This window comes from Muntiacus reevesi, chromosome 14, assembly GCF_963930625.1.
Source record: "Muntiacus reevesi chromosome 14, mMunRee1.1, whole genome shotgun sequence".
In the NCBI taxonomy this organism is placed as follows: domain Eukaryota; kingdom Metazoa; phylum Chordata; class Mammalia; order Artiodactyla; family Cervidae; genus Muntiacus; species Muntiacus reevesi.
The window spans coordinates 4,893,018-5,037,196 of NC_089262.1; the positions used below are offsets into that span (position 1 = coordinate 4,893,018).

Consider the following 144,179-nt stretch of genomic DNA (forward strand, 5'->3'; position numbering starts at 1 on the left):
TCCAGGGGCTCTTCCTGGCCCGGGGATGGAACCCACATCTCCTGCACTGCAGACAGATTCTTTACTGCTGAGCCATTTATCCTTCTGCAATAATTGCTGGATTTTAAATTCCATATTTTCCAAATAGCATATGAGTTCTCATTCCTTGAGAGGGTGAATTAACATGTCTCAAAACTTAGTACTATTTATAGAAGTTAAATTGGGGACAGGGATTTTTTATGCTAACAAGTATTAAGGAACCACTCCATTTCAAGCACTTTTACATATGTTACTGTAATTAATTTTAGAATTTCATTTTTCCTTTATTACTTTTTTGTGCAGCTCCTGGGTCTCTGTCATATTCTCTTTTCTCTGTTATGGGCTGTTTCTTTATGGGAGCCCTTTGGGTAGAAACAGTCATTTTTCCACAGATTTTCCAGAATTCTCTGGGAGTGTTGAGGTTGTAAGACTCACAGCTGATTAATTCCCGCTACAGATACCCCAGTGAACACCCCACCCCCGTCACCTTCCTCCAACAGGAGTCAGCCATTGCTCTGAAAAGTCCCCTCAGGGCACGTCCTGGAGGGTCCAGGGATGCTCGGCACATGTGAGTGCGTGTGAGTGAGTGTGCCTTTGAGGTGTTCAACTGTGGAGGTTGATGGGGGGTGTTCAGAGGAGACAGAGAGCCATAAACACCTGGTGAGAGATGATGTTTTAAGCTTTATCTTCACTCAACAACCAACTGATAAGCCCCTTGGACATCTGGAAATCTAAGCGAGGTATTCATGGTCTCTTCCAAGCTGAGGGCAGCCTGCATTCTTTGGGGGAGAGGGCAGGAAAAGCAGGGAATCTCCTGCGGTGAGGGAGGGTGGGGACAGCAAGGGTGTGGGACTGGGAACCCAGAACTCAGATCAGAACAGGATCTCCAATATGCAGAGCAGAAGTTCACATATCTGCTCCCTGCCCACCCCGAGGCAACCTCGTGAAAGTCCCCTTGTGGTTTGTTTGTTTGTAATATATTGTATACCTTTTCCAACTTCTACAAACCACATGAATAAAAACTCAAAACATACAGGGGGACTTACAGAGAGCAGCTGTCCTGAGCCGCTCGCTCCCCAAATGCCCTTTCCTCCCTGCTGATTCCTCTTCTAGCAGTTCCAAGTATATCTCTGCAAAATGTGCTTATAAAAAAAAAAAAAAAAAACCCTGACGCTGAGAAAGACTGAGGCAGGAGAAGGGGACGACAGAGGATAAGATGGCTGGCTGGCATCAACAGACATGAGTTTGAGCAAACTCCAGGAGATGGTGAAAGACAAGGAAGCCTGGTGTGCTGCAGTCCATGGGTTGCAAAGAGTCAGACGTGACTGAGTGACTGAATAGCAACAACTGGCATTACTCAATCTGTCAACTACATATTGATCTCATGCTTTGACATACGGAGTCTTGACTGTGTCCCACCCCTGCTCCCAAACATCTCGATTTTTAATTTTCCTATTGGCTCCTTAGTAATTTTAGTAATGCCCTCTCATCTCTTAACTCCTTCAGGTATAAATCACACATCCCTCAAATGTATAAGCTACTTAGACCCCTAGCAATGAGCTCTTCAGGGCTTCATCTGTAGGGCTGGTTCCACGTGTTACAAAGCAGCCAACAGTGATACCTTCCTGAGACTATGAAGCTTTTTGAGAACCACATGGTGTGTTTTGAATCCATTACTTTTATTGTACTGTTCGTTGTTTTTCTCATGTCTTTTAAGGATTGGCTTTGTTCACATCTTCCCCACCACCACCTTCTCCAGTATCTGTTCTATCCAGTCAAATCCTCCTTCTGCTGGAATGACCTGTAGGAGTTCCCCATCCTCACCCTCCTAGCCTAGACCCACTCTCCAGGCCACATCACTGACATCTGGGAGCTTCTCTCCTACGGGGTGCGGCTCACTATCTCCTGGACCCCCATTTTCCTCTTTTTTGCCTTGCTCAAGTGTAAACTTAAGTGAAGGTGAAAGTTGAACAGTCATGTCCGACTCTTTGCAACCCCATGGACTGTAGCCTGCCAGGCTCCTCTGTCCATGGAATTCTCTAGGCAAGAATACTAGATTGGGTAGCTGTTCCCTTCTCCAGGGGATCTTCCCAACCCAGGGATCAAAATCAGGTCTCCCACATTGCAGGAGGATTCTTTACAGTCTGAGCCACCAGGGAAGCCCAAGAAAACTGGATTGGGTAGCGTATCCCTCCTCCAACGGATATTCCTGACCCAGGGATTGAACCGGGATCTCCTGTATTGCAGGTGGATTCTTCACCAGCTGAGCTACCAGGGAAGTAATTTTTTAAAAATATTCTTTAATTATGAAAGTAGGATAACTCATTTACAGGAGACTTGGAAGATATAAAACAAAAATTTAAGTAAGCTTTGATGAGAGAATACTGGTAGATACAATTTCTGAATCTTCACACATCTGAAATGTGTTCATTCTGCCTTCAGAATTTATACTTTGATAGTTTGGCTGGGTAGAGAAATCTTAGCTCCAAGTCATTTTCCTTTAGAACCTGAAAGACCGCTCCATTATCTTATAGCATCCCATGTAGGTAACAAGAGTTCTTATTTCAAACCAACTTTTATTTACATAAAGAGCCTTTCTGCACCCTGGGTTTTCTGAAATCCCACCAGGAATGTGTCAGGGCTGGGGGTTCTCAGTCATAGCACCAAGAACTCAGTGGGCTAATCTAATCTGAACGCTTTTGTCCCTTAATTCTGGAAAGTCCTCAATCTCTGTTATATATTATTCCTTCCCTCTGCTTTCTTTAATTTACTCCTGTGAGTCACATCTTAGGCCTCATACATTTTTCCTTCAGGTCTTTTGTTTTCTTTCTCCTCCTCTATCCTATTGCCTCCCAGGTGTCTCTAGTGGTAAAGAACCCACCTGCCAACGCAGGAGACATAAGAGACACAACAGAGGTGAGTTCGATCCGTGGGTCAGGAGGAGCCCCTGGAGAAGAAAGCCACTCCAGTGTTCATGCCTGGAGAATCCCAAGGACAGAGGAGCTGGTGGGCTACAGTCCATGGGGTCTCAAAGAGTCAGACACGATTGAAGTTTATGCTTATATATGCAGTCTCTTGTGCTGTTATTCTGCTGCCTGGAAGATTTTCTCTATTTCATTTTCCAACTTTTCAATTGCTTTTTATCCCAGCAATTATCTTTTATTTCAAAAAAGCATTCTCTTATTCTCCGACTGTTCCCTTTCTTATTTAGTAGAAGTGCTATGTATTGAGTCTCCGAGAACACTAAATAGTGCGGGGGGATGTGAAGGGTTCTCTTGTTCCCTGTATTAGCTCCATTTGCTTTGCTCTGTTTCCTTTCCCTTTTCTTTCTTTTCTTGCAACGCTAGCAGACTTTGCAGTCGCTGCCAGCACGTTTCTCCTCAGTTGGTCCCTGCTTACCCACTGCTGATGAAGCTCAGCTGCTTGTGGTCTGTGTGTGGGGGCAGAGCTCTTTCGCTCGGCTCAGCTGGGGATGGTGGGGTACAGCCAGCATGTTTTAGGGCCCTAAATGCAAAATGGGGAGGATGCTGCTGGGAAAACCAGTTCCCACAGTGAGCTGCCTGAATTCTCCCAAGACATTTCACTGAATGTCTTTAGAAAGGAATTCTACTTTCAGGGAAGGGAGGTGGATGAGGGAATAGGGGTCGTTTGTGTTTGCCGCTGTCCTTGTTGCTGTTTCTAGGTAGGCTTAGTCACTAGGTCACGTCCGACTCTTGTGACCCTATGGGTGTGCCCATGTAAGTCACAGCTGTGACTGTGGCCGTATGCTTAGTTAGGCCTCTGAGTCCCCTGTGTGTGCCCACTGACTCAGTCCTGTCTGACTCTTCCCAACCCCATGGACTGTAGCCCTCCAGGCTCCTCTGGCCATGGGATTTCCCAGGCAAGAATACTGGACTCGGTTGCCATTTCCTTCTCCAGAGGATCTTCCTGACCCAGGGGTCAAACCCAGGTCTCCTGCATTGCAGGTAGCCTCTTTACCAACTGAGCCACCATGTTTTCACTAGGAATTAATTTCCCAGGCATGGCATGGTCTTCCTGAGAGATGGAGGAGTGTTTGATCCTTAGAAAAAATATGGCATCTCCTGCAACCATGTCAAAATCCCCTAAGTATAAAGAACAGGAACCAAATCAGATATTTCTGTGACGCCAAAATTGGTGGAACCAAATCCCAACTGAAAATTGGTCTGGTTTTCTTAGGTCAAAATGAAGAGGAAATTTCTAAGACATCCCCAGTGAGAACAAAAATCAAAGTGTGATGATTTGCAGCCAAATGAACAGAACTCTTTCATCATGTCAAAATGAGGATATGGTCTATTCTCAAATGTATATTTCTGCTATTCACAGATTTCCCTTGCTTCTTTATAGGCATGCTCCTCAAATGATGTATGAAACCAGATAGCCCTACTTGCGAGCATGAATCTTAAAACTGAGCATGTTGTAGCAGTCACTTAGTTTCGGTTCTAATTTTAGAGACAAAGAAACTAAAAGAAAATGCTTAAAGGTCATACCTTCAACTGGGGGGAGGCGATAGAAGGAGGGACATGGTCGGGGTGGGGGTGCTTCCCTGGTGGTTCAAAGATAAGGAATCCACCTGCCAATGCAGGAGACCCAGGTTTGATCCCTGGGTCGGAAAGATGCCACATGCCACGTGAGGCTGTGGACCACAACAATTGAGCCTATGCTCTGGAGCCTGGGAGCCACAACTCCTGAAGCCCACACACCCTATAGAGCCCATACTCCACAATGGGGGATGTTGCTACGATGAGAAGCCTGTGCACCACAACTAGAGAAAGGCCCACACAGCAAAGAACACTCGACCAAAAATAAACAAATAAATAGAAGAGACATGGGGTTAAGAAGGGAAGACTTGCGTTTGGATCTAGGTTTGCTAGTTGGAACTGGCCACATTGTCTCAGATGTGCTTCCAGTTGGTTAATATGTGAACATGAATCCTGGTAACAGAAATCTGGGGTTTTCTATGTCTGAACCACCCTGAAAAATACAAAAATTATCTGAGAACTGTAGGATGATCATTCCCGATGCCTTACCTTAAAGAACAGGAAAGACCCTAGACATTCACTGGAATCCTTTCTAACTATTTTGTCTGAATGTGCAGGTGAATTTTCAGAAACCAGATTGTTCTCTGACATTCTTCATGGAGCTCTCAGAAGCAATGGAGAAGGATCTGAAGAGGGGTCAGAAATGTGAAGAATCAGGTGATGTAGCCTGATGCCTTCCCTGTTCAGGGGAAGAACAGAACTTAGAAGCAGTTTGACCAAATAATACAGCAAGTTAAACAACAGAGGCAAGATGAGCTGCAAGCCACAGGATATGATGTGTGGATAACACTCACCAACACGTTTTCCAAGACTGTTCCCTCCAGAGATACATGGACCATTAAAAAAGAGTCAGGAAGCCATAATCGGTCAAGGCAATCTCTGGGTGATTAACATCATATAAGAGACATGTGGCTAGATCCTAGTTGATGAGTTTTAGTATTATTTAGCATTTATTTAGTATATGGAAGTGAAAATGTCAGTCAGTGAGCCGTGTCTGACTCTTTTTGACCTCATGACCTGTAGCCTGCCAGGCTCCTCTGTCCACGGGATTACCTGGACAAGAATGCTAGAGGGAGTAGCCAGCCCCTTCTCCAGGGGATCTTCCCGACCCAGGGGTTGAACCGGGGTGTCCTGCACTGCGGACAGTCTCTACCATCTGAGCCACTGGGGAAGTCTCTTATTTTGTATACCATAGTACTTAGCGCTATATAGTATATTTACATGGACATTTAAATTCCTGTTAATTTCCCTTTTAAAATTTTTACTGAAGTATAGTTGATTTACAATGTTGTATCAGTTTCAGATACAGCAAAGTGAATCAATTAAAGACACACACACACACACACATATATATCTCCACCCTTTTTTAGATTCTTTTCTCATTAAGCCATTACAGAGTATTGACTAGAGTTCCCTATGCTATACTCAGTTCAGTCGCTCAGTTGTGTCTGACTCTTTGCGACCCCGTGGACTGCAGCACGCCAGGCTTGCCTGTCCATCACCAACTCCCAGAGCTTGCTCAAACTCATGTCCATTGAATCGGTGATGCCATCCAACCATCTCATCCTCTGTCGTCCCCTTCTCCTCCTACCCTCAATCTTCCCGAGCATCAGGGTCTTTTGCAATGAGTCAGTTCTTTGCATCAGGTGGTGAAAATATTGGAGTTTCAGCTTCAGCATCAGTCCTTCCAATGAATATTCAGGACTGATTTCCTTTAGGATGGACTGGTTGGATCTCCTTGCAGTTCAAGGTACTCTCAAGAGTCTTCAACACCACAGTTCAAAAGCATCAATTCTTCAGTGTTGAACCTTCTTTATGGTCCAACTCTCATATCCATACATGACTACTTGAAAAATCACAGCTTTGATTAGACAGACCTTTGTCAGCAAAGTAATGTCTCTGCTTTTTAATATGCTGTCTAGGTTGCTCATAGTTTTCTTCCAAGGAGCAAGCATCTTTTCATTTCATGACTGCAGTCACCATCTGCAGTGATTTTGGAGCCCAAGAAAATAAAGTCTCTCACTGTTTCCATTGTTTCCCCATCTGTTTGCCATGAAGTAATGTGACCAGATGCCATAATCTTATGAGTTTTAAGTCAACTTTCTTACTCTCCTCTTTCACTTTCATCAAGAGGCTCTTTAGTTCTTCTTCACTTTCTGCCATAAGGGTGGTGTCATCTGCATATCTGAAGTTATAGATATTTCTCCCAGCAACCTTGATTCCAGATTGTGTTTCATCCAGCCCAGCATTTCATATGATGTACTCTGCATATAGGTTAAATAAGCAGGGTGACAATAATACAGCCTTGACGTACTCCTTTCCCGATTTGCAACCAAGTCTGCTATTCCATGTCCAGTTCTAACTGTTGCTTCTTGACCTGCATACAGGTTTCTCAGCAGGCAGGTAAGGTGATCTCATATACATGCGGTCCTTATTAGTTATCTATTTTATATATGTGCGTGTGTGTGCTAAATCACTTCAGTTGTGTCCTACTCTTTGCAACCCTATGGACTGTAGCCCATCAGGCTCCTCTGTCCATGGGATTCTCCAGGCAAGAATGCTGGAGTGGGTTGCTGTTTTATATATAGCAGTGTGCATTTTATATACAGTACTGTGTATTTTATATATAGTATTGTGTATTTTATATATAGTAGTATGTATTTTATATGTAGTGTGCATTTTATATATAGTAGTGTGTATTTTGGAGAAGGCAATGGCACCCCACTCCAGTACTCTTGCCTGGAAAATCCCATGGATGGACAAACCTGGTGGGCTGCAGTCCATGGGATCGCAAAGAGTCGGACATGACTGAGCAACTTCACTTTCACTTTTCACTTTCATGCATTGGAGGAGGAAATGGCAACCCACTCCAGTGCTCTTGCCTGGAGAATCCCAGGGAGGGGAAACCTGATGGGCTGCCGTCTATGGGGTCGCACAGAGTCAGACACGACTGAAGTGACTCAGCAGCATTAGCAGCAGCAGTGCGTATTTTATATGTAGTATGCATTTTATATATGATAGTGTGTATTTCATACATAGTGTGCATTTTATATACAGCAGTGTGTATTTTATATGTAGCATGCATTTTATATGTAGTCTTTTGTATGTAGTGTGTATTTTATATGTAGTGTGTATTTTATATGTAGCGTGTCTTTTGTATGCAGTGTGTCTTTTATATGTAGTGTGTATTTTATATGTAGTGTGCTTATATAGTGTGTCTTTTGTATGTATTGTGTCTTTTGTATGTAGCATGTATTTTATATGTAGTGTGTATTTTACACACAGCAGTGTGTATTTGTCGATCCCAATCTCCCAATCTATCCCTCCCCCCTTGTTAATTTCTAAATAAATGCCCAGCAGCATCCAGATTCCCAGTGGAAAATATTTGTTTCCCCGGCCAGTTGGCACACACACGTGGTCCTCTTTTATCCATCTGGACCCTCCCGTGTCCTGATTCGGCCCCGGGGATTTCAGAGCAGGACCGAATCAGTCGTGAGTGATGACCCAGGCTGCTCCTGACTACGGGTCTCCTGACCGTCCCGTCTGATGGATTTCTGCGTTCTTAGGAAGTAGGTGGTCACAGTCAAATCCTGGGAGGGAAATTTCAGGATAGAAGAGAAGCAGCTTTGAGAACATGGGGTTCTGGGGTGGACGGGGCGTCCAGGCCCGCCGAGATGCTGTTTCTGAGGCCAGCGGAGGCCTGCGTCCCCCGAACAAGCGGTGACGGTGTCCGCGGGGCCATCCCCGCAGAGCAGTGCCCCCCACCCTCCTGGCGGCCGCCTCCGGGGGTCACTCATCCTCCTCTGGGCTTCAGCTAGCTCATCTGTGAGACGAGGCCCTGGGGACAAAGAGTTATCCCAAGGCCATGTTTCTCATCACAAATAAAAATAAAAACTCTCTCCCTGCGGACGTACTGCCAGCACAAGCCCCTTCAGTGGCTTCTCTGCTCTGGCACAGAGTTTAGTCTCTGAAGCCTGTGGAGTTTTTGACTCATTCCAGGTCACACAGAGTTCCAACCTCAGCATGCCTTGGTGAGAAATGCATTTTAAAATGTCTTTAAAAGCACTCATGTCCACTTCAGTGTTTCTCCAAGCGAGGGAACTATTTTATCTTGAATTATGACGTTGACACTGAATTTTAGACACTGCTGCTGCTGCTAAGTCGCTTCAGTCGTGTCCTACTCTGTGCGACCCCATAGACGGCAGCCCACCAGGCTCCTCCATCCCTGGGATTCTCCAGGCACCAGAGGTGCGAATATACCTGTCTGGTTACATAATGCAAGTGGATGATCTTATTAAAATGTGTAAGCTTGATTAAAAGCCTCCACACATGCTCCTATCAGTGCTTTGAAATTGATACGGTGACTTACTTTCCTGGCACAAGCATCAGTGAGCAGGAGATCTCGGACACGAAGCCCGTTCCTCTTTGACCAAGTCCCAGTCAACAGGCTGCCTGCCTCCCTCACCCTCAAGGTCAACGCACGACGGCGGAGTTACAGAAATGCAGCGATGTAACTCCTGACTCATGACGCCCAGCGCTGGGCATCCGCCCCAGAGGTTACATAGCTGTGGTCACCTCGTCTGGCCAGCCAGGTCCCTGAGAGGTCCCTCTCAGAGAGGCCGTCTAGTCTCTGGCCTCCTGCCGCCTCTCAATTCCAGCAGCCCCAGGAATGCCTGTTCCAAGCCAAGAGCTTCCCTGGAAAAACACAGGTTTCCAGCAGAGCCAGCTGCTCCGCGGGCAGCGACCTGATTCTGCAGGATGACCAAAGGCAAGGTCAGACAGGAGCCGGCGGTGAGCACAGGGCCCTGGCTTCCATTCTTTCTCTTCCCTCTGTCACCCTCCCCGCCTTTAATTTTGTTCTGTGTTCACAGGGTCCTCTTTTAATAAAGGCAATCGGGTCTAAAAAGAACAGAGGATTTATTTAAATGTCAACCAGGAAACTCTTGGGAATGAGCTGGCAGTCATAAGGAAGAAAGATGTGTGTCTTTACATGAAGGAATGGTAGATGGAAAAAAATACATGCAATCTAAAGGTTGAGAGTTCTGTTTTCTTTGGCGAGAATTTTTTGGACCCAGGCCCAGGAGGCAGCATCTCAAGTGATCCTGAGAGAACGGCTCTGAGGAGGCGAGAGGAGGAGCTAGGTTATAGAGAAGTTTTGCAACAAAGGACAGGCAGTCTGAATATCAAAAGATGATTGGCAATTAAAGGAAACCATATATCCCAAGTTAAGGGATTTAGCACTCTCCTATCGTATGGAAGATGCAGGAGTCTGGGCTCCCTGAAGTCTTTCCTTTCATAGGCAGCTCAGCCGTCTGGAGCCAGTATTCTGTGATTTTCACGTCCCGAGCTTCCTTTGCTGTTGTTATTTGGTCTCTCAGTCGTGTCCGACTCTTTGCAACCCCATGGACTTCAGCCTGCCAGGCTTCCCTGTCCTTCACTATATCCTGGAGCTTATTCAACTCATGTCCATCGAGTCAGTGATGCTATCAAACCATTTCATCCTCTGTGGTCCCCTCTCCTCCTGCCCTCAATCTTTCCCAGCATCAGGGTCTTTTCCAATGAGTTGGCTCTTTGCATCAGGTGGCCAAAGGATTGGAGCTTCAGCTTCAGCATCAGTCCTTCCAGTGAATATTCAGGGTTGATTTCCTTTAGGATTGACCGATTTGATCTCCTTGCAGTCCAAGGGACTCTCAAGAGTCTTCCCCAACACCACAGTCTGAAAGCATCAATTCTTCGGCGCTCAGCCTTCTCCATGGTCCAACTCTCACACCCGTACAGGACTACTGCAAAGACCACAGCTTTGACTGTGCTCACCCGAGCGAGTGGCTGTAGGCTGCCGGCTGCTGGATGTCACGCGTTCTCCTTCCCGAACGTCCTCAGGCCTCGCTGGTTCACGTCGGAGGGCTGGAATCGCAGATGACTGTGACCTCCTTGTTTACCGCTGTGGCAGGAAACCCTCCGTCTCTCGGAATGAACACCGGTCCAAGCACAGGTCTCCTTCTGAGCCTTCTCTCGAGCTGCAGGTCAGCAGAGTCGGGGTGCTCTCCGCCTCCGCCCCCAGCACCTCGAGGCCAGGACAGAGCAGTGGTATGGTGGGGAGAGGGGCGGAGGGCACGCCAGCTCCTTGATGAGAAGGATCCTGCAGAGGGAATAAGTCAACCCCCCAGGCCCTCTCATTTCAGACCCTTGGCCGATCTTACAGAGAAGTTCCTTTCTTCCCCACCCCACTCCCCATCCAGTGGCCTCTGTGAGGATTTCACACAGGCGTGTCTAGAATGGATCCCTCACAATAGTCAATTCCAGAGCAAGAAGACTTGAGAAAAAAAAAATCAGACCAGACTCTGAGGACCGATCAGGCAGAAGTGGGTGCAGACCGACCGTGGTCTCTGTGTGGCTGTGATAAGACAGTGGGATGGATGCCCACAGCGTCACCAGCCCTGAGTACCATCCAGGCGCACGCGCTGCCTCCTCGCCTGGGACACCACCTCCTCCCCACAAGCCGCAGGCTGACCCTCCCACGTGAGTACCAGCCTTGTTTCCTTTTCTGCCTCCAAGAGAGCAAGGCCACAGCCAAGGCCATGTGGATCCCATGGGGTAAGTGGTGCGTCTTCTCCTGACTCATCAATAAGTCAGTGTCATGAATAAAAGCTGCTGCATTGGGGGATTTTATTTCTCTCGGGGTGGGGGGGCGCGGTGAGAGTGTATCTTGAGAAAACCACAATTCTAAAAGACACACGTACCCCGGTGTTCCCAGCAACACTACTTAGAACAGCCAGGACATGGAAGCAAGCTGGATGTCCGTCAGCTGATGAACTGGACTGCATCTAGACAATCAGTAATTACTCAGCCATGAAAAAGAAGGAATTTGAGTCAGTTCTAGTGAGGTGGATGAACCTAGAGCCTGTTATACAGAGTGAAGTAAGTCAGAAAGAGAGAAACAAATACTATTAATGCATCTATATGGAATCTAGAAAAATGGTATTGATGAACCTATTTGTGGGACAGCAATGGAGATATGAAATTAAAAGATGCTTAATCCTTGGAAGAAAAGTTATGACCAAGCTAGACAGCATATTAAAAAGCAGATACCTTACTTTGCCAACAAAAGTCCGTCTAGTCAAGGCTATGGTTTTCCCAGTAGTCATGTATGAATGTGAGAGTTGGACTATAAAGAAAGCTGAGCACCGAAGAATTGATGTTTTTAAACTGTGGTGTTGGAGAAGACTCGTGACAGTCCCTTGGACTGCAAGGAGATCCAACCAGTCCATCCTAAAGGAAATCAGTCCTGAATATTCATTGGAAGGACTGATGTTGAAGCTGAAGCTCCAATACTTTGGCCACCTGATGCAAAGAACTGACTCACTGGAAAAGACCCTGATGCTGGGAGGGATTGGGGGCAGGAGGAGAAGGGGATGACAAAGGATGAGATGGTTGGATGGTATCACTGATTCGATGGACATGAGTTTGAGTAATCTCCAGGAGTTGATGATGGACAGGGAGGCCTGGCCTGCTGCAGTCCATGGGGTCACAAAGAATTGGACACGACTGAGCAACTGAACTGAACTGAACTGAATGGAGACAAAGATGAGAATGAACTCATGGACATAGTAGCGGAAGGAGTGGGCAGGACGAATGGAGAGAGTAGCATCAACTTACATACACTATCTTGTGTAAAATAGATAGCTAGTGAGAAGCTGGGAGATTTTAAATCAGAGAAATATCCAAAGCTCCCTGGGAAGAGCTCAATTAATAGCTTCCAGACCCCAATCTCTTTTTGATAACACTGTTGACATCCCATGCAAAAACCTAATAGGAAAAAAAAAATGCACCTAAAAAGGTTAGATTTTCAACAAGCTTGTTCCCAGCATGAGTAACTGAAATAATTGATAGACAGAAAGTGGATTTGAACTGTCACAACGCAGCACCCCAGACCTGGAGAGCCTTTTAAAGAAGTAAACCTCTGTTAGCGAACGCACTCAAGTGTAAATGATCTCAACAAGCAGGCTTTTGACACCGAAGAGGGAGTTTAACAATAGTTTGTGACAGGTAAGCTTGAATGTGCAGAATTGGAGAAGATAACATTTCTCCACTGTTTCTTTAATTACAGCTTTGAGAGAGGAGGCTGTCAGTTCCATCTCATTCAGGAAACTGTCTTGTGATGTCTCTGTTAATTAAGGCTGTCTACCTGTTGTCAGGCTTCCCAGCTAGCTCAGCTGGTGAAGAATTCGCCTGCAATGAGGGAGACCTGGGTTTGATCCCTGGTTTGGGAAGATCCCCTGGAGAAGGGAAAGGCTACCCACTCCAGTATTCTGGCTTGGAGGATTCCATGGAATGTATAGTCCACGGGGTCGCAAGGAGTCAGACACGACTGAGCAACTTTCACTTCCACCTGTTGTCAGGGAGGCTCCTCCTCATTTCCCAGCCTTGCGGTAGGTCTCAGGCTGGGGTGGTCAGGGCAGCTCTCTAAAAGAGGACACAGTGGACAGGCCATCCTCTCGGACTCACGGAGCCCACTCATGCCTTTGACAAGAAGCCCCTTTCAGCATGAGAGCCACGGTGTGTTCCTGGCATGAGCCCCCCGGGAACCATGCACCAACTGTCTGTCGTGGTCATCACTGAACAAGAACTGTTTGAGCCACTGATGTTTTCATCACCTGTCGTCTGCAAACAAATAAGGTCTGGGAACATCTGGACCCACCTCTCATAAAAGCCCTGCTCAGGAACGATTCCAGAAGGTTCCATGTAACTCCTCCCCCCTCCAGCGAGTAGAACATAACATCATTCTTGCCGCACCAAGCTGTGGGCTCAACTCCATGGCCCTTGATTCCAAAAGACAGAATATGGCAAGGGGAGGGAATATCGTTATGGTGGAGAAATCTGGGAATCTCCACTCCACATGATCGGGGTTACCCTGCCCAGGGATGTCATGTCCATACCGGGTGCCTCGATGTGATGGGCTACAGAAGACCTCCCCTTCCTCCCCCAAACATCCTCAGTATCCACATGAAAGAAATCCTCCAAGAAGCTAAATTGAGGGACATTCTACACAATTTCTAAGCTTCTCAGGTGGCTCCATGGATAAAGAATCCACCTACACTGCAGGAGACGCAGATTCGATCACCAGGTAGGGAAGACCCCCCGGAGAAGGGAATGGCAAGCCTCTCCAGTATTCTTGCCTGGAGAATCCCATGGACAGAGGAGCCTGGTGGGCTACAGTCCATGGGGTCGCAAAGAGTCAGACACGACTGAGCAGATACAGCACACAGCGACTAATAAAAATCCATCAGGGGCTCCCCAGGTGCACAGCTGTGTTTAACGACACCCAAAACGACACCTGGACTCGCAGCTTCATAAACGCAAGGGATCTGTTGAGAATGTTGGCCCCACGCCATTAAAAGCATATCAATGGACTATACTTACAGCTCATAGCTGACTGGGCATGATATTTGGTGGATTCTGATAAGAATCCTCAAAGAAGTAACTCCAGCCCCGAATCAGGATGGACACCATCGCAGTGGATCCAGACTTGTGAGACCCATGTTATTCTTCCCGCACGCGGTCTGGGCTGGTTGAGTGGTGCTGTTACCTGGCGGACCCATGCCTGTTGGCCATGTCTGCTCTCAGCCTTCACTTAGGAAGCCCGAGAGGGACCCACATAGCACTGCATGTCTCTCCCACCACCCTGTGGTGTGGTCCCTCTGAACAGGGTACTTTCCATCAGCTGTGTCCCTGATAGACCCCAGCCAGGAATGGGGCAGGATGGAGGGAGAGAGAGAGGAGATGTAGATTCTCATAGGGAAGAGCGTCACCTCCTACTTGAATTGAGAGTTTAAACAACGTTCTCCCGTGCATGGCACCACGGAACTTCCTGTGGGATGCCACCAAACACCCACCATGGAACACAGATTCCAGTTCTTCCTCCTACTCTGCCCAGAGCTGGGGGAGGACAGAGAGGAGCTGACCCACCCCCGGAAGATGACAATGCTGATGTCGATATTGGTATAATGAACAGCTAAGCAGTTTTAAAGTGGACAATATTGAAAGAAAAAAAAAGAAAGGAAGATTGGAGAATCTTGCTGGAGGAATAGCTGAATGTCAACGAGGAGAAAGAACCCTGAGTAAACCCAAAATATGTTTTAAGGAAACCCTGAAAATGCCTTCTGCATAACATTATCTCCTGCTGCTAGAACTGCCAATTTTTAGTTTTCTCACTATTTTTATTTTCTTGAGAAATGATCACTTTTATAAATAGCTTTCTAAATGTCAAACTAACTGCTGAATAATTTATCTCGCCTTATCCCAAATAACTTGTATTGTTCAGTTGCTAAGGCTTGTGGGACTCTTTGCAACCCCATGGATGGCAGCACACCAGGATTCCCTGTCCTTCACCATCTCCTGGAGTTTGCTCAGATTCATATCCACTGAGTCAGTGATGCCTTCCAACCATCTCATCCTCTGTCATCATCCACTTCTTCTCCTAGCCTCAATTGTTCCCAACATCAGGGTCTTTTCCAATGAGTCGGCTCTTTGCATCAGCTGGCCAAAGGACTGGAGCTCCAGCTTCAGTGTCAGTCCTTCCAGTGAATATTCAGGGTTAATTTCCTTTAAGGTTGACTGGTTTGATCTCCTTGCTGTCCAAGGGACTCTCAAGAGTTTTCTCCAATACCACAATTCGATAGCATCAATTCTTCAGTGCTCAGCCTTCTTCACGGTCCAACTCTCACATCCATATGTGACTACTGGAAAGACTACAGCTTTGACTAACTTAATCCTTGCTTAATTTTCTTCATCATGAAAGGGTGGGGAGAAGGGATCATCAACGGCTGGAATGTGGTCATCTCTTTGAATGTCCTGTTGGCTTTGACCATTCAACAGTGACAGCCCATGGCCAAATCCAGCTAAGACAGATTGAAGCCACCGAGGATTAAAGACAGGCGCCATGGGAGGTCTTCCTCTGTAGCGACAGTGAGCCTGCGACTCTGTTCCTAAAGGAACAGAGCATACGTCTACCTGGTCCAGGGTGCTGTGGACATTTGTCTACATGGACGTTCTGTTCTCCTTTGTAGGGGCTGCAGAACCAGCCTGCGGCCGGCATGAAGTGCAGGAGACTTGGCTTGAGGTTCTGCAAGGGTGTGCCTGGAGAATTTGCATCACCTGGTGTGTTAGAGGTGCATTTGCTGAATCAGGAATTGGGGTGGAAGAGGGACAGTGACCTGTGAGTTAGCACACCCTTGGGGTCACTCGGATGCACCTTCATGGGTGAGGACTCCTGGTCTATAACCCTGGTTCTCAAACCTGGCTGAACATTAAAAAAACAAAAATGAAAAAACTGATGTGTCTGTGGAGCTTATGGTCCATTGACATGGCATGTGGGATGGACACCAAGGTTTTCAAAACTGCTCCAGTGATTCTGACGGGCACCAAAGTTGGGGGCTACTGGTCAGGAACAACCTGGAAGCTCTGTGTCCATCTCCTGCCCCCACTCATGCATTGTGGGAATCCTGCAATGTCTTCTCGAGCCAAAATACTCATTTTCTCCCAAAGCTCCTTCTAGAATAGGGCTTATTCTTCTCCTGCACATGAGAATCTTTGGAGGAAGTCTCAGAGATTTTCATTTAATTGTTTTTAAATTATTATTTCTTAGGTCATTCTATTGTGCAACCAAGGTTGAGACTCAAGGGTTTTGGACGCATCCCACATCCTCATCTGGAAGGATTTCTCCTTTCCCAACAAGACCTTGAGTCATCCCAGAAGCGGGCTTGGTGCTGTGATACTGTGATTAATAAGGGATAAGCTGGGAGGCTGGGATTGACACATGTGGTGGTGGCAGTACTCAGTCACTTCAGTCGTGCCCGACCCTTTGCGACTCCATGGACTTAGCCTGCCAGGCTCCTCTGTCCATGGAATTCTCTAGGCGAGAATACTGGAGTGGGTTGCCATTTTCTCCTCCAGGGGATCTTCCTGCCTGGGACTGACATATAGACATTACTATACATCAAATAGATAACGAATAAGAACCTACGGTATAGAACAGGGAGCTCAACTGAATACTCTGCAATGACCTCTATGGGGAAACAATCTAAAAACATTTACGTAAATATTTATAGCTGATTCACGGTGCTGGTCACCTGTAAGGAACATAAGTTTGTGAATCACTATACGTCAATAAAGAGGAAAGAAAGAAGGCGATGCTTGAGCCCCGGTTCTGGCACAGAGCTCCTAGAACCCTTGGCAAGCCCTGTGTCTGATGTTCTGTTACTGAGAGGATTTTGGAAAGCAGTAAGGAGGAGGGCAGGTGGGCAGGGACTCAGCCTTTCAGAGTGCTTTAGATGGTGGATGTTTCAGTCCCACCCCCAACTCACGGGAGCAGAGGCTGGAGATTGAACGATGTACCCAACCCTTCCTCTGTAATGAAGCCCCCTTAAAAAGCCTGGGGTGGGAGGGCTTCTGGGCGGTGAACAGGAGAAAATCCAGGTACACTGGTGCTGAGATGCCCGGTGCCCCCTGCCCCTCCCCGCGCCGCGTCCTCCACGTCTCTGCCTCTCCCCGAGGTCTGTCCCCTTTTATAACGCACTGGAGAGCCAGGAAGTAAGCTAGCAAATTAGTCAGACCCGAGGAAGAGGGGGAATCCCTTGACCCTCCAATCTATAGCTGTAGGTAGGTGGGAAGCACAGATGAGCGGGCCTTGGAAGTGGCCGAGGGAGGGGGGTCGATGCTGCAGGAAAGAGCCCTTAGTCTGGGGGACTGGACTCTGTCTTCAGTGGGGAGTCGTGGTGGCGGGACCCCCAGCTGGTGACACAGAACTGCTTGCTTGGTGGTGCAGGGCACTCCACACCCGGCAGGCGGAGTCAGAAGCATCAGGTGGGAACTCCTGCCGAAACACAGCGGACTGCTTGGAACCCAAACCACCATCAGAACAGGAAGAAACTGGGAAAGGAAGGGGGTCAGATCTGGACAAAACACAAATCTAAAACATAAGACCCGTGAGCTCGGTACAGTCTCCTTTAAACAAAAGTATTGTTAAAGGAGATTGCTCAATACGCAAACTCACTCAAGTCCCATTCCATGAAAAAAATAAAGTGCTGTCTACTCTCCGCAGTTGTTTAAGACGCTTTGGCTCCTAGTTGTTCACAGACCCGCCCTCCTGAGTGACGTTTTAGACGAGCCCTGGGTTCCTGCACCTGCCCTGGGACCCGGGCACATCAGAGATGTCTGAGCAACACCTTCTAGGATCTCAGCTTCCTGGGCTGCCTCTCAGCAAAGCTCTTCTCTTCCAGGCATCCCTGCCTCTATAAAGAAATGAAAAAGATGCATCTCTTCCCCTTTAATTTAAGGAACATCCTTAATTAGGGCAACTTGATTAAAATCTTTTAAATAAATAATCCCAAATTTCATTTTAACATAACCAGTTTCAGAGTAATTAAAATGCCCCAGAAGATGTGAATCGAATCACCCAGAGAAAATATCAAGGCCTCCATTTAAATTTCTGAAACAAGTGTGCAGATTCCTACATAAATTCATCTTGACTCAGCTGCCGCTTCCTCCAGGAAGCCCTTTGTGACTTACCCCCAAAGTAGACAAAGGCCCTGCTTGAGGCTTCCTGACTCTGAGGACCTTCCTCCCTGCCGTTCAGCGTCCCTGGCCATCGATCCCCAGCTGACCGAGGATGCAGCCCTCTGGGTGGCTCTGTCTTGCACCTGTGGGACTTGGCCCAGTGGCTGGAGCATGTAAACCAAGAGCTCTTTCTCAGGCTCCAATGAGCCTGTGTTCTTTCTCTCATCTTGCAACCACCTCCAAACAGCCGTGATGCCCAGCACTCAAAATCAGGAGGGATCTAGGAAGTTCATCACCCGGCAGGGAAACAGCACCAGGAGCAGGAGAGATCCTGCCCCTTCCGCAGGGCCAGCTGCAAAGCCCGGCAGGCCCGCTCGGTCTGGTTTATTCCATCTTGGCTCGCTATTGCTCCAGATGATCAAACACAGAGCAGGGGACACGCCACAATTCGGGAGATCAGAGAGCCCCGAACGAGACAGTAATAAATGCTCCCACGCCAAGGGAGGCCCTGCAGAAGGGCAGATGTGATTCAGAGCGGAGGCTCTTCATCCTGATCCCCTGGCACTGACTGTGTCCTGGGAATCCCTGGTCAGAATTACAATTTCAGCATTTGTCCTGGACTGACTTGTGTCCTCCAAAACTCAGAGGTTGAAGCCCCAGCCCTCCAAGCGACTATATTTGGAGGCAGGGCTTCCGAGGAGGTGAGGAGGGTCAAAGAGATCAGAGGGTGTGAGCCTGATCCAGGGATGTTCTTCATGGAAGAGAAGAGACACACAGGTGGTCTCTCTCTCCCTGCCCCCACCTCCCTCTGAGCACACACAGAGAGGGCCATGCGAGGACACAGCAGGAAGGAGCCATCTGCAAGCTGAGGAAGGCGGTCCCGCCAGACCCAGCCTTGACCTCAGACTTCCAGACTCTAGAACATTGAGAAAACAAATTCCTGTTGTTCCAGCTGCCCTGTCTGTGATTTTTTTGTTGTTGTTAGGAGAGTCCTAGCAAACCAATACAGCATCGTTCATTTCTGCTTTATCGATAACTCTGTGTTCGATTTCATCATGTAAACCTGGGGAAATAAACAAGAGGACTGACCTTGGAAGGTGAACTGTCTGGAGGTGAAAGGTGTGCCTGGCTTCCCCAGTACTCCAGCAGGAGACCTTGCGTGTCGGCAGCTCAGAGTTCACTCACATACGGCCCTGGGTCTTCTGTCCTTGCCAAATCCTTTACCCTCTTTCTGTAACCCAGAGGCTTGCCCAGGGCGGGGCAATGGTGGCCCTCCACAAGGTCACTTGGCAGCATCTGGAGACGCTTCTGGTCCTCACAAGGGAGGGAGTTCTGTAGACGTCCAGGAGCTACAGAAGCAGAAGGCTGCTAAACATCCTGCAATGCAGGGAAGGCCACCAAAGAACAAGCCCACCCCGGGCACCATCGTGCTGAGAAACCTGCTGGCATGAACCCCCCAGACTCCGATTCTAAGTCTTCACAGTGTTTCCAGATCCCACATTCACTCAGCCAAACCAGACATCATTATCAGTGGAAGAATGTAAATAATTGTGAAACCAAAAGAAAGTCGTGGAAGAAAATAGAAAGCAAGCAAATAAGTCAAGATTAACTTTCCAGCTGGCATTGATTAACCTTAAACAATCGGTCTTATCACACCATCGTGCAAATAAAATATCAGAGGCCAAATAAGAGGGTTCCTTTTGCACTGGCTCTGTCACCTTGGCCTGTTTCCTAACGAGTTTCACGTTTAGAACAGTGGCGGGAGCCTGTACGACATTCGCCCTGTGAATCCAATGTCAGCAGACGCAGAGGCGTGTCATTATACCTGCGGGAGACTGAGTTCACTTTCCCAGCTTCACGTTTATTAATTTAATAATTTCTCATATGATTAGACATTGTTGCAGCATGTGATGTCACCGACACTCAGGACTCTTCTTGGCGGGGGATTTTTCCATGCCTGTGCTGCACCCAAACGCTTTCCCAGTCTTCAAGATGTTCAGATCTTTTTATAGATCTCACTAATAAAAATAGAAAAGAAATAGCAAGGCAGCTGCTAAAGGGGCCTCTTTACTGGGAGTGTCTGGGTCCTCATGGTGACTGAGCACCTTGGCGTTTATGGAGGTGACACTGATCTTGTCTTGGGCATTGTGGAAATGGTCCCCACCTTGGGTAGCATCTGGCAGATCAGAGGACTGGCCCCTGCTTCTGTGGTGCCCCAACCGCTGTCTGTGAGCTTCCTGGGGCTGTTGTAGCGAAGGACCAGCAACTGTAGAGGCTCAAACGGCAGAAACGCACTGCTCTCAGGGCCAGAGGTCAGAAGTCCTCGATCAGGGTACAGCCAGGGCCACGCTCCCTCTGAAGGCGCTCGCCTGCTCCAGGCTTCTCCCCAGGACTGGTAAATGGCCACAATGGCCTCTGTGTATGCCCTTCCCAGCATCTAAACATCCCCCTTTTATGAGGACTCCAGCCACATTGGATTGGAGCTCACTCTAATAGCCCACGCTATGGACTGAATGTTTTCATTCATTCATTCGCTAAGTCATGTCCAACTCTTTACGTGTGCACACGTGCATGCGTGCAAGGACTGCAGAACACCAGGCTTGTCTGTCCTTCACCAGCTCCCAGAGCTGGCTCAAACTCACGTCTGTTGAGTCAGGATGCCATCTGACAACCTCATCCTCTGCCGTCCCCTTCTCCTCCTGCCTTCAATCTTTCCCAGCATCACGGTCTTTTCCAATGAGTCAGTTCCTCCCATCAGGTGGCCAAAGTATTGGAGTTTCAGCTTCAGCATCCATCTTCCCAATGAATATTCAGGGTTGATTCTCTTTAGGATGGACTGGTTTGATCTCCTTGCAGTCCAGGGACTCTCAAGAGTCTTCTCCTATGGACTGAATGTTTGCCCCTGAACTGACATGTTGAAGCTTTAGTCCCCAGTACGATGGCATTAGGAGGTGGAACCTTCAGAAGGCGATTAGGTCACCAGTGTGGAGCCCTCACAAATGGGATTAGTATCCTTACAAGAGGACCTTCCCAGGTGACATTAGTGGTTGGTAAAGAATCCACCTGCTAATGCAGGAGACCTGGTTAATCCCTGGGTTGAGAAGATCCCCCGGAGAAGGAAATGGCAACCCATTCCAGTATCCCTGCCTGCAGAATCCCCTGAACAGAGGAGCCTGGCCAGCTACAGTCCATGGGGTCACAAAGGGTCGGACACGAATGGTGGACTAGCACTTTCACCTTCTTTCTTGTCTAAAGACCCCATCTGCAGGTAAGCCCACACTTGGAGGCCCTGCTTGCACCGGTTTGTTCCTTGCGAAGTGTGCTCTGGGAGTCATGCTTGTTGAGGGGCTGCATAAAGCAGGCCTTGAGCAAAGTCCTTCGCACACGTTCTCAGAGTGAATCCCTCCACAGCCCAAGGGGCAGGTTGAATTACTCCCACTTGTACAAAGTGGACACTTAAATGAGCTGATCCACTATCGCAGCTGGGCATCGTACACTCAGGCTTATGGACAATGTCTGACCGGCTCTAAGGCCACGCCCTTTCCCAGGCCAACCTACTGCTCCCGAATGTTTCTCTGCACCCTGGTAGTTGAGATGAATCAGCTTTAATTTAGCTCTTCTAGGGATCTGAGGGCCTTCGGAGGCCCTAGAGGAATCCCTTGTGTCACTCACGGTCACCAGGAAATTTACTTCCATGAATCTATATTTTCAACAAAGGGGACAACGACAGCCTTCCAGCTTTGCGTGATTTTTCTAAGTCTTGTCAGCAGGGTATCAGAGAGTCGGCACTGATTATTTGTTTTTCGTTTTTTCTAAAGACAGAACCTCTTGCCTTTGAAGCAGGAAGCAGCTCTGCCCAGCTCCAGGGCATCAGTTCGTGCTGTATCGGCAGTGGCAGCAGCTCCCAGGTCACTGGGCACTGTCTCGGGGGCGTGGGATGGCTGGGTCCCCCGGGCCCGGACTGAGCTCAGGGCTCAGTGTGAGGTCATCGCTTCTTCCTTCCTCCCCTCCCCGGGTTCGCCTGTCTCCCCCCACCCCCGCCCCACGACCCAGTCCAGCCTAAACATGACTTGAAAGACAGACTGTGTACCTTGCTCCACAAACGAAGACATTCACCTCCTGCTGATTTAAATATGTCCATGACGTAATGAAGGAGACCCAGGTTCAATTCCTGGGTCAGGAAGATCCCCTGGAGAAGGGATAGGCTACCCACTCCAGTGTCCTTGGGCTTCCCTAGCGGCTCAGTTGGTAAAGAATCCACCTGCAATGCGGGAGACCTGGGTTCGATCCCTGGAATGGGAAGATGCCCTGGAGGAGGACAACCCACTCCAGTAAGTATTCTTGCCTGGAGAATCCCCATGGACAGAGGAGCCTGGCAGACTATAGTCCACGGGGTCGCAAAGAGTCAGACACGACTGAGCGACTAAGTTTGCAGACTCACACACACACACACTCACACACACACACACACTCATACACACACACACACACACACGATGTAACGCCGTACTGACAAATGGAAACTCAGTGTCCTGCGAGCTGGATGTGTTTCCTGGGACAGACATAGCCAGTAGAGGACTTGCGATGATCGGCACGTTCATAGAACAAAGAGCCCCCTCCCCGGCTCCCGGGGTTCTGTTCGCCGTCATCCCCATCTCCTCCTTATCCCCCTTCATTGCTCGCCCCCTCCCACACAAGCGCGCTGCGTCATTTTGTCTCACCTTCTGTTATAGATTAAATTGTGCCCCAGAAAAGATAAGTGCAGTCCTCACAGTGCAGGACAGGGGAGCCTGGCGTGCTGCAGTCCATGTGATCGAGAAGAGTCGGCCGTGACTGAGCAGCTGAGCGTCAACACCAATGACAACCGCTAGGACCTGTGCGTGTGCCCTTGTGTGTGACAGGCTTCCCGACAGCTGTAATCAGGCTAGGAAAAAGCCATTAGGGTGAGTCCAAGCCCAAAGAGCAGGCTCCTTAGAAGAGGGGAGGCCACGTGAACACACACACACACACACACGGGGGCGTCTCCCCGTGGGGACAGAGGCAGCTGGAGCGAGGCAGCTGCAAGCCTCGGAGCCCCAAGAACTTCCTGGAGCCGCCAGCAGCCAGGAGGAGGTGAGGAAGGACTGACCTAAAGGATCAGAGGGAGCTCAGGCGTGTCGACGCCTTGGTCTCCTACGTCTGCTCCCCTCAGAGCCAGCAGAGCAGAAACTTCTGTGGTTCTGAGCCACCCAGTTGGTGGGCCGTCGTCACAGGCACCGCAGAACATTATATTCCTTCCTGCAGCCAAATACCTCACCTGTTATAAGCCAGTCAGGGTCCAGGGCAGTCTCAGACCGCTTAAATAAAATTCATCAGAGAACTTCTGGCGGTAAGAAGTTGAATTCATTTCAAACAAAAGCAAACAAATGAAAAGCCTCCTTTAAAATTGAATGGGACTTCCCAAGTAGCTCAGCAGTAAAGAATCTGCCTGCCAATGTGAGGGAGCCAGGTTCATTCCCTGGGTCGGGAAGATCCCCAGGAGGAGGAAATGGCAACCCACTCCGGTATTCTGGCCTGGGAAATCCCACGGCCAGAGAGGCCTAATGGGCTGCAGTCCAAGGGGTCACAAAGATTTGGACAGGACTGAGCATGCATGCACGCAAAACCGAATGCTTTCTGTTTTATGGGCAGAACACAATGTTTGTTCCCACCACTTCCTGCCTGGCCGCTTTGTCGGGAGCTGGGACTTGTCATGAGCTCGTGCTCGGGGTGGTGGAGTCTCCAAAAGGCACCTGGGACGCTGGCACAGACCTGCAGTGGGCAGACTTCCGCCGGATCCTCAGTGGGACAGGGTCCGAGAGCACCTTTATCACCAGTCAGTCGGATGCCCCTTCTCTCCTTCAGCGCTTTCCTGAGTGATTGCCAACCGGCCTGGCTCAGCTTCTTCCATTAAGAAAAAGTACTCACGGGGGAGAGGTTCTGTGGGCCATGAAAATGATTATGGACTCAGACCTGGAGGATCAAGGAGGGACAAAGGGAAGATCAAACAGAAAACAGGCAAGACCTGTAATATATATGGTCAACCACTGCAATGCTTCTCCTTCTCTCCCTGGACCCCCTGATGCTTAGAAGGCTTGGTTCTACGGAGCACATGTGTAGCTATCCATCTTCTTTAAAGATGGCCATTAATTGCCCACAGTTTCAATCTAGAGGACAAAACAGATGAGGGAGGGAGTTCTGATTAATTCTGTTCCTAACAAGCTTCTGAATATTCATTGGAATGACTGGTGATGAAGCTGAAGCTCCAATACTTTGGCCACCTGATGGGAAGAGACAACTCAAGACTGGAAAAGACTGTGGCAAAGACTGAAGGCAGGAGGAGAAGGGGACAACTGAGAATGAGATGGTTGGATGGCATCACCGACTCAATGGACATGAGTTTGAGCAAGCTCCGGGAGATGGTGAAGGACAGGGAAGCCTGGCATGATGCTGTCCATGGGGTTGCAAAGAGTCAGACAGGACTGAGCAACTGAACAAAGAAGCTGCTTACAGTTACCAGGCTGCCATCTCCGAAGCTCTTCTTCTCGGCGGAATTCCCATCTCAAGTCCATGGTCACTGGGGCAGTGACCAGCAGCTCGTTGCTCTGTCCCAGCTGAGCACGTGAGTCCCGTGGGGGTCCCTCTGCAGCCTCTGGAACCACTGTGACTGACTCACCAGCGAGGCCTGGAGAACAGACCAGGAGTGGCCTGCCTGTACCGACACTTTACAGGACCACTGTGTCCAGTGACACAGACCACCCCTCTCAGAACCTGCCCCGGGCCCAGGGAGTCACCTCCAGGCTTCCAGACCCAGGGTACAGCCCTGGGGGAGGACACTGTCCATGTGGGGCCACATTGGCTGCAGAGGCTCAACCATCCACACCGGTCATTTAAATCACTGCCCATGGCACAGAGGGTGACGGTTTCCTGCCTGTCTTACCAGACCAGCAAGCCCAGCCTGGGTAGAGGTGGCACTGGGAAAGCAGTCAAATTGCCCAGATCTGAGCTTCACCCAGGAGGATCTGTGTAGTTGGCCCTGGGGAAGTGGGCATCAGTTTATCCCAAGATAGCCCCAAGCACCCACCCCCGTGAGCCTGTATGTAGCCAGGTTGAGATGGCTGAAGTAGAATATTAACCCCTGCCATTCTGGTGTTGCAATCTATACTTTTCTTTTAATTATAAAAGCTTAGCCTAGTCTACCACATTTAACAAATACTCCTCGAATGCATGCATGAATGAATGAACAAATGAAACCTTATCTGACCTCCTCAGGTTCAGAAGAAGAGCTTTAATTTATTTATTTATTCATTTATTTTTTAATTTATTTATTTTAATTGGAGGCTAATTACTTTATAATATTACAGTGGTTTTTGCCATACATTGACATGAATCAGCCATGAATTTACATGTGTCCCCCATCCCGATCCCCCCTCCCACCTCCCTCCCCATCCCATCCCTCAGGGTCTTCCCAGTGCACCAGCCCCGAGCACTTGTCTCATGCATCCAACCTGGACTGGTGATCTGTTGCACATATGATAATATATATGTTTCATTGCTGTTCTCTCAGATCATCCCACTCTCGCCTTCTCGCACAAAGTCCAAAAGACTGTTCTATACATCTGTGTCTCTTTTGCTGTCTTGCATATAGGGGAAGAAGAGTTTTAAAAGTGATCTGCCTATTCTGAGATATGAAGATGAAGGTTACTTTTCCGCTCAACAGTGATTCAGTAGAATTTGTTATTTGGCAGGAAAAGGGCAATGCTCTATGAAAAGTGAATAATAAGTTTTTCACACCTGCAAAATTGCCTCACAGCAGACCTTGTTTGACCCAAATAAACCAAGAGTAATTTGACTTTGGAATTAGATTAAATATGGAGAGTTGCAGACATAAGCCACAACTTAGAAAATGGAAGCAAATGGAAATTGATGAGTAAAAGGGGGGCAAGTGTGATGGGGGCAGTGAGCTGCCAGGGCCGTTCTGGAACTCGTTAAATTTTCTCATTCTTTGTACAGCAAAAGCCCTGGTTAAATAACGTCTTATTTATCAAGCGTCAAACAAACAACATCTCATTAAATTCAAGTCTTGGCTCAAACATTTACACGGTAGGAAAAGCAATCTTTCAGAAAATCAAGAGATTGAGAAATAATTTTGAAATTATGTAAGTAATGAAGGGAAGTCTGTGTGTGTGTGTGTCTGTGTGTGTGTGTTCTTAGTCGCTAAGTTATGTCTGACTCTTTGTAACCCATGGACTGTAGCCCACTAGGCTCCTTTGTCCATGGGATTTATTTATCCAGGCAAGAATATTGGAGTGGTTGTCATTTCCTCTTCCAGGGGATCCTCCCCACCCAGGGATCTGACCGGCCTCTTCTGCGTCTCCTGCCTTGGCAGGTATTTCTTTACCACTGAGCCACCTGGGAAGGCCAATGAAGAAAAGTGGCAGTAGCCCAATGTCAGAGTCCCAAAATCTCCATGGAATGAGATCTAGCAAAAACTTTCAGTGACACACAGCAATGAGGGCGTTATAAATGCATAAACAGAGGCTCAGCCACAAAGAAATCACTGACTGGAAGAACATGGGAAAATATATTTGCCCAGGAAAACAGTAATAACAGCCTCCTATGTACTAAGCCATTTTATATTTATTTAATAATGTTCTCATGTTGCTGCTGCTGCTACTGCTAAGTCGCTTCAGTCGTGTCCGACTCTGTGCGACCCCACAGATGGCAGCCAACCAGGCTCCTCTGTCCCTGGGTTAAGCTATGTCTTTGCTAAAAAGTTGCTGTGTTAATTCATATGCCCTGCCCTTCTGGATTAACATGACCTTGAGAACAGGAAAGATGTCTTCCTTCTCCTGACCTCCATGTGCAAGCCCTACTCCTAATGCCATTTTACTGCAGAGCATGCGTCTGGAGTATCTTCCACTAATTATATCATTTGCAATAACGTAAAAGCAGGTAAAGAACCTGCCTGCAATGCAGGAGCCACAGGAGATGCAGGTTCAATCCCTGGGTTGGGAAGATCCCCTGGAGAAGGAAATAGTAGCCCACTCCAGTATTCTTGCCTGGAGAATCCCATGGACAGAGAAGCCTGGCGGGCTATGGTCCATGGGGCTGCAAAGAGTCAGACACTACGGAGCACAGGCATCACATGTATGCCGTGCTTTATCGCTGTCATGGCCAACTCTTTGTGACCCCACGGACTGTAGCCCACCAGGCTCCTCTGCCCATGGGGATTATCCAGGCCAGAATACTGGAGAGGGTTGCCATGCCCTCCTCCAGGGTATCTTCCCAACCCAGGGACTGAATCCAGGTCTCCCACACTGCAGTCGGATTCTTTACTGTCTGAGCCACTGGGAAGCCCACGTGTATATATAATGTTTACAAATAGTACTGTGGAATATATGAACAAAGCTAGTGGAGGTGGTGGAATTCCAGGTGAGCTATTTCAAATCCTAAAAGATGATGCCGTTAAAGTGCTACATTCAATACACCAACAAATTTGGAAAACTCAGCAGTGGACACAGGACTGGAAAAGGTCAGTTTTCATTCCAATCCCAAAGAAAGGCAATGCCAAAGAATGTTCAAACTACTGCACAATTGCACTCATCTCACATGCTAGCAAAGTAATGCTCAAAATTCTCCAAGCCAGGCTTCAGCAGTACATGAACCGTGAACTTCCAGATGTTCAATCTGGATTTAGAAAAGGCAGAGGAACCAGAGATCAAATTGTCAACATCCACTGGATCATCGAAAAAGCAAGAGAGTTTCAGAAAAATATCTACTTCTGCTTTCTTGACTATGCCAAAGCCTTTGACTGTGTGGATCACAACAAACTGTGGGAAATTCTGAAAGAGATGGGAATACCAGACCACCTGACCTGCCTCCTGAGAAATCTGTATGCAGGTCAAGAAGCAACAGTTAGAACTGGACATTGAACAACAGACTGGTTCCAAATAGGAAAAGGAGTACATCAAGGCTGTATGTTGTCACCCTGCTTATTTAACTTACATGCAGAGTACATCATGAGAAATTCTGGACTGGATGAAGTGCATGCTGGAATCAAGATTGCTGGGAGAAATATCAATAACCTCAGATATGCAGATGACACCACCCTTATGGCAGAAAGCAAAGAACTAAAGAACCTCTTGATGAAAGTGAAAGAGGACAGTGAAAAAGTTGGCTTAAAACTCAACATTCAGAAAACTAAGATCATGACATCTGGTTCCATCAGTTCAGTTCAGTTCAGTTCAGTTGCTCAGTCGTGTCCGACTCTTTATGACCTCATGAATCACAGCACGCCAGGCCTCCCTGTCCATCACCAGCTCCCGGAGTTTACTCAAACCCATGTCCATCGAGTCGGTGATGCCATCCAGCCATCTCATCCTCTGTCATCCCCTTCTCCTCCTGACCCCAATCCCTCCCAGAATCAGGGTCTTTTCCAATGAGTCAACTCTTCGCATGAGGAGGCCAAAGTACTGGAGTTTCAGCTTCAGCATCAGTCCTTCCAGTGAACATCCAGGACTGATCTCCTTTAGGATGGACTGGTTAATCGGTATTAATAACCATAATAATTTTGTATATATATATATATTAAATCTTGCAATATATATCACATTGGAGACCCTAAAGTCTCTTTGAACTTTCCTTTTTAGATAGGCTGTTGTTAAAAGCAAATGCATTATTTTATAAATAAGTTCATTTGTATCATTTTTTTAAGACTCCGCATATAAGCAATATCATAAAACCCTTCTCCGTCTCTGTCTCACTTACTTCACTTAGTCTGGTGATCTCTAGGCCCATCCATGTTGCTGTAAATGGCATGATTGCATTCTTTTTAACGGCTGGGTCAGACTCCACTGTATACGCCCACCACGTCTTCTGTATCTGTTCTTCTGTGAATGGACATTTAGGCTGCGTCCATGTTTCAGCTATTGCGAACAGCACTGCAATGAACATTGGGGTGTATGTATCCTTTTGAACCATATTTAAAAAACAGAAATAAACTCACAGACTCAGAGAAGAACTTAGGGTCACCAGCGGGGAAGGATGGGAAGATGTACAGTAAGGGGGTTTGGGCCTGATATGTACACACTGCTGTATTTAAAGCAGATCATCAACAAGGTCCTGTAACGCACGGGAACTCTGCTCGATAACTCTGCTTGTTACAGCCTAAAAGGGAAAAAAATTAGAGAAAGAATAGATACGTGGATATGTATAACTGAATCACTATGTTGGACGCCTGAAACTAACACAACATTGTTTATTAACCATGCTCCAAAATAAAATTAAAAGTTAAAAAAAAAAAAGCAGATGAATTCAGCTTAGGAAATGAGCAGCCCTGGGGCAGCTGCATTGAGAAACACCTAACCTTGTTTCAGCTACCACCTTGGGGAACTCTCCTTGGAGACAAGGCAATATCTTCAGGATGACTTCAAGGCTTTCTATGTTTACATATTTCTAGTTTAACACTACTTTCTTATCTGAATAATTTAATGTCACTCCCGAGCCTGAATATTTTTACATTTTCCTATTACAAAATTCAGCAAACCCTAGACTTTTAACAAGGCAGTTTGCACGTGCCCTCGTGACCTCAGAGTCAGTGACGTCTGCAGATAATCAGATGAATCACTATTCCACTTTGCAGGTAGGCTGCTTCTACGTCACACACACGGCTCTTGCGTGTTACTTTTAAAAATAGCTCACTCTGGTTGCACGCCTGGGCTGTTTGTCCTTGCCTCTGCATTGCCTTGGAGAGGTTCCCAGCCTGGGGGCCTGGCAGGGCTGGGCTGGGCTCCAGAGTCTCCTGCAGCCCAGGGCTCATCCACTGGGACATGGGGGAGCAAGCAGCTCCTGGCTCAGGAAGCTGACGCCCCTATCCCTCAGGTGCCAGCCCCTCCCCCACGGTGCCAGCCTCCTCCCCCATGGTGCCAGCCCCCTCCACCACGGTGCCAGCCTCCCCTCCCCCACGGTGCTCGCCTCTGGTCAGCAGGCCACCCCTCTCCTTGTACATCTCTGTGCCCTTCCTTCTCTTGTTGTTGTTCAATATCTAAGTCGTGTCCGACTCTTTCCAACCCTATGGACTGCAGCACGCCAGGCTCCCCTGTCCTTCACTATCTCCCAGAGCTTGCTCAAACTCAGGTCCACTGAGTCAGTGGTGCCATCCAACCATCTCATCCTCTGTTGCCCCCCTCTCCTCCTGATCTCAATCTTTCCCTATATCAGGGTCTTTGCCAAAGAGTCAGTTCTTCGCATCAGGTGGCCAAAGTTTTGAAGCTTCAGCATCAGTCCTCCCAATGAACACCCAGGACTGATCTCCTTTAGGATGGACTGGTTGGGTCTCCTTGCAGTCCAAGTGACTCTTAAGAATCCTCCAGCACCACAGTTTGAAAGCATCAATTCCCTACAGAGCCCCTACGACCTGACCCTTCCCCCTTCAACAATGGAGCATGGGGACAGAAGAGAAAAGAATGCGGGGTGGGACCACCCACGTTAGGAGAGCAGAGGGCAGCTGCTCCCCTCTGCCCTCCATACCCTCCCTGAGAACACTGCTCCATCACACACTCCCTGGGCTCCAGGCACACCTTCAGGTACCAGGTGCTCTGCTGGGCATTGAGGGCTGCAGAGTAGAAGGTGAGGCCTCAGCTCACAGGCAGGCAGCTCATCGCCCACCTGAAACAGGCAGAACCCTCTGTTACAGTCACATGAATCTACATAGCGGGACGAAGGGAGCCCTGCAGGACTCAGCTCCCCCTCCCAGCCCCTCTGTCCCAGATACCACCTGGGGGGTCCCAGAGCCCCAGCACCACCTCCTGGGACAAGCCCAGGGGAAGCTTCAGTAGCCCCAGGAAAAGGGAAAACGTGAGCCCTCCGGAGCTGGGGGTCAGGTGTGTGTCTGTCTGAGGGTTGTGAGGAAAGAGGATGGATGGCCAGGAAACAGTTTCACATATTAAGGTTCCAAGGGCTTCCCCGGTAGCTCAGCTGGAAAAGAATGCAGGAGACCCCGGTTCAATCCCTGGGGGGGGGGGGGGGGGGGAGATCCCCTGGAGAAGGGATGGGCTGCCCACTCTAGTATTCTTGGGCTTCCCATGTGGCTCAGATAGTGAAGAATCCGCCTGCAATGCAGGAGACCTGGGTTCAGTTCCTGGGTTGGGAAGATCCCCTGGAGGATGGCAACCGACTCCAGTATCCTGGCCTGGAGAATCTCATGGACAGAGGAGCCTGGCGGGCTGCAATCCCTGGGGTCACAAAGAGTCGGAGGCGACTACGCAGGTCCCAAGCACAATACCACTTCTGGGCATACACACTGAGGAATCCAGATCTGAAAGAGACACGTGCACCCCAATGTTCATCGCAGCACTGTTTATAATAGCCAGGACATGGAAGCAACCCAGATGCCCATCAGCAGATGAATGGATAAGGAAGCTGTGGTACATATACACCATGGAATATTACTCAGCCGTTAAAAAGAATTCATTTGAATCAGTTCTAATGAGATGGATGAAACTGGAGCCCATTATACAGAGTGAAGTAAGCCAGAAAGATAAAGAACATTACAGTATACTAACACATATATACGGAATTTAGATAGATGGTAGCGATAACCCTATATGCAAAACAGAAAAAGAGACACAGAAGTACAGAACAGACTTTTGAACTCTGTGGGAGAAGGTGAGGGTGGGATGTTTTGAAAGAATAGCATGTATATTATCTGTGGTGAAACAGACCACCAGCCCAGGTGGGATGCATGAGTCAAGTGCTCGGGCCTGGTGCACTGGGAGGACCCTGAGGAGTCGGGTGGAGAGGGAGGTGGGAGGGGGGATCGGGACGGGGAATACGTGTAACTATATGGCTGATTCATGTCAATGTATGACAAAACCCACTGAAATGTTGTGAAGTGATTGGCCTCCAACTAATAAAATAATATTAAAAAAAAAAAAAAAAAAAGAGTCCCAGGGCCACTGTGCGGCAGTCTGGGCACGAAATCATGCACAGAACAGTGTTTTAGGGACGAATGAAATGTGTGCTCCAGCCGACTTAAACGTGAGCCTTGGTGACCCAGTGCTTCATAAACAAGCTGGAGAAGGCGGTAACTAGAAGCCAGGGCCGTGTGGAGCAGGCCCGGACTGCGCAAGGATCCCAGCCCCGTGCGGGGCACCGTGGACCATCACTGGGCCATCAGACCTGTGCAGAGGTGGGGGTGGGTACATTCGTTTACTAGGGCAGCCCCAACAAAGCACCACGTGTTCACAGCTCTGGAGGCTAGAAATCCACGATGAGGGAGTCAGCAGGGTGGGTGTTTCCTGAGGCCTTCCTCCCGGGCACGTAGATGGCCGTCTTCTCCCAGAGTCCTCACATGGTTCTCCTTCGGAGCCTTAGGTCTGTGTTCTAATCTCCTCTTCTTATAAGGACACCAGGCCTGTTGGATTAGGCTCCACCCTCATAACCTCATTTTACTTTAACTGCCTCCAGAAAGGCCCTTCTGAAGTACTGAAGGTTAGAAATTTAACACATGAAGCAGAGAGTTCCAGGACCCAATTCCGTCTGTAATAGGTAAAAATTGTGAATGTATGTCTTTGGGATAAGAGGATGTTGACATAAAAAATAGTCACTACAGGGGATGACAGAGGATGAGACGGTTGGATGGCATCACCAACTCAGTGGACACGAGTTTGAGCAAACTCCAAGAGATGGCGAAGGACAGGGAAGCCTGGAGTCCTGCAGTCCCTGGGGTCACAGACAGCCAGACATGACTTGGCAACTGAACAACAACAACCCAAAGTTGAGAGATACCAACATTCAAAAAGCTAAGATCATGGCATCTGGTCCCATCACTTCATGGCAAATAGATGGAGTAAAAATGGAAACAGTGGCAGATTTTATTTTGTTGGGCTCCAAAATCACTGCAGATGGTGACTGCAGCCATGAAATTAAAGACACTTGCTCTTTGGAAGAAAAGAGATGACAAACCTAGGCAGTGTATTAAAAAACAGAGACGTCACTTTGCCAACAGAAGTCTGTATAGTCAAAGCTATGGTTTATCCAGTAGGCATGTATGGATGTGAGAGTTGGACCATAAAGATAGCTGAGCACTGAAGAATTGATGCTTTTGAACTGTAATGTTGGAGAAGACTCTTGAGAGTCCTTTGGACTGCCTGGAGATCCAACCAGTCCATCCTAAAGGGGATCAGTCCTGAAGATCCATTGGAAGGACTGATGTTGAAGCTGAAGCTCCAACCCTTTGGCCACCTGATGGGGAGAGTTGACTCACTGGAAAAAAAGCCCCGATGTTGGGAAAGATTGAAGACAGGAGGAAAAGGGGGTGACAGAGGATGAGACGGTTGGGTGGCATCACTGACTCAATGGACATGAGTTTGAGTCACAAAGAGTCAGATACGACTTAGCAACTGGACAACAATAATCTTTTATTCAGTGGGAATTTTTAGGACTTTAAGCCCAGGAGACAGCATCTCAACTAACTCTGAGAAAACTGCTTCAAGTCAGGGGGAGAGCAGGGAGGAGTCAGGTTACAGAGAAGTCTGCAACAAAAGGCAGGTAGTCTGAACATCAAAAGTGTTTTTGTGAATGAGTGAAAACCAGGCATTTCAAGGTAAGGAATTTAGTGCTTGTCCGTGTACGGGAAGAGGTAAGAGGCTGAGCTCGCTGAAATCATTCCTTTTCTGTGCCTCTCAGCTATCTGGGGCCCGTCTGGCACGTACTGCTCTCCTTCACGCATGCCCTGGAGGGCTGATGACCTGGACATCCCTGTTTATTGATGTGGCAGGAAACCCTCCATCTCTCAGGGAGGATGCAGGCTCCTCCCCAACCCCAGCCACGCTCAAAAAGACATGTTTGGCTAATTCAAATCACTGGCACCCTTTGCGGCACAGGGGACCACGAAAGGGCAGCTGAGGTGTCTCAGGGCGCTGTGAGCCTCCGGGGTGGGGGGCGTTTTCCCGCACAGAGAACAGACGTGGAGGAGGGGCAGGGATGAGGGACTGGGCAAACCTAGCACATGGAGGAATTTGCAAAAGGAAGGGGACCACCGCGGGACCACAGCGTGGAAATAAGAGCTGGATCCCACCTCTCCTCCTTAGCCCAGAACCAGCCCTGCTGGGCAGGAGTTCAGCAGACACATTTGATGAGAGCGAAATGTCAGAGCAACCAAGAAGGACCCACACCTCAGCTGCAGGGGCTCCTCCCCTTCTCGAAAAATATAGTCACAAAAATGCTCTGCCCTGCAAGACAGCAGTCTACGTATAAACTCCTCTATCTGAAACCCCAAACGTGGTTTATATAATGAGTTTGAAAATAAAAGAAAAATATTAGAAGCCCTTCTTCATGAATTCTGATAAGGATATTATTCTGTTCGGAGGCTTCCTAATTATAAAGCTGCACAATAAACCCCAATTCCAGCAGAGCTATTCTTCTTCATCAGGCAGATGGTAATTGCTTTCAAAAAATATATATATGTGTGCACGACTCCTGGCTTATCTGCTTAAGCTATCTGTTTTGGAGGAAGTAATATCTATCTTCTTAAATTGCCTAATTTCTTATTCTGCAGAGGCTCACTCAGAATAAAATCTCTTTTCAAGAAAATATTGCTGTCTAGATGAAACAGCAGCAGTAAAACTATAGAATATTTTCTCAGAAAAGATGAGACTGCAAAGTGATAGATTCAGAGGGAGGTCTCATAAACATTTGCTCCCCAGCTAAAGTGAATGCAAAGAACAGCAAGGAGGTTTTAGGCTGTTCAGACACTCAGGCTCAGACACATGGGCAGGTTGGGATGAGGGTGGCTTCTGGGCTCATCCAGACCCCAGGAAGGGGGTGGGGGAGTGGTAGGCACTTTTGGAGTAATCCAGTGTTGACTACCCCCAGGGTCACAGATGACCATCTTCTTTCTTTAAAAGTGACTTAACATAGAGTGGTCCAGCCATAGAGGGAGATAATGCTTTCCTCCCTATAAGATGTTTCGGGGCAACTAATGCTTTATGGTGTGTTGAGGGGATGGTGGTTACATGTTACAAGCTGGAGATGGTGTAGGAGAGAATTTTAACACAGCAGACCAAAGCCTATCGGAAAAGAGTGAAGTCAATTCAGCATCATCTCTAAAAGAAAATCATGGCTTCCCAGGTGGTGCTAAAGAATCCAGCTGCCTGAACTTCCCTGGTGGTCCAGTGGCTAAGGCACTGAACTCCCGATGCAGGGGGCCTGGGTTCAGTCCCTGGTCAGGGAACCAGATCCCACGTGTTACAGCTAAGCGTTTGCATGCTGCAACTAAAGATCCCCCGTTCAGCACCTAAGACCTGGTGCAGCCAAATAAATAAATAATTTTTTAAAAAAGAATCCGACTGCCTTGCAAGAGACGCAAAAGACTCGGGCTCAATCCCTGAGTTGGGAAGGTCCCCTGGAGGAGGAAATGGCAACCCACTCCAGTATGCTTGCCTGGGAAATCCCATGATCAGAGAAGGCTGGTGGTCTACAGTCCATGGGGTCACAAAGAGCTGAACACACTGCGCACACACAGACACACACACACACAAAAATCACAGGAATTGACTAGATTCCTGGATTAAGACAGGACAAATAAGAAAACATCCCAGGGCCTTGTACATAGGAAGGATAAACGTGGTTGTACAAACCTTGAACCCTCCCAGGGCTAAATAATAAATTACTCTGGGCGAGTCACCTGCTCTCCGGGCAGTGGGGGCTCGTGCTGCCCTGCAGCCATTTATGCTGAGACCAAAAGCACTGGAATTGCTGGAAGGTGACCTCGGGAGCAAGAACCAGAAAGTTCCATGAGGCAGAGCAACCATGGTCAGACGGAAACGTGCACCGTCTCTGCTTCAGAACAACAAACAGGCTGATCTCTTCTTTGTTTGTTGGCTCGTGAGCCAGTGTCAACAAAGATCCAAGTCTGGGGCAAACAGAAAAATGCTGCCCACAATATCCACGAGCACTCAAACATAAACCTTCTCAAAATAGGAAAGACCTTCTCAAATAGGAAAACGGGACATTTGAAATGTTTTCCAAAAGAGTTCATGTTACTTCAAAAAGAGTTCATGAACTTGCTATAGATTCTTCCCATCAATGCTCGCCTATATACTCCGACCCACTCACACATCCCGTGTCCTAAACACATCAATTTCTTGCAGAAATATTGACAATTAAATCTTACATGTTTAACAGTAAAGGACAAAATGAAACCCAAACGTGGGTTACAGAGGTAGAGCGGCATCTCAGAGTCAGCCAGGGCAATTCAGAAATACCATTCACAGACTTCACCCCTGGTCCAGCGGTGAAGAATTGCCTGCCAGTTCAGCAGACCCGGGTTTGATCCCTGGTCTGGGAAGATTCCACATGCCGCAGGGCAGCGAAGGCTGAGAGCCGCAACTCCTGAAGCCCGTGCACCGTGGAGCCCATGGTCCACAACAAGAGAGGCCTCCCACACCCCGCAAGGAGAAGCCGGAGCACTGCAACTAGAGTAACCCCCACTCTCTGCAACTCGGGAAAGCCTGCGGGCAGCAACCAACACCCAGAGCACGCAAAAAGAAACCAATAAAACGAAAGATAAATATCATTTGCTTCTGAGATAAACATTTGATGACTCAAACCACCAGCATCAGCCCCTCAATATCTTGCTTTCATCGGGTTAAACAAACATTCTTGCACTTTGGGACACTCGTACCTTCTAAATCCAAGACGAGACAGTCACAGCCATGCATCTTAATCATGGCCTCTGTTTTCCATCAGAACCATGACCTTTGACAGTGGCTTTTCCCACCTTTTTTTCCCTAGCTCACACTCACTCGCTCTAAATTAAGCTAGAATATAGTTTTTTGGTTCTCTGCCCCCAGCCTTTTCTATGTGTTTGAAAGAGTTCTCTACCAGGGCTCTCTCATCTGATTTGTCTGTTGAAGGGGCTCTTGCCACCGACCTTAGAATAAAATCTTCCCCTAAATCCTGTGCCAGGAATTCTGGGAAGACATCTGAGCTCAGAGACCCCGTGTCATCACCACGGTCTCAGCTGCCAAGCAGCAGTCACGACTCGCTCCCACGCAGGGCAGTCCGTCTCTCTTTCCCACGTCACCTGGCTGTTGGTGTGGTCCCGTCCCTCAAAGAAACATGGGATTCCTCTGGGGCAGGCTGCCTGACTGGAGACACTATCCCCTGCTTCAAAAGCAGATGGGGACCATATAACCCCGGAACAAGGAAATGACTCCTTGCACAAGACTGTCAGCCCTCGCTGTCCACGCCGCCTGAACACAGGGACCGCCGCACAAACATCTCCTAGCAGGTAGCCTCACCGGTGGGGCTGGCTTTGATCAAACCGGGTGCTTTTCATACATCTGGAATCGAGAAAAATGGTACTGATGAACCTATCTGCAAGGCAGGAACAAAGGCGCATATGTAGAGTGTGGAATTGTGGATACGTCGGGGGAAGGAGAAGGTGTGACAAATTCAAAGACTAGCGCTGATACACATGCCCTACAAGGTGTGAAAGAGCCAGCTAGTGGGAACCTGCTAAGACGGGAGCTCAGCTCCGGGCTCTTAGGTGACCTAGAGGCGGGGAGATAATGGGAGGGAGGAAAGCGAGGCTCCAGAGGGCAGGGATGTATATACACACAGCTGATCCACGTTGTTGGACAGCAGAAACCAACGCAACATGGTAAAGTAAAGTAATTATCATCCACTTAAAAATAAATTTTCAAAAATATAGGCTTTTCTCTTTAAATATCCATTACTGGATTAATTCATTTAGGTGTGTATTCAATTATTCAGTAAAAATAATGTTCAGAAATGTCATCCCCTAAAAGACAGCAGGACAAATGTTATCTCACATTGCTTTTGAAGATATCTGTTATATATATTGTAATCTCCTTTGCTATTCTTTGAGCTTTGTTTCCTCAGATGATAGCTCTCTGGTTGGGTGGCTTTTCCGCAAGCCTTTGGAGGGGTTTCATTCTCTGCTCAGGAACCCCTGCTCATTCCCTGGGGAAGGCTGAGGCTGAATTTGCTGTCTTCCATGATTGTGGGTGAGGGACATGAACAGAAGGAGCGAACCGGTGCTGATCATCCAGATAGCGTTAGTTGCTCTTTTGAGCCATACTCTTTGCAACCCCGTGGACTGTAGTCTGCCAGGCTCCTCTGTCCATGGAATTCTCCAGGCAAGAACACTGGAGTGGGAAGCCATCTCCTCCTCCAGGGGATCTTCCTGACACATGGATCGAACCCAGGTCTCCTGCATTGCGGGTGTGTTCTCTACCATTTGAGCCATAAGGGAAGCCCGTTTGTCCAGATAAGCAGCTTCTAATTCACCCTGGGACGTCCAGTAGCTCCCATGCTTTCTCCAAATTTTGGGTGCATCTTCCAACGCTGCCTGTTGTGGCCCCTCCAGGATCACCGGGGTGACTGTCCGGAGTCCCCTCCCTGTTCTTTATCTTCAGTTCAGTTTAGTCGCTCAGTCATGTTCGACTCTTTGTGACCCCAAGGACTGTAGCACACCAGGCCTCCCTGTCCATCACCAACTCCCGGAGTTTACCCAAACTCATGTCCATTGAGTCAGTGATGCCACCTAACCATCTTATCCTCTATCTCCCCTTCTCCTCCTGCCTTCAATCTTTCCCAGCATCAGGGTCTTTTCAAGTGAGTCGGCTCTTCGCATCAGGTGGCCAAAGTACTGGAGTTTCAGCTTCAACATCAGTCCTTCCAATGAATATTCAGGGTTGATTTCCTTTAGGATAGGCTGGTTGGATCTCTTTGCTGTCCAAGGGACTCTCAAGAGTCTTCTCCAACACCACAGCTCAAAAGCATCAATTCTTCGGTGGTCAGCTTTCTTTATAGTCCAACTCTCACATCCATACCTGACCACTCGAAAAACCATAGCCTTAACTAGATGGATTTTTTGTTGGCAATGTAATGTCTCTGCTTTTTAATATGCTGTCTAGCTTGGTCATAACTTTTCTTCCAAGGAGTAAGCGTCTTCTAATTTCGTGGCTGCAGTCACTATCTCCAGTGATTTTGGAGCCCCCCCAAAAATAAAATCTGCCACTGTTTCCACTGTTTTCCCATCTATTTGCCACGAAGTGATGGGACCAGATGCCATGGTCTTCGTTTTCTGAATGTTGAGCTTTAAGCCAACTCTTTCACTCTCCTCTTTCACTTTCATCAAGAGGCTTTTTAGTTCCTCTTCACTTTCTGCCATAAGGGTGGTGTCATCTGCATATCTGAGGTTATTGATATTTCTCCCAGCAATCTTGATTCCAGCTTGTGCTTCCTCCAGCCCAGCGTTTCTCATATAAGGATTCTCATATAAGTTAAATTCTCATATGAGGATTCTCATATAAGTTAAATTAGCAGGGTGACAACATACAGCCTTGATGTACTCCTTTTCATATTTGGAACCAGTCTGTTGTTCCATGTCCAGTTCTAACTGTTGCTTCCTGATCTGCATACAGATTTCTTGGGAGGCAGGTCAGGTGGTTTGCTATTCCCGTCTCTTTCAGAATTTTCCACAGTTTGTTGTGATCCACACAGTCAAAGGCTTTCCCATAGTCAATAAAGCAGAAATAGATGTCTTGCTGGAACTCTCTTGCTTTTTCGATGATCCAGTGGATGTTGGCAATTTGATCTCTGCCTTTTCTAAATCCAGCTTGAACATCTGGAAGTTCACAGTTCACGTATTGCTGAAGTCTGGCTTGGAGAATTTTGAGCATTACTTTACTGGCATGTGAGATGAGTGCAGTTGTACCATAGTTTGAGTATTCTTTGGCATTCTTGATCTTCATTCAGTCTCAAACAGCCGCAGCCTCTGTGGCAGAACATTCATGTCATGGATTCACCGAACTGCTTTCTCTGACAATCTGCTTCCGTCTGCTTTTGTCTTTCAGGAATGCCTCCACATTTCAGGTCCACTGAGGATTCTCTCTCTGGTTTTCTAGCAGTTATGCTGATGAGAGTGGAAAACAGTGCAACCAACTTGGAAAAGAGTTTAGTAGTTTCTTGCAGAATTAAACACAGACCTAGTCTTTGACATACTCCTTGTCACAACCTGAAAGAAGTAAAATCATACATTTAAGAAGATTTGCATCTTGGTGGGCACAGAAGCTATATACACAGTATCCAAAACTGGAAACAACTCCAAAGTCCTTCACCAGGACAACAGATAAACACCTCGTGGCATATTGACGCGATGAGAACTGTAGCTCAGGCGCTCAGTCGTGTCCGACTCTCTGTGACCCCATGAACCGCAGCACACCAGGTGCCTCTGTGCTTCACTATTTCCCAGAGTTTGCTCAAACTCATGTCCATTGAGTCAGCGTGGTGAATACTACTGGTCAATAAAACAAACTACTGATACCGGCGCGACATGGATGAATCTCACCATGAGACCATATGTGGATTATATATCGGCTGACAGACGCCAGACACAAAAGAGGATCTACTGTGTAATTCCATTAATATAAAGCTCAAAAACAAGTAAAGCTACTTTATGGTAATAGATACCAGAACAAAGGGTGCCTTTGGTGGAGGCTTAGGATGGGCTTGACACATCATGGAGTGATGGCAATAGTCCATATCTTAACTGAAGTCTAAGCTACACAAGTGCATACATGCTTGAAAACCCACTCAGTCATGCAATAAAAATCTGTGCACTTCAGTGAATGCAAATGAACCCTCTGCTTTAAAAAGTTCGACAATAAGATACTATTTTTGAGTACCAAATTTGCAGAGTTTATTTTCAATTATTTTTTCAAAGCTGACATGGGCACACCAACACATTTATTGTCCTGCACTGCTGGGAAGACAAACAGCAAAAAGGGTTCAGAAGATTCCATTATATTCTAATGCTTTGAAAATGCACAAGATAAATATAATACATGTTCTCAGTTTCAGCTAATTACAATATTGCACTCACCACCCCTCAGCTGTGTCAGGAAGCAGGACTGACTTTCTCAGAATACTATATTTGGGCCTATATTTAGACCTAATATTTAAGGTAACAGTGAATGGAGACACGCGCTACCTTGACACACAATATCAGCTGTCATTTTACACTTCCATACAACTAGAAAGTAACTGCCTTTGCCTCCAGCAAAGATAAAAAGGGCAGGAAGAAGGAGATGATTATCTCTGGAAACCTCTCCAGGACCAAGCAGCTTCTTCTTCAGAAAAGAAAGCATGACTCATTTCATCAGTCAAGCATGACTTCAACTGCCAGGAGAAAATCTAAATTCCGTAATTGCAAAAGCCATCTCAAGGTCTTTCTTCTCTGCTCAGAAAGCTAAGTATAGCCCAAGAGGGAGCCTTCAGCGGCCGTCATGGCCATGGTTCATCGGGTCTTCCAGGCGGTCCACACACTGACCCCCTCTGGACTGGACCACCTGACCCTTGGAGGTCAAGAACGGACAAAGGCGCAGGGATGTTCTGCCAACTCCCAAAAGACGCTGCGTGAGGGCAGCGGGAAGCAGCCGTGGGCAGCGATGGGGATGCTCTCTGCAGCCATTCCAGCACTCACGCACCTCTGGGGGAGTGAGCGGCTAAAACCCAAGGGCGATTCCCCTTTTTTGGCTTCCTCAGCACCCGTTTCTTCTTTTGTTTCTCAAACACCTCAATGCCTCTGCCATCAATTTTCTAGATTAAATATCTCCTGCTGAAACACTCGGCATATCTCTCTGTTGCTGATTCGTTGTTGCTATTCAGTAGCTAAGTCACGTCCAACTCTTTGAGACCCCATAAAATGGCAGCCTTCCCTGTCCTTTACTATCTCCTGGAGTTTGCTTAAACTCATGTCCACTGAGCCAATGATGCCACCCAACCATCTCATCCTCTGTCATCCCCTTCTCCTCCTGCCCTCAATCTTTCCCAGCATCAGGGTCTTTTCCAGTGACTCGGCTCTTCACATCAGGAGGGCAAAGTATTGGAGCTTCAGCACCAGTCCTTCCAATGAATACTCAGGACTGATCTCCTTTAGGATTGACTGGTTTGATCTCCTTGCTGTCCAAGGGACTCTCAAGAGTCTTCTCCAACACCACAGTTCAAAAGCATCACATCTTTGGTGTTCAGCCTTCTTTACGGTCCAACTCTCATATCCATACATGACTACTGGAAAAACCATAGCTTTGACTACATGGACCTTTGTCAGCAAAGTGATATCTCTGCATCTTAATATGTTGTCTAGGTTTGTCATAACTTTTCTTCCAAGGAGCATCTTTTAATTTTATGGCTGCAGTCACTGTCTGCAGTAATTTTGTAGCCCAAGAAAAGAAAGTCTGTCACTGTTTCCACTTTTCCGCCTCCTATTTGCCATGAAGTGATGGGACCGGATGCGATGATCTTAGTTTTTTGAACGTTGAGTTTTAAGCCAGCTTTTTCACTTTTCTCTTTCACCTTCATCAAGAGCCTCTTTAGTTCCTCTCCACTTTCTGCCATTAGTGTGGTGTCATCTGCATATCTGAGATTGGTGCTCTTGATTCCAGCTTGTGTGTTCCTGATTGGACCTGGACTAACACAGGATTAGCACCAGGAGTGAATCCAAAGACTGAGATGACAGCTAACGGCTTTGACTTGATCACAGTGATGGAATCGACACTGGTGGAAAATGGAAACTGGTAGTTAGTGCAGAGCAGCAGCATCAGTTCTGTCATGTTCAGCACCTGTGCTGCCTGAGATGCGGGACGCACTTGAAAGGAAGGTTTGGGGAGAGCACGCAGCTGTTGCACTTGACCCTGACGGTAGAGACACTGATGACCGTGGAAAGGCAGAAGATGGGGGGCTCTGCACAGTGGGGAGAGAGCTGGTGGAAGGAAAACAACAGGTTCAGAGATCAGAACGATCAGCTCAAGAAGACTCAGAGCCGGCGGGACACTCCACCATGGCCCAAAAAGACCATCATAACCCTTAGAGTTGCAGGACTGGCACAGCTGAAACCAGTCCCCAAAACTGCTTCTTGAGGCTGCAGAATCATAAAGGACACTGAATTCACGGCCTTGCCAGCACTCGGATGTGAGAGCCTGGTCATGGATTGGGAAGAAACGGAAGCCAGATGACTGAGAATGGCCCATCTGGGTGACTGAAAGCTTTGAGAACCTCGAACTCTAACTGCCCTTGCCTGCCGAAGGAGTTTCACCACACCTGAGTAAGGATACTAGCTCCCAGGCCCGGGAAGTATTAGTCACTCAGTCGTGTCCAACTCTTTCCGACCCCGTGGACTATAGCCCACTGGGCTCCTCTGTCCATCGGATTCTCCAGGCAAGAACACTGGAGTGGGTCACCATTCCCTTCTCCGGGGGATCTTCCTGACCCAGGGGTCAAACCCAGGTCTCCTGCATTGCAGGCAGATTCTTTGCCATCTGTGCCACCAGGGAAGCCATTCTATGCCTGGAGGCCCCATGCTAATCATACCCAAGGAAGTCCTCCCCACACTCACCTGCCACTCTGCCCTGCTCCCCAACCAGAGCCCAGCTCACCCCAAGGGAACAAATGTCAGGTCTGATCCAAGAGGAGGCAGCGTGTACTCTGGGAGAAAGCAGCAAAGCCCGGCCCTGTTAGGCCACAACCTACGGCATGTGGAAGAGGCATCGGGCCTGGGGGTCCAAGCTCCCTCGCCACCACCTCCCGTGACTCTGGCCAAGAGCCTCACTGCTGTGACTTCAGATGTCTGTGCTGTAAAGTGAAAAGCTGAGTTTTCAGTTAAATGATAAATTCTTCCGCATCCATCGCGGGTCTTGAGTAAGTGAGGAGCACCGAATGGAATATTCCTTGATGTCCTCAAGCTCTTTCCTTTAGAGCTTCCTAGAGCAACTTTCAGGGAGCGCTCAGAGGGTGATAAAGACGCCCTCCCCAGAACCCCAGCTCCAGAGGGCAGGAGGCCTGCACTGTGGTCTCTGCAGTGACTGCATGCAATAGGTGCTCATAGAGCAACGGCGCGGCACCATCTGTCCAGGTTTGAATCTTGACTTCACTGACCATTCACTGTGTCATTTTGGACCAGGTACTTAATTTCTCTGTAAAGCAAGGCTAAACATGCTGCCTACTAAAGAGGTGTTAGGTCCCATCACTTCATGGCAAATAGATGGGGAAACAATGGAAATAGTGAGTGACTTTACTTTGTTGGGCTCCAAAATCACTGCAGATGGTGACTACAGCCACAAAATTAAAAGACACTTACTCCTTGGAATAAAAGTTATGACCAAGCTAGACAGCATATTAAAAAGCAAAAACATTACTTTGCCAACAAAGGTCCGTCTGGTCAAAGCTGTGGTTTTTCCAGTGGTCATGTATGGATGTGAGAGTTGGACTATAAAGAAAGCTGAGCACCGAAGAATTGATGTTTTTAACCTGTGGTGTTGGAGAAGACTCTTGAGAGTCCCTTGGACTGCAAGGAGATCCAACCGGTCAGTCCTAAAGGAAATCAGTCCTTAATAGTCATTTGAAGGACTGACGCTAAAGCTGAAACTCCAGCACTTTGGCCACCTGGTGCAAAGAACTGACTCATTTGAAAAGACTCTGATGCTGGGGAAGATTGAAGGTGGGAGAAGAAGGGGACAACAGAGGATGAGATGGTTGGATTGTATCACCAACTTGATGGACATGAGTTTGAGTAAGCTCCAGGAGTTGGTGATGGACAGGGAGGCCTGGCATGCTGCAGTTCATGTGGTCACAAACAGTCGGACATGACTGAGAGACTGAACTGAACTGAAGATTAAGTGAATTAAGATTCAGATCACATAGTGCTTGAGATGACATGAGATATGAATTGCCATGTAAGTGTTGGCTTTGATGATTAGTGGAAAAATGAAGGCCATCACAGGTCATGTGACTAGTGACATCACAGATCAACACTATGCTGCCTCGCAGTGAATTCTTTTCGCAGAAAAATGTTTTTGAATTTTGGTCATGATGTCAACACCTCCGTTCAAGGGAATAAACAATGTGCATGACTCGGGGGCTGACACTTTGAGCTGGTGTGGTTGATGCCTTTTTGAGACTAGACTCCAAAAGAAAGAGGACCAGCTGGAAAAACTCAATACAGCCCTTTGAGACAAAAAAATAAATGGCCAAACCCAGTTCTGCATCTCTTTATAAAAACCGCCACTAGAGAGAGTTGGCCCTGACACCATGGATTCAAATGCTCATGAAAGTGTCATCAGCAGGTACAACGCAGTTCCCAGATGACGGATGACAATTGTGATAAGCAGCTTCCCTTCCTCCCTACCTTTCTTCCCTTCTAGGCAGACTGGCCTTGACTCTCTCTGCAGAGATCCCCATCCCATCACTGCTTGCAAAGGGAGAAGGAACTCGGGACCCACAGTTGTCCTTAGAGATTATTTTCTTTTGCTAAATGTTCACAATTCAACTGTCCTAATGGTGTAAACTTAATCTCTAATAAGGTAATTTTTAAAAACTTGCTAACTTTTTTTTTTCATTGCAACTGCAACATATTCCTTTTCAGAGTGTTGGAAAATCAAATAAACAAGAAAAAATTTAACAACAAAGTGTAACCTCTATACACTGCTAGGCTGGGTCTTTCTTCTAACATAGAACTTTCTAGAATCTCCTGGGATAAGAAGGAAAGGGTCCTTCTTCCCATGGCTGCCTTTACCATGCAGTCACTGAAGCAAGTCTCCGGGTCCGTTGACTGGTGGGTTGAGGGGTGAGTAAGGTGAGAATACCTACCTGTAGTAAGGTTTTAATTGTTACCATTCCAATTTTCCTCCTTCAATCTTTCTTCCTACACATAGCTTTATGTAGCTGTAGCTATAGTGTGGATATAACGTTTCACTTTGCTTTCTTACTTGAAATTATTAAGTTCATCATAAATATTTCATTTTGCTATATAATCTTCATAGCTATAATGTTATTGCTCCATACTATTCTCTCAAGTGGATTAGGTATAATAGATAAGATGACGACAATCTCACCTGTCGGTCAGTCCTGCTTTGGCCTCTTGCTTCAGCATCAGTATTAAATGAGGTCCCAGGTGGCTCAGACACTTTTGGGAGACCCGGGTTCAATCCCTGGGTCGGGAAGATCTCCTGGAGAAGGAAATGGCAACCCACTCCAGTATTCTTGCCTGGGAATCCCATGGATGGAGGAACCTGGTGGGCTACAGTCCATAGGGTCACAGAGTTGGATACGACTGAGCAACTCCACCTTCACTTTCACTTAAAAAAAAAAAAAGTTGCATTCAGAGAATAAATTATATGATCACTCTAGTAATCTTCCCAACCAGAAATAAAGACCTTACAGACAGCTGCCTGGGATTTCAGTTAAGCCATTCCCAAACCACATAGCATGACGCCCCTGCTTCAGGTAAGAAACATTTCTCGCAGATCCCCCAAGGCCCACTAGTCTGCGGGGATGACAGTCACATATACAGAGGTTTCCTCACCTCCAGCTCCAGAACGGGACCAATACTCAACCCAAGCAGAAATCCTGTAATGCCAGGTACATCTGGGGCAGCTGGTCAACCCCAGCACAGGCCTCGGGGACCCGGGGTCAGGGTGTAAGTCCCAGCACGGGGCTGAGCCGGGCCAGCTGCTGAGCTTCTTTGAAACAGCTTCTTCATCAGTAAAACGGGTCAGATAAAACTTAAGACGGCTTCTCCGGCCATAAAATGATGAAACATGTAATGCCTGCCTGTCCCCACCGGCATCACCTCCGGATCGTCTAACATTCCATCTTCCCACGGGTTAAGTGCACTCAGCATATTTACAGACAGACCTGTCATCTTCCTACTCCACTTCTCTTTAAAAATCAGAGCTGGATAGAACGGAGGTCACAAAGACGCCCAGGAGACCCGGACAACTGCATCGCAGTCAGTTACAGCCGAGGCTTGGTCACCAGCCAGTGGTCTTGCCTGGGCAGAAGCTCCGCCCTGTCCCACCCACTGGAAAAGCACCCTCCACAGAGACGCACCTTTGTACCTCGTCCTCGATCCGGGGTACGTGCACTTGCCACAAACCAGCGAGGACGGGTCAGCACGCTGCTCTGCCGGGAGACAACCCCAGAAAAGCAACCCGCAGACCATCCGCTCTGTACTTATTTCCACCGTGGTCTGAAAAGTTATTTTTCACAGTGAAAATTTTTAACAATTTGGACAAAGTGAAAATGGTACAGACATTTAGAAACAACCCTCACGGTGACATCAGAATGAACACGCGGGGTGGATGAATTTAGAGGGTCCTCAAGTCAGATGAAAGCCAAACCAGAAAGAGCGGCGAAGTCTGGAGTCAGCCCTGAGCCATCTAGGTTTGGGGGGCATTCCTCCTACTTTCACAGCTCAGTCGGTAAAGAGACCGCCTGCAGCACTGCAGGAGACTGGGTTCGATCCCTGGGTCGGGAGGGAAGATCCCCTGGAGCTGGAAATGGTAACCCACTCCAGGATCCTTGCCTGGAGAATCCCAAGGGCAGAGGAGCCTGGCAGGCTACAGTCTGCGGGGGTCGCAAGAGTTGGGCACGACGGAGCGACTAGGCACACTCACGCCTCCTACGCCGCGGCGCTCATCACTGCCCCACGCGGTTCCCCGTTGCGCAGCTGGGCCTCGCACACCAGACCCGGCCCGATCGCTGCAAACATTGCCTCCGCGGCTCCTCTGGTTGGTCCAGCTTCGGGGGCGTTTTGCTTGGAATTTCACCAGATAAAAATACTTTTCAATGGGTGCAAGGCAGAAAGAGAGGGGAAGGGTGAAAGCGTCCAAGTTGAGGGAGGCTTCCCACCCTTTCCGCTGCCGGTCCCGAGGTCACCCGCGGGTACCGGAGTCCGGGACCAGCCCCGAGCACCCGCGGGCGCCATGCGTCGGACTCAAAAGCCAGTGTTCAGAGGTCCCTTCCTTCCCCTTTCGGAACGCAGGGCCCCTCTGGCGTGGCGGGGAGGAGAGGAGCCGGGACGGGACGCAGGGGTCAACTCATGAAACGGTCATCTTCTAAAGTCCTGACTCGAGGTGGGGGCGGGGTGAGTGCTATTCTTCAGGGGGTTGCGGCGCGCGCGCTTCCCGAGTCCTGCTTCGCAGGCTCTGATTCTTTGATCGGTCTTTGGGTAAGTGCTGGTTCCGCAGACCCGGGTCCCGGATTGCCGTGTGGGACCCCAGGGTCCATCTGGGACGAGGTTGCTTTCCATCCTTTCCCCGACGTCCCCTTCCCCTGGGGACTGTTCGAACCAGGGCAAGCGAGGTCGGAGGTCCCAGGCCGGCGGCGAGCCTGGGTCCCGGGGCACAAGGACTGGGGGCCTCCGGGACCCCGAGTGCGCGCCGACACACGCCCCTTGTCTCCCTACTTCGCTTCCTTCTTCCGCGTCTGCCTGGCTCGGAGCGCGGCGTCCCCGCAGCCGGGCGCCCGGTGTGGCCGGCGCGCGCCGTTGTCTCCCCCCAGCGGCCGTACGCGTGTCGCTGCCCGAGCCGGGCTGGCTGCTGGGGGGAGCGGAGAGGCTCGGCGCAGGCAGGCCCACGGCCCCGCCCCGCGCCCCCCCGTCCCCCCGCCCGGGCCGGCAGGACCGCCCCCTCCGCGCCGCGCGCCGCTCAGACGGAGCAGCCGCCTCTGCAATGTCAGCAGCCGCAGCGGCAGCGGCGGCGGAGACGCGAGCGGCAGCGGCCGGGGCCCCGCGGTAGCGGCCCGCGCAGCACGGCACGGCCCGGCGGGCGCGCACGGCCCGAGCCCGCGGCCCCCCTCGCTGCCTCCGGGGCGCGGCGGCCGGCTCTGCGCGCCCCGGTGCGGCGCTCGGACTCGAAGCCAGCCCCGGCAGCGGCCGCGCACAAAGGACCGCGGACGCCGGGCTCCGGGGACCGGCCGGGGGGACGGACCACCGCGCCGCGCGCCCTCCACGCCTCCGCTTCCCCGGCGGCCGGAGCCCGAGCCCGAACCGGCCCCGTCATATGACAGCGGCGACCCAGCGGCCGGCGAGAGCGCGTGCTGCCCGCTCGCCTGCGCCACGGCCGCCGGCGCCGGGGGTGGCCCGCGCCGCGCCCCGTTGAGTGGTCGCCGGTCGCCGCCCCGCGCGCCCCTCGGGCTCCGGGCGCAGGAGCCGAGGGGAGCCCGCACCCGCGCCGAGCCTAAGATGGCCACGCTGCTCCGCAAAATCGGGCTCATCCGCCTGCACAACCGGGACACCGAGGACCCCAAGCACCACCACAACAACCACCGCGCCGGCGGCGGCGGCGGCCCGCAGAGCGCGGCGCTGCGCGGCAAGGGCGGCGCCAAGAGCGGCGGCAACAAGCCCCCGCAGCCGCCGCACCCGGCCGGGGGCGCGGGCGACGCCAGCCCCGGGCCCGGCAAGGGCAAGGGCAAGCGCGCGGCGGAGCTGGCCCCGCGCGACAAGGCGCCGCCGGCGGCGGCGGGGGCGGCGGGGGCGCCGGGCGCCGGGGGCCCCCGGGAGCGGGCGGCGGGCGCCAGGGCGGGGCCGGGCCCGGCGGCGGCGGCGGCGGCGGCGGGCGGCAGCCTGGTGCCCGCGGCGCGCCAGCAGCACTGCGCGCAGGTGCGCAGCCGGCGCCTCATGAAGGAGCTGCGGGACATCGCGCGCCTCAGCGACCGCTTCATCTCCGTGGAGCTGGTGGACGAGAGCCTGTTCGACTGGAACGTGAAGCTCCACCAGGTGGACAAGGACTCGGTGCTGTGGCAGGACATGAAGGAGACCAACACCGAGTTCATCCTGCTCAACCTCACCTTCCCCGACAACTTCCCCTTCTCGCCGCCCTTCATGCGGGTGCTCAGCCCGCGCCTGGAGAACGGCTACGTGCTGGACGGCGGCGCCATCTGCATGGAGCTGCTCACGCCGCGCGGCTGGTCCAGCGCCTACACGGTGGAGGCCGTCATGCGCCAGTTCGCCGCCAGCCTGGTCAAGGGCCAGGTAAGCGGGCGGGCGGGGGGCGCGCGGGGCGCCCTCGAAACCTGGCTCCAAAGGGGAGGCATCCCCCGGGCGCCTCCCCTCGACTTGCCTGAGCGTTTTCTCCGTGGCCCGCTTTTCCATCCCGTCTCTGCGCGTCTCCGCCTCTCCAGAATTCGGGTTCTCCTTCCGCACACCCTCCTGTCTCTCCTCTGTTCCTTCTCCCCGATCGTCCCTCTGGCTCTTCCCGTCTACCTCCGGTCCTCGCCTCAAGCCCGCTGCCTCCATCCGCTCCTGCCTTTTCCCCCCTTGCCCCTCCACCATCTCCGCCTCCTCCCTCCCTCCCTGCCCCCTGAATCCCCATCTCTCCTCCCCTCCGGTCCCATCCCCCCGCCCCAGGTCTCCTTCTCCGTGGCCTCCCGTCTCCTGTAGCCATAATCTTCCCGAAGGTGAAACTTTGTCTGGACCTCAGAATCTATAAACGTCCAGCCCAGTTTGTCGCCCCCCTCGCCTGCCACACACAGAGGTTTCCCCCACCCCCACCCCCAGTAGCTCAGGGATGCCCTGCGAGTTGGGGCGGGGGGCGGTCTCTGCAGAGGGCCAGTTGCCTGCTGCCGAATCTGCTCGCCGGCTCTGCTTTCGTCCTGACCGGCATCTAGTGCAAGGTGAAAATTCTGCTCTTGAGAAATTTGACTGGCGAGGCAGAGGTGTGGTGTGAGTTGTTCTGTAAGTGACAAGGCCAGACTCCCTCCAGGAAACGCCTGGGACCTGCCTCTCACCAGGACCATCAGCTCCCCCGGAGATCTAGCTCTCCCTCTCAGACTTGTGAACTTGCTTCAGTTTCCTCATGCCCCCAGGGCTTAAGTCCATCATCAGGGTTAAAGATTTTTGACTACTGAAATCAGGGGCAAGCCTGATGTCTTCTCGCCTGCTGCCCCAGATGGCAGCTTTACTGCAAAGAGCCCCCAGAGAACCTGAGAGCAGAGAATGAATGAACCTTCTGAAATACCTTCCCCTGAGCTGCAGGCAGAAGAGGTGTGGTGGTTTTCTCTTCCCAAGCTATATGGTCTTGATCACGTTCAGGTTGGTTGATGTTTTCCTAAATCGCTATGGAATGTTACTTTAAAAAAAAAAAAAACAAAAAACATAGTTTTATGTGGGTGTGTTTTAGATTTATGTAGAATCACTGTTTTGTTTCGGAGACCCCGAGTGACCTCAATGTGATCTTTCTACAGCCAGCATCTTAGAAGCCATCAGCCCCCTGTCACCTGCCTCTTCAGGATCTTTCACACTAATCAAATAATGCTTGTTCTGCCAATTTCGCTAGAGGTGGAGCCCCTGGGATTCCACGCCAATCGCTTTGGCACTTAGTTCTTGACTGAGGTCTGTTTTCACCATGTAACTATCCTGCTAGTCCAGCTTTCCTGGGGTTTAGCTTCCGCTTGTTTCTCCAGTTCGCAACAGCATGGATGTGGCAGCTTTAGAAAGGCGAGGTTTAACGCTTTAGCATCAGAAATTCACCGTGAAGCTTGTGGTTTAGTGCTGGCTCTGATGTAATGGGAGTCTGTGATGGGAGTCTGTGATGGAATACAAGCCACAGGGGTCGGAGGGGGCCCCGTTTATATCATCAGGATTCATACAAATGATGGGGATGAATTTTTCACAGAAATGCATCTTTTATTGGTATCAGAAAGCTCCGCTAATCAAAACTCTCTAGAACACTCTCTTGCCATCTTTTATCCTTCATGGGGACGACTCTGGGGACATGGGGCGGAGGAATATCATTTTGCCTTATAATCATAGAATCATATCATTTAGATTTGGAAGCGATCCCAGAGGTCACATGGACCTCAGCCTGCATTTTGAAAGATGCAGGAAAATAAAGATTTCAAATGACAAGTAAGGACTTTTTTTTTTCCTAAGATCTATCTTAGTAAGTTGTTAATAAATATTTGCCATGTTCACATCAATGCTGTGAATGATCGTTCTGTTGGTGCCTGGGCACTTCTATTAAGTTGGGCAAGTCCTTGGGTATATATTTATTTTCTCTGTAACCCAAATTGAGAATCTTCATACAGTTGGCAAACTAGAGACCTCATTGTTGCAAGTAATTATCAACATTTTTATTAGTTTCAAAATCTTAGTTGAACTCAGCGCCTTCCCCACCTAGCATATTGTGTTATACTACCTGTTCTAAAGTCTAGTGTGTAAAATATCTGAAAGGAAGAGGAGCACTCAGAAGTTTATAAAAAATACCAATTCAGTTCCTTTGCACTTTTCCTGCTGACTTCAGCATCCGAAAGAGAGTTGTGTAGGATACATACAAACCACTGGAAATGCAGTGTCAGGACCGGAGGGATGGTCGCTCACCAGTGTCTCAGGCTTCTGTGCAGGGCAAGATCCGACCCGGGTGGTGTTTGGGGGCCTGTGTGTTAGGTGCCTTTCCTGCTTTTGTGAATTTCCTACCTGCAGGTTGTTCATTGCACGTACCTTGGTTACTGAATTATTTCCACAGTTAAAGGTAACAGGCTTTGGGAAAACAATCAAAATACCTGATGAGGTTTTCAAAGAGAACCGAAAGTGCTACCAAACCAATAATTACTTTAAAAGGCAGAACGGTTCCATTCTAGTTACCTTCCTCTCTCTGTTGGCACTTTCTTTTTTAGGAAGCATTTTTCTTACTTGACAAAGTAGAAAAGGCTCCTTTTCCTCTTTCACAACTGCTAAGCTTAGCTTTCTGAATTGGGGATACCCTAAGGTTGATTTTGTTTCTCTGCCTATAGACACGTCATAAAATACATTTAAGGGTCATAATAAGCAGAGATTGGTCTTCTTAATTAACTGGTCATATAAAGAAGAGATCTGCTTCACCATTTTGTGTAGAATGTTAAATGTTTGGGTTTACCACTCGGTGTGACAGATCAGTCATTTCACGAGTCATTTCATGTTACCTAACTCGTGGGGGCCCCATTGTTATCAACATCCCTGGTGTGCTGCTTTAGGAATTTTGTCTGTTTTAAATTAACTTACCAAATATTTCTTCTGTATACATTCTGTGTAGAGATGGTGACATACATACCTTGCCTGTTTATTACCAAATCCTCTTCTGGCTACAGAGAGACATTTTAGGTTACTCTTCGTTTGTGAAATTAAATGAAAACTCTCCATGCCTTGGAGGGTCATGCCTAGGCCATGCCCCGTGTGTACCGGGTCTCACTCCCGGAATGATTGATGATTCTACAGATGCCCTCTGCTTGCACTTGTATGAGCAGAAGTTTCCCCAGAATGACTTGCTGTTGTTGTTCAGTTGCTCAGCTGTGTCTGACTCTCTGTGACCCCATGGCCTGCAGCACACCAGACTTCCCTGTCCTTCACCATCTCCCAGAGCTTACTAAAACGCATGTCCATTGAGTCAGTGATGCCAACCAGCCATCACATCCTCTGTCATCCCTTTCCCCTCCTGCCCTCAATCTTTCCCAGCATCAGGGTCTTTTCGAGCGAGTTGGCCCTTCACATCAAGTGGCCAAAGGATTGGAGCTTCACTTTCAGCAGTGTTGGAGTCAAAGTGGCTTGAGGGGGCATTGAGTCGGGGTTCTGTTTTCACATCGGTGCGCCTCCTGAGGGGCCCCTTTTTAATTAGTGAGACATCACCCTGGGCAGGGGAACCAGATGGCGCTTGAAGGAGAGTTTCTCAGTCCTCTCTGTCCCCTTGGTGCCAACCACGGGACTCAACCCAGTAGGAGGTCGGTGCATTAGCAGCAGCGGCAGCTAGCATGTACTGTTTGTTCTGTGCCAAGCTCTGGGCATCTGAGCATTAAGGCGATCAGCATTCCTGGTTCTGCTGGTCACCGTACAGGTGAGGGAACCTCAGCTCCACGTGGTCAGGGGAAGTGAATGCAGCTCCGTGTGCTAATACCAGTCATGACTGCGAGGCTCTGAGCACCAGCGCATGTTGGTGATGGTTGTCTGTGACGACAAAGTCATGCCCAGGCCAGCTAGGACCCTGGCTGTCTCCAGCCGGTGCTTGGAGGTGACCTATGTGGTCACCATTTGTGTCCACAGAGGACAGGGACACAGCCGTCCATCAGCAGAATGAGAACAGTGAAACGCCTTCAGTTCTCAGGGTTTGAACCAGAAATAGGTGAGCGATTCTGGGACAGTTAGTTTCCTGACAGCAGTCGTTTCTGGAATTTTGGAACACAGCAAAGTGGCAGGTGTCCAGACTTCTGAATGTGTGATGAAGAAGGATCAGGCCCTGCAGATCAGCTTTGTTTGATGATAAAGTGCATCTGGGACGTCGACTTTAGGGCTTCAAGGGTTCTGCATCATGGGTGTTCCTGAGTCTGGCGCACACACATACACACACACACAGCCCATCTTCAGGACTTCTTCCAAAGTACTCAGCCTGGAAGTAGCTTTTTACTTGTCACTGCATGATCTCCACGGCCGCCCAGGTGGCTCAGTGGTAAAGAACCCGTCTGCCAGCGCAGGAGTCTCGGGTTCAGGATCTTCAGGGAAGATCCCCTGGAGAAGGAATGACAACTCACTCCAGTATCCTTGCCTGGGAAATCCCATGGACAGAGGAGCCTGGCGGGCTCCAGTCCGTGGGGTCGCAAATGAGTCAAACACAACTCAGTGACTGGAAGCAAGCAAACACAATCTCAAAAAAGTAACCAAGAACAGACCTGTGGGTTCCTACAGTGTCCTGGCTTCTGAGCTGTTGTAATTCACACAACGTTTTGAAAGCGCTGTGTGAGTTAGCTAAGGCTCTGCCCCAAAGTACCGCAGTCTGGGGCGCTCAAACAACAGGCTTTCACTTCTTGCCTTCTGGAGGCCAGAAGTCTGAGAGCAAGGTGACAGCAGGCTTGGCTTCTTCTGAGGTGAGGAGGATGTTCTCAGGCCTCCTGCTTGGCTCGTGGACGGCCGTCTGCTCCCCGTGTCCCCGCATGGCCTTCCTTCTCTCTCTGTGTCCTCACCTCCCCTTCTTGTAAGGACACTGGTCTAACTGGATCAGTGAAAGTGAAGGTCGCCCAGTCGCGTCCGACTCTGCAACCCCGTGGACTATACAGTCCATGGAATTCTCCAGGCCAGAATACTGGAGTGGGTAGCCTTTCCCTTCTCCAGGAGATCTTCCCAACCCAGGTCTCCCACATTGCAGGTGGATTCTTTACCAGCTGAGCCACAAGGGAAGCCCAAGAATCCTGGAGTGGGTAGCCTATCCCTTCTCCAGCGGATCTTCCTGACCCAGAAATTGAACCGGATCTCCTCGCATTGCAGGCAGATTCTTTACCAACTGAGCTATGAGGGAATCCCCTGTGTTACTGGATCAAGGCCCACCCTAATGACCTCCGTTTGCATGATCACCTCTGTAAAGACCCTCCACACACCGTTAGTGACCTTCTGAGGTGCTGCGAGGTAGGACTCCATCCTATGAGTTTTGGTGGGATCACTGCGCAGGCCCGTAACAAGCCCAAACAGGAATTTCTTAACCAGTGCAACCTCTTTCCTCTTGAGGCTGTTGCTGGTTTGCCGAGTAACGTAAACGAAGCCCACCCGTGTGCACACAGGGCCGCACTCAGCGGGGCCCGCTGGGGACAGGGACGGTGGCCCCTTTAAAGGGACGCTGGGCGGAGCGGGCGTGTAAACAGTGACAGCGGGGCGTGGGTCAGGCCATGTGACTCACCCAGGAGAGCGGATCTGTGTGTTTCGGGGCGGGAGTGGGGGGAGGTGTCTTATGAGTCCCTGTGTTGCTGTATCCTCTGCCCACGTGCAGGTGACAGAGGTCATCACCCATGCCGGATGACTTTGCGGCTGGAGGTCTCCGGGTGCCCGATGGTTCAGAGGAAAAAATAGCTTGTCCCGCTATCAAGTAGGGCGGCCGGGAGGACGCGGGCAGGACTCTGCATCCTAAAATAGCCCCACGCCACCTTGGCAAGCTCCGCAGCAAGGCTGCCCATCCCGGGGCTGACGGTGCAGTTCAGAGCCATAGTGACTCACCTCACCCTGAGCTGTCGCCTTTTGCGGATCAGACAGAAAGAGGATGTAAACGCCTTTGTGTTTACTTGTCTGGTTTATACTAAAGGCTGTAAAAGGTTTGCTTTCCTTCTTCAGGGTCAGGAGAGTTTAGGGGCTTTTGTTTGGTTTTTAATGGGACGTGCCAACGCAAACAAGAAGTTGAAGTTTGTCTTAACCCAGAGTCCTGCCCTTTCTCATCCCCAGGAACAGGCATGTGTGAGGGCACGTTTAGAAGGAAAGCAGCCTCAGTGGTGCCACTCTGGGGGCAGTGAAGGGACCAGACAAATGACTTTCATGTCTATTTAAAAGATAAAATTTTAAAAAGCCACTAATAGTGGGTTCTTTGAGCCACATTTCAAATCTCTTGAATCCTAGATTCTTACTGGGTTGATAAGGTGGTGGGAAGGGCTTCGCGGTGGTTCAGTGGTAAAGAATCTGCCTGCCGATGCAGGAGCTGAAGGAGACACTAGTTCGATCCCTGGGTCAGGAAGATCCCCTGGAGGAGGGCATGGCAACCCACCAGTATTCTTGCCTGGAAAATCCCATGCATGGAGGAGCTTGGTGGGCTGCAGTCCATGGGGTTACAGAGAGTCAGACATGACAGAAGTGACTTCACACACCCACACACGCAAGGGAGTAGGGAGATGGGATGGGATGGGAAGGGGTAACTCCTGTCCTCTGCTGGAGGTCATCAGCCCCGGGTTCATTAGATGCCCTGGGAAGCCTTTAAATTATCCCAATGCTCATGTGTGAGCTCAGTCGTTGACTAGTGTCTGACTCTTTGTGACCCCATGGACTGTAGCCCGCCAGGCTCCTCCGTGCATGGGATTCTCCAGGCAAGAACACTGGAGTGGGTTTCCCTTTGCTCCTCCAAGGCATCTTCCCGACCCAAGGATCAAACCTGCACCTCCTGTGTTGGCAGGCAGATTCTTTACTGCTGTGCCACCTGGGAAGCCCACATTATTCCAATGCCAGGTCCCCCTCCCCAAAGATTCAGATTTCTCTTGGATAAGAGCAGGCCCTAGTAGAGTCCTGCTGGATAATCTCCTACTTGATTGTAATGAACAACCAGGGCTGGACCAGAATTGCTCATTTATTCCACATCCACCCTCTGTGGTCCCTCCTCCCACCAGCAGCCGGAGCTCCAGGCCGTGGCGGGTGTGATGAACTGTTTACCTGCCCCCCCTCCCACCTTGCTTGAACTCACTGTCCTGTGTCCGCCCTGACCAGCCTTCTGGAAGCCCTGCTTGTGTAGAGGAGACCGTCACATAACCCAGGCCTGCCTGCCTGGACTAAAGAGTGGAAACCCTGTAAAAAGGGAGCGTGAGTGTCAGAAGAGTCCTCACCTCGGATCAGACACAGCACCAAGGGCTCAGCTGCAGGACCACCCAGAACTGTGGATAACTAGCTGGTTCATGCACTGCAGGCATTCACACAGTGAATAAAATCTGTGGGAATTGCCAGTCACCAAGAACCATCTAGTGACTGCTATTCAGTTGCTCCATCGTGTCCGACTCTTTGCAGCCGTGTGGACTGCAGCACGCCAGGCTTCCCTGTCCTTTACTGTCTCCCAGAGTTTGCTCAAACTCATGTCCATTGAGAAAGTGGTGCCATCCAACCATCTCATCCTCTGCCACCCTCTTCTTCACCTTTCCTCAATCTTTCCCAGCATCAGGGTCTTTTCCAATGTGTTGGCTCATCACATCAGGTGGCCAAAGTATTGGAGCTTCAACTTCAGAATCAGTCCCTCCAATGAATATTCAGGGTTGATTTCCTTTAGGATTGACTGGTTTGATCTCCTTGCAGTTCAAGGGACTCTCAAAAGTCTTCTCCAATACCACAGTTCAAAAGCATCAATTCTTCAGTGCTAAGCCTTTTGTAAGGTCCAACTCTCATGTCTGTACATGACTACTGGAAAAACTGTAGCTTTGACTAGGGGCCTTTGTCGGCAAAGTGATGATTATCCAGTAGGGATGACGCGAGACCCGCTCACATGTCTGTGGTGTGCCCAGCAGCCCTGCAGTTACCACTTGCTGAGTGTTTAGAAGAGGCCCGTTCGCTGGTGTGTGCAGACTGGACAGCTGGCCGTGGCTTGTGTGTGCACTGGGGGCTTACGAGAGCGGGGTTCTGGGGTCAGCAGGGTCTTCCAAGCTTCTGTGTGACTGCCCCAGCAGGAACGCTCACTGCGGGTACCTGACTGTAACACTGAGGGTCAGCCTGCTTTTCTGAGTGTTGTTTCACTGCTCGGTTTAGTTCAGCCGCTCAGTCATGTCCGATTCTTTGTGACGCTATGGACTGCAGCATGCCAGTCCATCACCAGCTCCCAGAACTTGCTCAAACTTATGTCTGCCAAGTCTGTGATGCCATCCAACCATCTTATCCTCCTCTGTCGCCCCCTTCTCCTCCTGCCCTCCATCCTTCTCAAGCAGGGTCTTTTCCAGTGAGTCAGTTCTTGGCATCAGGTGGCCAAAGTACTGGAGCTTCAGCATCAGTCCTTCCAACGAATATTCAAGACTGATTTCCTTTAGGAAGGACTGGACTGAGGACCCCAGATGGAGAGCGTCAGGGGAAGAAGCAGAATTGGGACCAACCACACGGAGTTGGTTAGGGGAGGAGAGCGGTGGGATCCGGGAGCCGGAGCAAGTGGCCAGAAGGTGCGCTCCTACCTGGCGGGTCTGGGGGTGGTCTAGCGCCTCATTCCTGTTTCCCAGCCTTTCTCCTCCCAGCCCTGCCCCGCGCTCTCCCTACAGGGCTGCCATCCCCCGCTTGGCGTCCTGCGGTGCCCCGTCCAGCTTCTCCGTCCCCTTCCACCCTCCCTGCTGGCTTGCTCTGGTTCCCCTAAACCCTCACCTGGCTTTCTCACGCCCTCGGTCAGGACCATTACAGAATACATCCAAACCCCCAATCTGCGCCCACCCGGGGTGTGGCTCCTCCCACCAGGGCCCCCAGGAGGCCCCTCTCCCACCAGTCTCACCCTCCCAGGATACACCGGCAGGTCTACCCCCTTTGCTGAGCTCACTGGCTCACCCCCATCTGGAAAGCTCCCCCATTTATCAGTTGAGCCCCTTCCATCCTCCACAACCGTGCCGAGATGTCTGAGCTCCCGCGGAAGACTCCTCCATCACCCCTCCAATAACGCGAGGGCTCTGTTCTCTAATACCTCCGCGTGGTCTGGAAAATGGTGATTTCTACGCTGATCCTGTGAGACTGCGTCACCTATCTGCGGCTCTGTTTCCCGCTCCCCTCACCCAATGCCCAGCGTATCGTATGTGCCGAACAAATGTGTCCATCACCAATTTGCTCAGCTGAGCACACACCCCATCCCCTCTGCTCGTAGCTATTTGAAATACAGTAAGACTGTGAATTTGCCAGGTGCTTACTGCGGGCCAGCTGCTGTGCAAATGCTTCAGTGGGTCATTTGATTAAATCTTTGCAACAGCCTGTAGGGGAAGTGCTATTGTTATTCCCATCCTACAGAGGAGGAAACTGAGGCTCGCTGAGGTTGAGTCTGTGCCCGAGGCAGATGGCTAGTAGAAGGGCAGGGCTGAGATGTCACCAGGCGTCTGTCAGAGCCACCTGCTTCCCGTGGGCGGTCACATCGGCAGGTGGCAGCCCCCCGCCCCCCCACCACGTAGCACCTGCGGCTTGCTTGTTCCTCATGGGTCCCCACGCTCCTCGGGGATAGCTTTGTAAGCATATCGCGCTTGGCTTTGCTACAGCTCAGATTTAATACACAAGGGGCGGGACGATGTAGCCATCAAATCTAATCTGAAATTCCGGAGTCTGTGGTACGGAATTATCCACAAGCTTGAACAACTGTACTGGCCCAAATTCAACACTCGGCAGCTTGTATCTATTATGTGAAATGGAAGAATGTTTTAATTCTTTCAAACTATAGGAGAGAGATAATTATTGCTGCATTATTTCTTCTATACACAAAAGGGAAAGACATTTTAAAGATTCTGAAAATAACCAGAGAAAGAAATGCTTTCTGAACGTAATGGTTACATTGGTGAAGCCACACAGGTTGAAGAAATTACTACTTTAAAAACAGTTTCTGTAAAATAATAATTCTCCCTCACAATAGTTAGCAAGTATCCCCAAGATTTTTTATTATTATTAAAAGCTCTTGATGAGAGAAGGACATCCTATCTTTTAATGGATCAGATTGCATTTTAAAAGTGTACTCAGCTCACTTGGGAATTGAAGGAGAAATTTCCCAGAAAAATATTGTTAAGGGGGTACTTGTCATTTTTTTGATGGTGAAAATCAGACATTTCCAAACATCAGAATATGAAATTACAAAATGGATTATATGGTGATTATAGTAAAAAGCAGCTATTCTTGTTTTATAAATTGTTAATTTTGTGTACACACACACACACACACACAACAATTGCTTTTGCCTTACCAATACATATGAATGAGGGTGATTTTGACTATCAGGCTGGGAGCTGGTTTTACTTCCCAAGAGACACTGGCTAGGAATTGCATATAACTGTACAAAATAAGCTTTCATTGCGGCAAGGATTAACTTCTGTCAGTCTTCGACAATTAGAGGCATACCCTACCCCACTCTGCTCCCCTGTCAGTGGAAATATCTTGAAGGAAACTTGAAACTGAATTTGTTACAAGCTTAAATTAATTGTAATAAGATGACATGCGCTTTTACAATGTAACTTTTAAAAGTCATCCGAATACTAAATTAATCAGAATTTCTTTAATCTCAGTTTGTACAAGAGGACTGCATCTCAGGGAAGCTTCCTCTGTAGGGCACGTGTGTGGGGACACACTCCCCTGAGGTCGGAGCCCCTCCAGCTTGGCCTGGGGAAGGCAGAGCCCCGCAAGTGTTCAGGTTAGGGTCCTCAGGAAGCGCTTCATCCAGTGAACACCTGACGCTGACAGATGAGCTGCCCGTAGTGGTCCCTCCCCTCACAGAACTGCTTGCTTTTCCTCTGATCACTTTTATAATGCATATTAGGAAACATCGTAATCCTAGCCCATAAAAGACAGAGTTTCTCTATAAGGATCAACTGGTAAAATTACATAAAGGGTAAAGGAAATTATTTTAATTCATAACTAAAACTAATCTAATAAAAAGTGACTTTGAACTCTACTGGATTGAATTACAGTGATTTTTGTTTCAGTAATTTTATTTATAAGATCCTGGCATCCGCCTTTTCATAGACAAGAGAGATGGATGCCTTTTGGTTATTCTTACAGATCAGAGAAGGAACCAGAGGCCTCAGGAGCCCATTCCGACAACTTCAGACCCCATGAGGCCACCCTTAGCATCTGTGGACATCTGGAGACACCTCCTCAGAACAATGCATCAAATGCATAAAATAAAATTCACAGGAAAACAGTCAGACTTAGAAATATAGTTATCACCTTTTAAAAATGATGAACTAAAATAAGAAGTTAAAAAGCATGACTTTATTGACACATTTAGTATCAAGACCTAGTTAGTGGGGTCCAGTGGCTAAGGCTCCATGCTCCCAATTCAGGGGCCCAAGTTCCATCCCTGGTCAGGGAACTAGAGTCTACAGCCAAATAAATAAATAAAAATAAATATTAAAAAGAAATCTATTTACTGTCCTAACTGGACATAGAAAGAAACTGATGACATTTCAAGCTATCCACAACTGTCGCATGCGTTTTCGATGTCTGGCATTTCTCTTGGTAACAAAATGAAAGCCATGCTGAGTCTGCTCCGCTTTGTTGCTTCCAATACAACTAAATGAAGTGCTGAACTGCAGTTAGGAGTTAATGAAAATAAAGACAGCTTTTGCATCTAAGTTTATGTTCCCTTCAGGATTCGTGGCCCCTGGAGCCCATGGCTCTAGGTGTTGACAGCTGTCTTGGGAAAGAACTTAAATCTTACCATGCAGCTCATGGCCAGAACCTCTGGGGATGAGGGTCAGGACCCCAGCATGAAGCTCAGTCATGGTCTTGTTGGGTGGAATTGGGATAAAGCCATGGACCTCAAGCAGGGGCCGGCTGCACCCCAACCCCTCCTCCCAAGGCTGCTTCCCACCTGAGCCTCAGTTGTCTCACCTGAAAATAACCCCATATCACAGGTGTATTATGAAGCTCAAAGGAAATGATAGCTGTAGGTGCCTTGCATACAGGGGGTAATCAATAGATGCTCCTTCTTCTTATAAAAGTAGAATTTTATTGAAATAAAAACATAAAAAAAGTACAACCAAAGATCCAGAATTGGTTTTACATTCAATATCCATCATAGGAAGCAATCTGCTTTCATCAGTATTAGTATTTCAGAGTGATATTGACATTCAGTTGGTTCAATTTTTTTTTAATATTTGACCATAATTTTATAATATTCCCAAAAACCACAGTGCAGCCTCCTCTTTGCTCTCCCAGAACTGTCACCTCTCCTTGCAGACTCTTGTCATCACCTGTTGACTCTCCATCATCAAGTCATTTTTTATTGTTAGGAGTTGATTTCTGATAAAAACCATGATTGTGTTATTATCCAAGCACAGTTGTGAGATCTGCTTTTTCAGCTTTACAGCCTTTCTCTCCAAGAACCCTGTTTGTTAGCAGTATCTTTAAATTACCTAATTTCTGCTGCTGCTAAGTTAGAAAATCACATTGAAGAATATCATTATTTCACACATTCATCGTCTCAATCACACCTTGGTACCCTTCCATGTTAGTGAGATGCTTTCTTTATTACAGAATACGAAGGGCACTTGAAAACTTTTGGGCTTCCATTTTGTTTCAAGATGAAAAGCTGAGTCAGAAATCAAATTTTAAATGTTTTCAAATGCTGTGGTTTCCAGTAGTTGTCACAGGTCACACAGGATGAACACAAGTTGCCTCAGTACAGCGGAAAGAGTGTTTCACTTAGTGGTTCTCTGCCTGATGGATGCCTTTGGGGAACGTCTTGTCTGTCTTTCTTTTTTCTTTGTCTTCTTTCTTATGCATGTGTATTTGTGTGTATATATATATTTATATATATGGGAATAAGTATACATATGTATTTATATATATATACTCATATGTATATACATTCTTGTCCCTCACTGGCTTTTATAAAATATTGATTGTAGTTTCCTGTGCTATACGTTAGATCCTTGTCTTTATGTTTTATATGTAGTAGCGGTGTGTATGCTAATCCCAAACTCAAGGAAAAGTCTTTCTTTTAATGTAATTCATGAGAATTGTAGTTGAAATGTTCAGTCTACCTATGTATACAATATATGACAATAATTGGAGGATAATCAACAGCAAACCCCACTCTTGTCTTATAGCTTAGTCAGCTAAGACTCTGACCATTGGCCTGGAAACTGGGGTAAGGGTAAGGCTTCCTGCATTTGACAAGATAGTGACTAGATGTCTTCAGGGTTTTTTCCAGCACTTAAGACTCAGATGAATGGAATCAGCATTCTCACAAGGAGAGGGGATAGTATACAGCTCATTGGTCCTCCAGGATTTTTACGTTGTTTCTGTTGTGCTCCCACTGATTTCCTGCAAGGCTAGCGATACTGAAATCTGAAATTCAACCTCTGAGATCACCAGAGACGTGAAGCACCCTCCCGTCCCCAGGCGCTCTCAGCTCGCAGGGTGCACCAGTCTAAGAAGGCGTGTGAGCTGCTTCGTGGAAGTGGAGTCTGTAACAACATCTAAATCAACATCTAAATCACCACCTGGGTGGTGTTGCCATAACTACCCCTGTAGGTTGGTAGTGGTTTCAGCACTGCAGTCAGCAAATAGAAACGGTTTTACCCAGCACCGCTCAGATTGTTTATTTCACGGGCATTTATGTCTCTCTTCCCCTCCTATAAACTCACTATCCGGCTGTCATTGAACCTTCTGGTTGAGATCATTTCAGTTGCCTCACCCTAAGAAAGTCTTCGCAGATGGCATTAGTGGTAAAGAACCCACCTGCCAATGCCGGAGACATAAGAGGTGAGGGTTCAGTCCCTGGGTTGGGGAGATCCCCTGGAGGAGGAAATGGAAACCCACTCCAGGATTCTTTCCTGAAGAATCTCATGGATAGAGGAGGCTGGTGGGCTACAGTCCATAGGGCCACAAGGAGTTGGACATGACTGAAGCGATTTAGCACACACCCCAAGAAAAAATATCAATAGCCCTCAATCTGCAGCTTGTCCCCAACCATGTGCCACTTAGGGTCTCAGAGGACAGCCGATCACCCCATTCAGATGAGGATGCACCTAGCAGCTGCTGGTAAACCCCCGACTTGATTGCCTTTGGGGCCAGTATGTCACACAAGAGCAGACGACCACTGCTTAACCTTTTCAGGGTGTTTGAAGAAGGGATAGATGGTCTCATGCCAACTCTGTGGCCAGGAGAAACCCAGGGTTTTCAGAGCTGGGTCTTGATCAGCGCTCAACTGAGAAAGACACCCACAGCCTGGAACTCTAAGCTCAAATGTGGGAGGAAGTGTAGGAAGGATGCAGCCAATGGGAGGAGGTGAGAGCCCCAGGTCTGCATGGAGGAAGGCGTGAGCATGCCGGCCAGCAGGGGTCTCTGATGGAGGTAGACAAGCCAGATCCCCACCTCGGAGCAGTGCTTGCTTGCATTCAGCATTGCTGCTGACAGAGCACTTCTACTCGTGTGGCTTCCTGGGGTTCCGAGATAAGAGGAAGTCCAGCCGGAGGAGCAGGACAGACTAGCAGACCCAAGGGTACAGTAAGTGTCTGTTTTCTTGAGCTCCCAAGGGCAACGTGATTGAACCAGACCATTACTCTTCAAGTGGCAACTAGGGGCTTAGTGATAATTTCCAAGAGGGATCTTCTCTCCCTATTGTCTCATTCTGTAGCATCATTAAGTAGGTGTTGTCAAATATTCAAGTTTGAGGACCACTAATTGGACAGATCACTTCATAAAAAATAGATGGGGGAAAAGTGGAAACAGTGACACATTTTATTTTCTTGGGCTCCAAAATCATAATGGGCTGTGACTGCAGCCATGAAATTAAAACACACTTGCTTCTTGGCCAAAAAGCTATGACAGTCTAAAGTGAAAGTGTAAGTCACTCAGTCATGTCCGACTCTTTTCAACCCCATGGACTACACAGTCCATGGAATTCTCCAGGCCAGAATACTGGAGTGGGTAGCCTTTCCCTTCTCCAGGGGATTTTCCCAACCCAGAGAAGATTCTTTACCAGTTGAGCCACAAGGGAAGCATGACAAACCTAAACAGCATATTAAAAAGCTGAGACATCATTTTCCCTACAAAGGTCCGTGTAGTCAAAGCTATGGTTTTTCCAGTAGTCATGTCCAAATATGAGAGTTGGACCATAAAGAAAGCTGAGCACTGAAGAATTGGTGCTTTTGAACTGTGGTGCTGGAGAAGACTCTTGAGAGTCCCTTGGACCGAAAGGAGATCAAACCAGTCTATCCTAAAGGAGATCAACCCTGAATATTGATTGAAAGGACTGATGCTGAAGCTGAAACTCCAGTACTTTGATCATCTGATGCAAAGAGGTGACTCATTGGAAGAGACTCTGATGCTGGGAAAGATTGAGGGCAGGAGGAGAAGGGGACGACAGAGGATGAGGTGGTTGGATGGCATCACCGACTCAATGGACATGGGTTTGAGAAAATTCTGGGAGACAGGGAAGGCCAGTGGAGGACAGGGAAGCCTGGCGTGCTGCAGTCCACGAGGTTGCAACCTGTCAGACACAACTTAGTGACTGAACAAAAACAATAACAGTTAGTAAGAAGACAGTCTGCTGGGAAGGGTTGGACAGAAGGAACTCGTTACAGGACTCCTCGAGGTAGAAGACCTCCCTACTGGTGTGCATTCAGGGCAGAAGGAGCCTTGTCCAGAATTCCTGTGGGGCGATTCCTGGAGTCAGTGGAGACTTCCATTCTGTGCCATTGAATTAAGATGTCCCAAAAGGTTAAGGGAAAAGTTAAGGTTTTTGCCACAAGGAAACACTTCTGACATGTCTGCTTTCTAAACCTATGGTGAATTTCATAATTTGTTTGGTCTTCAGAAGAACAATGCAGTATTATTAACTAGTCTTACAAGTCAACCATAGTTTGAGTGATAGAAAGAATTTTTCATAAGTAATGTTATCTTTCAGAAGTATGAATGTCTAAATCACCCATTTATTTGCTCCTTAGTCTTTCCCTTCCTTTTCCATGTTATTTTCTCTACATAATTACAGTGAATATTGGCTTCCTTTTCCCCATTTCCTGCAAGTCTTATTTATCCCACTACTCTCTGCAAGGCTTTTAAGTCAGTAAGTCACAATATTTACAGATAGGTAGCACATTCAATTCAGTTCAGTCGCTCAGTCGTGTCCGACTCTGCAACCCCATGAACCACAGCACGCCAGGCCTCCCTGTCCATCACCAACTCCCGGAGTCTACCCAAACCCATGTCCATCGAGTCAGTGATGCCATCCAGCCATCTCATCCTCTGTTGTCCCCTTAGACACATTAGAAAATATTTCAGAATGCTATAGAAGGTCTCACTCTGAGGTTGGCTGAGCGAATCCTTTAAAACATATTCCTGGCAAACCTTAAGCATGTACTGTTGTGTTAAGTTTAACATACGGTGATTCCAGTATTATTTTGACTTAATGAAACGTTTACTGTTGTACAGACCAGAAGAATGTGCAGCAGACAGTCTGGGGAGAGGGTTTGGTAGCGCCTGGAAGAGGAGAGAAGGGCCCCAGGGAGGAGGAGGGTGGCGTCTCCTCCGTGCTGGGCCTTGGGCGGGGCCCCCTCCGTTTCTTTATGCTGCCTGTTGTTGCTAAATTGCTTCAGTCCTAACTCATTTTGACCCCATGGACTGTAGCCCGCCAGGCTCCTCTGCCCATGGGATTCTGCAGGCCAGAATACCAGAGCAGGTTGCCATTTCCTCTTGCAGGGGATCTTCCCGACCCAGGGATGGAACCTGTGTCTCTTACAGGTCCTGCATTGGCAGGTGGGTTTTTTACCACCAGCGCCACCTGGGAAACCCTCTTTACGCTGGCACAGACTGCAAGGTTACCCCTTCTGACACGGCCCTGGCCTCAAGCCATGCTCCAGCCAGGGGAACCAGGTGCCAGGCCTTGATCCAAAGATCTCCTCAAACCCCATTAGGCTTAGATAGCATTTCTATTATGATTTTATACTGAAATTTTGTTCCAGAAGATTCTAAATTTTTTTAAACAAATCTGTGGAATCTCGGGATTAAGCAGAGTTGGGGAAACACGTTCACCTGTAGACCCAGATTTCAGTGATGCTTACTGAGCTGTGATGACATTTGGTATTTCCTTGGCATGCAACCAAATTCTCTCCCCAATATAGCATGGTTTAAAATCCTGTGCTAGGAACACTGACGGGCTTCCCTGGTGGCTCAGACGGGAAAGAATTCAACTGCCATGCCGGAGATCTAGCTTCAATCCCTGGTTTGAGGAGATCCCCTGAAGCAGGCAATGGCTACCCACTCCAGTGTTCTTGCCTGGAGAACCCCATGGACAGAGGAGCCTGGTGGGCTGCAGTCCATGGGGTCACAGTCAGACACCACTGAGCACAAGGCACAATCATAGAAACTAAAGCTACGAGAGACTCGAAATCCTGCATCTGACGAAATTCCAAAGTCGAGGTGGTGAGCCATCTCAACGGGAAATCACCCCAGTCAGTTCCTGCAGGACTGCTCGGCACGCAGACTGCTTGTGTGTCTATAGGGTTCGGAAGGCCTTTATCAGAAGTAACTGATCTCCCTGTCTCCTGTGTGAGGGTTCTTGTCCCGTTCTGGCTGCCTTGCCCAGTCGGAGCTGAACAGGATTGGCTATGTGGGAGTCAGAGAGAACAAACTCCTGCCAGCCCTCCCCGGGGGTTTGGAGGGTCTGGGGTCTCCGAGAGCAGCCTTTGCAGGCCTTCCCGCTGGGCTGCACAACCCGCCCCAAGTGCACACGCAAGGCTCAGGTCACCCTGAGTCAGATGCTAACACCACCTCCGACCCCCGCCAGTGGGAGCATCTCCCCAGAGAAGGAGTACCTTCCCCCAGGGGGGAGCACTTTGGTGCGGCTCCCAGGGAGCTTGTGGGGCCATGGGGACTAGCCCAGCTCTTCCCACTAGTACACACCCACAGCTATTATAGAATGAAGTTGAGTTGGTGGCCTTCCAGTACCCAAGACCGTGAATCATCAAAGGAAGATTAAAGGTGTTGAGTGCACTGTAATTACAGTGTCAGTAAGGTGGACATTTTTAGCAACAGACGCTCCATCAGGATGGTGTTTCTGGTTGACACTGGGTATGGAAATAATTTCAGCCCCTGCAGTGTGAGCATCCCAGGTGATCTGAATTTTTTATTTCTCCTCTAAACATTGAATGTACTGATCCTGGTGTCTTAGTAAATGAGAATTCCTCTTATGAGCTTTTTAATCACGTGCCCTTGAAGTGTCCTCGTTTGATTTGCCAGAAAATACACCAGGGGGACACTCATGAAGGTGGCATGTAGAGTCCAGGAAAGAGTGAGCCAGGGTCCTGCCCACTGGCTCAGATCAGTCCACACGGAGGGCTGGGCTTTATGTGTCCTGTAGGTCTAATGTGGAAGAGCTTCCTGTAAACACCTGTTTGTGGTCTTAGCCTGATTGGGGTTTCTGTGAGGCCAGATAAACTCGTTCTGTCCTCTCCCCCTCCTTCCATTCAGCAGTGACTTTCCTTACTCGAGCCTGCACTGGGCTGTGTTGTTATGGGAGGGCTGCTGCCGCCACCAGGCGCCACAGTCTGGGCAGCTCCGCCGCTGACGTTTACTTGTCACAGTCCTGGAGGCCAGAATTCAGATCACGGTGTCCATGAGGCTGGTGGAGGCCTCTTTTCTTGGTGTGCAGACGGCCGTCTCCTCCTGGTGTCCTCACCTGCCGGTTCCCATGTGCGTCTGTGTCCTGATCACCTCCTCTTCGTAATACAGCATGTGAAGAAGTGAAAGTTGCTCAGTCACATCCGACTCTTTGCGACCCCAGGAACTGTACAGTCCATGGAACTCTCCAGGCCAGAATACTGGAGTGGGTAGCCTTTCCCTTCTCCATGGGAATCTTCCCAACCCAGGGATATGGACCCAGGTTTCCTGCATTGCAGGCGGATTCTTTACCAGCTGAGCTACCAGGGAAGCCCAAGAATCCCGGAGTGGCATCAGTTCAGTTCAGTCACTCAGTCGTGTCCGACTCTTTGTGACCCCACAGACTGCAGCGTGACAGGCCTCCCTGTCCATCACCAACTCCCGGAGTCTACCCAAATTCATGTCCATTGAGTCGGTGATGCCATCCAGCCATCTCATTCTCTGTGGCATAACCGTTTATTTAAGAATGTATTCCAATTTCAAATGGCACTGTTCAGCAATGCAAAGCTGCAATTACGTTTGCATGCACCTAACACAAGGATACCAGTCAGGCGGGATCAGGGCCCCTCCAATGACCTCACTTTACCTTACTCACCTCTGTACAGACCTGTCTGCAGACAGTTACATTCTGAGGTCCTAGGGCTGAGGGCTTCCACATACAAACGTTGGGGCACACGGCTGCGCCCGTAGCACAGTCTTCCTTTCACGCCATATCAGTTTTGGCCACGTGTTCTCCCCTCGTGACCTGGATTTCCGGTTTCCTGTCTTCCTGTCGCTGTCAGGGGGCCCCAGCCCCTCCTCTGCAGTGCCTCCAGGCCCATGGACCGAGTGTCTGGATGTTTCTCGTCTCACAGGCCCTGTTCCTCCTGCAGCGCCCCATGCACATGTTCCTCCTCATAGGCAGGAGTCTCCTGTTTTCTTCATTTTTCACAATGCCTTGCTTTTTTCATTTCCTGAAGATCTTAATTGCCTTAATTTTTTTTTCATGCTTTTCTTCTCTTCCTGAAAGATTCTTTCTGGCCCTGTTGGCTGCGGGCTTCTCCCCCTGCTTTTATCAAGACCAGGGATCAGGGGCTCGCCATCTCCCTGGTGCTCACCCCAGCCCCATGTCATTCTCCCGCATCTTGTGACTTCTGCCCCCCTTTTCTTTTTGCAGTGTTTAAACATCTCCCCACCCCTGCCCCCACACAGCTCCCACTCCTCCGCTTGGTCCCTGCCTGACCAGAATGTGCTTCTCCCTCCTGTCTGTCCAGCTTTCACTGCCTCCCACATCCCCGTCCACCCTGGACCAGCCACGCATCCTTTCGTTTCTCTCTGAGTCGGTGTTTCGTCTCCTCCACTTCGCCCAGGTGCTGTGCCTCCTTTTCTTTCTGGGCATCTCTGTCAGCCCTGGGAGCAGGGGTCTCAGGAAAGGGGTGCTGTGCTCCGTGTATCTGTCGGGGGTCTGCAGAGGCAGAGGACCCTGGGCAAAGCCAGGGTGCAGAGGGGATGCTGTCTGGAAGGCAGTGTAGACACGCTGGGTGGCCTGAAAGGGAGAGATGCTGATGGGCTGATGATTTATTTGAAACAACAGCTTGAGATTCAGCCATCCTGGAAGGCCACATTAATGGGCCACTTGAGGTCAAAATTAGAGTGAGTATGCTTTAATCAAATTGATTTTTATGCTGACACACCCAAGTTGTTGCATTTTTTTAATCAAAAGCGATATTTATCATTCTAGATGTCTTGACCAAACTTAGATGTAGGATGCTTTCTGAAAACCCTCATTTCCATTTTTATGGTAATTCTATTCACTCAGTGTATGAGAAAATAATTCTTCATTGGTAAATTTATTGATCGTGTCTGAAACCAGCCCCTAAGAGTTTGGGGGGACACATCAGACGCAAGGTTTGTCAGGGAGAACTGTTCGTTCAGCCATTTGCACTGTGCACGCATTCCTGTTTTATTCAAAAGTAGAGGAATTCATTAAACTATCCCCAAATATCTCTACCAGCCTGAGAACAGGCCAGGACAGCCCTTCTTGGTGACAACTCCCGGCAGAAGTGAATACAAGTTACGCACAGCCACGCTTCTCCTTCCAGCATCCGGAATGCCTTGTTCCGCTCCAGGCCGACTAAACAAGCCCTCCCATCTCTGGTTCTCTTGGAACACGGAACTCTGCAGGGCAAGGCGGGCTTGGTTTCATTGCCAACATTGACAAAGGTCGGGAACAGGCTCAGACTCTTCCTGAATGAATCTCTTCGATCACAATTATGTTCGTCTGTGTGTCCAGATGAAATGCTTTGCAGATGACAGACACTCAGCGTCTTTTCCATGACTGATTGCCAAGACCGACTGACCCCAGATGTTACGCAATCGGAGGGATTTTTCCATAAACTTCACAAATATCAGAGTCTAACAAAATGTCGTAAGACTGAAGCCTTAATACTTATAATCCAAGGCATCTTATAAAATAAAAATTCATGTTTAAAGTAGTACCGTAATTTTCTTACTCAAACAACATACACTTAGATATTTACATTTTAATTTGGGGATGATTTTGCTGACTTTCACGGGATCATAGTTAAAACGATCTGTGGGCTTTTTTACCTTCCACTTAATGCAGTTAACCACAAAAAGCCAATTAAATGAAAAACAACAAATGGGTGTCCTCTGTTGCAGCCGGCTTTGATCTTCCCCCATGATATCATGATTTATTAGAGAAGGGATGGCTCTAATTCAGTTCAATTTAACAACAGTTATTGAGTTGGAGTCAAATGCCCTTCTGAGATTAAAGTAGGACCAGGAACTGTTTTACTTTTTTATTTTACTTTTAATTTATTGCAGTGAAATATAATTGATTTACAACGCTGTGCTGGTTTCCGCTGTACAGTGAAGTGATTTACATAAATATATGCATATATTCTGTGTGTATATTCTTTTTCATGTTCTTTTCCACTATGGTTTATCAGAGGATATTGAATACAGTTTCCTGTGCAATACAGTAGGCCCTTGTTGTTTACCTATCCTATACATGCTAGTTTGAATGGCTAATCCCAGTCCATCCCTCCCTCACCCCTCTGCCCCTTCCTCAACCACAGGTCTGTTCTCTCTGTGAGTCTGTCTCTGTTATACACACAAGTTCATTTGTGCTGTATTTATCCCATAGGGCTTCCCTGAGAGCTCAGCTGGTAAAGAATCCGCCTGCAGTGCAGGAGACCCCCGGTTCAGTTCCTGGGTCGGGACAATCCGCTGGAGAAGGGATAGACTACCCACTCCAGTATTCTCGGGCTTCCCTTGTGGCTCAGCTGGTAAAGATCGGCCTGTAATGTGGGGGGACCTGCGTTTTATCCTTGGGTTGAGAAGATCCCCTGGAGAAAGGAAAGGCTACCCACTCCAGTGTTCTGACCTGGAGAATTCCATGGACTGTATAGTCCATGGGATCGCAAAGAGTCGGGCACGACTGAGCGACTTTCACTTCAGATCCCACATGCAGGTGATGTCACATGGTATTTGTCATTCTCTGTCTGAATTACTTCATTTAGTATGACCATCTCTAGATCCATTCTTGTTACTGCAAATGGCATTATTGTTTTTATTGCTGAGTAATATTTTATTGTATATACATACATTTTCTTTATCCATTCACCTGTGGATGGATGAGCTTCCCAGGCAGTGCTAGTGATAAAGAATCCACCTGCCAATAGAAGAGACATAAGAGATGTAGGTTCCATCCCTGGGTCGGGAAGATCCTTTGGAGGAGGGCACGGCAACCCTCTCCAGTACTCTTGCCTGGAGAATCCCATGGACAGAGGAGCCTGGTGGGCTACAGTCCAGGGGGTCACAGAGAGTCGGACACGACTGAAGCCACTAAGCACACAGCATCTTCTTTATCCACTAATCTGTCAGTGAGGACTTAGGTAGCCTCCATATCTTGGGTATTATAAGTAGTGCTTCTATGAACATAGGGGTGCTTGCATCTTTTCAAATTGGAATCTTCATCTTTTCCGGATGTATGCCCAAGAGTAGGATTGCTGGATCATATGGTAGCTCTATTTTTATTTTCTTAAGGAACCTCCAGACTGTTCTCCAGAGTGGCTGCACTAATTTGCACTCCCACCAACAGTGTAGGTGTGTTCCTTTTTCCAGGAGACATTTTATGATACCCAGGCAAGAGCCCGAGTCGGTGCTTGACAATCAGAGGCCAACAATGAGTGAGCTGCCGAGGGGAGCCAGGATTCAGGGGTGCTTCTGTGCCCAGCGCTGGGTCCAGAGGCTGAAGGTCCTTACAAGAGAGCACACAGCCTGATGCCTTTGTCCCCTACCTGAAAGACAGCCTCTCAGAAGACTGCCCTTCCCAGAGGGCGATCAGCTATGGCCTTTGTCCACTCAGGGCAAGACTTGTGATGATGCACTTATATGATGCTATTGCAGTTTTTATCTTCATTATCTTTTTTAATTCTTACCATGAATATCAAGGACTCAGTATTTCCTGAAGGGGCCAGGAAAAGCATAGATTTTGTGATAATGTGCAAAATTTTAATGTTATACATTGTTTTATCTAGCATGTAAAATTCTGAGCTTTTTTCTGATTATAGAAAGTAGTACATACTTATTGTACAAAATCCATCCAATAGCAGAATGTACAAAATAGGGAATGAACAGATCCAGAATTCTACCTGCCAGAAATAATGATTTTTTTGCACAGACACACACACCACACACACATGCACACATACCACACATGCGCGCACACACACACACACACACACACACAGTTGCACCAGTGTAACAGCTTCCACAGTAATGGCATCGTGCTGTGTGTGATGGTCTGAAGTCTGCAAGTCTTTCCTCACCAGTGCACGTCTAGACATTAGGTCACTGAGCCAGATCAGGTCGCTCTGCAGGGCTGCCGGGCGCCCCGGGTGTGGAGTCACGGACTCCGGAGCTGTCTGCAGAGCAGCCTCTCTCTTGTCGTTCTTGTGCATCACAGCCCCTCACCTGTGCTTGTGTTGCCTTGAAGGACCCTCCCAGAAGCGGGTCACTGGATCCCAGGGGGTGGGCACACATATTGATGGGACAGTGTTGTCAAACTGGCTGTCACCAAGGTCACACCAGGTTGCATCCCACCAACAGCATGAGCTTGACACCTCTCCACACCCCTGTACTTGTTATTCCAATGTGTACTTCCTGGTCTCACTGACAAATCATATCTGGTTCTTTCTTAAACCCTACACTGAACTGCCTCCCTATTTATGTATTTGCCTCTGTGTTTGTCTTTTTTAATCGAGGTCTAGTTTATTTTCAATGCCATGTTAGTTTCAGGTTATAGCACAGTGATGCAGCTATGCATATGTATGTATACGTACATTCTTTTTCAGATTCTTTTTCCTTATAGGCTATTACAAAATATTGAATATAGTCCCCTGTGCTGTACAGTAGGTCCTGGTTGTTTATTTTATATATTGTTGTTCAGTCACTCAGTTGTGTTCAACTCGGTGGCCCCATGGATGGCAGCGCACCAAACTTCCCTGTCCTTCCCTATCTCCCAGAGTTTGCTCAAACTCATATCCATTGAATCGGTGATGCCATCCAATCATCTCGTCCTCTATCATCCCCTTCGCCTCCTGCCCTCAATCTTTCCCAGCATCATGGTCCTTTCCAGTGAGTCAACTCTTCCCATCGCGTGACCAAAATGTTGGCGCTTCAACATCAAGTGTGTATTTGTTTATCTCAAGCTCTTAATTTATCAGCCCTCCCTTTTCCCCTTTTCTAACCATAATTTTTTTTTCTGTGTCTGTGGGTCTATTTCTATTTTGTAAATACATTCATTTGTATCTGTATTTTTTTTTTAATTTCACATCTAAGGGATATCATCTGACATTTGTCTTTCTCTGTCTGACTTCATTAAGTATGAAAATCTCTGGGTCCTGTGAAAACATCTTTTTTTTTTAAACTGAGGTATAGCATCAGTACTCATTTGCTAGGGCTGCCATAACAATGTACCACAGACTGGGCGGCATTTATCTTCCCATTGTCCTGGAGGCTGCAAGTTCAAGATCATGGTGTGGGCAGGGTCGGTTTCTGCTGAGGCATCTCTCCCTGTAGGTGGGCATCTCCTCCATGCCCTCATGTGGTCATCCCTCTGTGCCTGTCTGCACCCTAATGTCCTCTGCCCATACGGGCCCCAGACCTAAAGGACTAGGGCTTGTTTACGGGCTTCCCAGTTCTTCCCAGGTGGTGCTAGTGGTAACGAACCCGCCACCAATTCAGGTAGATGTAAGAGACGCAGGTTCAATCCTTGGGTCAGGAAGATCCCCTGGAGGAGGGCATGGCTACTCACTCCAGTATTCTTGCCGGGAGAATCCCATGGACAGAGGAGCCTGGTGGGCTACAGTCCATGGGGTCACAAAGAGTCGGACACGACTGAGCGACTAACACTTAACCCTTCCCTAGTGACCTTGTAAACTTTGTGAGTGCTGTATGCTTAGTCGCTTAGTCGTGTCTGACTCTTGCGACCCCATAGCCTGCAGCCCGCCAGGCTCCTCTGTCCATGAGATTCTCCAGGCAACAATACTGAAGTGGGTTGCCATTTCCTCCTCCAGGGGATCTTCCCCAACCAGGAATCAAACCTGGGTCTCTTGTGTTGCAGGCAGACTCTTTACTGACTGAGCTATGAGGGAAGCCCTCATTAACTTTAATTACCACTATAAAGGCCCAAATTCTAAGTAGAAATAAGGGCCTAAATCGACTGAGGAATTGAAGACCTGAGGGGGTGAGGACCTGCTTCCCGGATCGCTCACATCCTGGCCCCTGGCGGCTGCTGGCTGGGCCTCCCTATCCCCCCGCCTCCCTGGGGGGCATCTGGCCTCCCTCGGGGGGGGCTGGTGAGAGAGCAAGATACCATGCCCGCAGCAGAGGCCCCATCCCAGAAGGGACATCCCATCAGCTCTGCCGTGATCTGTTCACATGACAAATGACAGGTCCTGCCCACACTCACATCGCAGGTCACCAGGGGCAGGAACCCCAGGAATGGGGATTTGGGGCCACCTTAGAGGTTGCCCATTACAGGATGGGCCGTGTTTGCTGACTTGGTCAGTAATGCTTATTTTCGTTACATTTTCTAAACAGTTATTATTGACATATGGGAAAGCTGTCAAATTTTCGCATATCCATAATGTATTCATATAGCTGTACGTCCATTTCCATCTCATTTTCACTATGGCTTTTTTCTTTCGGCCTCACGTGCAGAGAGAACTGGGTTAATCATGGCCCACCCGTCCTTCTCTCTCTCTCTCTCATCTTTTATTGAAGAAGAGATGGCTAATTTTGCAGCATGGCTAATTTTGCAGTAGTTCGGTTCATCCGTCTTTTCACAGCAAGAACTGTATGTGAAGACCCATCTCCTCAGGCTTACCTCACAAGATACACCCCTGGATGTTCTTGCAGTAGCTTTATAACTCTGTCTTTTGCATCTTAAGTGTGCCCCGTCTGCTTTGTGGGCGATGAGAAACCCAGCTCCTCCATGTGCTGCAGGGGCCTGGCTTCCACCGTCCTCTACTGTTTTGCCTTCATTTTTATATGCAAATTCCCACATACGTAGAGTCCTCTTGGGCTCCACTCTCCCATCTCCCTGCTCCTGCACGAAGATTATTCTGTCTTAGGAACACAGCCTTCTAGTCTGCTACTCTGTCCAGCGTCAGGTAGGACAAGACACCCCCTCTTTGCTCTTCTCAGCCCTTTGCGGATCATTCACGTTGCGCGTAAATTGTTTTCAACTGTTTGTCAAGAATTTTATCACAGCAGGGAGCTCTCGTTTCTGCAGCAGAGCACACCGGGAATCTCAGTGTCCACATCGAGTGTCTGTTTCCTGCACACGGTCTGGTGGGAGCGGGCGCCTCTGCCCACCATGAACCTTCTCCATCCAGAGCACGTGAGATCAGATTCCCAGCCCGGAGGCTGAGGGCGGCTGAGCGCAGCCGCTCCCACTGGCCCGCCCCCAGCGGCCGAGCCCCGCCCCCGGCACCGCCCACCGGCCAGAAGAGCCACAGGGCCGCCATCTGATGCGCGGGAGGTGGGGACGCGGGGCAGGCCTGCCGTCTACCCCATCGAGTTCCTCAAAATCAGCCGCGTCTCAGGCTCAGCGAGTTGTGCACGTTAAATACAAACAGCATTGGCCTGTCAATCATGCCTCACAGGGGTTGGAAAAAATTGCTAAGCCTTTAGGATTTTCTGCGTAGGCAATTCTATCATCTGCAAATAACGAGGTCAACAGGCGATTGCATCCCGGTGGCATGAAAACACCCTTAATACCATGAGAGGCAGGCAAACACAGCTGGAGCCAAACAATCTTTTTTTGCCGTTTCAAATATCAAGATCGAACAAGCTCGATTTTTGTATATTTGCATCACAACACAAGCCAACATGAACGTCACATGACAAAGACAGGAAATTGTGAAAAATGGCCCTGTAACATTTAAAATATCACTGCAAAACGTACCTGGGATTACCTTTCCCATCCCCAGGAAAAGGGCAGTGTTGATAATTTAATTCTTTCACTCCCTTTGATATATAATTAGCACCTCCAAAATAAACCCTATCCCAAAATGTCCACTGTAAACATAGCCATTGCATGAGCCGTTTTCGGTAAAAGTGGAAAAAGAAATCTGTCTTCTGTAAACGTTGACTTTGTTAAAGATGCTTATTGGAAACCTGATCGGAACGGGTGTGCTGGTTGGTTTTAAGTCTTCAGGGCCTTCCCTGGTGGCTCAGATAATAATGAATCTGCCTGCGATAAGGGAGACCCAGGTTCGATCCCTGGGTTGGGAAATCCACTGGAGGAGGAAATGCCAACCCACTCCAGTATTCTTGTCTAGAGAAACCCATGGACAGAGGAGCCTGGTGGGCTAAAATCCAGGGGGTCGCAAAGAGTCAAACACGATTGAGCGACCAGCATTCCACTGCAGGGCTGAGAGGATGCCGGCCTGTGCTCACGGTGTCTGGCTGGGCCCGTCCGCACTGCCGTCTGTGACACCGTGCAGATGACCCTCCAGCAGGAGCGCTAGTCCTTAGGACGAGAGCAGGCAGGGGGTGGTATGGTGAGAACAAGGTCTTCTGCCATCAGATAAGGCTGGTATATCCTGGCTTACTCAGAGCCATTAAATTTCTTATGCTGATGATATGGTGATATTTCTTGTGAAAGCTGAGACGCACATCGGTCCTACGATGCCCAATTTGGCGAGATGAGCTCCAAGTCTAATTCCAGCAGCTGGCTTGGGTCGCTGAGGGTGCATGCTCCGCTGGGCCACCCCTTTGCGACCCCGTGGACAGTAGCCTTTGGGTCGCTGACAAACACCTGGCTACCTCTGCTGACACAGGGAAGCAATTCACCCCTTCATTCTCCACAGGATCATTTGCAAAATTACAACTGTGTCCACCTCCCAGGGGAGGACTAGATGAGTTAATGTGTGAAATGCCATGTGGGGCACCCACGTCCCACTTCCCTCTGGCGTTCTGGCCAGGACGCAGGGGAGCCTTCACCACGTCAGTGCTGGTGACTCTCCCTGATCCCTGCTTCCCCCTCGGGAAGCAGCTGGACCACACGTGGGGTGCGGGGTGCGTGGTCCTGTGATGCCTCCATGGAGGCCTTGGGTACCCGAGACCGTGAGCTGGGATGCCTCAGCCTCACGTGTCCCTCCCAACACCCAGTGAGAAGGGGTTTGTTACCCTCCAGTCTATGCTATGTGTTCACAGGTATATGAAACTATATCTATGGGCATAAAACACATAATCACAGCTGACCTGAATTTGCCATACAGACTAACTCCATACATTATATCCATGGTTAAAATTAGTTATCCAGGGGGCTTCCCTAGTGGTCCAGTGGTTAATGCTCTGTGCTTCCACTGCAGCGGGCCTGGGTTCAACCCTGGTCATGGGACTAAGATCCCACATGCTGGGAGGTGTGGCCAAAACATAAACAAACAGGCTCCTCTGTCCATGGAATTCTCCAGGCAAGGATACTGGAGTGGGTTGCCATTCCCTTCCCCAGGTGATCTTCCCAACCTGGGCATTGAAGCTGAGGTCTCCCACATTGCAGGCAGATTCTTTAATAGTCCAGCCACCAGAGAAGTCCATTAGACACTTAGGTTTCCAAAACGGAAATATAATTCTGTCAGTTACAGTAGACTAGCCACTGACAGCCAATATGGCTTTCTTATGCTTCCCCCAAAATGTTACCAAACCAAATGTTACCATACCGAACAGTAAAGCCAGTCCACTGACACCCGGCTGTGGTGAAGGACAGTACAGGGTTTTTTGAGAGGCATCCAACATGCGGCAGGGAGAATGGGCAGCCCGTGGTCAAAAGAGCCACAGTCCCCAGTGGCATTCAGGGAGGGGTTTTGAAGACAGTGCTTAGGGTGAGGGTCAGAGGTGCCTGATCAGCTCATGGACATGTTCTTTTGATCGGTTGGCGGTGAGGTTGTTGTTCTGTTGCTGTTGTGCCCAACTCTCTGCGACCCCGTGGACTGCAGCACGCCAGGCCTCCCTGTCCTCACTGTCTCCCAGAGCCTGCTCAGACTCATGTCCATTGAGTCAGTGATGCCATCCAACCACCTCATCTTCTGTCATCCCCATCTCCTCCTGCCCCCAATCCCTCCCAGCATCAGGGTCTTTTCCAATGAGTCAACTCTTCGCATGAGGTGGCCAAAGTACTGCAGTTTCAGCTTCAGCATCAGTCCTTCCAATGAACACCCAGGACTGATTTCCTTTAGGATGGACTGGTTGGGTCTCCTTGCAGTCCAAGGGACTCTCAAGAGTCTTCTCCAACACCACAGTTCAAAAGCATCCATTTTTCGGCGCTCAGCTTTCTTTATAGTCCAACTCTCACATCCATACATGACCACTGGAAAAGCCTTAGCCTTGACCAGATGGACCTTTGTTGGCAAAGTAGTGTCTCTGCTTTTTAATATGCTATCTAGGTTGGTCATAACTTTCCTTCCAAGGAGTAAGCGTCTTTTAATTTCATGGCTGCAGTCACCATCTGCAGTGATTTTGGAGCCCAGAAAAATAAAGTCTGACACTGTTTCCACTGTTTCCCCATCTATTTGCCATGAAGTGATGGGACCAGATGCCATGATCTTAGTTTTCTGAATGTTAACCTTTAAGCCAACTTTTTCACTCTCCTCTTTCACTTTCATCAAGAGGCTTTTTAGTTCACCTTCACTTTCTGCCATAAGGGTGGTGTCATCTGCATATCTCATGTTATTGATATTTCTCCCGGCAATCTTGATTCCAGCTTGTGCTTCATCCACTCCAGCGTTTCTCATGATGGACTCTGCATACAAGTTAAATAAACAGGGTGGCAATATACAGCCTTGACGTACTTCTTTCCCTGTTTGGAACCAGTCTGTTGTTCCATGTCCATTTCTAACTGTTGCTTCCTGACTTGCATATAGGTTTCTCAAGAGGCAGGTCAGGTGGTCTGGTATTCCCATCTCTTTCAGAATTTTCCAGTTTATTGTGATCCACACGGTCAAAGGCTTTGGCATAGTCAATAAAGCAGAAATAGATGTTTTTCTGGAACTCTCTTGCTTTTTCAATGACCCAGTGGATGTTGGCAATTTGATCTCTGGTTCCTCTGCCTTTTCTAAAACCAGCTTGAACATCTGGAAGTTCACGGTTCACGTATTGCTGAAGCCTGACTTGGAGAGTTTTGAGCATTACTTTACTAGCTTGTGATGTTGTGTCCAACTCTTTACCACCCTATGGACTGTAGCCCGCCAGGCTCCTCTGTCCATGGAATTCTCCAGACAAGAATACTGGAGTGGGTAGCCATTCCCTTCTCCAGGAGATCTTCCCAACCCAGGGATAGATCCCAGGTCTCCTGCATTGCAGGCAGATTCTTTACTATCTGAGCCACCGGGGAAGCCAGCTGTGTCTTTATAGAGGCATCATTCTGCCCTCTGTGACTACTCAGATTTTTTTGGCTACATCAATTGTTGTTGTGTACCATTATATTGATCAAATAGTTACCCAACTTGATCTTTATAAAGAAAACAAAATTAATTGGACTTGCCATGGGCCAGTCTTAACACTGAGATTATGTGACTAATAATGCATAAGTCAGTGACTCATTTTGGTCCCATCTCTAACATTCTCGAGCTGTGGGGCTTGGTGGATCTAGGAAGCCGCTGCTTACTATCTTAGATAATGCGGGAAGGATGCTTATAAATCAGTGGGGTCCCCGCTCCAGTCGTGACTCCAGCATTTCTTTCGGGGTGACCCCGTTCCCCACCTACCAGCATCCATTTCCACCTTTTATTGTAGAAGGTGATAGTTGCTGTCTCTGCCACACCAAGAAGCAAGACGCAAATGAGAAAGGTCGGTTGAAAATGATGTAGAAACTGTAGCAGGCTTTGCAGGGATCGCTGTCGACTTGTAAAACAGGTTTCGTTTACACAGCATGATAAAGCAGAAGGTACCCACAGGTCAGGCATCAGTCAGCCTGGCCCCCCTGTCTCCGGCAGCCAGCTTGTGACGCACATGTGTCCCCGGAGGGGAGGGGAGGTTCTGTGGTTGCCGTTTTCAGCACACACACAGGTTTTGATAAAAGACAAGCCCCCTACCCACTACATGTAACGACAGACCTGTATCCTCATGGAAGGGATTGGAGGGAGGGATACACTTCTTCCGCTGCCCCCAAAGTTCACTGCCTTTGTACAAAAGAGGAAAATTAATTTGGAAAAATAAGGAAAGGAAACAAGTATAACCCTGATTACCATGAGAGGAGGGGGCGAGACTAGGAAAGGATCCAACAGTCTGATATAAAGAAATAAAGTGATCCTTTCTGTTAAAGGGACTGGCACAACGGGGTTTATTGCCTTTAGAAATCTATTTAACATTTCAATACAATTGCAAACTGCTCAATTAAAGATTGGACCGGTATTGTGCGAACCTGCTGATACCCTAGGCATGTGTGGATGGGAGCCAGTCTCTCAAGCCACTCAGTCTTTCTGTCTGCATCAGTGAAGATTGCTTTACCTAGTACAGCAGATCCGTGATGGGCAAGGAAAGTGAAAATGTTAGCCAATCAGTCATGTCTGACTCGCAACCCCGAGCTCTAGCCCACCAGGCTCCCCTGTCCATGGGATTTTCCAGGCAGGAATACTGGAGTGGGTTGTCATTTACTCCTCCAGGGGATCTTCCCAGTCCAGGTCTCCCGCATTGCAGGCAGATTCTTTACCATCTGAGCATTCAGATTCCAGCTCCACCACTTACCGGCAGTGTGACCGTGGGCTGTTGAACTGTGAACCTATTTCCTCCTCATGAGGGCGGGTATCGAGATTTCTCTATGGTGTGGATTAAGCAAGCTGATACATGTCGTTCTGTCAGAATGTGACCAACCCAAGCTTTATGTTGGTGGTGGTGGCTGTTCAGTCACTAAGTCATGCCCAGCTCTTTGCAACCCATGGACTGCAGCACGCCAGGCTTCCTGTCCTCCACCATCTCCCGGAACTTGTTCTAACTCATTTCCATCGCGTCAGTGATGCCATCCAACCATCTCATCCTCTGTCGCCTCCTTCTCCTCTTGCTCTCAATCTTTCCCAGCAGCAGGGTCTTTTCAAATGAGTCAGCTCTTCGCATCAGGTGGCCAAAGTACTGGAGCTTCAGCTTCAGCATCAGTCCTACCAATGAATATTCAGGGTTGATTTCCTTTAGGACAGATTGGTTTGATCTTCTTGCTGTCCGAGGGACTCTCAAGAGTCTTCTCCAACACCACAGTTCAAAAGCATAAACTCTTCAGTGCTCAGCCTTCTTTATAGTCCAACTGTCACATCCATACATGACTACTGGGAAAAGCATAGCTTTGACTCTATGGAGCTTTGTCAGCAAAATGACGTCTCTTCTTTTTAATACACTGTCTAGGTTTTTCATAACTGTTCTTCTGAAGAGCAAGCATCTTTTATGTTCGTGACTGCAGTCACCATCCTCATTGATTTTGGAGCACAAGAAAATGAAATCTGACACTACTTCCACTTTTCCCCATCTATTTGCCATGAAATGATAGGACTGGATGCCAGGATCTTAGTTTTCTGAATGTTGAGTTTTAAGCCAACTTTTTCACTCTCCTTTTTCACTTTCATTAAGAGACTTTTTAGTTCTCCTTCACTTTCTGCCATAACGGTGGTGTCATCTGCATATCTGAGGTTATTGATATTTCTCCCAGCAATCTTGATTCCATCTTATGAGTCATCTAGCCCGGCATTTCACATGATATACTCTGCATATAAGTTAAATAAGCAGGGTGACAATATACAGCCTTGACGTACTCCTTTCCCAATTTTGAACCAGTCTGCTGTTCCATCTCCAGTTCTAACTGTGGTTTCTTGTCCTGCATACACGTTTCTCAGGAGGCAGGTCAGTGGTCTGGTATTTCCATCTCTATGTTTATTATATTACAAAGCATGTGTTGGCTGAGGATTCCCAGTGATGTTTATAAAAATCACTGATTGAACTGGTTTCTCTACTTACTATAGTTCTGACTTAATCAAAAAGAAAAGATTCTGTAGCACCACCCTTATACAAATAAAGAGCTGAAATCAGAACATCCCTAAAGTAATGACCTGAAGGCAGTAATAGCCATCCCAGGTGCTTATAGAAAATCCCTTTTTAGATTTTTATTAGGTCAGCCAGAATCAGCCCGTCAGTTTCCTAAGCTTTTCAGGCAGAGACTAGAAATTTGAGTTTGAAATCGACTTCCTTTCTTGATTACACTCTTGAGACTGTTCTCTGGTGACAGAACATGGTGTTTTCTAGAAAGATCCCCACCCCTTCCTTCTCAGCACTGAGTCAGCTATTGCATGTGTTATCTTTGCCCTGCATTTTCTTGCAAACAGAAAAAGCAGACGCTGGGTTTCACCGGCCCTGGCCCCAGCACCTGTGTGACTCCCACGTACGGTTGGGTGGCGGCATGTAGCCCTGATGATTGCAGGCCTTCCCTTTATCCAGGAGTCCACAGCGCGTGGCCGCAGTACTGAGTGCTGTGCAGCAGGGCTCTTCTCACTCCTAGCGCTTTCTTCATTTAACGAGAAAACAGGGTAAGGAAGGCTGTGTAGCGAGCTGGGGGGCTGGGTGGAGGTGGGGGAGGCATGGGACATAATGCGGGGTGCAGAGGACCCCAGCGGTGGAAGCGAGACACTGGCTTGCGATGGACGCTCACGGGGCAGAAATGCACAGGCTTGCAGCACCTGCCCTGGCTATGGGCGCTGCACCCGACTTACCAGTGCCGGATTTCACCCCAAGACCCTCCGAAAAGTACACCTGATGAAACACGTAGTTGTTAAGGTCAAGTGCACTAGGATTCCTGCGTTAGGATGTCTTTGCACCATTGACTTGGCTCAGAACAATCTGGGGTCCTCGGAAGTCAGGGTGGGGAACTGCCTCCTCCAGCAGGGTACTGGGGGGGGGGGGTGTCTACACTCTGGGTGGGGAGGGGGGAAGGGGTCTGGATGGGGAGGGAAGGCAGGGGGCTGGTCCCACTCTTGCCTCCCCTCCGCCCAGCCTCCCTTCCTCTGCCTCTACCCCCAGCACTGCGCCTCATTAGCACCTCATTACCAGCCAGCACACAAAACTGTCAGAGTCAAGTTCTCCGGGCAAATACACCAGGCGTGATTTAAGTTTACTACAAGCTGCTTGCTTATTCAAGGTTTTTCACACATAGGTGGCCACTTTTCCCAGGAAAGAAAGTTCCCCATTTTTAAAAATTGAAGTATAGTTGATTTACAATGTCATGTTAGATTCAGGTGTACACACAGTGACTCAGTCCACATTTCATATATATATATGTAAATTATATATATATTCTTTTTCAGATTCTTCCCCTTATAGGTTATTACAAAATATTGAGTACTATCCAATAGGCTCTTGTTAGTTATCTATTTTATATACAGTTGTGTGCATCTGTTAATCCCATCCTTCTAATTTATCCCTACCCTGCCTTCCCCTTTGGTAAACATCGACTGGTTTTTCTTTAAATTGTTATTGTAGTTTAGGTGATTGACGGTGTTGTTAGTTTCAGCCATGCAGCAACGTGAATCAGTTATACGTGTACCTGTGTCCACTCTTTTTTAGAGTCTTTTCCCATTTAGGTCATGACGGAGAATTGAGTAGAGTCCCCTGTGCTTTACAGCAGGTCTTTATTAGCTATATATTTTATGTGTAGTGGGGTGTAAACGTCAGTCCCAATCTCCCAGTTTATCCCCCCCTTCTGCCCACCCAGGAACCATAAGTTTACTTTCTACATCTGTAACTCTGTTTCTGTTTTGTAGATAAGTCCATTTCAGGACAGAAAAAGACAGATACCAAGTGATATCACCTGTATGTGACATCACTAAACTGTGGCTACCTCAGTTTGTTTTCTATGTCTGGGGGTCTATTTTCAAAACACCCCGTTTTAAGACCGTGGAGGTGGGGCAGGGCCCAGGCAGCTGCTGTTTGGCCGGGATCTCCGTGCTCACTATGAGATGGAACGGAAACTTGGGACCCGCCCCCCCAAAAAAGACACAGGTGCATCCCGAAAGCGTGCAAAATCCACCGCAGACCTCGGCAGTCTGTGCAGGTGTGCCAAGAAGCAAAGGTGTGCCGCGCGTGACACGTTCCTGGTGACACTTGTCTGGCTCTTTCCATTACCTGGAAGGCACATCCTGTTAGCGATGCCCACCCGCCCACGAGTCTCCTTATTTTCCATTTTTACAACCAAAGCACCATGGTCTTCGCCAGACTTAGGTGCCTCCGGGATGGTTGCCGTTCCTGGGGCAGGAGCGCCGCCCCCGTGATGCAGGGAGAGGAGAGGGGTCAGAATCTGCTCGGTGCCCACCCTCAGGGGCGGCCTCACCTGTGAGCCCGGGGGCCCGGCTCACATCAGTGCAGGGGCTCCGTGGTTGCATGAGGGGCGGGACCAGCAGGACGGGCCCTCCCACGGCCCCCCACCCCGGTCAGCGCCCCCTTCTGCCTCAGGCTGCGTCACCTTCTGCCACCCCCGGACCTGCCCCCACCTCTGAGCACCCTCCAGGAGAACGTGGCCTCACAAACAGAGCCCGGCTCAGGCCACGACCCCCGCCCCAAGCCAAACCGATGTCGCTGGAGGCGGCATCCCAGGCCGAGTTCAGGGGCTCCTGGATTCAGCCCCGTTGCGGATTCTTGGTGCCCTGCCCCGGGTCCCAGCCCTCCTTCCCTGGTGGCTCAGACGGTGAAGCATCTGCCTGCAGTGCAGGAGACCCGGGTTCCATCCCTGGGTCGGGAAGAGCCCCTGGAGAAGGAAGTGGTGACCCACGCCAGTTCTTGCCTGGAGAACCCCAAGGACGGAGGAGCCTGGTGGGACAGGACGGAGCGACTCCACTTTCACTTTCTCCCCGCCCTCCCTCCGGAGACCTGCAGGTGCGCTGGGCTGGGGGCGGGGCGGAGCTTGCAAGGAGCCGCCCACCTTCTCCTCCCAGGACAGGAGGGCCCCGCCCCCTCCCCTCCCCCACCACCTTCAAAACCGGAAGGGCCGGCCCAGCAGGCCTCCCTGGCTGGGCCAGGGACTCTTGGGGACGTTCCAGACTTTGAGGAACAGCTGCCTAGAAAGTCGGCAGTTTAGTCCCTCAGTCGTGTCCAACGCTTGTGACCTGGTAGGCCGTAGCCGGCAGGTTCCTCTGTCCACGGTGTTTCCCAGGCAAGAACGCTGGAGTGGGTCGTCATCCCCTTCTCCAGGGATCGAACCCAGGTCTCCTGCACTGCCGGCAGTCTTTACCGACTGAGCCACGAGAGAAGCACCAGGAAGCTGGTGGGTTTGTGCAACATAGGAGGGCGGGGGGTGCCCGCTGCTGGGTGTAGGACAGGCTCAGGAATGCATTACACAAGGAGCGTAGCCAACGTTTTATAACTGTCAATGGAAAATAACCTTTAAACTGGTAAGAACAATAAACAATTCTTTTAAACTTATGTAGAAATACAAAGTCAAAGAGAAAATGGGGGAGTTAGGGAAAAACGCTGATCAGAAGGTTGGATAAGTTGGATGCCCGCGGTGTCCACGCAGGCTGCAGTGGCTGGCCCGCTGACTGTGTCCAGCAGGAAGCGACCGGCACTGGGAGGCGGGGAGAGGCTGAGCTGTGGACTCCAGGGTTCCTGCTCAGGGCATGATGTGTGAACCAGGGCGTGTGCACCGGAGACCCGGTCTGCGCGGCTCTTCAGAGACAGACCGTGTTCTGGGCTGCTGTCCGAGCTTCATCATGTCCCCGTTACCCTGGCTTCCATCCTTCCCCAGCACGTTAAGAACGCAGACCCTGCCTTCTCAGGCCCATCCCACTGGAAGCAGGGGGAAGGCAGCCATGGGGTCTCTCCAGTGGGCAGAACTGAAATTTCACGTTGTTAGGAACACCACCACTTTCCTGAGATTCAGTGAAGTTGTGAAGAACAGGGCTTCCTGAGTAACTCAGGTGGTAAAGAATCTGCCTGCCATGGAGGAGACCCGGGTTCGATTCCTGGGGGAGGAAGATCCCCCGGAGAAGGGATAGGCCACCCACTCCAGTATTCTTGGGCTTCCCTGCTGGCTCAGATGGTAGATTATCCATCTGCCTGCCATGTGGGAGATCTGGGTTCGATCCCTGTGTGGGTAAGATCCCCTGGAGGAGGAAATAGCAACCTACTCCGGTATTCTTGTCTGGAGAATCCCACGGACAGAGGAGCCTGGCGGGCTACAGTCCCTGGGGTAGCAAAGAGTCAGACACGACCAAGTGACTAAGCGCACACACACAGTAAAAAATAAACTAACACAGAGTCTTCATCTTGCGATGTCACGTCGGAGGTGGGGGCAGAGGGCTGGCCCGATCCTGACCCGAGAGCTCCGGTGGGTAGGAAAAGACTCCCTAATCCTGCTCACTCGCCAGGACGCGGAGCTGCCCCTGTGAGAAGGCTGCTGAGTGGGATGGAGCCAGGTCGGGGGGAGCGTGACCAAGCTGATGAAGAGCCCCCGCAGGGCTCTCCCGGCAGGGCAGAAGGTCTGCTCTTGGGCTTCTCCAGGCGCCAGGATCCGCTCGGAAGCAGCAGGCCCAGAAGCAGCGTGGTGCTGCATTAAACGGGCCTCCAGCTTGGAGAAGGGAACACGCCGTCCTCGGCTGGACGGTGGCCAGCGGCTCCTCCCACGCCCTGTGTGTGGCAGATGGAGACCACGGATGCCGGCGTCCCACGGAACAGGGCCCTGGGGGGTGAAGGCGCCCAGCTGACCGAGGTCCCCACGGCGGTAGCCAGAGGGCCACACTTAATGCTGAAGGCAGACTGGGCGCCCAGATCAGCTCAGAGCGTGCACGCGGGGTGAGCTCCAGGCGGGAAGATGGGTGCGGGGGGAGGGGACGGAGGCGCTCAGGGAGCCCAGCGCCCGCATCCAGCGAGGGCAGCGGGGCCGCAGCGTCCCGTGCAGCGAAGGGTCGGTGTCTGGTTCCCTCGCCGACTCCTGGGAGCTAGCTGCTCCGTGTTCTGAGCGCTGGCCTGGCCTGGGACTCAGCTGGGGGATCCGGCGTGGTTTTGAGCACGTGATTGCCTTCTCTGTGTCTGTTTCCTCACCTGTGAATCAGGGTTGATGGGTTGTCGATAGCAGAGCCCACCTGGTGCGGGTCCAAGGACCACCCCCCACCCCAGTTAAGGAGTCTCTGCAAGCCGGGTCCTGAGAACAGTGCCTGGCACAGCAAGGATAAGCCGCCACCACCATGACCGACTTTAAAGAGTGGAGTCCAGCTGCCACTGCCTGTGTCCCACACAGCTGGTGAAACCCACCAGGACCCAGTTGCTTAGGCAGAAGTATTGGCAGAGCCTCCAGAAAAAAATATTTTTGAAGTGATTATCTTACATAAAGTCTGATCATCACGTTCCTTTTTCCCTGTTTGCCTCTTCTAAGAAAATGCAATCTGTCTTAAAACAGATCCCATAATTGCTAGAACTTTATTTAAAATGTGGAAGAAAGAGATGCTTATGTTTTGCAAGTATAAAAAATATCCATGAACTGCACCTTTGGTGCCGCCAGTGGCTTGAGGATGGTTAACAGTTATCAAGTCATCCCTTCTTATCTGCAGGGGGACACACTCCAAGCCCCCCAGCAGATGTGTGAAACCATGGATCATACTGAATGATACGCTGTGTCGTTTTCTCCACGTGGAAATGCTGGACAGGGAGGATTCACGTCCCGGGTGGGACTGAGGGCGATGGTTGGGCACACCTCGTTTACTGTGCATCACAGATAATGTGGGTTGTTTTTTTTAAAAAAACAAATTCAAGGTTGTGGCAACCCTCTTCATCAAGCAAGTCTATTAGTGCCAACTTTTCAACAGCATTATTTTGTACTTGGGCTTTCCAGGTGGCTCAGACAGTAAAGAATATGCCTGCAATGCAAGAGACCCAGGTTTGACCCCTGGGCGGGGAAGACCCCCTGGAGAGGGAATGGGGACTCACTCCAGTATTCTTGCCTGGAGAATCCCATGGACAGAGGAGACTGGAGGGCTACAGTCCATGGGGGTCACAAAAAGTCGGACATGACTGAGTGACTAACATTTTGCACTTAATGCTGGTTTTTAAATGTTTCCATTGTTTTTTAACACACAATGCAATTGTGCACTTAATTTACTAGAGTGGTATATAAATGTAGCCTTTACATGCACTGGGAAAGCAGAATATTCGTGTGACTCACTTTAATGCAATACTCACTTTATTTCAGTGGCCTAAAACCAAACATGCAGTGTATCCAAGATCTGCCGTTCAGAACAGTGTGCAATCTAAAACTTGTGAATTTTTATTTCTGGAATCTTCCATGTAGTATTTTTGGACTGTAGCTGACCAAGGGTAACTGAAATCACAGAGAGGGGAACAGTAGGTAAGGGGCGCCGCTGGGTTAAATGACGTCGTGGCTTCACTTTAATTTCTATTAAATATTATCCAGGTTTATATAAAAGTGATGCTGACTTTGTCATCCTGAGAGGTTCATAAAAATCAAGAGAGGCTATCTGAAGACGTTGATCACTTAATAATTGGGAAACCCCTTTAGAGACTCTAGTGGAGAGTCTTCCCACCCAGAAAACCTTCCTTCCTGACGGCAGTGGCCACGCGTCCTTGGCCCTGATGAAGGCCAGTGCTGTGGAAAGCTGGCCTGTGGTCCTGCCAGGGAGGGGACTCGAGTCTGGCCAATTGCATTCATGCATCCACTCCTCCAGGGCTTCCCTGGAGGCTCAGATGGTAAAGAATCCACCTGCAGTGTGGAAGACCTGGGTTTGACCCCTGGGTGGGGAAGATCCCCTGGAGGGGGGCATGGCAACCCACTCCAGTATTGGTGCCTGGGGAATCCCGTGGACAGAGGAGCCTGGTGGGCTACAGTCCATGGGGTCGCGAAGAGTCGGATGCGGCTGAGCGACTGAACACAGTGCAGAGCATCCACTCCTGCAGACGTTCCCAGTGAGCCACCCACCAGGCCTGGGCCAAGCCCTGGCCTTCTCCCTCCCGGCGTCTCCAGCAACCCGAACAAGCTCTGCTCTGTGGCAGGCACCTAGTTTATCTATGGGAAATGCAGTCCTTTGCACGTCGGCGACTGATAGACCAGCTGTGTCTTTAAGCAGGGATTCTCAGCGTCCGGCATCTAGTGCCTGATGACCTGAGGTGGTGCTGACGTCATAATAACAGAAAGAAAGGGCACAGTAAGTGGAATGCGCTTGAAGCATCCCGAAACCGTACCCCACCCCAGTCCGTGGAAAACTCGTCTTCCACGAAATTGGTCGCTGGTGCCAAACAGGTGGGGGCTGCTGTCTTTCAGGGTGGGTTGACCCCAGGAGCATTAATGCTGGTTTTTAAATGTTTCCGTTGTTTTGTGTGTGTGCAAACAATGTGTGTGTTCCTGGTGTGCGTGCAGCGAAGGCTGTGTGCTGATGGGGAGAGTCCCACTTCCTCCCAGGTGTCCCTGGGTTCGCCCAGTTATCCTTCTCAGACACAGCATCGCCTGCTGGCGCTCTGGCTGCCTCAGGCGGGTGTGTGCTGCCCCGCGATGCTCTTTGAGGACGTTTCCAGTAGAGGGACCACCGCGCCTTCTGCAGCGGATGGGGAGCCACGTGTGCACCCGCACAAAGCTCCATGCTGCCCTCTGAGCGGAGGAGTCTGGGCTTTCCACCTACAGCCACCAAGCGCGGCTCCAATCCATCCGGCACCAGACGCACACCGCCCCCAGCGTCCTCTGTTCAGTGGAATGTTCTAGCGGCCTGCCGTGAAACGAGCTTTTCTAATAGGCTTTGTGTGTCTTAACTGTGAATTAGTACCCGGTGTCAGAATTAGAAGACAGACCTTGTGTCCTCAAGGTGTAACTTCCAGAAAGATAGACAGCTTTTTTGTTTCTGAGATGAAAGTTTTGAGTTGATCATTTCTAGAGTCTGCCTCACAGTCTTTTGTGTGTGTGTGTATGTGGTTTATATTATAAAAATAAGAACTTTAATATATAGTACAATCTTTATGGGCTTCCAAGGTGACGCTAGTGGTAAAGAACCTGCCTGCTAATGCAAGAGACAGAAGCGATGCGGGTTTGATCCCTGGGTCGGGAAGATCCCCTGGAGGAAGGCATGGAAACCCACTCCAGTTCTTGCCTGGAGAATCCCGTGGACAGAGGAGTCTGGTGGGCTACAGTGCATGGGGTCGCAGAGAGTCAGACGCAACCGAAGTAACTTAGCAGCAGCAGACTCTTTATAGTATTTTGCAATGAGGATATAGAGGCTTGATTTTTTAATTGAAGTATACTTGATGTAAAATATTTAAGTTATAGGCATACAGTATAGTGATCTGCAAGTCTTAGAAGCTGTAGTTCGGTTGTGGTTTTATAAAGTATTGGCTGTATTCCCTGTGATGTGCAGCATGTCCTTGCAGCCTATTTTATACCTAGGAGTTTATATCTCTTGCTCCCTCACCCTTACACTGCCCCTCCCCCCCTTCCCACTGATAACCACGAGTTTGTTCTCTTATATCTATAAGTCTGTTTTTTTTTTTTTTTATTCACCAATTTGTTTTGCTTTTTAGATTCCACATATGAGCGATACCATACAGTATTCGTCTTTCTCTGTCTCACTTACTTCACTTAGCACCATGTTTTCCAAGTCCATCCATGTTACTACAAATGGCAAAATTTCATTCCTTTTTACGGCTGAAGACCCTGATACTGGGAAAGATTGAAGACGGGAGGAGAAGGGGACCACAGAGGATGAGATGGTTGGATGGCATCACCGACTCAATGGACATGAGTTTGAGTAAACTCCGGGAGTTGGTGACGGACAGGGAGGCCTGGTGTGCTGCAGTTCATGGGGTCGCAGAGGGTTGGACATGACTGAGCGACTGAACTGACTGAATATTCCATTGTTTATGTATACCACATCTTTATCTGTTCAACTGTTGATGGAAACTTAGATTGTTTCCATGTCTTGGCAATTATAAATAATGCTGCTGTGAACTTTGGGGTGCATGTATCGTTTCGAATTAGTGGTTTGGGATTTGTATTTTTGTATTTTTGGAGGTTTTTTTTTGGTATATACCCAGGAGTGTATTTGTATGATGTTCTATTTTTAGTTTTTTGCATCTCACCAAAGATGTTCCCAATAAGATCTAAGACTAAATTACAAATAGCTGGGGCGGGATGTGAGGATGGTGTGATAGGAGCCGTGTCGGGTGTGAATTCTGGTTAAACCCAAAAGGAGGGCACAGGGGCCTGAATGCCCAGCACCGGGACAGGTCGCAGGGAGGGACTGAGCCTCTGTGTCCTCGGCCACCCTGGCTGCCGGGAGGGAGCCCCCGGTCGGGCAAAGCCCTTTCCCGGCGGGTTCTGCGTGTCCCGCGGGCCCAACCACGGGGCCATCTCCCCCTGGTCCCATGCTGGGGGCCTCTGGTCCTCACCCGGCCGTCTGCGGGAAGCAGCTGTGCTGGGTGGGGATTCAGCCGGTCAGTGGAAGCCCACTGACCAGGCCTGACGACAAGCTGACGTGGAGCGTTGCCTGTGGAGGTTTAACGAGATGCAGTGCGTGAAAGCGGCCCCACCACTGCAGCACAGGAGCTGATGTGAGCCGGACACGGAGCCGATGGCTTTGCACTTGCGGACGGGGCCACGTGGGCCATCAGGGGCTTTCACGGCTGGCAAAACCAACACCTTGGCGGTCCAGTGGTTAGGACTCGGTACTTTCTTTGCTAAGGGCCCGGGTTCAATTCCTGGTCCAGGAGCAAAGATCCTGCAAGCCGTGCAGTCCAGCCAAAGGAAAAAAAAAAAATAGAACCATTTCCAGCACCAGTTCATCACCTGCTCAGGTGGCCACACGGCACGTGCCTACAGCATCATTCTGCCCCCTCACTGCCTGCCCTCTGAGCCCCTCTGCTCCCCCTCCCCTGCCTTGGCTGGAGCTGGATGGGCTCCCTCGTGGTCAGCCGGCTCCCCCTGTAAACTGACCACCCTCCAAGTCCAGGTGTGAGGCCTGAGGCTTCCCTCCAGGTGACCCTTGGATTCCAGTCAGCTCAGGGACCCTCACATCTCTCTCCCTGCAGTTTAACAGCATCACTGGAGCAACACGCATACACACATGCACATGCAAGCTCACATGTGAGTGTGTACATGCAAACACACATGCATATGTGCATCCGTGTGTACACGTACACGTACATACACACATATGTGCACACACACGCACACACATTCCCAGACTCACGGTCAAGGCTGCAGAATCACCTCGGCACGCTTCCAGCCCGCATCAGCCTCTCCCTGATGCCTCGCTGGACCACGTCCAGCGGGAGTGCCTTCCTCGCTGGTCAGCGGTTTCAGAGTCGCCTTTTGATTTGGGAAAGTGTTGCTTTGAAGCGGTCCCATTCACTGCAGAGTCTTATCTGTCCTTTAGAGCTTGTAAGCTGACCTGCTTTGAATGCCAGAGCTTCAAAGAGAGGTGAGATCACTGCCGTCTTTCCAGACGGACCTCGGACCTCCTTCCAAATCCTAGTGTTCCACTGTTTTCTTCAAGCCGAGCACGGGGCCAGTCTGAGCATCTCCACCACGTGCGGCGTCCTCTAGAGTCTACGCTGAGCACAACACACACTTGAAACCCACATCGGAGGGGTGGGGTGCATGAGTGCTTTTAGACTAACAGTCACACGTTCTAAGACTTTAAAAACAAATTACAGCCGCTCTGTAATTCAACACAGGAAAAGAGTGAAGGACCCTCAAAACTTTTCATGAAGAGTCTATAAGTTCCTACTAGTTTTAAAGGAGCAGAAACCTGTAATTCATGGGCAAGTGAACCACAAAAATGTCATGAAAGTATGTTTGCAAAGAAGAAAAATAGAAGAAAATCTTATCAAGAGAGAAATATCAAGTGAATATGTTTATGTCAACCAGTTAAAATGTTACTGAAAAGGCTAGGAAAGCAGCCCTACAAATACAGAATCCTGAAGATGTTTTTGTGACTGAATAAACTGTCGTAATATCCACACATTTTTTTTCCAGGAGGGCAGAATGAAACTAACTTTGCCAAAGAATAGGGATAAGATCATCTGTGATAAGTTCAAAGATGAAAATCCACATTTATTGTGTTCATCCTGTGCCTGGTACTGAGCTGAGCATCTTACACCTGTTAACATATTAAGTCCCTATAAAAACTCAGTGTCATATAGTACTGTTATTATGGTTATTTTCCAGGTGAAGAAGTTGTGATTCAGAGAGGTTAAGTAATACACCCAAGGTCACACAGCCAGGAGGTATTGGAGCAGGGCTTTGAAGCCAGATGTATTAATTCTTCACCCCCGCCTGACACACACACACACACACACACACACACACACACACACACGCCCTAGCTTCACCAAGTGTGTATTCATCCTTTTCTGAATACAGCCATGTCTTTCAACCTCCACTTGGGATCCCCTATCCTCACCCCCATGGCCTGGCAAACACTTTCCACCCACATTTCAAGGCTCAGTTCAAGTGTCTTCAGATGTGGAAGTCTTTCTGAACCCACAGACAATGAACTCTACCTCTTCTCTTTCCCTCTTCCCGAAAGGTAGAACCCATCCTCCCTTCTGAGCTATAAGTTCCATGAGGATCAGAACCATTTCCAATTTAGAAAACTCTGCAGTCCTAGTTGGAGAAGGAAATGACAACCCACTCCTGTACTCTTGCCTGGAGAATCCCATGGACAGAGGAGCCTGGCGGGCTGCAGTCCATGGGGTCACAAAGAGTCAGACACGACTGCGGTGACTTGGCATGCACACAGGCAGTCCCAGTAACCAGCCCAGCTCGTAACTCCGGGAAGACTTGGGGGCGACCGTTTGCTCAATGAGCGGAGATGGACCATCTCCCCCCTTGCTCGGGGCCATCTTTATTCCATACACCAGTGGCTCTTGTTTGGGGGTGATTTTCTCTCTCGGGGACCTCTGGCGATATCTGGAGACGCTTTGGATGTCATAGCTCACAGAGTCCTACTAGCATCTCCACGGCCGCTGCCAATCATCCCCCAGGTCATGGGACACCCCAGCAAAGAATCACCCAGCCCGCGCTGTCGGTGGTTCTGGGGTTGAGAAACCCTGACGAACCCCCTCCTGTCTCAGCAGCGACACACATTCAGCTCTCTCCCCGCAATGAATCTAAGGCCCTGCAGCAGGGGCTGCAGCCCCTGTCTTTCTACACCCAGGATTCAACACACTGAGTGAGCGAATGAATGAACGAGCAATGAGTAGGAGACAGAGCCAGACTGAAATGCAGTGTGCACGTTGGGGATAACAGAAGCCGCGGCAGAGCCGGCGGCTGGTGCAAGGCCCTGCGTCTGGGTCACTCGTTAGCTCTGTGGAAATGTTCTCATGCTGTTCATCATGATTGACAATGCCCCCCCCCAAAATTAAAAAGCCATGAGCAAAATAGAAAGTTCAAACCAAGTACCAACGAATGGCTATGTTTGGCAGATGCAGCCCCAGGGAACTGGGTGCTTGTGAACACTGCTCGGTGTCAATATCACAGTGAGATTTTGAGCTTTCTAAGGTGATTGGGGCAGAACCCTGTGGTTACATGTAAGTGTACATTTACAATCTGGAGCAAGGCTGACGGTCATCGGGAGAGAGAGGATACTTTTCTGAGCTCTTTGTGAGAACACAGAGCCATCACGTGCGCTGAGTAAACTCTCAGATCAGGTCCTTTAGCATTAAAGTGGAGGTCTTTGAGGGAAAACAAGAGTTATTTGAAGGGAAGTCTCCAGGAAAGACTGTCTGAGTATTAGTTACGTGGAAACGGATAGGAGAAACTATCAGTGTATCAGGAAAATAAGAAAAACTGTTCTTAATTCGTTGTATACACCTTAAAACTCTCAACATGTTTTGAAATTCAGTGTCTTATCTGACGTTCATAATGATGCTGTGAAGTGGGTTTTGTCCCTGATTTATAGAGGGAAGTACAGAGGGTCGGGGAGAAGGAAATGGCAACCCACTCCTGTCTTCTTGCCTGGGGAATCCCGTGGACGGGAGCCTGGTGGGCTATAGGCCATGGGGTCGCACAGAGTTGGACTCGGCTGAAGCAAGGCAGCACGGATGCACACAGGGTCAGAGAAGTTAGGCTGCATTTTCCCCGAGTCCAGACTCCAGGAGACTGTACCCTGGAAGGAAGAATGGGAGGCGCAGCATCACCAAGTACTAGAGAAACACAGACCAAAACCACAGTGAGGGGTCACCTCACACTGGTCACAACTGCCATCATGAGAATGTCTACAAGCAAATGCTGCAGAGGGTGTGGAGAAAAGGGGGCCCTCAGACCCTGCTGGTGGGAACGCAAACCGGCGCAGCCACCGTGGAGCAGTGAATGAGTGAGTGAGGGTCGCTCAGTCCTGTCTGACTCTTTGCGACCCCATGGACTATACATACAGTCCGTGGAGTTCTCCCGGCCAGAATACTGGGGTGGGTAGCCATTCCCTTCTCCAGGGGATCTTCCCGAACCGGGGACTGAACTCATGTCTCTTGCGTCTCCTGCTTTGGCAGGTGGGTTCTTTACCACTAATACCAACTGGGAAACCCAATGTATGCACATATATGTTACTATATACATATGTTACTATATACATATTATATATATACAGAATGGAATATTACTCAACCATAAAAATGAATGGAATATTGCCATTTGTAGCCACATAGATGGACCTAGAGATTACCGTTCTAAATGAAGTCAGAAAGAGAAAGACAAATATTAACACCATATAGTATCATTCATATGTGGAATCTGAAAAAGGTGATACAAATGAGCTTATTTCCAAAACAGAAACAGACTCACAGACCCAGGAAACAACCTTGTGGGTACCAAAGCAGGGGAATATGGGATTTACATATGCACACTACTATATATAAAATATATAATAAACAAGAACCTACTGTATTGCACAGGGAACTGTACTCAATATCTTGTAATAACATATAATGGAAAAAATATATGTACATAATGCATGTATTCAGAGAATTAATATAAATGTGTGTGACATATATGGATACATGCACATATAACTGAATCACTTTGCCATACACCCAAAACTAATGCAGCATTGTTAATCAGCTGTACTTCAATTAAAAAACTAAAGAAGTTCCCTGGCAGTCTAGTGGTTATAGGATTCATTGCTTTCACTGCCTTGGCCTGGGTTCGATCCCTTGCTGGAAAACTAAGCTCCCACAAGCCACATGGCACTGTCAGAATAAAAAAAAAGAATGGGAGTAGGTTCAACGTCAGAATGGCCTGGGCCATCAGGGGGCCTGGGGCGGACAGAGTGTCCCTGGCCTTCTTGGTGCCTGGGCTCCTCACGGGCATTTCAGCAAGCCTAGCTCAGCCGCCCTGGTTTCCAAGCCCAGTGTGTTACTGGGCGATGCTTCAATAGCCAAGCAGAGGAGGACAGGCAGTCTATGCAGCGATGTCTGTTAGCTGCAAACTCGGGCGTGAGGCGCGAGGCGCCAGGGGAGGTGTTGGCAGCCAGCTGAGCGCAGTGGAGATGCCGAGACCCCGGCTGCCACACACGCGCTCTGTCTCCCACGGGCTCTGTCTCCCAGCTGCTGAATTGACTGGGTGCTGGTGTTTTATGTTCATAATTCTTCTCGGGGAGAAGAGGCCACAAAGACTGGTCTGTTCATTGGGGGTTTTGTCTGTTGTTTTCTGTAACAATTGGGACTCTCACAAAGAATAAGCCAAGAGCACAGGAATATTCCAACATTATTGTGAGCTGGTATTTGTCCGGCTGCTTTTAGTTCAGAATTCTCAAGTCATACTATAAATTTTCAGTATCATAGAAAAGAATGATAGATGTGGTTAGAATTTGCGTTTTATGCAAAAGAAATTAGCTCTTGATACTTGCTCCCACTTATATAGAAATTGATGCCGACGTCCCTGCAAAGATACATTTGCCTGTGTTTAATGAAATAATGCTGGACTTTGATCTTGGCCCACACAGTGATGATTATAAATGCATTAGCTTCTCATGGTCCCTCTGTATCTAGTATAACTACATCCCATAAGCAAAGCAGAAGAGGCACGGGGACGTTTCTAGAAGTCAGTAAGTGGTGGTTTCCTGTCTTTTCCAGTTTTTCTTCACTATTTAGAAGCTCATTTGACATGGTAACTGCTGTTCAGTCGCTCAGTCGTGTCTGACTCTTTTCGACGCCACGGACTGCAGCACGCCAGCACAATCTCCCAGAATTTGCTCAGACTCATGTCTATTGAGTCGGTGATGCCATCCAACCATCTCGTCCTCTGTCGCCCCCTTCTCTTGCCTTCAGTCTTTCCCAGCATCAAGGTCTTTTCCAATAAGTCAGCATCAGGTGGCCAAGGTATTGGAGCTTCAGCTTCAGCATCAGTCCTTCCAACGAATAGTCAGGGTTAATTTCCTTTAGGATTGACTGCTTTGATCTCCTATTTGATGTGGACCAAGAAGCTAGTTAGAAGAGGTGGTCTTGCCCTTGACTGGCAGGTGGAAAAGTTCAGCCAGAGAGATGGCCCGAGGAGACAGAACGGGCGCTCCAGGTTTCTGACTCCTCGGCTGGGCGTGGCTCTGAGTCTGCACTGTTGAAAAGAGAGCAAGTGTTGGAAAGGAACTCGAAGCCCTGAATTTAAATGTGTGACACAGCCTCCCATTCTCAGTTCCTAGGGATCGGTGTCATTTTCCCCGTGGCCTCAGATGTCTTTCCAGGGGACTTGTCAGTGGGTTATCAGAGAGAGCTCGGATGGGGAATCTCGTGCACCCAGCCACACAGACCTGGGGCGGGGGGGGCTGCCTTTTCGGGGGACAGGTATGTGGTGAGGCCCTGGGGATGAGGTCTGATTCCTGTCCGGGTCCCCTTAGGGGTGGCGCACACCCGTGTTGTGTATCGGGAATGCAGAGAGCCTGCCCAGAGTGCATCGTTAGTGAATGTTCTTCTGTTGAGAACAGTGTGCGTGTGTTCACTAGCGTGTGAAACTGTGGGTGTTTGCATCCCACCTACAAAACGTGTATATGAGATGCTCGGGAAGAGAAGCAGATCTGCCAGGACAGACGAGCGCAGGGAGGTCGGGTGCAAGGACGTGTGCCCGAGAGGCTCAGACAGTATTTCCGATGATGGGCTGTCACGTGGGGGCTGGAGGAGCCCGGGGCAGTAAGAACACAACAGCTCACCTGACGGGGAGTCCGGCCCTGCCCCGCCCCTCGTGGGCCTTCGTCTGCCCATCCCCACCACCACCAAGTTAAACCTCTCTCCCCAGGGCTCCCCAAGGGGTGTGATGGCCTGAGTCAAGGCCACACGGTGGGGTCTCCTGGTTCCTCCTCGCTCATGGTCTGAGCCCATGACCATGTCGAGAGGAGCCAGACCCTCTGTTCACTGCAGCCCCACATGCTCCGTCCTTCAGACCACGGCCTGCCCAGGCACTGAGAACTGGGCAGACCTCTCCCCTCGCCCCCCACCACCAGGGACTGTGTAGGGGACGCGCTGGCCTCGCCTGAACCCCTCCCTGGGAACACTCAAGGCCAAGCTTCTACCTCCGTGCCCGTGGCCCCTCTGTCTTCTCAGGAGCTGGTTCCCTCGAACCATGAAACACAAGAAAGTCACTTACTGCTCCTGAGCTTGGATGTGAAAAGTCAGAGTTTTCAAGTGTGCATGTGTATGTGAATGTATAAATATACACATTATACATAAATACGTTATCTCTAAGTTGTAATTAAAGGCACCCTGAGGTGGGAGGGAAGAGAAGTAAGAATAGCATTTTTGCCTCCAGGGCGACGCTCTGCTTTCTGCATGGATGCTCTTTTGATAAAGCTGGTCCTCCCAGGGACCGCCTGCCAGCATCCAAGGATGAGTGCCTTCCAAGGACGCCAGCAGCACGCGTGTCTCTCCCTCCCCTGAAAGCTTGCCTGCTGCTGGACTCCTGCATCTGTTTGGTACCAAAGCCGTGATGTTCCCTATCTCTCCTTTCATGGCGGACTTCAGAAATCCCCGCCTCTGTGAGTGTTCTTCACAAAGAGGGCGGTAATCGGGATGACTGCTGGGCTCTCACAGGGTTTTTATCTTTTCCCTCTCACACAGGGGCGGATCTGTAGAAAAGCTGGCAAGTCGAAAAAGTCCTTCAGTCGCAAGGAAGCTGAAGCCACCTTTAAGAGCTTGGTGAAGACTCATGAAAAGTATGGCTGGGTCACCCCGCCCGTCTCTGACGGCTGATGTTTGCAACGTGCACTAGACGCTTAAGCTGCCTCTCCACACACACAGACACCCGCCATCTCCTCTCCATGCTGAGCACCCTTCATCCTTTTTATAACTCCAGCCTTCGGAACGGAATCCTGAATGCCAAGGAGACGCCTAAGTTATTTATGATCGGATGTGTTTACAGAGAGAAGGAGGGGGAACCAACGCTGTTCGGGATTAGGTTTCGATGATAAATGAATGATCATCTCTAGGTCACTTTAGAACACACGTCGAGATGGTGACGTTCCCCCGCCCGCCTGCCCTCCCCTCCCCCCCCACCGCCCCGTCATTGGGCCCCTAGCTTCTTCTCATGACAGCAGCCCCAAAGAGCAGGCAGGACACTCAGCTCCCCTCGCTCGACCCGTCAACACGCCCCTGGGAACACCGCGCCCCGCCTGGTCCCCGTTTGCTGTGCCCCGTGTCTGTTCCTCTCCCCGGCAGGTCAACATCGTAACTTGAAGACGCGTCCTTCCATGGCCCCGTGTCATGACATGTAGACCTCATCTGTGCTCTATGACCGCTGGTTCATGAGAACAAAACATTCAATATGGCCAGGTTCTCGGGATGGAAAACAGCAACCGCCCTCTTGACTAGACCATGCTCCCCAGGCCGATGCCGATGCGTGTGCGGTCTGCAGCTCAGCCCGCGCCCGTGGGTGAAGGCGGGATGCGGTGGCCGCAGCGGGGCACACGGGGGCAGACGCCGGGCGGGGGGCTGCTCAGAGCAACGGTGGTGGGTGCGGACGGGGTCTCCTCCGACATCCTCAGACGCTCCTACAACGTTCGTGTTCCTGTCTCCTCTCTGCTGGTCGACCCACCGCCGAAAGCAAAAGACCGTGTCCCATTCGCTGACGTCGCCTGGCCCATGTCCTCCTGTGTGCCCGTGACAGGGAATGCCAGATCTGCCTTCGGAGACCTGGTGACGGTAGGACGATTTGCATGGCCCAGTAGTCACTCGTGTGTCCCGGAGGCCACAACACGTGAGCACCCTCGCTAGGATATAAACTTCTGTTACTTAATCCCCCCACGATTTCAGTTTTCTCTTCTGTTAAGTTACTTAGACCTTTCCAAGAAGTTCATGAAGTGAGGAAAGCACTGTTTCTTATAATATGCGGAAAGAGGTAAAATGTTCATTCCAAGTGGAAAAATCGTATTGGACACATTTTAAATAAAATCACGCATACCTGCATCCGTTTATCGTGGGCTCTCCTTCCACTGAAAGTATGTAATCTATTTTTAGGCTTTCCAGGTGATGCTAATGGTAAGGAATCCACCTGCCAATGCAGGAGATGCCAGAGATGCAAGTTTGATTCCTGGGTTCATTTAATAGTTCAGATGCTACACGTGCCAGGAAGGCATTCTGCCACCATTTGCAGGAAAGGAATTTCAGGAAACCATGGTCTTTTCAAAAATCCAGTGGATTGAAATGGTCCCCAGAAGCAGCCAGAAAGACAATAGGGAACTAACTGGAAGGACTGATGGATTATTTGCCAAAAGCTGGACGTTACCACTTATAGTTTAATACCACGAAGGAAGAGGAAACATCTTTGCTCATTGTATTAAACCCTTCAGGCAGTTTTGGGTACTTGGAGACCCATTCACCTGTCCCAGGTGGTCAGAGATCTGAGACACCAAACCTTAAAGTCAAGGGCCAGCTCCTCCCAGTGGGGTTTGTCCTTGCCCAAATCTACTCTTTATTGCTACTTTAATTATTTTAACCATGTGTTTATGGCCCTGGATACAGATGCAGTTCTGGGCAGCTAAGATGCTTGACCTCTTGTTCAAATTCCCTCTGAGTAAGAGTAGTCATGAAATTTGATGACAATGAACTTAAAGCGTCCGTTCACCTGATCCTCCACAGCGGAATTCTCCATCCTGGAAGCATGACATTCAACTGATGGTCCCTGGGCCCCTGGGTTTCACTGTGTAATAGAATCACACGTGGGAGAGTGAGGACCTAGGGCAGAAACGCTGGTCAGGGAGAGACCTCGGTTTCTTTCTTTCCAGAAGTCCCCACTTCCAGTTGTAAAATAAAAGTAACTTTCTGTTAGAAACGTAGGCACATATTTGACCCAAAGCTGGATCACTTCGGCGCTGCTCATTAGCTGATGGAACAGCTTGGCCACGGTTGGTTCAGGTGCAGCCAGGTGGTGGGCAAGGTGAGACTGCCAACAGCTGGTGGGGGGGAGACCGTTGGCTTGGCTCAACTCCAACCTGTACATCCTAAACCTCCTTTGCGTGGCGTTTCCATTCGTTTTGTTAGAAAACGGAAGTTATAGAAGAAATAACTTTGTTTAAAGAAAAATAGTCTTAAATTGGGAAGACTTTTTTATTTTAAAAAGCAGCAGGGAATAATTTAAAACTCAACTATTGCTTTGACTCTTAGAAGCAAGAATTCCCCTTTCTGGAGGCAAACATGGCAGAGTTGGCCAAACTGTGGAGGCTGGAGGGGATGTTCCGTGATGACCCTGTGTGTGGGTCCTGCCTGCCCTCTGAGTTGGGCTGGCTGGGCTCATGTTCCCACGCAGGCCAAGAAGCCCATCCCTCTGCAGGCAGACAGCAAGGGAGGAATTGGACGGGCCAGCACGTGTTCAAGGCCCACCATCTCCACACCCCTGCTCATGGACGGGAACTTGAATCCAGCTAGTGCCCACAGAACCAAGGGGAGAAAAATGCAAACCCCCACGTGCCTCCTTTCCTTTCAGCGGTTTTCCTGTACTGACTGCCCAAGCCCCTGCGTGTCCTCTCCACTGCAGGCTAGGGGCTGTGCGGGGGACCTGTGTGTAGCTTATGGTCTTTCTGAAGATCAGGAACTACTGCTGCTTAGGAAGTTCTTGGGCTTCCCTGGTATCTCAGATGGCAAAGAATCTGCCTGCAATGCAGGAGACCCAGATTCAATCCCCAGGTCAGGAAGATCCCCCTGGAGAAGGGAATGGACACCCATTCCAGTATTCCTGCCTGGAAAATCCCATGGACAGAGGAGCCTGGCAGGCTACAGTCCATGCAGTCACAGAGAGTCGGACACAATTGAGTGACTAACACTTTTACTTTCAGTAAGTTCTCTGTGATCAGTAAGGTTCCACACACACGCATACAGAGTCTCTGGAAGATTAACAATTTCTAAAATTCATTACTCAGGAAAAAAACAGGGTTTAGACCTCAATTTTTCAGCCCCCAACTTCATTCCATTTATCACAATTCAACCTTATTTCATGAAAGGAAACTTGGGCCTCAGGAAAACGAGCCAGTATAGAAAGACAAACACCCGCAGTGTCTGTGTGACTGGCAATTCACGTCATCTGTTTGAACCTCAGTTCCCTGGGCTGTAACTTCCCTCATAGCTCCATCATAGGGTTGGGAAGATCCGCTGGAGAAGGGGTAGGCTACCCACTCCAGGATTCTTGGGCTTCCCTTGTGGCTCAGATGGTAAAGAATCCACCTGAGGTGCGGGAGACCTGGGTTCGATCTCTGGGTCAGGAAGATCCCCTGGAGGAGGGCATGGCAACCCAATCCAGTGTTCTGGCCTGGAGAGTCCCATGGACAGAGGAGCCTGCTTGGCTACAGTCCATGGGGTCACAAAGAGTCGGACACGACTGAGTGACTAACACAACCTTATTCGGTGAGCGGGAACTTGGGCCTCATGAAAAGACCCGATATGGAAAGGCAAACACCCGCAGCGTCTGTGTGACTGGCAACTCATGTCGCCTGTTTGAGCCCCGGTTTTCTGGGCTGTAAGCTCCTACCACATCGGCATGAGAATGGACTTAAACAATGAGGGAAAGTGCTTGGGAAGCAAAAAACTGTCATGTGACCTTGAAGTGTCATTTTTAGAGCACGAGGAAATATATGGTGCAACACACTTGGATGAAGGCTCAGATTGAGCAGTTCCAACGGCTCGAATGCAATCAACTCGAAATCCTAGGCTGGCTTTCTGTCGTCAGCCCCTTCCTTTATGTCAGTCAAGCACACTCAGTGAGCATCTCGCTACCCTCTCAGATACAGGGAACGTAGACGTTAAAGACGCAGCTCCTTCCTGGAGGACTTCAGCAGACGAGAATAGCACACGGACAGCTAAATGCTAAATTGCATTGCAGCAGTTGTGGCTCAGAGGGTTCCTGGCCGATCACCAGGGAAGATTTCGGAGTGAGTCAGCTTTGAGCTATGGCTGGGCAAGAGGGAAGGCTGGGATGGGGCAGGGTCTCTGTCCACACTGGCCCAGGAGGCAGGACTGGGCAGCCACTTGCCCCTTCTCACTGCAGGGACCCTGTCTGCAGATCTGATTTCTGGAGGCCAGACAGCCTAATGGCCTCTGGGGCTACCCCCTTCCCTAAGAACTGGATTCCCACATTTCATCTGAACCCTCCCAAAAGCATGCAGAATCTTCACGGAGTTTGCTTGCTAGAGAAGGAGAGCTGATCCCAACTGCAGTGAGGGCAGATCCACTGAATCTAGGAGGAGCTTGAGTCTAACTTGGTATACCCTACAGTGGAGGCAACAAGCCCAGCGTGGCTTTTCCAAAGTCAGCCAGAGAGGTGAGAGCAAGGCCACTGTCTTGGTGTTGCTTTCTGGTCCCCCACGGTGCTTGCCACAGACCATTCGGCAATTCACGCGACCCACATCCCAGTGCACGCCTTTTAGTTCACTCTTGGGTCCAAAGAGCCACAGACTTTCCAAAGTTGGGTGGAAGTCACCCAAAGTCATCCACTCTACGTTGAAAGCAAGTTGCCGTGAAAGACAGTTTGTACTCCCTCCTATCTTGGGAAGCCATGGTGAGGGGCTTGGAGCTCAATCCATGCGGTCACAGTACTTTTCTTCCCCTCCCAAGACTTTAAAATAATAGACAGCTTCACTCCTCAACTTTCAGCTGTGACGCTATGGTCTGACTCATCTGTTTGATTTTTACCGCCTCCAGTTTACATAGTATTGAGTATCCCTCAATCCCAGGGCCCATCTGACCCGTAAGAGATGACCAACCAATGAACTGGGACAGCCAAACACACACTGCTGTCGTCAGGGCCGGCAGTAAGCACTGTCAGCTCGGTTCCAGAAGAAACACAGGCGCCCAGTGTGCTGCCCAAAGACACACGATCAAGGCAGAATGTTTAAAGAGAACGCAGATCCGAAAGTACTCGCGTTTATCACCAGGTCATGATAGGGCTAAGTAAATAGGAGAGCGGACGGGGTGGGGGAGGTGGCTCCAAGGTCCTCCTCTTGGGTCAGGAAGGCAGCACGTGGTGAGGAGATAAACGCTGTACCCCTTCTCACTGCAGACTCGCCCCTGTTTGCTGCAGAGGTCCAACAAGGAGGTGCTTCCCCGTTTCTTCTGCCGGAGGTAAATTAAGACACACAATCGCCTCGTATGTCTAGGTCTTGGGAATCACTGCTGATGATACTCCTTGAGCTAAACTAGAGCTGCTGTTGCCTGAAGCACGGGGGTTCGTGTCCCGCTCATCCCTTTTACTGAGGGCATTTTACCTCATGGACGCTGTCGCCATGGTGACCACGGTAGGATGCCATCTACAGCTGTGGGCTGTTGGACGCTTTCAGACTGTTACCACGATGCACGCTGAGGCTTCGCTGTATACTCCTTCCAAAGTTGTCCTAGTCTGTGATCCGCAAATGAGAGAGGGGAAATCGCGTGTGCCATAAAATAAATAGAAAAGAAATGCTGACTGTTAGAAGAGGTTGAATGCCTGAGTCACATAATCTAGAGGCAAGGTCCTAAGAGGGAAAATCATGATTCTGAAAAGAAAGACTTTACAGTCAATGAATGTCTTTCCATGGAATGTTTGCTGTGTCCTTGCATGCTGTGTGTCCGTGTTTGTCGGAACGCCTCTGGATTTCCACATACGTTATCCTCTGTGGTCCGCTGTGGGCAGCTCTTTGTTACGTGGCGTCCTCTGGTTCTTTTCTGCTTCAATTTATTTGTGGTTCACCAAATGAAAACTCTGGAGCATGTCACAGGTATTCTCTATAAAAATCAATGAAATGTGAACCAAATCTAAGCATTTGTGTGATTTAGATTTCTCCTTCGGTTGTCCATATGCATTATAAACAGGCTTGCCAAAGATCCCCGTTAAAGTTTCTCAACATAATTGACATTGTGTGCTTAGCACAACACTGTCGCCTAAACTAATACTGAAGTACAGAGATACTTCTCTAGAACACTCTTACGGAATGGTAATTCTGGAAAGTGACAGTTTTCATGTAACACGAGCTCACTTTTGCGGCTTCCCTGGTGGCTCAGTTTTGTTAAGAATCTGCCTGCCGATGCAGAAGAAGATCCACAGATCGGGAAGATCCCCTGGAGGAGGAAATGGCAACCCACTCCAGTATCCTTGCTTGGAAAACCCCATGGACAGAAGAGTGGTGGGCTGCAAGCCATGGGGTCACAAACAGTTGAACGATTGAGCCACTGAGCACGCAAGCTCACTTTGTTTAAAAGATACTTCAGCCAACTTCTCACACCAGTTGGCTTTTAGTTTTAAATTGTTTATCAGAGAAGCTTCTCAGCCCTGGTGTCAATATTTGAGACTGTTTTCCAATCAAGAGCACATTTTTCTTTTGAAAAATCTCTTAAGTGTGATTTGGTATTAACAGGCGAAGGCTTTGGAATCAAACAGCCTTGAATCCCCTCTGCTTCTCATCACGTATGAATAAGGAATTTAGCCTCCCAGACGCTGTTTCCACTTTCTAAATGAAAATTATAAAGTGACTATTTACCGTGGAGTTTGCTGACAAGACCAGCGCTAAGTAGGAAACAGGGCACCCCCTCCCTGGCATGTAACTGGTACTCAGAGCATTTTGGGGAAAAGCAATGAGACCGACCTGGAATGGTCAAGCGGACAGCTTGAGCTGGCTGTTAGAATCTGCTTTAAGTTGTTCATTTCCTCCCAGGTGAACTCACACCCTTTCCTGTGAGCAAAGGCAGGGACGGTCCTCCATCAGCTGGGCGTCGGCTCTGCCTTTCTCTCGGGTGATGGAGATGGACGTGTGTCCAGTCCTACTCTCTTTCCTGAAGCATATCCAAGTCCAGCTGGTGGGGGAGCTGAGGCGGTGGCCTGAGTGGCCTGTGTCCAGGGAGATTGCTTCCTTAAGGCAAAAGTTAAAGGCCCAACAGGACTGCAGCTGACCCCTAGCCTAAGATGTGTGGGCTCCATCTGTACCTGGACGGATCAAGACAACATAAGATTCATGCCCTTGGCCTCTGCTATGTCCATCACTTAGGAGTTTGGCTTGAGTTCTATTCCCATGCTAGAATAACTGTTTCATGTTAATCAAAACAAGTTCAGTTCAGCTCAGTGGCTCAGTCATGTCTGACTCTTTGCAACCCCATGGACTATAGCACGCCAGGCGTCCCTGTCCATCACCAACTCCTGGAGCTTGCTCAGACTCATGTCCATTGAGTCGGTGATGCCATCCAACCATCTCATCCTCTGTCGTCCCCTCTCCTTCCGCCTTCAATCTTTCCCAGCATCAGGGTCTTTTCAAATGAGTCAGCTCTTTTCTCATCAGGTGGCCAAATACAAGTTACTTTTACTTAAGCACAAGGATAAGGTAGAGATATGGAGGTAGATGAGTGTACACCATCTGTTTGCAAAAATGAAGTTTAATTAAACTGTGTTTAGTCTGCTCAGCCTCCAAGTGTAGGGATTGTGTTTAATCCGGCAGGTCCTTATAGAAGCAACAGCGTCAGAACATGTTGAGTTTTGAAAGCAAAGAATGTTTTGTTGTTTAAGTTTATCCCAGAGAAGTTTTTTAAAGACTTTTTTTGAGTCATGAAAAGTTTTTTAATAAGTATTTTGAAGATTTCTGTTGTTTAGTCACTAAGTCGTGTCTGACTCTTTGCGGCCCATGGACTGCAGCACACCAGGCTCCTCTGTCCTCTGCCATCTCCCAGAGTTTGCTCAAATTCCTGCCCATTAAGTTGGTGATGCCATCCAACCATCTCATCCTCTATCAAATCCAATCATGTAACTGTAAGCAACATGAATGAACCTTCCCAGAGAGAATTTTCCTTTTTTTTTTCTTCCTGTTTGTCTCCATTGGCAACATTTTTAATTTCTCAAAGACCTTTAGAACTATCTTCCCATGTCATCTCCATGAGCAGTGTTTTGAGGTGGACTCATGGGCAGTACTATGCTGAGGTTGAAGACAGAAAGCAGGAGTTAAAAAGTTAATTGATTTTTCTAATCTGATTTCACTTTAACGTGGTCAGTTACTTCCCTGTGTCTCTTAAGCTTTACATTATGTTGATCCTAAAACATCTTTTAAATCTCTAACTTCAAAGGATACTTCTAGCTACAACTTTCCAAAGTTTACCAATTTAAAATAACACAGATAATTTTGCAGATAATCTCTTATAGATAATCTCTTTCCTGGAGGCTCCCAGGGTCTCCCTTCTCACCTGCTGGGGGGCTTGTGTCCTCTGTCCATCATCCTCAGAGCCCTGGACTTGAACAGCATCCAGGGTCCACCTTTCCCACATTCAAATGGTAGAAATAGAAACCATTCTTAGTAAGTGATCGCGTGGAACTCACTCAAATTTACTCCAGAAAGTTAGTGTTGGAAATAAAAGCAAAGGCTCTGATTTCAAATCTTCATGCCAAGTGTTTATTTAATAAACGAACTGGAAAGGGCCTCAGCGGTCACTGGAAATGAATGACCCGGTCACTTAATTTGGTTCAGTCTGCCCCAGGGGGCGTCCTTAGCATAAAGCCTATTCCCATCGCAGGGGGGATTTTGAAACTAGGCTGTCCCAGTGACCTCTCATAATGAAGGGACTCTGCAACAGAAGAAGCGTAACCTAAGACCTCACTTTTCAGAAGGGTGTTTTTCAGTCATAGAAAAAAAGTGAAGTCACTCAGTCGTGTCTGACTCTTTGTGACCCCATGGACTGTAGCCCGCCAGGGTCCTCTGTCCATGGGATTCTCCAGGCAAGAATACTGGAGTGGGGTGCCATTTCCTTCTCCAGGGGACCTTCCCAACTCAGGGATCAAACCTCAGTCTCCGGGTTCAATCTCCCACATTGCAGATAAGACGCTTTACTGTCTGAGATACCAGGGAAGCTCATTTTAAATTAAATTCAGAGTCCAAGGTTCTCATCCAATATATTAAGAAGCTGGGACCAGAGGTGGAAGCCTGGTTATTCTGTTCATGTTTTCCTAGATGTATAAATGTATCTGGGGCTTCCCTGGTGGCTCAGACGGTAAAAAGGATGCCTGTAATGTGGGAGACCCGGGTTCGATCCCTGGGTCGGGAAGATCCCCTGGAGAAGGGAATGGCACCCCACTCCAGTATTCTTGCTTGGAGAGTCCCATGGACAGAGGAGCCTGGCAGGCAGCAACCCATGGGGTCATAAAGAGTTGGACACGACTGAGCGACTAACATTTCCACCTACACGAGCACATGTGTTTGAAGCATCCATTGTCTTGGAACATAAAGAATATATATATATATATATGCCAATAGGCACATAAAGTATAAATAATAGTTTCCCGGGCTGCCATACAGGTCATCACAAGCTGGGTGGTCACAACAGCACAGAACTTATGCTCTAACAACTCCAGAAGCCAGAAGCCCAAGGTCACAGTGCTGGCAAGATGATGCTTCCCGTCTCCGATCTGGGAAGGATTCCCCTTGCCTCTTTCAGCCTCTGGTGGCTCCTGGGTTCCCCGGCTGTGGCTACATCTCGCCAATCTCTGCCTTGATCTGTGCCAAGAAGCCAGCTCTGCCTCTTCTCATCAGGGCACTTGTCGTTTTGGGGGGACACACCTAGACAGTCCAGGGTGATCTCCTCATCTCAAGATCTTTAATCACACCTGCAAAGACTTTTTCCAATAAGGTTGGGTTGTGGGTGTAGCTTGCGGTGAGCGGCAAGTGTCAACTCGCCCCAGGTGTCACTGCCAGCGACGCTGAAACTGGCACGCCCGCCCGTGTCCCGGCCCGGCCTGCCCTTGACTCTGGGGCCGAGGCCCCCACCTCTGAGTCTGCAGGTCACGCCGCCCAGAGAGCACCATCCGTGCCCGCTCCCCCACCACCCACCTTCCGCACCGGAAGCCTGAGCAGGGGTCCCTCTTCTCAGTATCCCGGCCCTGGGGTGGGGGGCAGGCAGAGCTGCAGCTGGAAAATGGGAGGGGCGGGGGGCCCGAAGCTTCCCCAAGGAGAAGAGGAAGCAGGAGGAAGCCCACCGCAGGTCCACTGGGTCTGAGGGTCTGCAGAGGGCACCTCGGGTCGGCACGTCTCATTAGGAAAACTACCCCCAAGGGACTCCCTTGGACGAGTGAGTCACGGCTTCCCAAGGACACCTTTCCCCTGGAACTGGATTCTCCTCTCTGCGCACCGAACACCCGGGCAGCTGGGTCACCAGCCCGCAGCACCGGTCCTGCTGTTGGGTCCGCCGTCGCCTCCCCGAAGCCCTGACTCATCACCCTCCGCCCTCCTGGATGTGAACAGACATGACATCTTCCAGGACCACAGAGCAGGCAGAAGAGAAAGGGGAGGTACCTCTTCTCCAGGGAGGAGCACCCCCAGCCCTGAAAATTCATCATCAACAACTGTCAGGAAAGACCGCCGCACTTGGGGAAGCGGCTCGGCCGAGAGCCACAGAGAAAAGCCCCCGCCCTCCTCTGAGCTTCTCCTGGCCACCTCGGGCATCCCTCCACTCTCTCCACTGGCTGAAGGTTCAGACCTCTCCCAGACGAATTAGTGTGGGATTTGCCCACAGCACAAAGCTGAAAAAGTAAAAGTGTCAGTCGCTCAGTCGTGTCCGACACCTTTCAACCCCATGGACTGTATGTGGCTCACCAGGTTCCTCGGTCCATGAGACTCTCCGGGCAAGAATAAGGAGTGGGTAGCCATTCCTTTCTCCAAGGGATCTTCACAACCCGGGGGTTGAATCGGAGACCCAGGTTTGATCTCTGGGTTGGGAATGTACCCTGAAGGGGGATATGGTAACCCACTCCAGTACTCTCGCCTGGGAAATCCCATGGACAGAGGAGCCTGGGGGGCTACAGTCCATTGGGTCACAAAGAGTTGGACGGGACTGAGCGACTTTCTTTCTCCAGCCCTGCAGGCGGATTCCTTACCATCTGAGACCCCAGGGAAGCCCCGCACAGAAGTGCCTGTGTTAGTGATCCGCCCCCCACCGCTGCCACAGTGCGCCAGGCGCAAAGCAGATGCTCCAAGGCCTGCTGATGGGTTAATAGAGAGAGAGAGCCTTTTAACTAGAGGGAGATGAGAAACAGGGACCAGACACAGTGAGGCCCAGCGTCACCCCCTTTCTTGGCCGTTGACTTCGGAACGCCGTGTTCAAACGTGTGGGTGGTTCCGGTCCATGCTAATCACATTTTCTTTCCGAAGCTCATCCAGCCTGGAACTCAATGAGACACCAAGCGGTTCGCGAAGTAATCAGTCTGCCCTCAGATCAGATTCTCTGCAGGGGTAAGCTGGACCTGGTTCTGACCATTTCCACCAGAACCGATGACCCTGGAGACCAGGCCTGCTCAGAGCCCGGGGAGGAGGTTCTGTTGCTACAAAAGATTTGGCGGGTCAGCCAGTGAGATGAGACTGCAGGAGAAACTGGCCCTTCCAATTCCAAACCTAAAACAGAAGACTGCATTTCTCAACCACAAATAGTACATCAACCAGCCAAAGAGGCAGGACCTGTACAGAAATATCCGTCTACAGTTCACCCTGTAATTTACTTTCTTTGTCGTAGGAAGATATATATATATATATATACATATATATATATATATATATATATTTGAAGCTTCCTTCCCTTCCCCATAATTCTGAATGTTTGATGGAACCAGGAGATGTACCAATAAAAGATTCCTGTCCTGCCCAGAGGCCTGGTCAGGGTCCCCGTTTCAGCAGGCCCAGGGGGACCATCAGAACCAAGAGGCCTTGGCAGGGGGCCTTCGTGGTCCCAGAAGGCATAGAATTCACATAGATTGCCCCGAACTGCCCACTTGAGCTTCCTAACATGCTATTGGTGTGGGTTCCTTTTCTTATTTTTTTGTCCATTTTGATAGAGAGGAAAAATCATATATTCCTTATAATTTTTTACTTAAAAATATGAGAAGGCAGGAATGAAAAGGGAAATTCGTGGTCAGAGAGAGTCCCTGTGAGCAAGAAGGGTTGGGCAGAAATGACAATATTTAAGATGCTGTGGTGAAGTCATACCATTGACCTTCCTTGGGGGCTCAGTGGTAAAGAATCCACCTGCAATGCAGGAGATGTGAGTTCAGTCGTTAGGTTGGGAAGATCCCCTGGAGAAGGAAATGGCAACCAGTGTTCTTGCCAAGAGAATCTGGGGACAGAGCAACCTGGCAGGCTACAGTCCGTGGGGTCACAAAAGAGGCAGACACGACTTAGCAACTAAACAGAGCAGCAGTGAGGCTGGGATTCTTCTCGCTCAGAAAGGACTCGATTTTCCCACAGCCCCAGGGCCCGGCCACCCACCCACCCCCACCTACAGACCCCCTGGACCTCCAAGCAGGACCCTCATGCCGCCGGACCACCCTGGGAGTGAGGGTCTCCAAAGAACCTCTCTGCCTGCTCAGGTACATCCCAGAATCAGAAGCAGTGGGAGAGGCCATCCCAGGAAGGGAGCGGTGAGTGCACCCCGCCTCCAGGCTCCCGCAGAACATTCCAGAAACAGCAGGTGGCAATTGCAGAGCAGGACTGAAGCCAGGCTGGCCACCACCACTCCTGATCTCCAGGGGCCAGCATGATCGGCCCAAAACGGACGCCACAGTCTCCTCTCCCCGTGTGGACACGTGTCCAGCGGCGCAGCAGAGGCCAGCGCGGGGCCTCTGGTTCTGGGGTAACTTTCCCAAGTGCTACCCCAGACACTCACCCCAGGTCGCTTTCCTTCTCATAGTGTCCGTGGGCAAGATTACAGAATCCAGAGTGGGCAGCTGCCTCCCCCAGTGGATTTAAAGTGTTACCAAAAGCGCAGTCCGGCTGCTCGCGGCTCAAAAGCCAATAAACAGGCCAGGTTGATGGAAAGGAAAACTACCTTTATTTCAGATGCCAGCAACTGGCGGGTGGAGGGGCAGTGGGGAGGGCAGACTCTGTCCAAAGGCTGAGCCCCCCCCCCCCCAAACACTCAGAGGAAACAGACAGAAAGAACACAGGCATGTAGAAACAACAGTCGGCTCTGATGCTCACTTTGAAATTGGTCAGCAGTGGTCTGATCAGCGTCATCTTGATTGTCTTAGGTACAGTTAATCTTCAGTTCCAGGGTCAGTTTATTTCCATCTCTTTGAGGCCAGTTCTCAGAATTATGACAGCTTACATCGTGGGTAAGTCCTTCCACCTGGTAGAGTTTTCGGCATAAGACAGCTCACAGGATGTGGCTCAGAATATTATCTACAGACCTTGAGAAAGAGCTAAAGGTTCTTAACTGTGCTTAACGACTACATTATTATCATCTGGTCTCCTTTGACTGTTTTATTTTGTCTCTGCATGTTCTCAAGTCTCTGATGAAACTTATTCTTTGGCTGAAGTTTTTTCACAGATAAAAGTCAGACTGAGGGCCTGCAGGGCAGGGGAAAGGACCTGCTCTGTTTCAAAGCAACCTGTCCCCCGAGAGTGTTTCTCACTGATGAGATGTCCAGCTGATGGGAGATGCCCACCAGTGGCACGTCCACATCACTGAGTCTTTCTCCATCCCAATGCCAGGACGCGACCGGGACGCCTAGAGGCTTGACAGAACCATGCCCTGAGAATCACCTCTGCAAATGTCTCCCCCAGCTGACATCTTGGCCAGTGGCTGGGTGAGCTATGGCTGGAATGCTTATGAGGTTTGCAGACAGCCGGAGCCTGGAGGGAGCACTAATTCCACACATCACGGGAGGAAGGCCCACAGGCAAAGTCAGGAAGCTGAAGCGCTGGCCCATGCAAGTGAGGTGAAATTAAACCCACAGCACCGTCAAATCCTGGATCCGGGTTCCACGGAGGGAGGCTGAGAGGCCAGCTCTGTAATCCACGGGAGAAGAGGACCTGCGATGGAGCAGGGTGACATGCTTGCTGCCACCGGCGCTGACGCAGGCGACCTGCTTTAGATCTGGTCCACGGCCGTCTGGGGACAGCCGCCGTGTGGGCGATGCTGGGACCACAAGAAGTAAAATGATTCTAATACCAGACTTGGCATTTCTCTGCTTGATGAAGTCTGGGAGAAGTGAGAAATGGGAAAATCCTCCCATTCCAATGAACCTATGAAGCCTGGGTTTCGAAAATAGTGCTTAAATTTGGTTAATGTTTAGACTTCCCAGGTGGCTCAGATGATAAAGGCATCTGCCTGCAATGCAGGAGACCAGGGTTTGATCCCTGGGTTGGGAAGATCCCCTAGAGAAGGAAATGGCAACCCAGTCCAGTATTCTTGCCTGGAGAATCCCATGGACAGAGGACCCTGGCGGGCTACAGTCCATGGGGTCACAAAGAGTCAGACACGACTGAGTGACTTCACTTTCTTTCATTTTGGTTAATGTTTAAGTGTATAGTGTGGAACTCCCTTGGTGGCCCAGTGGTTAAGAATCTGCCTTGCAATGCAAGGGACACGGGTTCGATCCCTGGTCTGGAAAGATCCCACATGCCTCGGAGCAGGTAAGCCCACGCAGCACAGCTGCTGAGCCCAAGCTCTGGAGTCCTCGCTCTGCAACAAGAGAAGCCACTGCAGTGAGAAGCCTGTGCATAGCCACTGAAGGGCAGCCTCCACTGCTGGCACCTAGAGAGGGTCCCCACGCAGCAGTGAGGACCCAGTATCACCACAAATAAACAGACAAATGCACAGTGAACATATAAGAAAGTGAGGGCGGTTCTCAGAAGAAACAAATAAGGCTGAACCCCAAGTCCAGCCAGAGACATGAACAGGGTGAGCCTTGAGGCCAGAGGCTGAGCCTGGGCCCTCGGTGGTTCCTGTTCCCAGGCATGTCCATTTGTCTGGATACGTGGGGACAGGACAGGAGCTCTTAGTGAGATGCGCCTGTACTTCCAAGGCATTCAAGGACTCAGCTCCAGTTGCAGGTGAAGGAGGAAAGCTTGTTTAATTTTGTAAACATTACTACTGCTGGGCATGGATGTGAGAGTTGGACTCTAAAGAAAGCTGAGCACCGAAGAATTGATGCTTTTAAACTGTGGTGTTGGAGAAGACTCTTGAACTGCAAGGAGATCCAGCCAGTCAATCCTGAAGGAAATCAGTCCTGAATATTCCTTGGAAGGATTGATGCTGAAGCTGAAGCTCCAATACTTTGGCCACTTGATTCGAAGAACTGACTCATTGGAATAGACGCTGATGCTGGGAGAGATTGAAGGCAGGAGGAGAAAGGGACGACATGGTTGGATGGCATCACCGACTCAATGGACATGAGTTTGAGTGAACTCCAGGAGTTGGTGATGGACAGGGAGTCCTGGCGTGCTGAAGTCCATGGGGTCGCAAAGAGTCAGACACAACTGAGTGACTGAACTGAACTGAACTCTTGCTGGGTTAGTGACATATAGTAACACCTACAACAGAAAGTGAATAAAAGATGGTTTTACGGTACTAGAAACAAACAAAAAAACATATCTGGAGCCTTAGGGAGATTTCATTCCCCCGAGGCCCCTTCTGCAGTCGTCATCCATGGCTAGGATTTTGAAGGCCTTAAGTCCTGGCCATGTTAGGACCAGAAAGTGCAAAGATCAGGAAATGCCAGTTTTTGGACCCTTTGCTCCTAGGGCTTGCATTCTACACCCTTCTCTTAAATTTGGTGAGAAAGTCAGTATAGATGGGACTGAAGAAGAGAGAGTCTGCGTAGGATGGGTGACAGACAGACCGGTGTGGGTTGCAGGAGACCCCGTGGGAGGCAAGTTGTTTGTTACGGGACCTGCGAGATTCTCGAGTCGAGTGAGCATTTAGGATCTCCCGGCGAGGCAGGCATTATGGAGTCAGTATCGGGGCAGCATTTGCCAAACCGCACGACAACCGGGAGCACCAGGCCAGGCCGCAGGGACTCGCCCTGGACACATCAGGTGAGCTTGACCCCTGCGGTGGGGAGATGGAAGAGCCCGCAGGCCCCGGACACACAGCTGCCTGGCACCTCCGTCACAAACGCATCAGTGTTTTAACTAAGAGCTACATCTGCCCTTTGCTTGAAATGTAAATTGGACCGGGACATCCAAGCAGGTTTGCAATCAGGTCAGCCCCTCTTCTGGGAGTCCCAAGGTCACTAGGACCTCCTTGGGCCTTAGGTGATTCCAAGTTGGCAGGAAGGGATCCTCCACCAAGCAAAGAGCAGCAGTTAGGCCAAAGGCACAGTTTGCAACAGAGAGAGAGAGGTGAGTGCCTGCCAGGTGAGCACATGATGGTGGGGCTGGCGTGGCCACCAGGGGCAGAGGTCAAGAGGGCGCTCTCCCAGAGAGGGTCCCCCAGGGCTGAGGACCTAGACCCTCTCCTGGGTCCCTGGGTCCTGCCTCAGCCCACTGAGCGCTGAACCCCTGGACGAAGCCTGGTGTAGGTTGCGCCATCCAACATGGCATCACTCTGGCCAATCCAAACTGAGCTGCTGCAGATTTCGGAGCCTGAGTGTGCCAAGAGGAATGTGAACTATCCTAACGACAGTCTTGATCCCGGTTACGTGTTGAAGTCGTGTTTTAAGAATTTTACCCATTTATTGATTTGCCTGCACTGGGTCTTGGTTGCAGCACCCCGGATCTCTGCTGCATCAGGCAGGAGCTTCCGTTTCAGTGCACAGGTTCTCTAGTTGCGGCTCAAAGCCTGAGTTCCTCCGAAGCAGGGAGGATCTTAGTTCCCCAACAAGGGATGGAACCCGTGTTCCTTGCCTTGCAAAGCAGATTCTTCACCACTGGGCCACCGGGGAAGTCCCTGAAATCATAGTTTTAGATACATTTGATTAAATAGTTCAAATTAATTTTACCAGTTTATTCTTACTATTTTAACTATTTCTGACGGACAGCACCGCTCCAAGGCTCGTGGCTGCAGCCCGGAGGATGGTCCGAGGATGCCCACCCCCTCTTACCCAGAGTCTTGTGTAAGCAACCCCCTCTCCCCACCCACTCACGTGACTGCTTCGAGCCTGAGAACACGGCAACATTGAGGGAAAGTCACTTCCATGACTGGGTTGCAAAAGCTGGTGACTCCTCCTTGCTGGCCGCCTCTCCCTCGGGTTCTACAGGGGTCCACATGCCAAGGACTTGAAGGCAGTCCCGGCGAGGAACTGACTCTGCCCACCACCAGCGAGGTCCTTCTCCATTGCACGTTAGAGGCGGCTAAGGTCTCATGGACATCTTGATGACATAAAAGGACCCGGCAGAGCCAGGCCCGATTCCCAGCCCAAAGAGACTGTCATGAAACGAGTGCATGTCACTTTGAGCCACTAAGTACATGTGCTTAGTCACTCAGTCGTGTCCAGCTCATTGTGATCCCGAGGACGGTAGCCTTCTCCAGGTAGGAACACTGGAGTGGGTTGCCATTTCCTTCTCCAGGGGTTCTTCTCCACCCAGGGGTCAAACCCAGGCCTTCTGTACTGCAGGCAGACTCTTTACCATCTGAGCCACCACAGAAGCCCTGGGCCACTAAATCCCAGGCTCACTTGTTACACAGTGACAGCTGACTAATAAGAGTCCCCCACCAGACTTCACACGAGAGTGCAGGCTCCTCTTGTCGCGGGCCTTTGGGCTTGCCTGTTCAGGGTTAAATCCTCCAGGCAAACAGTGCAGACCAAGCCCGGAGCAGGAAGAAGCTGGCTCTCAGAGTGGGAGGCTGGCCCAGATGGCACTTTCCTTAGGAGGAATATGACGCCCGCCTGCAGATTTGCAGCCGCACCTCGGCTTCAGGAAAGCTGCCTCTCTGCGAGTCACGGCCCCCGAGCATCTCTGAGGTCTCGGGCATTATGGTTATAATAAGATAATTAAACTAAATGAGGTGCTCCACCCTGTCTGTAGTTTTCAAGCACTCAATTACGACTCCCACCCGGGATGGGCTTGTCTGGAGTCTGGGGGACGTCAGTCCCCACTTTGGTTTCGCGGCTGGATCGAGGTGCCCTGGGGCAGTGAGGTATCAGGCAGGAGAGGAGATTCCACACAGTCCAGGGGCCTGCAGGCTGGCTCTGGCCCGGGGCCCCCAAGGAGCTCCACACACACCCAGCGGACAGCCCGGGCCAGCGGGCCTTCCAGACGTCCGCCTTGAGTCACTGGTTCACCAAGTCCCAGGGCCTGACACGGTACACCTGCGAGGTCCCCAGAAAGGACCACGTGCACACACATATCCCCTACATGTACATACACCCCCAACATACACATACATCCCCGACATGTACATACACCCCCGACACACACACATATCCCCGACAAGTACATACACCCCCGACATACACACACAACCCCGACATGTACATACACCCCCGACATACACACACACACATCCCCGACATGTACATACACCCCCGACATACACACACACACATCCCCGACATGTACATACACCCCTGACATACATCCCCAACATGTACATACACCCCCAACATAAACACACATCCCCGAAATGTACAAACACCCCCAACATAAACACACATCCCTGACATGTACATATACCCCTGACATACACACATAAACATCCCCGACATGTACATACACCCCAACATACACACACATCCCCGACATGTACATACACGCCCAACATACACACACATTCCCGAAATGTACATACACCCCCAACAAACACACACATCCCTGACATGTACATACACCCCTGACATACACACATACACATCCCCGACATGTACATACACCCCAATATACACACACATCCCCGACATGTACATACACCCCCAACATACATACACATACATCCCCGACATGTACATACACCCCCGACATACACACACATCCCCGACATGTACATACACCGCCGACATACAAACACACACATCCCCGACATGTACATACACCCCCAACATACACACACATCCCCAACATGTACATACACCCCCGACATACACACACACACATCCCCGACATGTACATACACCCCCCAACATACACACACATCCCTGACATGTACATACACCCCCGACATACACACACATCCCTGACATGTACATACACCCCCAACATACACACACATCCCCGACATGTACATACACCCCCAACATACACACACATCCCCGACATGTACATACACCCCCAACATACACACACATCCCCGACATGTACATACAACCCTGACATACACACACACATCCCCGACATGTACATACACCCCTGACATACACAAACATCCCTGACATGTACATACACCCCGAACATACACACACATCCCTGACATGTACATACACCCCCCAACATACACACACATCCCTGAAATGTACATACACCCCCAACATACACACACATCCCTGACATGTACATACACCCCCAACATACACACACATCCCTGACATGTACATACACCCCCGACATACACACACATCCCTGACATGTACATACACCCCCAACATACACACACATCCCTGACATGTACATACACCCCCAACATACACACACATCCCTGACATGTACATACACCCCTGACATACACACACATCCCCGACATGTACATACACCCCTGACATACACACACATCCCTGATATGTACATACACCCCTAACATACACACACATCCCTGACATGTACATACACCCCCAACATACACACACATCCCTGACATGTACATACACCCCCAACATACACACACATCCCTGACATGTACATACACCCCCCAACATAAACACACATCCCTGACATGTACATACACCCCCAACATACACACACATCCCTGACATGTACATACACCCCCAACATACACACACATCCCTGAAATGTACATACACCCCCAACATACACACACATCCCTGACATGTACATACACCCCCAACATACACACACATCCCCGACATGTACATACACCCCCAACATACACACACATCCCCGACATGTACATACACCCCTGACATATACATACACATCCCTGACATGTACATACACCCCCAACATACACACACATCCCTGACATGTACATACACCCCTGACATATACACACACATCCCTGACATGTACATACACCCCTGACATATACACACACATCCCTGACATGTACATACACCCCCAACATACACACACATCCCTGACATGTACATACACCCCTGACATATACACACTCATCCCTGACATGTACATACACCCCTGACATATACACACACATCCCTGACATGTACATACACCCCTGACATATACACACACATCCCTGACATGTACATACACCCCTGACATATACACACACATCCCTGACATGTACATACACCCCTGACATACACACACATCCCTGACATGTACATACAACCCCAACATACACACACATCCCTGACATGTACATACACCCCCAACATACACACACATCCCTGACATGTACATACACCCCTGACATATACACACACATCCCTGACATGTACATACACCCCTGACATATACACACACATCCCTGACATGTACATACACCCCCCACATACACACACATCCCTGACATGTACATACACCCCCAACATACACACACATCCCTGACAAGTACATACACCCCCAACATACACACACATCCCTGACATGTACATACACCCCCAACATACACACACATCCCTGACATGTACATACACCCCTGACATACACACACATCCCTGACATGTACATACACCCCCAGCATACACACACATCCCTGACATGTACATACACCCCCAACATACACACACGTCCCTGACATGTACATACACCCCTGACATATACACACACATCCCTGACATGTACATACACCCCTGACATACACACACATCCCTGACATGTACATACACCCCTGACATATACACACACGTCCCTGACATGTACATACACCCCTGACATACACACACATCCCCGACATGTACATACACCCCCAACATACACACACATCCCCGACATGTACATACACCCCCAACATACACACGCATCCCTGACATGTACATACACCCCTGACATATACACACATCCCTGACATGTACATACACCCCAAACATACACACACATCCCTGACATGTACATACACCCCCGACACACACACACATCCCTGACATGTACATACACCCCTGACATACACACATACACATCCCCGACATGTACATACACCCCCAACATACACACACATCCCTGACATGTACATACACCCCTGACATATACACACACATCCCTGACATGTACATACACCCCTGACATATACACACACATCCCTGACATGTACATACACCCCTGACATATACACACACATCCCTGACATGTACATACACCCCTGACATACACACACATCCCTGACATGTACATACACCCCCAACATACACACACATCCCTGACATGTACATACACCCCCAACATACACACACATCCCCGACATGTACATACACCCCCAACATACACACACATCCCTGACATGTACATACACCCCCAACATACACACACATCCCTGACATGTACATACACCCCTGACATACACACATACACATCCCCGACATGTACATACACCCCAACATACACACACATCCCCGACATGTACATACACCCCCAACAAACACACACATCCCTGACATGTACATACACCATCAACATACACACACATCCCCGACATGTACATACACCCCCAAAATACACACACATCCCTGACATGTACATACACCCCTGACATATACACACACATCCCTGACATGTACATACACCCCCGACATACACACACATCCCTGACATGTACATACACCCCCAACAAACACACACATCCCTGACATGTACATACACCCCCAACATACACACACATCTCCGACATGTACATACACCCCCAAAATACACACATATCCCTGACATGTACAAACACCCCCAACATACACACACATCCCTGACATGTACATACACCCCCAACATACACACACATCCCCGACATGTACATACACCCCCAACTAACACACACATCCCTGACATGTACATACACCCCCAACATACACACACATCCCCGACATGTACATACACCCCCAAAATACACACACATCCCTAACATGTACATACACCCCTGACATATACACACACATCCCTGACATGTACATACACCCCTGACATATACACACACATCCCTGACATGTACATACACCCCTGACATATACACACACATCCCTGACATGTACATACACCCCTGACATATACACACAATTCCTGACATGTACATACACCCCTGACATACACACACATCCCTGACATGTACATACACCCCCAACATACACACACATCCCTGACATGTACATACACCCCTGACATATACACACACATCCCTGACATGTACATACACCCCTGACACATACACACACATCCCTGACATGTACATACACCACTGACATACACACAGATCCCCGACATGTACATACACCCCCAACATACACACACATCCCTGACATGTACATACACCCCTGACATACACACACATCCCTGACATGTACATACACCCCCAACATACACACACATCCCTGACATGTACATACACCCCCAACATACACACACATCCCTGACATGTACATAAACCCCTGACATACACACATACACATCCCCGACGTGTACATACACCCCAACATACACACACATCCCCGACATGTACATACACCCACAACATACATACACATACATCCCCGACATGTACATACACCCTAACATACACACACACATCCACGACATGTACATACACCCTAACATACACACACATCCCCGACATGTACATACACCCCCAACATACACACACATCCCCGACATGTACATACACCCCCAACATACACACACATCCCTGACATGTACATACACCCCTGACATACACACATACACATCCCCGACATGTACATACACCCCCAACATACACACACATCCCTGACATGTACATACACCCCTGACATACACACATACACATCCCTGACATGTACATACACCCCTGACATATACACACACATCCCTGACATGTACATACACCCCAAACATACACACACATCCCTGACATGTACATACACCCCCGACAAACACACACATCCCTGACATGTACATACACCCCTGACATACACACATACACATCCCCGACATGTACATACACCCCCAACATACACACACATCCCTGACATGTACATACACCCCTGACATATACACACACATCCCTGACATGTACATACACCCCTGACATATACACACACATCCCTGACATGTACATACACCCCTGACATATACACACACATCCCTGACATGTACATACACCCCCAACATACACACACATCCCCGACATGTACATACACCCCCAAAATATACACACATCCCTGACATGTACATACACCCCTGACATATACACACACATCCCTGACATGTACATACACCCCTGACATATACACACACATCCCTGACATGTACATACACCCCTGACATATACACACAATTCCTGACATGTACATACACCCCTGACATACACACACATCCCTGACATGTACATACACCCCCAACATACACACACATCCCTGACATGTACATACACCCCTGACATATACACACACATCCCTGACATGTACATACACCCCTGACACATACACACACATCCCTGACATGTACATACACCACTGACATACACACAGATCCCCGACATGTACATACACCCCCAACATACACACACATCCCTGACATGTACATACACCCCTGACATACACACACATCCATGACGTGTACATACACCCCCAACATAAACACACATCCCTGACATGTACATACACCCCCAACATACACACACATCCCTGACATGTACACAAACCCCTGACATACACACATACACATCCCCGACGTGTACATACACCCCAACATACACACACATCCCCGACATGTACATACACCCACAACATACATACACATACATCCCCGACATGTACATACACCCTAACATACACACACACATCCACGACATGTACATACACCCTAACATACACACACATCCCCGACATGTACATACACCCCCAACATACACACACATCCCCGACATGTACATACACCCCCAACATACACACACATCCCCGACATGTACATACACCCCCAACATACACACACATCCCTGACATGTACATACACCCCCAACATACACACACATCCCTGACATGTACATACACCCCCAACATACACACACATCCCTGACATGTACATACACCCCTGACATATACACACACATCCCTGACATGTACATACACCCCCAACATACACACACATCCCTGACATGTACATACTCCCAACATACACACACATCCCTGACATGTACATACACCCCTGACATACAAACACATCCCTGACATGTACATACACCCCTGACATATACACACACATCCCTGACATGTACATACACCCCTGACATACACACACATCCCTGACATGTACATACACCCCTGACACATACACACACATCCCTGACATGTACATACACCACTGACATACACACAGATCCCCGACATGTACATACACCCCCAACATACACACACATCCCTGACATGTACATACACCCCTGACATATACACACACATCCGTGACATGTACATACACCCCCAACATACACACACATCTCTGACATGTACATACACCCCCAACTTACACACACATCCCTGACATGTACATACACCCCTGACATATACACACACATCCCCGACGTGTACATACACCCCAACATACACACACATCCCCGACATGTACATACACCCACAACAAACATACACATACATCCCCGACATGTACATACACCCTAACATACACACACACATCCACGACATGTACATACACCCTAACATACACACACATCCCCGACATGTACATACACCCCCAACATACACACACATCCCCGACATGTACATACACCCCCACATACACACACATCCCTGACATGTACATACACCCCTGACATACACACATACACATCCCCGACATGTACATACACCCCCAACATACACACACATCCCTGACATGTACATACACCCCTGACATACACACATACACATCCCTGACATGTACATACACCCCTGACATATACACACACATCCCTGACATGTACATACACCCCAAACATACACACACATCCCTGACATGTACATACACCCCCGACACACACACACATCCCTGACATGTACATACACCCCTGACATACACACATACACATCCCCGACATGTACATACACCCCCAACATACACACACATCCCTGACATGTACATACACCCCTGACATATACACACACATCCCTGACATGTACATACACCCCTGACATATACACACACATCCCTGACATGTACATACACCCCTGACATATACACACACATCCCTGACATGTACATACACCCCTGACATACACACACAACCCTGACATGTACATACACCCCCAACATACACACACATCCCTGACATGTACATACACCCCCAACATACACACACATCCCCGACATGTACATACACCCCCAACATACACACACATCCCTGACATGTACATACACCCCCAACATACACACACATCCCTGACATGTACATACACCCCTGACATACACACATACACATCCCCGACATGTACATACACCCCCAACATACACACACATCCCCGACATGTACATACACCCCCAACAAACACACACATCCCTGACATGTACATACACCCCCAACATACACACACATCCCCGACATGTACATACACCCCCAAAATATACACACATCCCTGACATGTACATACACCCCTGACATATACACACACATCCCTGACATGTACATACACCCCCGACATACACACACATCCCTGACATGTACATACACCCCCAACAAACACACCCATCCCTGACATGTACATATACCCCCAACATACACACACATCCCCGACATGTACATACACCCCCAAAATACACACATATCCCTGACATGTACAAACACCCCCAACATACACACACATCCCTGACATGTACATACACCCCCAACATACACACACATCCCCGACATGTACATACACCCCCAACAAACACACACATCCCTGACATGTACATACACCCCCAACATACACACACATCCCCGACATGTACATACACCCCCAAAATACACACACATCCCTAACATGTACATACACCCCTGACATATACACACACATCCCTGACATGTACATACACCCCTGACATATACACACACATCCCTGACATGTACATACACCCCTGACATATACACACACATCCCTGACATGTACATACACCCCTGACATATACACACAATTCCTGACATGTACATACACCCCTGACATACACACACATCCCTGACATGTACATACACCCCCAACATACACACACATCCCTGACATGTACATACACCCCTGACATATACACACACATCCCTGACATGTACATACACCCCTGACACATACACACACATCCCTGACATGTACATACACCACTGACATACACACAGATCCCCGACATGTACATACACCCCCAACATACACACACATCCCTGACATGTACATACACCCCTGACATACACACACATCCCTGACATGTACATACACCCCCAACATAAACACACATCCCTGACATGTACATACACCCCCAACATACACACACATCCCTGACATGTACATAAACCCCTGACATACACACATACACATCCCCGACGTGTACATACACCCCAACATACACACACATCCCCGACATGTACATACACCCACAACATACATACACATACATCCCCGACATGTACATACACCCTAACATACACACACACATCCACGACATGTACATACACCCTAACATACACACACATCCCCGACATGTACATACACCCCCAACATACACACACATCCCCGACATGTACATACACCCCCAACATACACACACATCCCCGACATGTACATACACCCCCAACATACACACACATCCCTGACATGTACATACACCCCCAACATACACACACATCCCTGACATGTACATACACCCCCAACATACACACACATCCCTGACATGTACATACACCCCTGACATATACACACACATCCCTGACATGTACATACACCCCCAACATACACACACATCCCTGACATGTACATACTCCCAACATACACACACATCCCTGACATGTACATACACCCCTGACATACACACACATCCCTGACATGTACATACACCCCTGACATATACACACACATCCCTGACATGTACATACACCCCTGACATACACACAATTCCCTAACATGTACATACACCCCTGACACATACACACACATCCCTGACATGTACATACACCACTGACATACACACAGATCCCCGACATGTACATACACCCCCAACATACACACACATCCCTGACATGTACATACACCCCTGACATATACACACACATCCGTGACATGTACATACACCCCCAACATACACACACATCTCTGACATGTACATACACCCCCAACTTACACACATATCCCTGACATGTACATACACCCCCAACATACACACACATCCCTGACATGTACATACACCCCTGACATATACACACACATCCCTGACATGTACATACACCCCCAACATACACACACATCCCTGACATGTACATACTCCCAACATACACACACATCCCTGACATGTACATACACCCTAACATACACACACATCCCCGACATGTACATACACCCCCAACATACACACACATCCCCGACATGTACATACACCCCCAACATACACACACATCCCCGACATGTACATACACCCCCAACATACACACACATCCCTGACATGTACATACACCCCCAACATACACACACATCCCTGACATGTACATACACCCCCAACATACACACACATCCCTGACATGTACATACACCCCTGACATATACACACACATCCCTGACATGTACATACACCCCCAACATACACACACATCCCTGACATGTACATACTCCCAACATACACACACATCCCTGACATGTACATACACCCCTGACATACAAACACATCCCTGACATGTACATACACCCCTGACATATACACACACATCCCTGACATGTACATACACCCCTGACATACACACACATCCCTGACATGTACATACACCCCTGACACATACACACACATCCCTGACATGTACATACACCACTGACATACACACAGATCCCCGACATGTACATACACCCCCAACATACACACATATCCCTGACATGTACATACACCCCTGACATATACACACACATCCGTGACATGTACATACACCCCCAACATACACACACATCTCTGACATGTACATACACCCCCAACTTACACACACATCCCTGACATGTACATACACCCCCAACATACACACACATCCCTGACATGTACATACACCCCTGACATACACACATACACATCCCCGACGTGTACATACACCCCAACATACACACACATCCCCGACATGTACATACACCCACAACAAACATACACATACATCCCCGACATGTACATACACCCTAACATACACACACACATCCACGACATGTACATACACCCTAACATACACACACATCCCCGACATGTACATACACCCCCAACATACACACACATCCCCGACATGTACATACACCCCCACATACACACACATCCCTGACATGTACATACACCCCTGACATACACACATACACATCCCCGACATGTACATACACCCCCAACATACACACACATCCCTGACATGTACATACACCCCTGACATACACACATACACATCCCTGACATGTACATACACCCCTGACATATACACACACATCCCTGACATGTACATACACCCCAAACATACACACACATCCCTGACATGTACATACACCCCCGACACACACACACATCCCTGACATGTACATACACCCCTGACATACACACATACACATCCCCGACATGTACATACACCCCCAACATACACACACATCCCTGACATGTACATACACCCCTGACATATACACACACATCCCTGACATGTACATACACCCCTGACATATACACACACATCCCTGACATGTACATACACCCCTGACATATACACACACATCCCTGACATGTACATACACCCCTGACATACACACACATCCCTGACATGTACATACACCCCCAACATACACACACATCCCTGACATGTACATACACCCCCAACATACACACACATCCCCGACATGTACATACACCCCCAACATACACACACATCCCTGACATGTACATACACCCCCAACATACACACACATCCCTGACATGTACATACACCCCTGACATACACACATACACATCCCCGACATGTACATACACCCCCAACATACACACACATCCCCGACATGTACATACACCCCCAACAAACACACACATCCCTGACATGTACATACACCCCCAACATACACACACATCCCCGACATGTACATACACCCCCAAAATATACACACATCCCTGACATGTACATACACCCCTGACATATACACACACATCCCTGACATGTACATACACCCCCGACATACACACACATCCCTGACATGTACATACACCCCCAACAAACACACCCATCCCTGACATGTACATATACCCCCAACATACACACACATCCCCGACATGTACATACACCCCCAAAATACACACATATCCCTGACATGTACAAACACCCCCAACATACACACACATCCCTGACATGTACATACACCCCCAACATACACACACATCCCCGACATGTACATAAACCCCCAACAAACACACACATCCCTGACATGTACATACACCCCCAACATACACACACATCCCCGACATGTACATACACCCCCAAAATACACACACATCCCTAACATGTACATACACCCCTGACATATACACACACATCCCTGACATGTACATACACCCCTGACATATACACACACATCCCTGACATGTACATACACCCCTGACATATACACACACATCCCTGACATGTACATACACCCCTGACATATACACACAATTCCTGACATGTACATACACCCCTGACATACACACACATCCCTGACATGTAATACACCCCCAACATACACACACATCCCTGACATGTACATACACCCCTGACATATACACACACATCCCTGACATGTACATACACCCCTGACACATACACACACATCCCTGACATGTACATACACCACTGACATACACACAGATCCCCGACATGTACATACACCCCCAACATACACACACATCCCTGACATGTACATACACCCCTGACATACACACACATCCCTGACATGTACATACACCCCCAACATAAACACACATCCCTGACATGTACATACACCCCCAACATACACACACATCCCTGACATGTACATAAACCCCTGACATACACACATACACATCCCCGACGTGTACATACACCCCAACATACACACACATCCCCGACATGTACATACACCCACAACATACATACACATACATCCACGACATGTACATACACCCTAACATACACACACACATCCACGACATGTACATACACCCTAACATACACACACATCCCCGACATGTACATACACCCCCAACATACACACACATCCCCGACATGTACATACACCCCCAACATACACACACATCCCCGACATGTACATACACCCCCAACAAACACACACACATCCCTGACATGTACATACACCCCCAACATACACACACATCCCTGACATGTACATACACCCCCAACATACACACACATCCCTGACATGTACATACACCCCTGACATATACACACACATCCCTGACATGTACATACACCCCCAACATACACACACATCCCTGACATGTACATACTCCCAACATACACACACATCCCTGACATGTACATACACCCCTGACATACACACACATCCCTGACATGTACATACACCCCTGACATATACACACACATCCCTGACATGTACATACACCCCTGACATACACACAATTCCCTGACATGTACATACACCCCTGACACATACACACACATCCCTGACATGTACATACACCACTGACATACACACAGATCCCCGACATGTACATACACCCCCAACATACACACACATCCCTGACATGTACATACACCCCTGACATATACACACACATCCGTGACATGTACATACACCCCCAACATACACACACATCTCTGACATGTACATACACCCCCAACTTACACACATATCCCTGACATGTACATACACCCCCAACATACACACACATCCCTGACATGTACATACACCCCTGACATATACACACACATCCCTGATATGTACATACACCCTTGACATATACACACATCCCTGACATGTACATACACCCCTGACATATACACACACATCCCTGACATGTACATACACCCCAACATACACACACACACATCCCTGACATGTACATACACCCCCAACATACACACACATCCTTGACATGTACATACACCCCCAACATACACACACATCCCTGACATGTACATACACCCCCAACATACACACACATCCCTGACATGTACATACACCCCTGACATATACACACACATCCCTGACATGTACATACACCCCTGACATATACACACACATCCCTGACATGTACATACACCCCCAACATACACACACATCCCTGACATGTACATACACCCCTGACATATACACACACATCCCTGACATGTACATACACCCCCAACATACACACACATCCCTGACATGTACATACACCCCCAACATACACACACATCCCTGACATGTACATACACCCCTGACATACACACATACACACCCCGACGTGTACATACACCCCAACATACACACATATCCCCGACATGTACATACACCCCCAACATACATACACATACATCCCCGACATGTACATACACCCCCAACATACACACACATCCCTGACATGTACATACACCCCTGACATATACACACACATCCCTGACATGTACATACACTCCCAACATACACACAAATACCTGACATGTACATACACCCCTGACATACACACATACACATCCCCTACATGTACATACACCCCCAACATACACATACATCCCCGACATGTACATACACCCCTGACATACATCCCCGACATGTACATACACCCCCCAACATACACACATATCCCCGAAATGTACGTACACCCCCAACATACACACACATCCCTGACATGTACATACACCCCCGACATACACACACACACATCCCCGACATGTACATACACCCCTGACATACACACACATCCCTGACATGTACATACACCCCTGACATACACACATACACATCCCCGACATGTACATACACCCCCAACATACACACGCATCCCTGACATGTACATACACCCCTGACATACACACATACACATCCCTGACATGTACATACACCCCTGACATATACACACACATCCCTGACATGTACATACACCCCAAACATACACACACATCCCTGACATGTACATACACCCCCGACACACACACACATCCCTGACATGTACATACACCCCTGACATACACACATACACATCCCCGACATGTACATACACCCCCAACATACACACACATCCCTGACATGTACATACACCCCCAACATACACACACATCCCTGACATGTACATACACCCCTGACATACACACATACACATCCCCGACATGTACATACACCCCCAACATACACACGCATCCCTGACATGTACATACACCCCTGACATACACACATACACATCCCTGACATGTACATACACCCCTGACATATACACACACATCCCTGACATGTACATACACCCCAAACATACACACACATCCCTGACATGTACATACACCCCCGACACACACACACATCCCTGACATGTACATACACCCCTGACATACACACATACACATCCCCGACATGTACATACACCCCCAACATACACACACATCCCTGACATGTACATACACCCCTGACATATACACACACATCCCTGACATGTACATACACCCCTGACATATACACACACATCCCTGACATGTACATACACCCCTGACATATACACACACATCCCTGACATGTACATACACCCCTGACATACACACACATCCCTGACATGTACATACACCCCCAACATACACACACATCCCTGACATGTACATACACCCCCAACATACACACACATCCCCGACATGTACATACACCCCCAACATACACACACATCCCTGACATGTACATACACCCCCAACATACACACACATCCCTGACATGTACATACACCCCTGACATACACACATACACATCCCCGACATGTACATACACCCCCAACATACACACACATCCCCGACATGTACATACACCCCCAACAAACACACACATCCCTGACATGTACATACACCCCCAACATACACACACATCCCCGACATGTACATACACCCCCAAAATATACACACATCCCTGACATGTACATACACCCCTGACATATACACACACATCCCTGACATGTACATACACCCCCGACATACACACACATCCCTGACATGTACATACACCCCCAACAAACACACCCATCCCTGACATGTACATACACCCCCAACATACACACACATCCCCGACATGTACATACACCCCCAAAATACACACATATCCCTGACATGTACAAACACCCCCAACATACACACACATCCCTGACATGTACATACACCCCCAACATACACACACATCCCCGACATGTACATACACCCCCAACAAACACACACATCCCTGACATGTACATACACCCCCAACATACACACACATCCCCGACATGTACATACACCCCCAAAATACACACACATCCCTAACATGTACATACACCCCTGACATATACACACACATCACTGACATGTACATACACCCCTGACATATACACACACATCCCTGACATGTACATACACCCCTGACATATACACACACATCCCTGACATGTACATACACCCCTGACATATACACACAATTCCTGACATGTACATACACCCCTGACATACACACACATCCCTGACATGTACATACACGCCCAACATACACACACATCCCTGACATGTACATACACCCCTGACATATACACACACATCCCTGACATGTACATACACCCCTGACACATACACACACATCCCTGACATGTACATACACCACTGACATACACACAGATCCCCGACATGTACATACACCCCCAACATACACACACATCCCTGACATGTACATACACCCCTGACATACACACACATCCCTGACATGTACATACACCCCCAACATACACACACATCCCTGACATGTACATACACCCCCAACATACACACACATCCCTGACATGTACATAAACCCCTGACATACACACATACACATCCCCGACGTGTACATACACCCCAACATACACACACATCCCCGACATGTACATACACCCACAACATACATACACATACATCCCCGACATGTACATACACCCTAACATACACACACACATCCACGACATGTACATACACCCTAACATACACACACATCCCCGACATGTACATACACCCCCAACATACACACACATCCCCGACATGTACATACACCCCCAACATACACACACATCCCCGACATGTACATAAACCCCCAACATACACACACATCCCTGACATGTACATACACCCCCAACATACACACACATCCCTGACATGTACATACACCCCCAACATACACACACATCCCTGACATGTACATACACCCCTGACATATACACACACATCCCTGACATGTACATACACCCCCAACATACACACACATCCCTGACATGTACATACTCCCAACATACACACACATCCCTGACATGTACATACACCCCTGACATACACACACATCCCTGACATGTACATACACCCCTGACATATACACACACATCCCTGACATGTACATACACCCCTGACATACACACACATCCCTGACATGTACATACACCCCTGACACATACACACACATCCCCGACATGTACATACACCCCCAACATACACACACATCCCTAACATGTACATACACCCCTGACATATACACACACATCCGTGACATGTACATACACCCCCAACATACACACACATCTCTGACATGTACATACACCCCCAACTTACACACACATCCCTGACATGTACATACACCCCCAACATACACACACATCCCTGACATGTACATACACCCCTGACATATACACACACATCCCTGACATGTACATACACCCTTGACATATACACACATCCCTGACATGTACATACACCCCTGACATATACACACACATCCCTGACATGTACATACACCCCAACATACACACACACACATCCCTGACATGTACATACACCCCCAACATACACACACATCCCTGACATGTACATACACCCCCAACATACACACACATCCCTGACATGTACATACACCCCCAACATACACACACATCCCTGACATGTACATACACCCCTGACATACACACATACACATCCCCGACGTGTACATACACCCCAACATACACACATATCCCCGACATGTACATACACCCCCAACATACATACACATACATCCCCGACATGTACATACACCCCCAACATACACACACATCCCTGACATGTACATACACCCCTGACATATACACACACATCCCTGACATGTACATACACTCCCAACATACACACAAATACCTGACATGTACATACACCCCTGACATACACACATACACATCCCCTACATGTACATACACCCCCAACATACACATACATCCCCGACATGTACATACACCCCTGACATACATCCCCGACATGAACATACACCCCCCAACATACACACATATCCCCGAAATGTACGTACACCCCCAAAATACACACACATCCCTGACATGTACATACACCCCCGACATACACACACACACATCCCCGACATGTACATACACCCCTGACATACACACACATCCCTGACATGTACATACACCCCTGACATACACACATACACATCCCCGACATGTACATACACCCCCAACATACACACGCATCCCTGACATATACATACACCCCTGACATACACACATACACATCCCTGACATGTACATACACCCCTGACATATACACACACATCCCTGACATGTACATACACCCCAAACATACACACACATCCCTGACATGTACATACACCCCCGACACACACACACATCCCTGACATGTACATACACCCCCAACAAACACACACATCCCTGACATGTACATACACCCCCAACATACACACACATCCCTGACATGTACATAAACCCCTGACATACACACATACACATCCCCGACGTGTACATACACCCCAACATACACACACATCCCCGACATGTACATACACCCACAACATACATACACATACATCCCCGACATGTACATACACCCTAACATACACACACACATCCACGACATGTACATACACCCTAACATACACACACATCCCCGACATGTACATACACCCCCAACATACACACACATCCCCGACATGTACATATTCCCCCAACATACACACACATCCCTGACATGTACATACACCCCTGACATACACACATACACATCCCCGACATGTACATACACCCCCAACATACACACGCATCCCTGACATGTACATACACCCCTGACATACACACATACACATCCCTGACATGTACATACACCCCTGACATATACACACACATCCCTGACATGTACATACACCCCAAACATACAGACACATCCCTGACATGTACATACACCCCCGACACACACACACATCCCTGACATGTACATACACCCCTGACATACACACATACACATCCCCGACATGTACATACACCCCCAACATACACACACATCCCTGACATGTACATACACCCCAAACATACACACACATCCCTGACATGTACATACACCCCCGACACACACACACATCCCTGACATGTACATACACCCCTGACATACACACATACACATCCCCGACATGTACATACACCCCCAACATACACACACATCACTGACATGTACATACACCCCTGACATATACACACACATCCCTGACATGTACATACACCCCTGACATATACACACACATCCCTGACATGTACATACACCCCTGACATATACACACACATCCCTGACATGTACATACACCCCTGACATACACACACATCCCTGACATGTACATACACCCCCAACATACACACACATCCCTGACATGTACATACACCCCCAACATACACACACATCCCCGACATGTACATACACCCCCAACATACACACACATCCCTGACATGTACATACACCCCCAACATACACACACATCCCCGACATGTACATACACCCCCAAAATACACACACATCCCTAACATGTACATACACCCCTGACATATACACACACATCCCTGACATGTACATACACCCCTGACATATACACACACATCCCTGACATGTACATACACCCCTGACATATACACACACATCCCTGACATGTACATACACCCCTGACATATACACACAATTCCTGACATGTACATACACCCCTGACATACACACACATCCCTGACATGTACATACACCCCCAACATACACACACATCCCTGACATGTACATACACCCCTGACATATACACACACATCCCTGACATGTACATACACCCCTGACACATACACACACATCCCTGACATGTACATACACCACTGACATACACACAGATCCCCGACATGTACATACACCCCCAACATACACACACATCCCTGACATGTACATACACCCCTGACATACACACACATCCCTGACATGTACATACACCCCCAATATAAACACACATCCCTGACATGTACATACACCCCCAACATACACACACATCCCTGACATGTACATAAACCCCTGACATACACACATACACATCCCCGACGTGTACATACACCCCAACATACACACACATCCCCGACATGTACATACACCCACAACATACATACACATACATCCCCGACATGTACATACACCCTAACATACACACACACATCCACGACATGTATATACACCCTATCATACACACACATCCCCGACATGTACATACACCCCCAACATACACACACATCCCCGACATGTACATACACCCCCAACATACACACACATCCCCGACATGTACATACACCCCAACATACACACACATCCCTGACATGTACATACACCCCCAACATACACACACATCCCTGACATGTACATACACCCCCAACATACACACACATCCCTGACATGTACATACACCCCTGACATATACACACACATCCCTGACATGTACATACACCCCCAACATACACACACATCCCTGACATGTACATACTCCCAACATACACACACATCCCTGACATGTACATACACCCCTGACATACACACACATCCCTGACATGTACATACACCCCTGACATATACACACACATCCCTGACATGTACATACACCCCTGACATACACACAATTCCCTGACATGTACATACACCCCTGACACATACACACACATCCCTGACATGTACATACACCACTGACATACACACAGATCCCCGACATGTACATACACCCCCAACATACACACACATCCCTGACATGTACATACACCCCTGACATATACACACACATCCGTGACATGTACATACACCCCCAACATACACACACATCTCTGACATGTACATACACCCCCAACTTACACACATATCCCTGACATGTACATACACCCCCAACATACACACACATCCCTGACATGTACATACACCCCTGACATATACACACACATCCCTGACATGTACATACACCCTTGACATATACACACATCCCTGACATGTACATACACCCCTGACATATACACACACATCCCTGACATGTACATACACCCCAACATACACACACACACATCCCTGACATGTACATACACCCCCAACATACACACACATCCTTGACATGTACATACACCCCCAACATACACACACATCCCTGACATGTACATACACCCCCAACATACACACACATCCCTGACATGTACATACACCCCTGACATATACACACACATCCCTGACATGTACATACACCCCTGACATATACACACACATCCCTGACATGTACATACACCCCCAACATACACACACATCCCTGACATGTACATACACCCCTGACATATACACACACATCCCTGACATGTACATACACCCCCAACATACACACACATCCCTGACATGTACATACACCCCCAACATACACACACATCCCTGACATGTACATACACCCCTGACATACACACATACACACCCCGACGTGTACATACACCCCAACATACACACATATCCCCGACATGTACATACACCCCCAACATACATACACATACATCCCCGACATGTACATACACCCCCCAACATACACACATATCCCCGAAATGTACGTACACCCCCAACATACACACACATCCCTGACATGTACATACACCCCCGACATACACACACACACATCCCCGACATGTACATACACCCCTGACATACACACACATCCCTGACATGTACATACACCCCTGACATACACACATACACATCCCCGACATGTACATACACCCCCAACATACACACGCATCCCTGACATGTACATACACCCCTGACATACACACATACACATCCCTGACATGTACATACACCCCTGACATATACACACACATCCCTGACATGTACATACACCCCAAACATACACACACATCCCTGACATGTACATACACCCCCGACACACACACACATCCCTGACATGTACATACACCCCTGACATACACACATACACATCCCCGACATGTACATACACCCCCAACATACACACACATCCCTGACATGTACATACACCCCCAACATACACACACATCCCTGACATGTACATACACCCCTGACATACACACATACACATCCCCGACATGTACATACACCCCCAACATACACACGCATCCCTGACATGTACATACACCCCTGACATACACACATACACATCCCTGACATGTACATACACCCCTGACATATACACACACATCCCTGACATGTACATACACCCCAAACATACACACACATCCCTGACATGTACATACACCCCCGACACACACACACATCCCTGACATGTACATACACCCCTGACATACACACATACACATCCCCGACATGTACATACACCCCCAACATACACACACATCCCTGACATGTACATACACCCCTGACATATACACACACATCCCTGACATGTACATACACCCCTGACATATACACACACATCCCTGACATGTACATACACCCCTGACATATACACACACATCCCTGACATGTACATACACCCCCGACATACACACACATCCCTGACATGTACATACACCCCCAACATACACACACATCCCCGACATGTACATACACCCCCAACATACACACACATCCCTGACATGTACATACACCCCCAACATACACACACATCCCTGACATGTACATACACCCCTGACATACACACATACACATCCCCGACATGTACATACACCCCCAACATATACACACATCCCCGACATGTACATACACCCCCAACAAACACACACATCCCTGACATGTACATACACCCCCAACATACACACACATCCCCGACATGTACATACACCCCCAAAATATACACACATCCCTGACATGTACATACACCCCTGACATATACACACACATCCCTGACATGTACATACACCCCCGACATACACACACATCCCTGACATGTACATACACCCCCAACAAACACACCCATCCCTGACATGTACATACACCCCCAACATACACACACATCCCCGACATGTACATACACCCCCAAAATACACACATATCCCTGACATGTACAAACACCCCCAACATACACACACATCCCTGACATGTACATACACCCCCAACATACACACACATCCCCGACATGTACATACACCCCCAACAAACACACACATCCCTGACATGTACATACACCCCCAACATACACACACATCCCCGACATGTACATACACCCCCAAAATACACACACATCCCTAACATGTACATACACCCCTGACATATACACACACATCCCTGACATGTACATACACCCCTGACATATACACACACATCCCTGACATGTACATACACCCCTGACATATACACACACATCCCTGACATGTACATACACCCCTGACATATACACACAATTCCTGACATGTACATACACCCCTGACATACACACACATCCCTGACATGTACATACACCCCCAACATACACACACATCCCTGACATGTACATACACCCCTGACATATACACACACATCCCTGACATGTACATACACCCCTGACACATACACACACATCCCTGACATGTACATACACCACTGACATACACACAGATCCCTGACATGTACATACACCCCCAACATACACACACATCCCTGACATGTACATACACCCCTGACATACACACACATCCCTGACATGTACATACACCCCCAACATACACACACATCCCTGACATGTACATACACCCCCAACATACACACACATCCCTGACATGTACATAAACCCCTGACATACACACATACACATCCCCGACGTGTACATACACCCCAACATACACACACATCCCCGACATGTACATACACCCACAACATACATACACATACATCCCCGACATGTACATACACCCTAACATACACACACACATCCACGACATGTACATACACCCTAACATACACACACATCCCCGACATGTACATACACCCCCAACATACACACACATCCCCGACATGTACATACACCCCCAACATACACACACATCCCCGACATGTACATAAACCCCCAACATACACACACATCCCTGACATGTACATACACCCCCAACATACACACACATCCCTGACATGTACATACACCCCCAACATACACACACATCCCTGACATGTACATACACCCCTGACATATACACACACATCCCTGACATGTACATACACCCCCAACATACACACACATCCCTGACATGTACATACTCCCAACATACACACACATCCCTGACATGTACATACACCCCTGACATACACACACATCCCTGACATGTACATACACCCCTGACATATACACACACATCCCTGACATGTACATACACCCCTGACATACACACACATCCCTGACATGTACATACACCCCTGACACATACACACACATCCCCGACATGTACATACACCCCCAACATACACACACATCCCTAACATGTACATACACCCCTGACATATACACACACATCCGTGACATGTACATACACCCCCAACATACACACACATCTCTGACATGTACATACACCCCCAACTTACACACACATCCCTGACATGTACATACACCCCCAACATACACACACATCCCTGACATGTACATACACCCCTGACATATACACACACATCCCTGACATGTACATACACCCTTGACATATACACACATCCCTGACATGTACATACACCCCTGACATATACACACACATCCCTGACATGTACATACACCCCAACATACACACACACACATCCCTGACATGTACATACACCCCCAACATACACACACATCCCTGACATGTACATACACCCCCAACATACACACACATCCCTGACATGTACATACACCCCTGACATATACACACACATCCCTGACATATACATACACCCCTGACATATACACACACATCCCTGACATGTACATACACCCCCAACATACACACACATCCCTGACATGTACATACACCCCTGACATATACACACACATCCCTGACATGTACATACACCCCCAACATACACACACATCCCTGACATGTACATACACCCCCAACATACACACACATCCCTGACATGTACATACACCCCTGACATACACACATACACATCCCCGACGTGTACATACACCCCAACATACACACATATCCCCGACATGTACATACACCCCCAACATACATACACATACATCCCCGACATGTACATACACCCCCAACATACACACACATCCCTGACATGTACATACACCCCTGACATATACACACACATCCCTGACATGTACATACACTCCCAACATACACACAAATACCTGACATGTACATACACCCCTGACATACACACATACACATCCCCTACATGTACATACACCCCCAACATACACATACATCCCCGACATGTACATACACCCCTGACATACATCCCCGACATGAACATACACCCCCCAACATACACACATATCCCCGAAATGTACGTACACCCCCAAAATACACACACATCCCTGACATGTACATACACCCCCGACATACACACACACACATCCCCGACATGTACATACACCCCTGACATACACACACATCCCTGACATGTACATACACCCCTGACATACACACACATCCCTGACATGTACATACACCCCTGACATACACACATACACATCCCCGACATGTACATACACCCCCAACATACACACGCATCCCTGACATATACATACACCCCTGACATACACACATACACATCCCTGACATGTACATACACCCCTGACATATACACACACATCCCTGACATGTACA

At 49.0% G+C, this 144,179-nt stretch overlaps 1 protein-coding gene across 1 annotated transcript; it reads left to right on the top strand.

Moving 5' to 3' along the window:
* Positions 1-48,741: 48,741 nt before the first annotated feature.
* On the top strand, positions 48,742-101,726 carry UBE2QL1 (ubiquitin conjugating enzyme E2 QL1). Its single transcript, XM_065905370.1, has 2 exons — positions 48,742-49,992; positions 100,390-101,726. Exons 1-2 carry the CDS (start codon positions 49,204-49,206, stop codon positions 100,519-100,521), a joined length of 921 nt encoding a protein of 306 aa, XP_065761442.1. The 5' UTR covers positions 48,742-49,203; the 3' UTR covers positions 100,522-101,726.
* The last annotated feature ends 42,453 nt before the right edge of the window (positions 101,727-144,179 follow it).

Coding starts and splice junctions, on each gene's coding strand:
- UBE2QL1 (XM_065905370.1), top strand. CDS start 49,204: ATGGCCACGCTGCTCCGCAAAATCGGGCTCATCCGCCTGCACAACCGG. Junction 49,993..100,389: donor CCAGCCTGGTCAAGGGCCAG/GTAAGCGGGCGG, acceptor CCTCTCACACAG/GGGCGGATCTGTAGAAAAGC.